A 144179-nucleotide genomic window follows, 5' to 3' on the forward strand; every position below is an offset into this window, starting at 1 on the left:
CTCATACCTTATGTTACTCAATCTTCCTTAACTTTTCCCAATTTAGTGGCCCCTTTAAACCCTCTTATAAGGACCACAGCTCTCATATGACTGTGGCAAAACAGTTACACAAGTTGCAGGTTTGGAGAACTTACCCTCTGAGCAAGTGTCTGGCCTGTGCACATGGTCAGGGCTCCAGCAAGTCCTCTTCTTGCCATTTGTCAAGCTGACAGAACAGCCATCCTAGGGATTCACTTGTTTCTTTAGGTGTTGGAGACTTATTCCAGAATTCCAAAGTTACTTAATTGAAATAAAAGATTCATGTCCAGAGAATCAGAAGACCTGGTATATTCATTTGCTAGAGCTGCCGTAATAAAATACCACAGACTGGGGGGCTTAAACAACAGAAATTTATTTCTCACAGTTCTAGAAGCTAGAAGTCCAAGTTCAAGGTGTTGGCAGGTTTGGTTTCTCTTGCGGTCTCTCTCAGTGGCTTGCAGATAGCCGCCTTCTCTCTGAGTCCCCACATGGCCTTTTCTTTGGGTGTCTGGGCGTCTCTTCCAGAGACATTCTGGGAGTCTCTTCCTCTTGTTATAAGGATGACAGTCCTATTGTACAATACTAGGGCCCCACCCTTCTGACCTCATTGACCTTAATTACCTCTTTAAGGCCCTGTCTTCAAATTCAGCCACATTGGGAGTTAAGGCTTCAACATATGAATTTGGAGGGAGGACATAATTCCGTCCATAACACCTGATTCTAATCAAGGCCTAACCACACACTAGAGGGGCCAGCTTGGGCAAGTGACTTTTCCTGTATTCCTGCCCTCCTCATCTGAAAAGGAGGGTAAAAGGACTAGAACAGTGGATCTCAAACATTGGCATGCATTAGGATCACCTGTATGGCTTGGTGAAACACAGATTGCTGGGTCCCATCCCCAAAGTTTCTGATTCAGTGGGCTGAAGTGAGTGAGACTTTGCATTTGAACAAGTTTTCAGGTACTGCTCTTGGTTCAGGGACCACACTTTGAGAACCATTGGGTTAGAACGATACATATGGTCCTTTTAGCTTTGCAGTCTATGATGATGCTACGGGAAGGTAATATCTTGCAGCCTTTCTCAACTGGAGTTCCTCATCTGAATCACATAACCTGGAATTTAATCTGAGTGGCTGTTTTCTCAGTTCTCCCAAGGATGGTACATAACTAGTACCAATCTAGATGCACAGGGGGGAAGTTCTTTCATCACAGAGAGGGGACGTCTTTGGACGTGAAAGCTTCATCCCCTTGTGGAAACTTTGTTGAAAAGGACTGATATTAGAGGTCCAAGCATACTCAGGGGACTCCTGTGATGAACTTTACTTTTCCCAAGGTGGTGTCCACAGCCTGCAGGAGAGCAGAAACCCTATCTTACCTGTCACTACCTTCTGGCCAAAAAGGATTCTTAAAAAATCAAAAGATGTTAGAACTCAAAGAGATTGTAAATTATTTCTAGACCAGAATTCTAATTTTTTTAGAAGAGGAAACTGAGGTTCGAGGATGACCTACCCAAAGCCACACGGCAAATTAGTGGCCGGGCTGGAACTAGATTTGAGGTCTAATGATTCATCTGGCCAGTCCAGGTGCTCCATACCTACTTAGCATGATAAAAAAATGATTCAGCAGGACAAGTGAAAGAAACAGTATGGGAGTGGGCGGGCAGGATTTCTGCTTTCCAGTGGAGCAGCAGGTCCTGCCCCAACAGATGTGGTGGGGTGGGTTACTTCAGCATTTAGGAAGGGCGGCATATGTTACATAAACGCTCCTGCGGGGAGGCTTCGCTGACTTATGGCCCCTGCCATCTGCAAATTTCCATAGTGTGGAGATTAGAAAGCTGATAATTTGTTGCATTGCCTCAAGCTCAATTTTCACAAATTAAGAATAAAATACAGGATAATGAAAGTTGCATGCCTAAAAGAAATTTGTACCTGATGAAAGTTGAGAGATGTTCATTCTTCTCAGCTGAGTTGGGATGTAGTGTTCATTTCTTGTACTAAGATCACAGCCCTGATGCCAGTTTTCTGCTTGATGCATTGATATCCATCGACTAAGGATTGAAAATGTATTAATAGGGGAAATTTCCATAACGTGCAATAGTTTAAAAAGTCATTTCAAGGAAAGCAGGTCTTTCATTAATGTACCTGATATTATCCAATGACCTTGTTTAGTGTAGTTATAGAGCCAGTTTGTTTCCTCTTTCAGATTCCTTTTTCCATCCCCCAAACTCAAACTCAGAAGCAAGATGCTTCCCTTCAGAATTGTAGGATTTTGTTAAAATTGTTTTTCTCCAGTTACCGGAATCTATGCCTCAGATTGTGGCTCTTATTACAATTATAATCAAACTATGAATTTCCCAGCCATACTCTGAGACTCAACCTCAAAACCATTTCCAAAGGAAAAAGACATTTCTTATTGATATTAACTCACAGCTCAGAAGTTCTGTTCAAATTCTGGCCCCTAGGTCCCTCCCCATAGGTAATGTCAGAGGACAAGTTGTGATCTGTGATGAGGTATCTAGATATAATATCTCATCTCAGGGGATTCTAAAGGGGCAGAGTATCAGGTTTTGAGCAAAACAGAGTTGGTTGTTCTAAATGTTCTGTCTTGCTCCAGTTAATTAAGACAGAAAAAACATCCACAGCAAAGCTCTTTTTGATCATGGAAATGAGAAATTGGAGTCAGGGAGCATGATTTTCTTACTTTCCCATCTCCCCACTATATATATATAAAAGAGCAGCCATTGAGGTAATGCATGGACTGTCTTTACTAGGAGTGCAGTATTTCATAGCATCATCATGGTGTAAGTAAAATCTGCTTCCACAGGTCCTCTGAAAGTTCTGAGTTCTTTAAAAGCAAGGGGATGGCTCTCTGCTTCCCCACAAGCTCCTAGTTTCCCTAACCTGCCCTTTGTTGTCAAATGAAAAATAAAAAGTAGCCTTCATCTTTTATTCCCTTTCTCTTTTGAAGTCTAACAAACACCTCCTTTTGTGTTTTGTCTTTGTACTGCCTTCTTTGTGGTACCTCCCGCTGAATCACGCAAGAGAATTTATTTTGGGTTATCTTGTCACTGTTTTTTTGCTTTCCCCCAGCCCCTACCTTGACTTCCCAGAAGCTCTCACTTCACTATCTTTTGAATTTTTCTGCCCTTTCCATCTTCACAGTGATTTGTGATCATCCGTGCCAATTTTTCACTGTCCCAGGAAAAGAGATCGCTCCTATAAGTGGAAAAACATTTTTTCCCTTTAGTATTATTTCCTGTCCACCCATTTTGAAATTTTCAAAATAGTTGGACATTTATTATTATCTTCTGTCCCCATTGTTTTGATCTCATTTTTCAGATGAAGTAACCAGGAGATGTCCCATCCCAGGAATAGAAGCAAGTTTTTGCCTTGGTTTCTAATTATCTGGCCCAGTTGCAGACACCTTGACTACTTAGTTATTCAGAAAGATGTCTTGGTCATTTTCATTTTTCCCGTGCAGTAGTAATTCATAGTATCTTCTGCCCATGGAGCGGAGCATGATTAGTGAAATGGAGAGAGGTTAAGGGGATTTCCAAAGATGGCCGCTTCTAGCAATCTTATTTTAAGATTCAGAAAATTCTCTGCCAGAGGAAAAGTCCTGAAATGCTTTTGCAGGTTTGTATTTAAAAATGTTCATTCATGGGCTTCCCTGGTGGCGCAGTGGTTGAGAGTCCGCCTGCCGATACAGGGAACACGGGTTCGTGCCCCGGTCCGGGAAGATCCCACATGCCGCGGAGCGGCTGGGCCCGTGAGCCATGGCCGCTGAGCCTGCGCGTCCGGAGCCTGTGCTCCGCAACGGGAGAGGCCGCAGCGGTGAGAGGCCCGCGTACCGCCAAGAAAAAAAAAGTTCACTCACTTGCTAGAATTTTTGTTGTTGCTTTTTACAAAGCAGTATTACTGCTGAGTAGTGTGAAGTTACCATGAGCCAGAGACAGAAAACTCTTTGCCTTTATTGAAGGTGAGGTTTCAATCCATCCTCATAAACGTCCACTGGAAAAGGAAACTCCATTGACTTCATTGAACAATGGACCTAGTACCAAAATCTGCCAAATGTCTGAACAGATGTGTCTTGGTAACATTGAGTTGAGTAATGAAAAGTCATTTCTTCCTGGAAAGTATTTCCCAGTACTGACCACTTGCCAATCGAAGGTTAACATTAGGAAAATTAGACCTCACTGTGGCCGTCTCCCCACTGGCAAGTGTTTCCTGACAAAACTCTCAGTTCTCCCTTTGCTTGTTTTTAACATATTCATTCTTAGAGGACAATTTTTTTTTTTTCCCCGAAAGAAGTTTTAGAATCAGCCAGTTCATATAGAAAAAAAAAAAGTTTATTTTCCCAGGCAAAGTGTTTTTTCTGGGTGTTTTTTAAGACCACTGCCTTCAAAACATTTCTCAAATGTTTCAACTCAACTCTAACTTTAAAGACTGGCTCTGGGTGAAAGACTCTTGATGAGTATGATAGTACAAGTATTTTGAAAATGGTTTCTTTAGACACCAAGATCTATTTTCAATTAATTCTACTTTCAGCTGAGTTATTAAATCTCCAACCACTAGAAAGCTGAAGTGGGTGGGGAAGAGGGGTAGGAGATGTGACTTAATATACAAAATAAGACACCAAGACATAAAGGTCATTTTTAATAAGTATAATTGAAAAGTCCTGGGCTTAGGCATGACTACTTATATAGGATGGCAAAAGTCTTGATGCTGTAGCTGATTTTCAGAGTTTTATTGTTGAAATCCACCTTCCCAACTCTCCTCATACTTTACAGATATTAAAAAAGAGTTCAAAGGTGTGAAATGACTTCCCTAAATTTGCACAGTTGATAAATAGCACAACCAGAAACAGAACTCATCTTTCTTGGTTTCTAAGTCATTGCTTTTTTTGCAATTATTGCTTTTTTCAATACTAAGTAACTGTGTGATGTAGTGGCTAAAATATATGATGCAAACTCAGGTAAAAGAAGACTAGAGCAGAGTGGAAGCCTACCTCTTCTCAACAATCAACTTATGCATTCAATAACTATTGAGTAGCTGCTATATGTCATGAATTATGCTAGACACAGCATTAAAAATGGCTATGCAGGGTGTGATTGAACAGCTATTCTGTAATTTTGAGTCACATGTAGAATTTTTTGAAAATATCCCCAAACTCCTAAGAATAAAATGGCTGTCTCATGAGGTAGCATGGTCTCAGTGTCCAGCCAGGAGCTGGGTAACCACCTGGTGGAGATTCAGTAGAGCATTTCTGCAATGAATGACTTTACAGCTTAAAAGTCCTAAGGTTCCTGAAAAAGCTTCTATAAATGTTTTCATGACAGGGTTTTAGATATGGGTTGAGCAGAGGAGAAGGTAGTGTGTAACCTACATCAGTTATAGGACTAAAGAAGGTCTCAGACTTCATTCTCTGTCAAGCGTGGGCCCAACCTGGGTCCTGGAAGAACTCGAAGGGTTCATAGATCTCTCCAGAATTTCCAGCACCTTGTTGCATCAGGCCACATAATATTCAAGAGGAAATACATAGACATTTTTTAATATTGCAAACATTTCAAATTAAAAAATTAATATGCTCTGTTTATAAAAGTTCAAACATGACAGAAATCCCTACATAAAATCCTTTATCACATCGTCCTCCTATAGAGCAGTTTGGAGTGCATTTCTCCAGATAGTTTCCTCTGAATATACTAACATATATTATTTATACATATTATAACTTATTAACATATTCCCTTTCTTAATAAACATCAAATTACGTTATACTTAGTTTGCAACTTTTTAAACTTAATTATCTTAGATATTTTTCCATGTTAGTATATTTATTTTAAGAGGCTATGTAGCATTCCATTGAATGGGAGTATCAGAATATAAAACTTTTATATTTTTTTCTATTTCTAAAATAACAATACTATACCAGCTTCTAAAGGATGTTGACCTTTATGTTTTTAAGATAAAGGTGACAGGTGATTTTTGGAATATGAGAGAGAGAACAAAGCTTTCTTATTTTGGGGTGTGTGTGTGTGTGTGTGTGTGTGTGTTGGGGTGAGAGAGACATAGCTGATGGGGAATCAGTCATAAAAATATATTGAAAAAAAGAAATTGTAATTTCTGGACAAACAATGACATTCTGTTGTTCCTACTTACTGACCTAAAGTGGTTTCAGTGCAGTGCTACCGAAATGAATGAAGTAAATCCTCTTCTAATTATCTGCCCGCATCCTTACATGAAATGTGCACCAAAGCGTGGCAGTGCCCTAGGGAGCCACAAGACCAGGAACCCCAGAACCATTTGGGAGGGCACAGTGATTTACTCATGGCTTTACCTTCTAATTTGAAAAACTGTATCCAGGGGAATGTTTCAACTATCGATACCTAAATGTAAGAATTGACATGGGTTTAACTGCATGAGTTCAGAATTCTTCAAAATCCCCTATTTTGGTGTGTGTGGGATTAGAAATCCTATTGACATCAGAAAAACTGGTAGGCAAGGGTCTCCTGTGATTCCTGTAAGAGACCCGAAAGAGTGACTGGTCACCAGCATAATCATGTTGCTTTATTGGTAAACGTCCTAAAAAATAGCACGCCAGAAGACAAACTAGTGTTTGTGGATTTTTTTATTGATAAACTTTATTTTTTAGAACAGTTTTAGATTTACAGAAAATAATGAGCAGAGAGTGCAGAGTTCCCCTATTATCATAGTTTCTCCTATTATTAGCATTTTACACTAGGATGGTCCATTTGTTACAATTAATGAACTGAGGTTGATACATTATTATTAACTAACATCCATAGTTATTCAGGTATCCTTAGTTTTTACCTAATGTCCTTTTTCTGTTCCAGGATCCCATCCAGGATACCACATTACATTTAGGTGTCATGTCTCCTTAGGTTTCTCATGACAGAGTTTCTCAGACTTTGTTGTTGATGACCTTGACAATTTTGAGACATACTCGCCAGGTATGCTAATGTCCCTCTACTGGAATTTGTCTGATATTTTTCTCATGATTAGGCTGGGGTTCTGGAGAGGAGGATCTCAGAGGTGAAGGGTGGAGTTCATCACATCACATCAAGGGTACATGTTATCAAGATGATTTATGAGTCCATGTGCTGACCTTGATCACCTGGCTGATGTAGTGTTTGTCAGGTTTCTCCACAGTCAAGGTGCTTTTTACTCCTCTTGCCACACTGTTGTCCTTGGAGGGAAGTCACTTTGCACAGCCTGCATTCAGAGTGGGGAGTTAGGCTCCACCTCCTTGAGGGCAGAGCATCTACATAAATTATTTGGAAGTCTTCTGCATAGGAGATTTGTCTCTTCTCCCCCTTTGTTAATTTATTCAACCATTTATTTATGTCAGTACGAAGTAATGGATATTTGTTTTATACTTTGAGTTATAATCCAACATCACTTTATTTATTCATTTATTTTTTGCGTTGCGCGGGCCTCTCACTGTTGTGGCCTCTCCCGTTGCGGAGCACAGGCTCCGGACGCGCAGGCTCAGCAGCCATGGCTCACGGGCCCAGCCGCTCCGCGGCATGTGGGATCCTCCCAGACCGGGGCACGAACCCGTGTCCGCTGCATCGGCAGGCGGACTCTCAACCCACTGCGCCACCAGGGAAGCCCAATATCACTTTATTTTGACGCTCATATTATTCCAGCTCTTGGGAGCTCTTTCAGTTGGCTCCTGTGCCCCTTTGATGTACTCCCATCATCTTTTTTTTTTAGCACTTCCTTACTTTCTCACCCTGAAAGATGCTCCAGGTTCATCTTGCATAGCCCCTGCCCTAGTCCTAGAATCAGCTGTTTCTCCTTTTATTGGAGAATGGTATTAGAAACCAAGTTCTAGGTGCTAAGTGTGCCGGTTGCTACTAGCGTTTTGCTTATTTTAGGTCCCTTTTACTAACAAAGGGATGTACACATAATAATAACCTTTGTATATACATATATCTATAAATATTCTGAGTGTAATCATCTAGAAATAATCGACATCTATATGAAGTAAAACATCAGTGCTTATCGATGTCTCCAAACCTAATACCTTACCACGTGGATTGCACTAGGCTTCTCCACTTGCTTGTCTGTAAATTTCACTCCCAGAGTGAGAAACCTGTCTCCTCCCATCCACCATCCATTTACTTACTGGTTCACTTCCAGTCTACCTGTATCGGAATTGTTGACTCATACCCCTGTGGGAAACAACTGAATCAACTAGAGTACAGGCTATGTACAGTTCATTTTGCCTTTAGTCTTACCGACTTCATTTATTTTCAAAGTTACATAGGTTAGCATCTTCTCCCTACTCCCCTCAGTGAGGTTGTTTCATACATTGGCAATACAATGAGATTTTCTTTGTCATCATCTTCATTCTTTCCTGTTGTTTTCTGATCTCCTAAATGATTTTTCCAAATGTGCGTGCATTAAGATTCACTTTTTATGCCATAAGGTTCAATGGGTGTTGACAGATGCTTAGTATCCTATATCCACTATTATAGTATCATACAGGATAGTTTCATCACTCTAAAAATCCCCTATGCTTCATCCCGCCCTTCCTCCCCCTGAATGCCTGGGAATTACCGATCTTTTCACTGTGTCCATAGTTTTGGCTTTTCCAGGTCACATGTGTAATTAGAATCATATAGTGGGTAGCCTTTTCACACTGGTTTCTCTCAGCTAGCAATATGCACTTAAGATTCCTCCATGTCCTTCTGTGGCTTGATAGCTCTTTTACTTTTTTCAGTGAATAATATTCCATTGGATGGATGCATCCTGATTTGTTTATCCACTCACCTATTGAAGGACATCTTGAGTGCTTCCAGCTTTGGTAATTGTGACTAAAGCTGCTATGAATAATATTCATGTGCAGGCTTGTGTGTGGACATAACGTTTCAAATCAATTCAGTAAACACCTAACAGCGTGAATGCTGGATTGGATGGTAAGACTGTTTACTTTGTAAGAAGCTGGCAAACAGTCTTCCATAGTGGCCGTACCATTTTGTATTCCCAGCAGCAATGAATGAGACTTCCTGTTGCTTGATGACCTTGCCAGCGTTTGGTATGTCAGTTTTCTGGATTTAGCCATTCTAATAGGCGTATAGTAGCATCTCATTGTTTTATTTATTTAGTTATCTAGTTATTTAGAAAAATGTATTTATTTATCTTTGGCTGCGTTGAGTCTTCATTGCTGCGCACGGACTTTCTCTAGTTGCAGCGAGCAGGGGCTACCCTTCATTGCGGTGCGCGGGCTTCTCATTATGGTGGCTTCCCTTGTTGCGGAGCACGGGCTGTAGGCGCGCGGGCTCAGTAGTTGTGGCACACGGGCTTAGTTGCTCTGTGGCATGTTGGATCTTCCTGGACCAGGGCTCGAACCCATGTCCCCTGCATTGGCAGGCGGATTCTTAACCACTGCGCCACCAGGGAAGTCCCTCGTTGTTTTAATTTCAGTTCCTAATGACAAATGATGTTAAGCATCTATTCCTTTTCTTCTTTCTGTTCTTTTTTTTGGGGGTGGGGGCTGCATCAGGTCTTAGTTGCAGTGCAGGCTCTTTCTTACAGTGCTCGAGCTTCTCTCTAGCTGTGGTGTGAGGATTTTCTCTCTGTATTTGTAGCACGCAGGCTCCAGGGTGCGTGGGCTCTGTAGTTTGTGGAACGCAGGCGCTCTCGCTGAGGCGCATGAGCTCAGCAGTTCTGGTGCACGGGCTTAATTGCTCTGCGGCATGTGGGATCTTAGTTCCCCAACCAGGGATTGAACCTGCGTCCCCTGCATTGGAAGGCGGATTCTCTACCACTGGACCACCCGGGAAGTCCCAAACATCTTGCTTTTGGCCATCTGCATATCTTCTTAGGTGACTATTCAGATTTTTTTATCCATTTTCAATTGGATTGTCTGTTTTCTTATTGTTGAGTTTTAAAGTTCTTTGTATACATCTTTAGATAGAGGTCCTTTACCAGCTATGTGCTTTGCAACTGTTTTCTCCCATTCTATGGCTTGTCTTTTCATCCTTTTAACAGTGTCTTTCATGTGGTGTTAATTTCATCACCATTCTCTTTAGTCTCAAAGAGTAGCTCTAGGATTGACGCCTTCTGGTACTACACAGGTCAGTTGTTCTGGTACAGCCAATGCTTCCTTCCTATCTTGATAACCACTGTTCCAGATTTTCACTGCCAGGCCAAGCCCACCATACTTTGGAGCCTCTCTCATTGACTTAACTAGATTGAAGCAGTGGGGAAGTAGGTACATAAAAACCTGGGAGACGTGGTGCTTAGTTCTGGCTCTGCTCATTACTAGCTGTGTGACTTTAAAAAGACAGTGGTTATTTCTCCGCATCTCAGTTACTTTGGATCTGATACTCTTTTAGCTAGTAGTTTATGAGATATCATTCACAAGCAAAAGCTTTAGTGTCAGAGTACTTGATTACTCTCATTGAGTTTCAAAGTTGGATACTACAATTAGCCTTTTTAAAAAATTGAAGTATAGTTGATTTACAATGTTTCAGGTGTACACCAAAGTGATTCAGTTATATATACATACATATATTCTTTTCCAGATTCTTCTCCGTTATAGGTTATTACAAGGTACTGAATATAGTTCCCTGTGCTATACAGTAGGTCCTTGTTGTTTATCTATTTTATATATAGTGGTGTGTATCCGTTAATCCCCAATTCCTAATTTATCCCTCCCCCCTTTCCCCTTCGGTAATCCTAAATTTGTTTTCTAAGTCTGTGAGTCTGTTTCTGTTTTATAAATAAGTTCATTTGTATCATTTTTTTTAGATTCCACATATAAGTGATATCATATGATGTCTTTCTCTGTCTGACTTACTTCACTTAGTATGATCATCTCTAGGTCCATCCATGTTGCTGCAAATGGCATTATTTCATTCTTCTTAATGGCTGAGTAGTATTCCACTCTCTATATATACCACATCTCCTTTATCCATTCCTTTGTCCATGGACACTTAGGTTGCTCCATGTCTTGGCTACTACAATTAGCTTTGAAAGCAAGAGTCTGTTCCCACTTCTGTTCACGCATGGTGGTGAGTTAGAGAGTCAATGTTAAAGCTGTAACTGGATCATTTCTAGAAATATGTATAAGCAATTCCAAATGTCTCACTTACATATCAGGACTTTGTGGGCCCATTTGCTTTTCTCTTAGTATATTATATTTAGTATGGGCTGTGACATCTCCCCTAGGCCTAACATGAGCTCTCCTTTGGAAAGTGCTTCCCAGAATGTAGAACCTACCTACAGGGTCTTCTTCAGACGTTGTTAGACCAAGTAGAAAAGTTTAGAACAGTAAACCCGGTATTTTTTCATCTTCTTCACTTCTCTAAGGTATATGACTGTGTTTTTTATTTAACTTGAATTTCAATAAGAACAGCCTAAGTTGGCTCTTGAGAAGGTAGTAATGTACAGCCAAGTCTGATTTTTGCCTTGATAAGATATTTCTATATTATTCCGTTTGCCAAAGGAAGCAACCGAAAGATTTTAAGGAGGCTATTGACGTGATTTGATCTCTTTTTAAAAGAGATCACTCTTGATGGTGTGTGCAAAAGATATTTTATGGGGACAAGAGTGGAAACAGGGAGACACATTAGGGAGTGATTATGATAGGCAAAGCTAGAAAATGGCTGGGACCAGCGGAGTTGGAGAGACGGCATCAGAGCTGAAGCCTGTTTGGGAGGTCGGGCTAAGTAGACTTGCTGAGAGATTGAACCTGATTGGGGGATAAGACCACCAACCACACTGGTTTGCTCAAGACTGTCCCAGTTTTAGCATGGGTCATGCTAGCAGGGGATTATCCACTCTTTAAAATCAGAGATTGGATTCACATATCACGAAGGTTCTTCTTGGCTCTAAAGTTCTATGTTGCTATGATCCTGTGAAATACTCCTGTAGAGCAGTTTTCCCCCAATTAACAGAAGGTCTAACAGCAATCTTGGTATTTTTTCTGCCAGGGCCAGGCAGGCACTTCAGAAGAAGGCATCCTCTATAAGAATAACATACCCCCACCCAAAAAAAAAAAACAGAAACAAAACAAAAACAAACAAACAGAAAAGAATACCATATCCCATCCTTATAACATCTATGTGAAAGAGAGTTCCCTCCCAGTAAGGGAGCGTTAGTGTCTATAAAAGAGATAATTTTCCAACTGGATAGCCCTGGGAAATGGAAAGCTGTGACTCCTCCCTTCTGAGAGATCTTTGAAGAGCAGTTTGGACATCCATTCATCTGAAGGCTGCTCAGAATCAAAAGAAAGGTTGCATGACCTTCTGAAGTCACTTTGGGATTCTGGCAAATGGTTTGAGTTCTATAGCAAAAGAAGTTGGCAAATGCAAAAGTTAATGAGTATTTATTGTCATTACCCAAGATAGATGTTTAACATCCCACTTTCTCAGATACAGGTGACATCCATGAGAGTCCTTAGAGATGCATTTGATCTTGCAGCTGTTCAATTCAGCCTCTCTGCAGCACCTGCCCAGAAATCACTTGTGAAGGAACCATGTAGTAAGATGCCCATTTGTTAGTGTTTCATCCACTCAGTTCTAATTCTCTCTTTGGAATCTGGTCTGCCCCCACCTCTTCTGATACAGCATTGCTTTCGATTTGCTTTTCTTTCTTCAGACTGCACACATCAAGTGCAAACATTGTGACTAATGCCACGTGTGAAGCCCTGAACCTACCCATGGGGAAATATCAAGAGTCTTTTCAAATCCTGTAAATGAGAGCATCTTTACAAAAAAGAAAAACTGCTAACTGTCAAGTATCACTTCCTAAGGCCGCTCTTGACTTCTTATTATTCAAGAATGCTAGGGCTTTCATCTACTTCACAAACCTGCTCGGGAATTGGTTTAATCAGCTTTGCGAGCATGGCGGGAAAGACATGGTCTAGGAATGTGGGTAGGGAGTAGTTTCTCACTAACTCTCACATACACTCTTTATAAAATAAGGAGATCTTTCTTTCAGGGAGGAGTTTCTCAAGGCTGATCTGAAGGTGTACCCCTTTCCTGTGATCCTCGATTTCCTTAGCAATTCACAAGTAAAATAGTTGGACTTCATTGGCTAGTCTGTGACAGAACCGCCTTTCAGCACATTCACCACGTACCCTGACAGCCAAGAGCATGTCATTAGCTGCTTTGGGCGGGCTTGCCATCCTTATTTATGGGATTACAGAAAACTGTGTTTTCAATATTTAATCATGAAGGTTTCTAACTTGCAGTCATTTAATGGCAAGGAGAATAAGACCCATGCTTATAATAACAGCCAATATTTATTTTGCATCGGACAGTACCTCATTTAGCAGCCTCCTACCAGCACTATGAGGGGTATTATTAACCCCATTGAACAGATGAGGAAACTGAGGTTTGGAAACTTCAAGATGCTTGTGCAGGCTCCCATTGCTGGTAAGCATTAGAGATGGGTTTGCTGCTACTGTGGCTACCGTAAGACCATCGAAGCCATGATTATCTTTCTTCTGCCATATTTCCTCCTGGGATCTTATAGAACCAACCTTTAATCCAGTCATGAGACATCTGGAGTGTCTGGGCCTCCCAGGCTGGTGTTGCTCCCACTGCAGCTGGCTCCGTGGAGGCCCTTTGTCACCTGAGCTGCCGGAAGGAAATGGCTGCCTCTCGCCCCTGGTCTTCTGGGCTGGGCAGCACTGATGCCAGTGCTACTGAGTGCAGAGGAAGAGAGCTTGGTATCTCCTGGTTCCTACGCTGACCAGGTCCTCACCACCTCACTCAGCTCAGTTGTGGGGCTTTCTTTTTTCCTTTGAAGTCCTTCATTTATTATTCAGTAATTGTTATTAAGTGCCCACTTCATGAAGGTCCCTGCTGTAGATACTGTGAGGGAAACAAGAATAAGACCTACAGCTAGGACACTCAGATGGAGATGCCCAGCAGATGGATAGTAGAGTTGTATTTGAATTTGGGAGATAGATAAGGACCATAGCATAGATCTGTGAATCGTATGTGTAATGAGGTCTGATGAATCTAAGTGAAGCCGCACAGCTTATTGGAAAGAGCCCAGAATTTGATGCAAGAACGTCTATGTTACAGTGTCATTTTTGTCTCTTCCTAGATGGTTGACCTCTGGTAATCTATATAATCTCAACTAAACTCAAGACTCCTTATCTCTTAAAACAGAATACTTATCATTCCTACTTCACAGCATTGTCACAAGGATAGCAATGAAGTATTCTGGCATGCTTCTAATGTACTATCAAATTTAAGTTGTTTTTTTATTATTATTGTTACTGTTATTAACAAGTAAGAAAGACAAAAGTAGGTGGGGGTGAATCTCCATGGAACCAACCTCCTGGTTCCTGGCTGATTTGGGAGGTAGGCTTAGAAGTCTGAATTTGAATTTGTAGACCTTTCTCTATGGACAGATGCCATAGCACAGATAGAAGAAACAACGGTAGTTAAGAACATATCAAAAAAAAAATAAAATTATGTATAGAAAAAGATCATCACATATTTTCTCTAAATCTTGGTTTCTTCCTCAGTAAAATGGAAATGATTATATACATATCATATGTTTACTTTGAAGATTAAATGAGATTAAAAATATACTTTCAAAACCCCTTAGCATAGGCCCTGCCCATAATAACAATGCAAGAAGTTGGCCCAATGACTATGTAGAACAGTCTGGTGTTAGGATGGTTGCTTAGCCCTGCCAGTTGCTTTGACCAGTTAGTCAAGTGTTCGTCCCTCTGCTCCCTCATCTGTATATAGATGGTTTATTGTGACAGTGGCTGCCACATAGTAAGCATCCAATAATTGGGAGGTACTATTAACAGTAAGTTTATATAATGAGCTAGTAGGAGAGTTGAAACCCATGGAAGCTAAACGTTTAGACAGATGGGACCAAATGGGAATTTCCCATCTGTTTTTTTCATTAGTCAGGATCAGTTGTCTACATTGGTAGGATGTTAAGGCCTACTTCCGACCATTCTAATATTCAACAGAGCCAGAGACAAAGGACCTAGAAAAGACAGGTGGACCTGGAATTGTCACAGGTGAGCTATATAGGAAAGAGTGGGAAGCAGAAGTAAAAGCAGAATTTATTGCCCAAAATTGTGTACGAAAAAGGAAAGATCAGCTCATTTCACTCACTTGCAAGACTATGAGCAAACACAATCTTAAATTTATGGGCTTATGGATTCATTAACTTCAGTAAGCATCATAGTTAGGCTGTCAAACAAAAGATGTTAACTCCAAAACAATAATTAGAGTGATGGACTGTTATGGTAAGTCACAGTTTGTCAAAACTAATTTATAAAAGCTACCGTTCTAAGTTTATGTAAGAGTCTTTAGTTGTATTCATTGTATCAGAAGCACTAGGATCTTTCTGGGGGGCTTGCTATTAGTGAATCTGAGAATGTTTTCGTTAAAATCTGGTGATTTGGTGACTGCTGAAATTGAAGTGTATACAATACACCACTAGCATGAACAGCATGAATGATAAAAATCTCAGCACCTACATCTAGTCAGTTTTCTTTTTGAGATCTACCTTGTATAGTCCATTTTATTTCTATGCAACATCCTTGATACTCCGTGTCATAAAGCACTTAACATACAACAAACAATAAGAGAATCAGTTACAGACTGGAAAAGACATAAAAATAATTTAACACTTTTTTCACATTGCATTTTCATACCAATTAATTTCAAAATGAGTTGCTGAGTTTTTTTTAATGTTTTTTTAATGTGGTAAAGGTCACATAATATAAAACATACTATTTTAACCATATTTAACTGTACAGTTCAGTGGCACTAAGTACATTCACATCGTTGTGCAGCTCCCACCATCATCCATCTCCCGAATTTTTCACCTTCCTAAACTGAAACTCTGCCCCCTTTAAACACTACCTCCCCATTCACCCAACCCCCACCCCCAGCCGCTGGCATCTACCAATGTACTTTTCTTTTTTTTAAACATCTTTAATGGAGTATAATTGCTTTACAATGGTGTGTTAGTTTCTGCTTTATAATAAAGTGAATCAGTTATACATATACATATGTCCCCATATCTCTTCCCTCTTGCGTCGCCCTCCCTCCGACCCTCCCTATCCCACCCCTCTAGGTGGCCACAAAGCACGGAGCTGATCTCCCTGTGCTATGCAGCTGCTTCCCACTAGCTATCTATTTTAAGTTTGGTAGTGTATATATGTCCATGCCACTCTCTCACTTTGTCCCAGCTTTCCCTTCCCCCTCCCCGTTTCCTCAAGTCAATTCTCTAGTAGTTCTGCGTCTTTATTCCCGTCCTGCCCCTAGGTTCTTCATGACCATTTTTTTTTTTCGTTTTTTAGATTCCATATATATGTGTTAGTGTACAGTATTTGTTTTTCTCTTTCTGACATACTGCACTCTGTATGACAGACTCTAGGTCCATCCACCTCACCACAAATAACTCAATTTCTTTTCTTTTTATGGCTGAGTTATATTCCATTGTATATATGTGCCACATCTTCTTTATCCATTCATCTGTTGATGGACACTTAGGTTGCTTCCATGTCCTGGCTATTGTAAATAGAGCTGCAGTGACTCTTTTTGAATTATGGTTTTCTCAAGGTATATGTCCAGTCGTGGGGTTACTGGGTCATATGGTAGTTCTATTTTTAGTTTTTTAAGGAACCTCCATAGTGGCTGTACCAATTCACATTCCCACCAGCAGTGCAAGAGGGTTCCCTTTTCTCCACACCCTCTTCAGCATTTATTGTTTGTAGATTTTTTTATGACGTTCATTCTGACCGGTGTGAGATGATATCGCATTGTAGTTTTGATTTGCATTTCTCTAATGATTAGTGATGTTGAGCATCTTTTCATGTGTGTGTTGGCAATCTGTATATCTTCTTTGGAGAAATGTCTATTTAGATCTTCTGCCCATTTTTGGATTGGGTTGTTTGTTTTTTTGATACTGAGCTGCATCAGCTGCTCATAAATTTTGGAGATTAATCCTTTGTCATTTGCTTCATTTGCAAATATTTTCTCCCATTCTGAGCGTTGTCTTTTGGTCTTATTTATAGTTTCCTTTGCTGTGCAAAAGCTTTTAAGTTTCATTTGGTCCCATTTGTTTATTTTTGTTTTTATTTCCATTTCTCTAGGACCTGGGTCAAAAAGGATCTTGATGTAATTTATGTCATAGAGTGTTCTGCCTATGTCTTACTCAAAGAATTTTATAGTGTGTGGCCTTACATTTAGGTCTTTAATCCATTTTGAATTTATTTTTATGTATGGTGTTAGGGAGTGTTCTAATTACATTCTTTTACATGTAGCTGTCCAGTATTCCCAGCACCACTTATTGAAGAGGCTGTCTTTTCTCCACTGTATATTCTTGCCTCCTTTATCAAAGATAAGGTGACCATATGTGCGTGGGTTTATCTCTGGGTGCTCTACCTGTTCCATTGATCTATATTTCTGTTTTTGTGCCAGTACCATACTGTCTTGATTACTGTAGTTTTGTAGTATACTCTGAAGTCAGGGCACCTGATTCCTCCAGCTCCATTTTTCTTTCTCAAGATTGCTTTGGCTATTCGGGGTCTTTTGTGTTTCCATTCAAATTGTGCAATTTTTTGTTCTAGTTCTGTGAAAAATGCCAGTGGTAGTTTGATAGGGATTGCACTGAATCTTTAGATTGCATTGGGTAGTATAGTCATTTTCACAGTGTTGATTCTTCCAATCCAATAACAGGGTATATCTCCCCATCTATTTGTATCATCTTTAATTTCTTTCATCGGTGTCTTACAATTTTCTGCATACAGGTCTTTTGTCTCTCCTTAGATAGGTTTATTCCTAGGTATTTTATTCTTTTTGTTGCAATGATAAATGGAATTGTTTTCTTAAGTTCACTTTCAGATTTATCATCATTAGTGTTTAGGAATGCAAGAGATTTCTGTACATTAATTTTGTATCCTTCTACTCCGCCAAATTCATTGATTAGCTCTAGTAGCTTTCTGGTAGCATCTTTAGGATTCTCTATGTATAGTATCATGTCATCTGCAAACAGTGACAGCTTTACTTCTTTTCCAATTTGGATTCCTTTTATTTCTTTTTCTTCTCTGATGGCTGTGGCTAAAACTTCCAAAACAATGTTGAATTACAGTGGTGAGAGTGGGAAAACTTATCTTGTTCCTGATCTTAGTGGAAATGGTTTCATTTTTTCACCATTGAGGACGATGTTGGCTATGGGTTTGTCATATATGGCCTTTATTATGTTGAGGTAAGTTCCCTCTATGCCTAGGTTCTGGCAGGTTTTTAATCATAAATCTGTGTTGAATTTTGTCAAAAGCTTTCTCTGCATCTATTGAGATGATCATATGGTTTTTATCCTTCAACTGGCTAATATGGTGTATCACATTGATTGATTTGTATATATTGAAGAATCCTTGCATTCCTGGGATAAACCCCACATGAGCATGGTGTATGGTCCTTTTAATGTGCTGTTGGATTCTGTTTGCTAGTATTTTGTTGAGGATTTTTGCATCTATGTTCATCAGTGATATTGGCTGTAGTTTTCTTTTTTGTGACATCTTTGTCTGGTTTTGCTATCACAGTGATGGTGGCCTCGTAGAATGAGTTTGGGAGTGTTCCTCCCTCTGCTACATTTTGGGAGAGTTTGAGAAGGATGGGTGTTAGCTCTTCTCTAAATGTTTGATGGAATTCGTCTGTTAAACCATCTGGTCCTGGGCTTTTGTTTGTTGGAAGGTTTTAAAACACATTTTCAATTTCAGTGCTTGTGATTGGTCTGTTCGTATTTTCTATTTCTTACTGGTTCAGTCTTGGAAGGTTGTGCATTTCTAAGAATTTGTCCTTTTCTTCCAGGTTGTCCATTTTATTGGCATATAGTTGCTTGTAGTAATCTCTCATGACCCTTTGTATGTCTGCAGTGTCAGTTGTTACTTCTCCTTTTTCATTTCTAATTCTATTGATTTGAGTCTTCTCCGTTTTTTTCTTGATGAGTCTGGCTAATGGTTTATCAATTTTGTTTATCTTCTCAAAGAACCAGCTTTTAGTTTTATTGATCTTTGCTATCGTTTCCTTCATTTCTTTTTCATTTATTTCTGATCTGATCTTTATGATTTGTCTCTGTCTGCTAACTTTGGGGTTTTTTGTTCTTCTTTCTCTAATTGCTTTAGGTATAAGGTTAGGTTGTTTATTTGAGATGTTTCTTGTTTGTTGATGTAGGATTGTATTGCTATAAACTTTCCTCTTAGAACTGGTTTTGCTGCATCCCATAGGTTTTGGGTCATCATGTTTTCATTATCATTTGTTTCTAGATATTTTTTGATTTCCTCTTTGATTTCTTCAGTGATCTCTTGGTTATTAAGTAGTATATTATTTAGCCTCCATGTATTTGTATTTTATACAGATATTTTTTCTGTAATTGATATCTAGTCTCATAGTGTTGTGGTCGGAAAAGATACTTGATATGATTTCAATTTTCTTAAATTTACCAAGGCTTGATTTGTGACCCAAGGTATGATCTATCCTGGAGAATGTTCCATGAGCACTTGAGAAGAAAGTGTATTCTTTTGGCTTTGGATGGAATGTCCTATAAATATCAGTTAAGTCCATCTTGTTTAATGTATCATTTAAAGCTTGTGTTTCCTTATTTATTTTCATTTTGGATGATCTGTCCATTGGTGAAAGTGGGGTGTTAAAGTCCCCTACTATGATTGTGTTACTGGCGATTTCCCCTTTTATGGCTGTTAGAATTTGCCTTATGTATTGAGGTGCCCCTATGTTGGGTGCATAAATATTTACAATTTTTATATCTTCTCCTTGGATTGATCTCTTGATCATTATGTAGTGTCCTTTGTCTCCTATAATAGTCTTTGTTTTACAGTCTATTTTGTCTGATATGAGAATTGTTACTCCAGCTTTCTTTCGATTTCCATTTGCATGGAATATCTTTTTCCATCCCCTCACTTTCAGTCTGTATGTGTCCCTAGATCTGAAGTGGGTCTCTTGTAGGCAGCGTATATACACAGGTCTTGTTTTTGTATCCATTCAGCCAGTCTATGTCTTTTGGTTGGAACATTTAATCCATTTACATTTAAGGTAATTATCAATATCTGTGTTCCTATTCCCATTTTCTTAATTGTTTTGGGTTTGTTTTTGTAGGTCTTTTCCTTCTCTCATGTTTCCTGCCTAGAGAAGTTCCTATAGCATTTGTCGTAAAGCTGTTTTGGTGATGCTGAATTCTCTTAGCTTTTGCCTGTCTGTAAAGGTTTTAATTTCTCCATCAAATCTGAATGAGATCCTTGCTGGGTAAAGTAATCTTGGTTGTAGTTTTTTCCCTTTCATCACTTTAAATATGTCCTGCCACTCCCTTCTGGCTTGCAGAGTTTCTGCTGAAAAATCAGCTGTTAACCTTATGGGGATTCCCTTGTGTGTTATTTGTTGTTTTTCCCTTGCTGCATTTAATATTTTTTCTTTGTATTTAATTTTTGATAGTTTGATTAACATGTGTCTTGGAGTGTTTCTCCTTGGATTTATCCTGTGTGGGACTCTCTGCACTTCCTGGACTTGGTCAACTATTTCCTTTCCCATATTAAGGAAGTTTTCAACTCTAATCTTCAAATATTTTCTCATTCCCTTTCTTTTTCTTTTCTTCTTCTGGGACCCATATAATTCGAATGTTGGTGCATTTGTTGTTGTCCCAGAGGTCTCTGAGACTGTCCTAAATTCTTTTCATTCTTTTTTCTGCTCTGCTGTAGTTATTTCTATCATTTTATCTTCCAGGTCACTTATCCACTCTTCTGCCTCAATTATTCTGCTATTGATTCATTCTAGAGAAGTTTTAATTTCATTTATTGTGTTGTTCGTCATTGTTTGTTTGCTCTTTAGTTCCTCTATGTCTTTGTTAAACGTTTTTAGTATTTTCTCCATTCTATTTCCAAGATTTTGGATCATCTTTACTATCATTATTCTGAATTCTTTTTCAGGTAGACTGCCTATTTCCTCTTCATTTGTTAGGTGTGGTGGGTTTTAACCTTGCTCCTTCGTCTGCTGTGTGTTTCTCTGTCATCTCATTTTGCTTAACTTACTGTGTGTGGGGTCTCCTTTACGCATGCTGCAGGTTCGTAGTTCCTGTTGTTTTTGATGTCTGTCCCCAGTGGCTAAGGTTGGTTCAGTGGGTTATGTAGGCTTCCTGGTGGAGGGGACTAGTGCCTGTGTTCTCATGGATGAGGCTTGATCTTGTCTTTCTGGTGGGCAGGTCCACGTCTGGTGGTGTGTTTTGGAGTTTCTGTGGCCTTATGATTTTAGGCAGCCTGTCTGCTAATAGGTGGGGTTGTGTTCCTGTCTTACTAGTTGTTTGGCATAGGGTATCCTGCACTGTAGCTTGCTGGTTGTTGAGTGGAGCTGGGTGTTGGCGTTGAGATGGAGATCTCTGGGAGATTTTCGCTGTTTGATATAATGTGGAGCTGGGAGGTCTCTTGTGGACCAGTGTCCTGAAGTTGGCTCTCCCACCTCAGAGGCACAGCACTGACTCCTGGCTGGAGCACCAAGAGCCTTTCATCCACATGGCTCAGAATAAAAGGGAGAAAAAGTAGAAAGAAAGAATTAGTAGAAGTAGAAAGAAAGAAAGAAAGAAGAAGATAAAAGAAAAGAAAAGAAAGTTATTTAAAAAATTTTAAAAAAATAAAGAAGAGAGCAACCAAACCAAAAAACAAATCCATCAATGATAACAAGTGCTAAAAACTTTACTAAAATAACAAAAAACAAAAAAAACTGGACAGACAGAACCGTAGGACAAATGGTAGAAGCAAAGCTATACAGACAAAATCACACACAGAAGCATACACATACACACTCACAAAAAGAGAAAAAGGGGAAAAACTATTTATATCTTTGTTGTCAATGTCCACCTCCTCAGTTTGGGATGATTCGTTGTCTATTCAGGTATTCCACAGATGCAGGGTACATCAAGTTGACTGTGGAGACTTAATTTGCTGCTCCTGAGGCTGCTGGGAGAGATTTCCCTTTCTCTTCTTTGTTCGTACAACTCCTGAGGTTCAGCTTTGTATTTGGCCCCGCCTCTGCGTGTATGTCACCTGAGGGTGTCTGTTCTTTGCTCAGACATGACGGGGTTAAAGGAGCAGCTGATTCAGGGGCTCTGGCTCAGTGAGGCCTGGGGGAGGGAGGGGTACAGATGCAGGGCGAGCCTGCTGCGGCAGAGGCCGGTGTGACGTTGCACCGGCCTGTGGCACACCGTGTGTTCTCCCGGGGAAGTTTTCCCTGGATCACAGGACCCTGGCTGTGGCGGGCTGGACAGGCTCCCTGGAAGGGGGGTGTGGACAGTAACCTGTGCTTGCACACAGGCTTCTTGGTGGTGGCAGCAGGAGCCTTAGCGTGTCATGCCCGTCTCTGGGGTCCGTGCTGTTAGCCGCGGCTCGCGCCCATCTCTGGAGCTCCTTTAAGCAGCGCTCTTAATCCCCTCTCCTCGCGCACCAGGAAACAAAGAGGCAAGAAAAAGTCTCTTGCCTCTTCGGCAGGTCCAGACTTTTCCCCGGACTCCCTCCCAGCTAGCCGTGGTGCACTAACCCCCTGCAGGCTGTGTTCACGCCGCCAACCCCAGTCCTCTCCCTGCGCTCCGACTGAAGCCCGAGCCTCAGCTCCCAGCCCCGATCCGCCCCGGCGGGTGAGCAGACAAGCCTGTTCAGCTGGTGAGTGCTGGTCGGCAGCAATCCTCTGTGCGGGAATCTCTCCACTTTGCACTCCGCACCCCTGTGGCTGCTCTCTCCTCCATGGCTCCAAGGCTCCCCCCTCTGCCACCCGCAGTCTCCGCCTGCGAAGGGGCTTCCTAGTGTGTGGAAACCTTTCCTCCTTCAGAGCTCCCTCCCACTGGTGCAGGTTCCGTCCCTCTTCTTTTGTCTGTTTTTTCTTTTTTCTCTTGCCCTACTCAGGTACATCTGGAGTTTCTTGCCTTTTGGGACGTCTCAGGTGTTCTGCCAGCATTCAGTAGGTATTCTGTAGGAGTTGTTGCACATGTAGTTGTATTTCTGATGTATTTGTGGAGAGGAAGGTGATCTCCATATCTTACTCTTCCGCCATCTTGAAGCTCCTCCTACCAATGTAATTTTGACTCTATGAATTTGACTGTTCTAGGTACCTCGTATAAGTGGAATCAAACAGTATTTGTCTGCACCTACTGTGTACTGGAATGCATTTTTAAGGTTAACTTGATACATGTCCAGCAGACAGATTGTACCTTCTTTTTTTTTCCTGTGCTATACAGTAGGTCCTCACCAGCCATGTACTTCATACATAGTAGTGTACATATGTCAATCACAATCTCTCAATCCATCCCACCCCACTCCCCCGTTGGTGTCCATATGTTTGTTTTCTGCATTTGTGTCTCTACTTCTGCTTTGCAGATAGGCTCATCTGTACCATTTTTCTAAATTCCACATAAGCGTTAATATACAATATTTGTTTTTCTCTTTCTGACTTACTTCACTCAGTATGACAGTCTCTAGGTCCATCCACGTCTCTGCAAATGGCACAGTTTTGTTTATGGCTGAGTAATATTCCGTTGTATATATGTACCAAATCTTCTTTATTCATTCCTCTGTTGATGGACATTTAGGTTGCTTCCATGTCTTGGCTATTGTAAACCGTATACTACAATGAACATTGGGGTGCGTGTATCTTTTGGAATTATGGTTTTCCCTGGGTATGTGCCCAGTTGTGGGATTGCTGGGTCATATGGTAGTTCTATTTTTAGTTTTTTAAGGAACCTCCATACTGTTCTCCAAAGTGGTTGTATCAATTTACTTTCCCACCAACAGTACAAGAGGGTTCCCTTTCTCCACACCCTCTCCAGCATTTATTGTTCATAGATTTTTTGATGATGGCCATTCTGACTAGTGTGAGGTCATACCTCACTGTAGTTTTGATTTACATTTCTCTAGTAATTAGTGATGTTGATCATATTTTTATGTGCCTTTTGGCCACCTGTATGTCTTCTTTGGAGAAAAGTCAATTTAGGTCTTCTGTGCATTTTTTGATTCGGTTGTGTTTTTTTTTTTTTTTTTGATATTGAGCTGTTTGTATATTTTGCAGATTAATCCCTTGTCAGTTGCTTCATTTTCAAATATTTTCTCTCATTCTGAGGGTTGTCTTTTTATATTGTTTATGATTTCCTTTGCTGTGCAAAAGCTTTGAAGTTTAATTAGGTCCCATTTGTTTATTTTTATTTTCTTACTCTAGGAGGTGGGTCAAAAAAGGTCTTGCTGTGATTTATGTCAAAGGGTGTTCTTCCTATGTTTTCTTCTAAGAGTTTTGTAGTGTCCAGCATTGCATTTAGGTCTTTAATCCTTTTTGAGTTTATTTTTGTGTATGGTGTTAGGGAGTGTTCTAATTTCATTCTTTTACATGTACCTGTCCAGTTTTCCCAGCACCACTTATTGAAGAGACTGTCTTTTCTCCATTGTATATTCTTGTCTCCTTTGTCATAGATTACGTGACCATAATTGCATGAGTTTATCTCTGGGCTTTCTATCCTGTTCCAATGATCTATATTTCTGTTTTTGTGCCTGTACCATACTGTCTTGATTTGTAGTATAGTCTTGATTTGTACCATACTGTCTTGATTTGTAGTATAGTCTGAAGTCAGGGCGCCTGAGTCCTTTAGCTCCATTTTCCTTTCTCAAGATTGCTTTGGCTATTTGGGGTCTTTTGTGTTTCCATACAAATTGTAAAATTTTTTGTTCTAATTCTGTGGAAAATACCATTGGTAATTTGATAGGATTGCATTGAATCTGTAGATTGCTTTGGGTAGTGTAGTGATTTTCACACTATTGATTCTTCCAATCCAAAAACATGGTATATCTCTCCATCTGTTTGTGTCAGCTTTGATTTCTTTCATCAGTATCTTATAGTTTTCTGAGTACAGGTGCTTTGCCTCCTTAGGTGGGTTTATTCCTAGGTATTTTATTCTTTTAGTTGCAATGGTAAATAGGAGTGTTTCCTTAATTTCTCTTTCTGTTCTTTCATTGCTAGTGTTTAGGAATGCAAGAGATTTCTGTGCATTAATTTTGTATCCTGCTACTTTAACAAATTCATTGATTAGCACCAGAAGTTTTTTCGTGTCATCCTTAGGATTTTCTATGTATAGTGTCATGTCATCTGCAAACAGTGATAGTTTCACTTCTTCTTTTCCAATTTTGATTCCTTTTATTTCTTCTTCTTCTCTGATTGCCATGGCTGGAACTTCCAAAACTATGTTGAATAATAGTGGCAAGAGTGGACATCCTTGTCTTGTTCCTGATCTTAGAGGAAATGCTTTCAGTTTTTCAACATTGAGAATGATTGCTATGGGTTTGTCATATATGGCCTTTATTATGTTGAGGTAGTTTCCCTCTATGCCTACTTTCTGGAGAGTTTTTGTCATAAATGGGTGTTCAAGTTTGTTGAAAGCTTTTTCTGCACCTGTTGAGATGATCATATAGTTTTTATTCTTCAGTTTGTTAATGTTGTGTATAACATTGATTGATTTGCATATACTGAAGAAACCTAGTTTATTTTTAAAAGGTGTCATCTTGGACTAGATTATCAGCTCTTAGCCTCGACTGAAGGAATATTTTCTTTAGAAATGAATTTAATAATAGAAGCTTATGCTTCCTTTGTAATGACACCGACATCTGTGATTGTGTTTCTTGACACTGGCAGAGCTCCCCTCTTGGACAAGCAGTCTCGTGGGACTCTGGGCTCAGCCTTAGCTCCTGAGGTTCTGGGCTGAGGGTGGGGGTCAGGCAGGGCTGATCACCATAAATCAATCAAGGCGATCTGAGAAGACCCTGGGAGTGAGTTGGCAATCAAAAGCCAGGCAGCCCTTCTGAAGGGACTCCTGAGAGGGGACAAAGACACAGGATGGAGACAGGGACACAAGCTCAGATCAAGAGAGTGTGTGAACCTGGATAAGGAATGAAGCGGGGAGAGTCCCCTGAGTCACTGGGGTGGAGACAACGGCATATCTTACGACACTTGCAAGCCTCCACAAGCTCTGATGTCTGGAACGAAAAAGTTTCGAGTCCTAAGGAAATTGGTTAATAGATAAGACTGAGGTTTACTCTCTAGGCACCAATGCAACATTTAACTTCCCTCTAACTTGGCGTAAGATAAGCATCTAATAAATGGTAGATAGGAAGAGTTATAACATGGGAAGATGGGACTTTGGGGGCCATAGTTCAGCAAAGTCATTGATTATAAGGTAATCTAGTCCAGATGCTTCTTTGGAAAGGAGTGAGTCCTATGTCTCATGACATTGTCTGACTCTCTTGGACATGTCTTTAGGAAGTAGAAGGTGTGTGTCCCATCCTTCCCTTCTGTCCTGCCTGCCTTCACCTGTCTGTTTGCTGCCTCTGTCTTTGATTTCTCATCATGTCTCCTGGTGCTAGACATGTACGGTATTTGCAGCAAACAGAAGTCTAACAATGTTGAAAGCGGGTCTAGCCCTCCTTTTCTGACACTTCTCAGGCCTAGATTATTTAGGGACTACTGGACTTCTTGAAGATGACATCATCTCTTTTCTTGAATGATTTGAGAACGAACAAACAACAACCACCAAACAAACAAAATCCTCTGCCCTTGTAGGGACTTCCTTGTTTGGGAAAACTTACTTGTCACATTACTCTTACTTACTTGACAAGAGAAAAGGTAAGGCTGTGTAGATCAGAGAGTGATCTGGGTATCACTCTCATCCTCAAGTGACCTACATGTCACTCCGTATCACCCTAATCTGTCATGCAGTCTCCTAGATTTCAGAACTTCTCTGCTGTTCAAACACCTTCAGGTTTTAAAATTTGAATCTAGTTCTCCAGACTAACCCATCCAGATTTCCCAACTTACTGCATTTTTGTGTTTTAGGTTATTTTATAATGCATATTTAAAATGAGCAATGATCTTCATAAGTATGCTGGAAACTTCAGAATTAATTTATGAATATTTTAATGCATAGCTTTAAAAGCATAGCTTTTCTCCTGTCACTAATTTTTTTTTTTTTTTCCCCTGTGGTACGCGGGCCTCTCACTGTTGTGGCCTCTCCCATTGCAGAGCACAGGCTCCGGACGTGCAGGCTCAGTGGCCATGGCTCACGGGCCCAGCCGCTCCGCGGCATGTGGGATCTTCCTGGACCGGGGCATGAGCCCACGTCCCCTGCATCGGCAGGCGGACTCTCAACCACTGCGCCACCAGGGAAGCCCCTCTCACTAATTTCTTTTTTTTTTTTTACTAATTTTTAATTACCATTTGAAAACAAACATACAGGGTATTTTCCCCCTCCTGCCATTGCCATTGAACCTGATCGTGTTTGGGATCTTTTAGATGAGAAGTGTTTTACATGAATGGCAAACTTGTATTGGACTAGATGGGAAACTTCACTAGAAGAAGGGCTGTGTCCAAGCTCTTTGTAGACCAATATAGCATCACTGCCTTTCACCTTGGCAACAGCATGGTGGGGACTGTCTTCACCTCTCATTACTTCCTTCTATGCTGGCAGATTAATCAGAAGAGTATGGAGTCAGGTTGGCTCAAATTCTGGCTGAGTGACCATTGGCAGTTCACATATTTGCTCCGCACCTCGCTTTTTTTCCTTGGTGAAATGAGGATAATTATGCTAAGTTCATGGACTTGTGCAGAGCAACCACAGTGGATCAAGCAGGCTGGGGAGCAGGGGTAGCTCTGTGCCGGGCACTGCTGCTCGTCAGTGAGCTCAGACACAAGCAACAATCAGGGAAACGTACCCAGGGTTTCTCCACTGGAAAATTCTCTTGGCCTCTATTTGGCTTACTCGGAATTTGTTTGACAGTGTCTCGAGCTGACCCATCAAGAGAGGGATTCAGACCTGTCTCCACAAATAAAACGCTCTGTTGTGTTAATGTGAAAAGGGGCTGCAGAAACATGGTGACCTGACATAGTTCAGCCCAGGACCTAGGTGGAGCTCAAGTCCTTAATTTCTGTCCCAGAGTCTAATATTCACAAGATTTTGTTTGTTTGTTATTTTTTTTGCGGTACGTGAGGCTCTCACTGTTGTGGCCTCTCCCTTTGCGGAGCACAGGCTCCGGACGTGCAGGCTCAGCCGCCATGGCTCACGGGCCCAGCCGCTCCGCGGCATGTGGGATCTTCCCAGACCGGGGCACGACCCCGTGTCCCCTGCGTGGGCAGGCGGACTCTCATCCACTGCGCCGCCAGGGAAGCCCCCACAAGAGTTTTGACTTAGTCTTCTTGTAGTGACTACTGAAACAGGGTAACAGTCGTGTGGAAAAAGCAGGAATAATTTTACCTTCATTTTAACACTTTATTAAATTTTGCCTCTCTCACAGTCCCTTGCACCTTAGCAGTAGTTAAACCAGTGAAGATGCGGCCCTGTCACAGCCCTTCGGCCAAAACGCAAAGCGCTGCCTTCCCTACGGGGATGATGACCGTTCTTTTACCACAAAGGAGTGATAATCCTAGCTCACAGGGCTGAGGCCTAACTACATGCCAGGTGCTATTGTCAGCACTTTTCAGGGGCTTAGCGTATTCTAAGCACATTTCTATTCTGTTTTCCTTAGAATAGTCTAAGTACTATTCTAAGCAGCATTTCAAGTGCTCAGGGTATTCTGAGTACTTTTTAGGTACTTAGGTACATAGAGTATATGAAGTTCTTTTCAGGTTTTCCTCAGAGCCACCCCCAAAAGGTAGGTACTGTTTACTCTTCAGATTTACCCTGACCGCCTTCTGCCACCTCCACCTACCCTTACACCCTAGTCCAGTCACTGTCACCTCATGCCTAGGTACTACACTAGTCTCCTCGTAACTACTGCTTCCATCTTTCCTCCCTTCCACCTCTTCTACACAAAGCAACCAGCATGATGCTTTAAAAATATAGATCACATCAGATCAAATCATTTCTTATTTAAAGATACCATAATAACAACAACAATAATAACAAACAGACAAAGGCTTCCACTCACTTTCCAACATACCATATTCCAAATTCCCTACACAGCTTTCCTGCAGGACCATGTCTTTAGTCTCTCACCCTCAACTTTGATCAATTGGCTTCAGTCGTAGTGGTTTCCCAGCCACCCCAGACATAGTTCTGCCTCAGGGCCTTTGCACTTCCTATTCCCAGTACTTGGAATGCTCTTTCCCCAAATGATCTCCTTCTCCTCTTGCTCTCTCTCCCTCTCTCTCTCTCTCACTTCATTGAAGCCTCTGCTCGAAATGTAGTCTCTGCAGAGAGGCCTATCTCTGACCCTCTATCTAAAATAGTACCTCTGTCCCTCTGTATCCCCTTACCTGTCTTTATTTTGATGATGGAACTCATCACAACAAGTTGACTCCATTTTTATGCATTGATTATCTTGTCTTCCCTCTTTAGAAAGTAAGCTTCATGAGGGCAGACTCTGTGTTTTGTTCATGACTGTAGTCTAGCACCTAGAACAGTACCCGGCATATAGTAGTGCAATATATAAATAAATTTTATTACTGAGATGCTATTGAGATACAATAAAATGTACCCACTTAAATGAACAGTGTGATGAATTTTTTTTAGTTTCTTTATTTATCTATTTTTTGGCTACATTGGGTCTTTGTTTCTGTGCGCAGGCTTTCTCTCGTTGCCCCGAGCAGGGGCTACTCTTCGTTGTGGTGCGCGGGCTTTTCATTGCGGTGGCTTCTCTTGTTGTGGAGCACGGGCTCTAGGTGCGCGGGCTTCAGTAGTTGTGGCTCGCGGGCTCTAGAGTGCAGAGCTCAGTAGTGGTGCACGGGCTTATTTGCTCCTCGGCATGTGGGATCTTCCCAGACCAGAGCTCGAACCTGTGTCCCCTGCATTGGCAGGTGGATTCTTAACCACTGCGCCACCTGGGAAGCCCCAGTGCGATGAGTTTTGACAAATGTATAAACCACTACTACAGTCATTGATGGAGCAGTCTCCCAAAAGTCTCCCAAAAGAGCAGTCAGTCCCTGCCCACTGCCCACCCTCTAGTCCCAGGCAAACACTCATCTGCTTTCTATCCCTATAGATTAGATCTGTCTTTTCTAGAATTTCATGTAAATGGAATCCTGTAGTGTGTACTCTTTTGTGTCTGACTTCTTTTGCTTACATAATGTTATGGATAGGATATATATCTATCTCTAGGTCTGTCTATCTATCCACCTGTATTATTTCATGTACCAGCAGTTCGTTTCTTTTTTTTGCTGAGTAGTGTTGCATTATACACATGTATCGCAGTTTATCAGTTCACCTGCTGATGGTTGTTTATAGTCTTTGGCTCTGATGAATAAAGTTGTTATGAACATTTATGTAGAAGTCATCTTGAGGATACATGTTTTCATTTCTTCCTACTAAACACCTAGGATTGGCTTAATATATATTTGAATGAATTTTACAAATGGGGAATTGGAGCCGTAGAGAGGGTAGATGACTTCCCAAGAACCAACAGTCGGTGGGGGAGCTGGGGTTTGCCCGAGTGGTTTAACTCCAAAGTGCCTTAGTTTTGAATCTTTCCTTGAAGATTTCTACAGCCCCAGGCAGCTAAGGAATCTGGCACGTGCCTCAGAGTGGCCAGCTCTCTACTCTTGGAGACGGAACGGTAGACTGGGGTCTGACTGGACCCTGATTCCCTTCCCTGTCTTCTCCCCTTCCTGCCTCTCTTTCCCAGCCTAGAGCGGTAGTGGCTTTATTAAGGGAAAGATGCTGTGCACAGCAGCTCCTAGTCTAATTGGAGCACATGGCATGTTCCCTGCTAGCTGGAGGCTTCTCGGCCTGCACGCAGCTGGGGCCCACATGGTTCGTGGCCCTGGATGCAGGTCATCAGCTGGGCTGGTGTAGCTTCGCTACTGCACCTTCATGTGTACGGTGAGAAATAGACACTAGATCTCACCTTTCCAATTGGTAAAGAAGCTCTTTTCTTCCCACCTGGGACTCTTCACTGAGTGCCTGCTAAACACGTGACAATTATTAGAAAGGATAGGACCCCTTGGCAATCTATAGCCTCATTAGAAGGATGGTGAGCAACTATGTAGCATTACGGGAATAAAACTACCTGCCCATGCATGGCTATCTCCATTCTAGCAGCAGGGGAATCCCATGGTGGTATCAACAGGATAGACTTCACAGGAGAGGATGAGGAAGAATGAAGTTCAGGGCTGTTTAGCATCACACCTTTTGAAGAGTCGCCAGGGCAGAGAAAAGTAAAAGAAACTGCAAGAATTGCAGGTGCCCAGGCCTCAGGCAGCATCATGAATGCAAAATACAGGCTAAATGAGCAGCAGAAAGGGCTTGCTTCACCGTGAGGTTAACAGCTCCCAGCCTCGAGGAGCCCCTTTATTCTGTGTTTTTCCCTTCTTGATTGGCAGTGGCTTGACTGATACAGAAGCCAGTGGTCCCCGGTTCCCAGTATGTGAAAATCCTGGTGCCGTGTTAGAAACACAGATTCCCAGAGCCTACTCTCAGTGACTGGGAGATAATCTATCTGGGATGGGGCCCAGGAATCTGTATTTTAGCACTTCCCAGATGATTTGGATGCTTGTTGTCCGGGAACCATACTTAGAGAAAGAGTGTTCTAAGCCCAGCATCTTCCTCTGTGAACAGAGTTCAGTGGTTGCCCCGCAAAGGTAACTGCAAGCCAGCTGATGAGGCATCTGGGTCCCAGGAGCTGAGCCACTTGGCCGCAGGCCACGTATCCACAGCCAGGCAGGACCCTCTTCCGACTGTCTTCACGGGGTCCCATGGGAGGTGAATCCAACAGGTAAGAGTTGAGTTATTTATAGCACATTGCTTTTGCCTCCTGCAGTGTGTTACTTCTTATTTTTTGTACCAAAGGCTCTGCGGCTCTTGTAAATAAGAACTCCCTGTTGGCTTATGTTACTGCATTTATTGTTTGATATTTTTGTCTTCTGTTCTGTTTTGCCTCGCTGTGTTCCAAAATGAACAACCTGATGTTTCCCCCTCTCCTCTACATCATAGGGTTGTTGGGGGAATTAAGTGAGATACTGCATGTAAAGCATTGAGAGGAGGGCCTGACTCTCATAAGCACTCAATAAATGTTAGTTGTCATCATCATATCATCATTATGACCATCATTTCACGGGTATAAACCTGCACATTTGTATAAATATATACATATGTTTAAACCCTCTGTTCAGATGCTAGAACAGAGACCCCAGGAGTCAACTCCTAGCCTGGCAGCCATGGCTGACCATGGCGTTTCTTGTCAATCGTAGCTCTCTCTTTCACCCAGTGTTTTAATAGAGTTGAATTGCTCAGCATACCCCCCCGCCCCCATGCTCTTCCATGTGTCTTCTCACACTTGACTCCAGGCTTGGAAAGTCCTTCCCTGAAACGTCGTATTCCATGACCATGCTTTAGGCCCAAGACAAGACACTAAAGTCATCCCCTCCCCCACAGTTTCCCCAGCCTTCCTGGACAGTACTAATGTTTCCTCCTGTGAAATCTGTATGATTTATTTCCCTTCCCTTGTGCCACCTACACGTTCTACATTATGATAGTATCAGCTGAGCTTGGGTCTTCTCTCCTCTATTAGAGAATAGGGGCCGTGGCTTCAGGACAAGGCTGTGAATTATGTCCTTCTTTGTATCCTCACCCTGTCCTAACTTCTTCTTCCCCAACACAGTGATCCACACATGATGGCAGTTCCATGCACATTGATTGAATAAAGAAATAAACACAGAATGAACATCACAAGGGTGCCATGTGTATCCATCAGCAACAGAGAGAAAGCAGGCAGCTTTTTTGCAGTGCCTGCCCTCCTTGTTCACCTCTCTCCATCCTTTGCAGAGAGGCTTACTTAGCCAGTGTGGCCACTGTTCCGAATTTTCCCTCTTACCTTCCTCCCTCATTCCAGTTAAAATGTCTTGGTTCTGTGTTGATTGTTGGCTTGCTAACATTTGATAATTAATTTTTGTGAGTATGCTAAAGGAGATTGAAAATAGCTCCAGAGCTTTCTCTTCCATTTTAACCAGTCCAGATCTCTAATGTTCAGTTTTGGGGTACAGGGGAATCCTTTGGCTGGTGGATTCCAGCTGGCAGCATGAGGATTCATAGGTTAAAATAGCAGTTACTAAAGTGGGTTTTCAAATCCATATGTGTACTAAAGAAGTGTGTGCTGGCTAAAAAAATCCACTCTTTTGAGATATTTATATTAGTATTTTTTTAAATTTAATTTTTATTTTGTATTGGAGTATAGTTTTTCAAGCCTATGTAGGTATAACTGTGATTATGAAAATGAAATTATTTAAAGGAATTACTAGATACATCTTTTTTGCCAGTGTGCACTTTCTCAATCATAGGCTGTTAGCTTAAAAATCACTATTATGTGTTGAGCTCAAGAAATTTTTGTTAAAGGAGAGGTTATCACATTCAAAACTTACAGTGTCTCTACACTGTACTGTACAGTGTTGTAGCCACTAGCCCCCTGTGGCTATTAAGCCCTTGAAATGTGGTGATGCAATTGAGGACTGGAATTTTAAATTTTATTTAAAATTTGAAGTTTAAATTTAAAAAACTGATACTGGATCCGGCTATTGGAAATGTTTTAAGTGTGGTTAGAACAAGGTGGATATAAGAATCTACTTTTTCAACTAAAACTTTTATAAAATATAAATACAGATCAGGCATTTCTGATGAAAATTTAGCATCTAAATTGAGGTGTGTAGTAAGTTGGAATTATACACCAGATTTCAAAGACTTAGTATAAAAATATATAATATGTCATAGTGACTTTTTATATTGAGTCTATGCTGAGGTGACAATATTTTGGATCTATTGGGTTAAATAAAATGTTATTAGTAGTTATTTCACCTTTTTCCACATGCTTAAAATGTGGCTCCTAGAAAGTTTACATTACACGTGTGGCTCACTTTATACATTTGTTGGACAGTGCAGCACTAAACCGTATCTCTCAGTGGTTAACTGTTCACAGCACAAACCTGTTCTTTCTCTTATTCTCTGTGTTTCATATGGAGCAAAGGGGTTCTGCGATTACCTTAAAACAAGTGATTAAGCAAAATTGCTGCCTTCCATGCATACCTCATGAGCACCCCTTTGTAGGTTCCCTCTGTTCCCCATCTGTACCTTTCCTCTAAATTCTCCTTTTAATGAGATCATGATTTTTGTTAGCAGCTTGTAAATCCATGGGCACAATACTGGGAGAAATGCAAGATAGAGTAACAGTGGGAGACTTCAAATATTTGAACCTGTGTAGGCAGACACATTCAGCTGAAAAGCAGAGGGCCAGACAATGCACAATGCATCAACATGCTCTGCAATAAAAGTCCTTTCCTAAGATATTGTAGAAGTGACAAGGTGGACAGAATTCTGTCCAACAGGGAAGCCCCAGATTGATGAGCTGCAGAAGAATGCACTCTAGAAGAAAAGTGATTCCTTAGAGTTCATCAGGAAAAAAAAAATTAAGGAAGACTAGACAGAGGAACCCTAGTCTCGAGCAAGGCAGGCTTCAGAAATGTCAGAAAAAGCAGGAGATGTGATTCCATGGTATCTAATTCTAACAGGAAAGAGGGATCAGTACTGTTGAGGCATTCTCAAAAAGTAACTCAACTACTTTCAAATGATCTCAGCAAGGAAGAAAAGCAGATATTTAAGAACATATATATAAGAACTGACCTTCTTTCCTTCATTCCTGAGATCATTTGCAGTTGCATTATGAATGCTTAGGGAGCTTCTTCAAGAGCTCAGAGGCAGAGAGGACACATACCAAAGATGGACAGAAGAACATGTAACCAAGAGGAGTATGACAAAGTAGCAATGATGTGTAAGAGCAATACCCAGGAGGCTAAGGGTTCAGATTAGCAGATGCTGGTGAATAATAATGGCAATTCTAAGAGACATTTTAGTTCAGTTGGTGCAGAAAGAATAACAAGAAGGGACAGCCCGGATAGACTTCCTCCTTGGGGCCACAGTGCTTATCCTTGTCTTAAGATTGGGAGAATGAACATTAATTAATAACGGGGAATTGAGAGCTCATGGCTTCTAGCCTGGATGAATTACATCCAAGGGAACAGAGAAGCAGTCAGTAAGACCACTGAATTTTCTACAGAACCTTTAAGAGATTGAAAGGGGGAAAGAGGGATATAGAGTTTCTAGATTTAACAAAAAAGGAAGTAGATTGTAAAGACCAGTAGATTGTAAAGAGTGAGTTCTACATCAATTCCATCCGATACTCTGGAATAAGTTATGAAAAAGGTAGTTTGTGAAAATTAGAAAAAGCTATCAGTGATCAGTAGAAGCCAATTTAGGTTCACCAAGTGTACGTCATCTCAGAGAAGCTGATTTTCCTTACTTTGTTAAGATTGAGATAGTATTTTACATATATATCTACAGTTTACACAGCACTTGATAAGGTCTCCTATGAAAGTGTTGTAAACAAAAAAGAGAAATGTAAACTGAATGATGCCAGAATTGTGCTTTGTAACTAATGCTCATGCTTAAAGGAGACTTAACTAGAATGCAAACAATTTTTTCAATGAATGTGGTAAAGTCTAGTGTATGTGCTGCTGAAGCGAGCACAAGGTAAAGTCTAAAAAGACATGTTTTTCAATTTGTAGATATCATGAAGATTTCAGGAGTAGTTAATATATTGGATGGCAGAATTTTAAAAAAAATCTTAATAGCTAGGAATGATGGGCCCCATCCAAGAAGAATTTTTTAGGAATTAATGTTGGTCTCTGCACTTAGTTTCAAAAAACGAAGAGAACCAGAAGTAGTGGTACATGTGAACAAGACTTAGGGGGTTTAAATTGATTGTAAATTCAGTATGACTTTTCAGAGAGGTGTGCTTGATGAAGAACTAATGTGAACTTGGACTACACTGAGATAGACAAAGATAAATTGGAGGAGAAGTTTGCTAGGAGAATGACTGGATGTTGAATAGCTTAAGCACTGTGAGCTAGAAGGAGCTTTCAGACCCATGGAATCATGGAGCCTGGAGACACACAGTCAATAGCTTTACTCAAAATATGAGAGAGTTTTGCTCTATGTGAGAGACTTGCTATACATAGCCCAAATGCAGAACAATAGGACCAATTGGTAGAAAATGAGGGAGATGGATTTGAGCCCAACAAAAGGAAGCATTTTCTAATAGTGAAGATGGAATGGAATATCATAGGAGGAAACAAGCCACCCCATCTCTAGAGGGATGCAAGGATGCCTGGATGACACTGGGTATGTCTCATATCAGAAAGATTATTCTAGCACTGAGAGTAAATATTTTATTCATTCATTTAAATGCTTCTAAGGACATTGCAGATGATTTAAGAGCTGTGAAAAATAAATAACAAAACGTTTTTTTTTTTTTGTAAGTACATTATTTTCAGCAGCCAGGGGCTGTGATACCACCAGTGGTTATGTCATAAATCAGAAAGCATGCAGTTTACTACCAGATGTTTAGTTCTGTCACACTGCATTTCTGAAAAGAAGTTCAGAAAGTATAAAGAAACTAAATAACCAAGGAATAACTACAGAGACCTTATATTTATCTCCTCTGAATTCTTACTCTCTTTTTTCATCTCTATCTCCTATTTCTGCCCTTTTTCCTGACTCTGTTGTAGTCTTCAGAGCTTTTAGATAGAGTTGATTTAATTTATTTTAAAATTTATTTATTTTGACCTCAAAGATTTAAAAACATTTTTTTCCACTCCTGGTTATATATCCAAAAACAATCGAAACCACTAATCCAAAAAGATATATGCACTCAATGTTCATAGCAGCATTATTTACAATAGCTAAGCTATGGAGGCAACCTATGTGTCCATCAACAGCTGAATGGATAAAGAAGATATGGTAAGCAAATACGATGCAATACTACTCAGCCACAAAAAATAATGAAACTTTACCAGTTGCAACAACTTGGATGTTCTTTAAGGGTATTATGCTAAGTGAAATAAGTCAGACAGAGAAAGACAAATACTGTATGATATCACTTATATGTGGAATCGAAAAAATACACCAAATTAGTAAATATAACAAAACAAAAACAGACTCACAGATTTAGAGAACAAACTAGTGGTTACCAGTGAAGAGAGGGAAGGAGGGAGGGACAAGATAGGGGTAGGGGATTAAGAGGTACAAACTATTATGTATAAAATAAGGTATAAGGATATATTTCAAGCACAGGGAGTATAGCCAATATTTTACAATAGCTGTAAATGGAATATAACCTTTAAAAATTGTGAATCACTATGATAAAAATGTGTAACTTACATAATATTCTACATCAACTACACTTCAATAAAAATAAAAAGATAAATGAATCACACAACAAAAAAATTTTAAAAACATTTTTTTCGTTTAAAGTGTACAGCATGATGATTTGATGCACGTGTGTATTGCAAATTGATGACCACAATTAGGTTAGTTAATACCTCCATTTCCTCACATAATTATCACTTGTGTGTGTCTGGTGTTAACATTTAAGATGTACTCTCTTCACAACTTTCAAGTATATAATACAATATTGTTAACTATAATCATCATGCTATAGGTACATTATATCTCCAGAACTTATTCGTCTTATAGCTGGAAGCATGTACCCTTTGACCAGCATCTCCCCATTATTCCCACTCCCTAGTTCTACCCTGGTAACCATGATTCTACTTTCTATTTCTGTGAGTTTGGCTTTTTTGGAGTCTATAAGTGAGAACATACAGTATTTGTCTTTTCTCTGTCTGACTTATTTCACTTAGCATAATGTCCTCAAGGTCCATCAAAAGGCAGAATTTTCTTCTTTCATGTGGCTGAATAATAATATTATTATTTTTTAATCCATTCATCCATTGATGGAAACTTAGGTTGTTTCCATATCTTGGCTATAGTGAATAGTGCTACAATGAACTTGGGGGTGCAGTTATCTCTTTGAAATAGTGATTTCACTTCTGCTGGATATATACTCAGACATGGGATTGCTGGATCATACAGTAGTTCTAGTTTTAATTTTTTGAGGAATTTCCATACTGTTTTCCATAGTGGCTGCACCAATTTACACTCCCACCAACAGTGCACAAGGGTTCCCTTTTCTCTACATCCTCACCAACACTTGTTATTTCTAGTCTTTTGGATACTAGTCATTCTAACAGGGGTGAGATGATATTTCATTGTGGTTTTGATCTGCATTTCCCTAATGATTAGTGATATTGAGCACCTTTTTATGTACCTGTTGGACATTTCTATGTCTTCTTTGGAAAGATGTCTATTCAGATCCTCTGCCCATTTTAAAAGCAGATTAATTTTGTTGTTGTTGTTTTGTTATTGAATTTTATGAGTTCCTTATATATTTTTGCTATTAACCCCTTATCAGACGGATGGTGTGCAAGTATTTTCTACTATCCCATAGGCTGCCTTTTCACTTTGTTGATTGCTTCTTTTGCTCTGCAGAAGCTTTTCAGTTTGATGTAGTCCCACTTCTTGATTTTTGCTCTTGTTGCTTGTACTTTTGGTGTCATATGCAAAAATTTGTCTCCAAGATCAACGTCGAGGAGCTTTTTCCTTACCTTTTCTTCTAGTAGTTGTATAGTTTCAGGCCTTACATTTAAGTCTTCAGTCCATTTCAAGTTAATTTTTGTGAGTGGTGTAATACAAGGGTCAAATTTCATCCTTTTGCATGTGAATATCCAGTTTTCTCAACACCATTTATTGAAGAGACTGTCCTTTCCCCATTGAGTGATCTTAGCTACCTTGTCAAATACTAGTTGATCATATATGCATGGGATTTTTCCTTGGCTCCCATTTCTGTTTCATTGGCCTATGTATTTGTTTTTATGCCAGTACCACACTGTTTTGATTACTATACCTTTATAGTAAAGTTTGAAATCAGGAATTGTGATGCCTCTAGTTTTGTTCTTCTTTCTCAGCATTGCTTTGGGTATTTGGGTCTTTTGTGGTTCCATATGAATTTTAAGATTGTTTTTCTATTTCTGTGAAAAATGCCATTGGAATTTTTATAAGGATTGCATTGACTCTATAGATGGGTTTTGGCTATGGACATTTTAACAGTATTAATTCTTCTGATCTATGATCACAGATATCTTTTCATTTATTTGTGTCTTCTTCAATTTCTTTCATCAGTGTCTTATAATTTACAGTGTACAGATTGTTTACCTCCTTGGTTAAATTTATTCCTAAGTATTTTATTATTTTTGATGCTATTGTAAATGGGGTTGTTTTCTTTATTTCTTTTTCAGATCGTTTGTTGTTAGCATATAGCAATGCAGTTTAGTTTTGTGTATTGATTTTGAATGCTGCAGATTTACTGAATTTGTTGATTAATTCTAACAGTTTTTTGGTGGAGTTTTTAGGATTTTCTATGTATAAGATAATATCATCTGCAAACAGAAACAGTTTTACTTCTTCCTTTCCCATATGGATGGCTTATGTTTCTTTTTGTTGCCTAGTTACTCTGGGTAGGACCTCCAGTACTATGTTGAATAGGAATGTGAGAGTAGGCACCCTTGTCTTGCTCCTAATCTTAGTAGGAAAGCTTTCAAACTTTCACTGTTGAGGATTATGTTAGCTGTGGGTTTGTGATATATGGCCTTTATTATGTTGAGGTACGTTCCTTTTATACCCAATTTTTTGAGTTTTTTATTATGAAAAGATGTTGAATTTTGTCAAATGCTTTTTCTGCATCTATTCAGATGATCATATCATTTTATATTTCATTCTGTGAATGTGAAAATATATCACATTTATTGATTTGTGGGTTGAACCATCCTTGCGTCTCAGGGGTAAATTCATCATGATGGCATGTGATCTTTCTAATGTGCTATTCAATTTGGTTTGATAGTATTTTGTTGAGAATTTTTGCATCTATGTTCATCGGGGATATTGGCCTGTGTTTTCCTTTTCTCGTGTCTTTATCTGGCTTTGGTACCAGGGTAATGCTAGCCTTGTAAAATGAGTTTGGGAGTGTTGTGCTGGAGTCCTTGGGTGGGCAGGTATTGTGTCTGGGCTATAGAGTGGGAAGGCTTGATGCTTGGGTACATGGGGGCAAGCCTGGAGCCTGCTGTCCCTGAGGTGGGCCTGGGAACTGGATCTGCAATGGGCAGGCTTGCATCCTGGGTCAAACCGGTGCCAGGGACCACAGGTTTGGGCCTAGCACCTGGGGCCCTGTGAAGTAGTCTGGTACTGGGACAGGCCAGGAGCCTGGTTTCCCAGGAGCTGGCCTGGAGGTTGGGTCTGCCGGGCTGGTTTGGTGGTGGGGCAGATCAGGAGCCTGGGTCCATGGGGGCTGGCCTGGCTGGGGCCTAGGGCTTCAGTGGTCAGCCTGGCTCAGGGCCTATCTGGAAGCTTAGGTTTGTGGGTGCCCACCTGGAGCCTGGGTTTGCAGGAACTGATTGGGAGCCTGGGGCCGCAGGAGCTGCCAGGGCCACGAGCTCTGGCAAGTGCTGGGATGTGCTGGGGGCCTGGGTTCGAGGGAGCACACTGGGAGCCTCTTTGGGTCACAGGCGTCGGCTTGGTGCTGGGGTGGGCTGTGCTGGAGTCTTCAGTGAAATGGGCACCTACTTCACTCTCCATTCCTAGAGGAGGGGTATCTACCTTTGAGCTGGACTGCCTGGCTTGGGGAAGGGTGATGGGAGTAATTTGAATCTATCTTTTCTACCCTCATCAATGCATCTTTTCTTATTTCTGCGCTTCATCCAAGTGCTATAATTCCTCACCTGGAATCCTTAGATCTTGTGAAGGTATTTTCACCTGTGGATAGTGGTTCAAATGAATGTTTCTGGGAAGGCACAGGTGTTAGAAACTCTTATACTGCCATTTTATTGATGTTCCCTCGGTTGATTTAATTTAAATGGTGATGAAGTCCAATTGCATTAATGAAAAAAATCTGAATAAGAAAAGGAACCTACAGGCCAGTATTCCTGATGAATATAATATAGCTTTTCCACTTATAAGAACATGTACACAGAATAACCCTGTGGCAAGAAGAAAAAGAAAATGAGACCCCAGAATCCTGCCCAGGCTTAGGCTGGATGAAGACCATTTCTAATGAGCACAATTATTGGTTTGGTACTAAGGTTGCCAGTAAAGAGATTTGTTCTTAACAAGTTAAACAATGCCTGTGTACACGATGATTTAAAAACAATGCAAAATTCAGCCTCCTTTTCATGCAGAAGTACACATTATCAATTTCTGAGCTGCTTCCATATCCTGAAGCTATACCCAGGAGCAGTGCTGGCTGATCTGTTGACAACACATTCCTCTAAGTGCCCAGACTCCGTATGTTGCAAAGAGCTCAGGAGATCTCCCAGTTCAGCCTCACCATTTTGCAGATGTGAAAATTGAAGTCCACAGAGGTAACTGACTCATGTAAAGTTGTGTGGCTACTCTGCAGCCATCGATCTCTTACCAGAAGTTTCCCTTCGCTTTGTTTATATGACACATACTCTCCCTTATGAATGTATATAGGTACTGTTACCAGTGTAGGCGGGAAGGAGGAATAGAGGCTTAAATTGAACTTTAGTTTTATTGAAATTTCGTTATTCTGCCAGTAAATTGCAGAAACCCTTTAACTTTGCCCAGGCTGCCTAGTGAATTCCCTTTGGAAAATCCAGCCTAGCTACCAATTCACCAAGGTAAATCACAAAAAGACATAAGGACTCAGCATAAGGAACAGACCCCTACAGAGATTGAATTGCATCAGCTCATCTGAATATATCCTTTGGACTAGATTCTGGGTCATAGCCTGGTTTTGCAGCTTGAGAAGGGGAATCTCTCTCTCTGTTATAACATTCTTTCTCTCTCTCTCGTTCCCATGCTGGTTCCTTATCGTGAGGCCTGGCGAACCGCTTTGCATCTCCCCTTTCAGCATCAGCAGGGCTTCTGAGCTTGGTGGGCAATGGGGTGGAGGGTGTGTGTGGGTGCAGGGTTCAGCTTCAGCAGCCCCCATGCTGGTCTGTGCGGCTCACATCTGTTGTTGGCTCTGCCTTTGGGACCTTTCTGAGACCGTTTAAGCTGTGACTGCAGGACGTGGTGAGATGGATGGATGTGCCTCTCCTGGTCCCACGTTAATGGTGGTCAATTCAGTGACCTGTTCAGTATAAAATGATCACACCATTGCTCCTAAGAAAATTGCGGTGAGTTGCCTCCTTCTTCTGGTCCACCCAATCGGAACGCAGTCTCTTCACCTGCGGTGTCCGCAGCACACCACCCTCAGCAGTGGATCGGCTCCCTCAGCAGGGAGAGCAGTGAGAGAAAGCCTCCATCTGACGGTGGGTCCTAGTGCCTTAAGACCCGAGAAACAAGCCTGAAGGGCCAAACTCACAGCCAGGTCCAGAAGAGAACATTTCAATCGGAGAGAAGGCAGCGTCCCGAAAGATTTACCTTCCTCAATGCACCTCAAAATAATGGGTCATTACCAGGGACATTTAGTCATCATCATGGATGTTTCCCAAGTTTGGGGAGCCCTTGCTTTGCACCAGCACTGTTAGACAAGGCCTTTACCTCTCTCTCCTCGGTTGTAACACACACCGTTAAATGCCAGATGCTACTTACACGTTTGAATGATATAAAATTATTTAATCCCTGAAACAACAGTGTAGAGACTGCTGTTCCCCAGTCTGCAAAGACTGAATCACCGAAAAGTATAGGTCACACACCTAGGAAGTGGCCAAAACAGGCAAGCTGGTTCCAGGACAGATTCCTAGCTGCTGTGCTCTGCTGTCCTGGCATGGACCTTGTTAGCTTCCTGCTTCTCGCTTCAAGCATTCTCCTTACATTCTAGCCATTCCACTGTCACAAGGACCGCTGGCACTCTTCCACCTCTGTGTCTTTGTTCAGTTTCTTGTCCTTCAATGCTCTTGGTCCTCTCCCTGTTTGGTAAACCTCCTCATCCTCCATGGCTAGGCTCACATGCTGTCTCCTCCCTGAAGCCTCCCTTCTCCTTCCAGCTGTAATAATTTCACCATCCCTGTGCTCAGGAGCACTTTTAGTATAGGATCCTGTCTGTTACCTTCATGGCAACCACCAATTTGTAATCTCTCATCTGTCTGCCTATCTATCTATCTATCATCCATCTGTACATCCTTCCGTCTTCCAACTATTCATCGATCATCTGTCGATTATCTATCTTTATCATCATTCATCTCTAATTTATCATCTATTGCTCAGATCTCTCCCTGCCCTAGTTGATAAAGGAAGACATCCTGCTTCTTTTGCTTTTTTAAAAAATTCTTTTCAATTATAGTTTATTACAGGATATTAAATATAGTTCCCTGTGCTATACAATAGGACCTTGTTGCTTATCCAGTCTATATATACTGCTTAATTTTCTTATCACTGGATACCCAACATCTATAGGAGAGCTTGGACTCAAATATTTGTTTAATGAGTAAATAAGTGAATAGATATTTGTACATTTCCTTTAGTAGCTGTCACACTCTGCCTTATGTTTTAGTTCTCTTTGTGAAGTATTTCTCTGCCAAACTTGATCATAAACCCCTTGGGTAGAGCATGGAGAGCATCTTGTTCATCCCAGCCTCCATCCTACCCCTAATACAATGTGCCTAGCACATAGTAAGTACTCCCCAGTGGATGTTTGTTCACTCGAATTGCAGGGGCCTCCTGACACTTTCAGCCATCACACCGCCATTTATTTGAATATTTCAAACAAGTATTTGAAAATGCATCTTTTCCCCCCCTGTAGGAGCCTTTGGTACCAACCATGGCAGCCAAATTGGTTTGACTTGGAAGTATGTCTTAGGAGCTGAAGGCTTTTCCTTCTACCTGCTGCTATAAAAACCATGCAGTGAGACACTTTCCCCCAAAGACTTTTTTTTCCCACCTAAGCAGATTTGAGTAGGTAGAGCCCTTCACTCCATGCCCTCTGACATGGTTTCCACCTGGCCTGCCCCACCTCCACCTCTCATCCCATTACTGATGAGTTATCTTGGGACCTGTCATCATGATGTCAGAAAATCAACAGTGATCATTCCCTTGGTGCTCTTATTGGCTCAGAACACCGAAGTCCAGAACTCCCAGGCCAGATGTGCTGAGAAAGGCAGCTGGCAAGCCATGCTCCTTGCAGACTGGACACAGCTGTCTGGAAAGAGTGCTGACTCATTGCTTGGCTAGGCTTCTCATCTTTCCTGTAGGTAATCACTATTGTGGCCCTGATGCAAAATAAACTTTTTGGAGTGGTGATATGCACCCAGTTTTCCATTTCCCAGCTGGGCATTTTATGGGAATTGTCATGCCAGGATGTTGGCAGCTTTGGTGCAAGACAAGCAAGGCCGGGAGCCAGGGTGGAGAAAGTCAAGTAAAGCAAGTCAAGTAAAGCATCCAGAGGCAAAACTCACCCTTGGGTATCTCTCCTTAAAAGGCCACTAACCCCATCGTGAGAGCCCCACCCCCTTGTGACCTCATCTAACCCTACTTACCTCCCCAAAGCCCCATCTCCTAATACCACCACGTTGGGAGTCAGGGCTTCAACGTGAATTTGACATCATTGCCAATAGCAGACACTATCTCATACTTCTCAGGTGTGTCTCTGCCGTTGTTCCCATCAGTGAGTTTACTGACCCATTCGTTTTCACCTAGTTTGCCAGGAATGGTGGATTTATGTTGATTGAGTCCTTGCCTTCCTAGTCTCTCTTGGATTCATCAATAAGCATCGGCAAATGGCTGACCAGGAGAGTCCTAGTTCATCACCTTCTGTCTTAAGAATACATCTCTAGGGGCTTCCCTGGTGGCGCAGTGGTTGAGAATCTGCCTGCCAATGCAGGGGACACGGGTTTGAGCCCTGGTCTGGGAACGATCCCACATGCCACGGAGCAACTAGGCCCGTGAGCCACAACTACTGAGCCTGTGTGTCTGGAGCCTGTGCTCCGCAACAAGAGAGGCCGTGACAGTGAGAGGCCCGCGCACCGCGATGAAGAGTGGCCTCCACTCGCCGCAACTAGAGAAAGCCCTCGCACAGAAACGAAGACCCAACACAGCCAAAATAAATAAATAAATAGCATTCCCTTTAAAAAAAAAAAAAAGAATACATCTCTATTTTAGAGTCCTTACTTGTTTTTGCCTTCTTTTTCTATCATCTCTATGTAAATACCAGAGAAGATCCAGATCATGTGAGGTATTTATTCCTAGTTCACCTACCAGATGAGAGACTTTCAACAAGTTAAATTTAACTTCTTTGAACTTTATTTCTGTGTCTGTAAAATGGACTGAGTAATACCTATTTCCTAAGCTTGCCACAAGGTCTAACCAAAATAATGAGGCAAAGGGTCTGGTATAGTAAATTATCGACCTATTTTGAGGAAAAATAATAGTGTTGGGGATACACCCCTGAGTGGAATCTCAACATATATTTCTGGGCAACTGTCAGATATTGATTCAACAGCTGCTCTGTGTTTTTGTTTTGTTGTTCTGTCCAGGATAAGTTTCCAAGAGGTGACTTGCTTTTTATATTCTGATGTGTTTTAAATTGCATGTAATCTTAGGAAAAGGCATCGTAATGCTTAGTTCTGCTGCAGACCCACAACAATGAAATTGGATTCCCCTGAATAGGTTCAAGATGCTTAAACTGAGGGCTGTCTGAAGTGGCCAACGTGGATAAGAAAAGGCAGTACACGATCTAATTTGTCTCTCAGTCGTCGTGGCTACGTGAAGATGCAGTTGGTCCCCGGGGTTTGCGTGGAGAGGGGGAGAGGGAACTGTGCTCTGCAGGGTGGTGCAACCAGCCCCATCCCCACTACCTCCCGTGTGCTGTGGACGCTACGTCATCTCAGAGCACAACACTTCCTGAAGGGCCCTAATGGCTTAATTTATAAGTGGCTTACATGGTATGTGGGGCTGAAAACATAGCGTTTCCTTTAAAAATAGCTAAGAGAAGAGATCTGACCTTGCAACCTTTAAAATACAATACACATCTCAAGGGGATTGGGCAAACAGATATTCCATGGCAAGGGATTTGGTCCCTAAATGGTATCTATTTCTTTTTTTCTTTCTTTTTTTTTTTTTTTTGCGGTACGCGGGCCTCTCACTGCTATGGCCTCTTCCGTTGCGGAGCACAGGCTCCGGATGCGCAGGCTCAGCGGCCATGGCTCACGGGCCCAGCCGCTCCGCGGCATGTGGGATCCTCCCGGACCGGGGCATGAACCCGTCTCCCCTAGCATCGGCAGGCAGACTCTCAACCACTGCGCCACCAGGGAAGCCCTAAATGGTATCTGTTTCTGACTCCCAACAGAAAGTGTCTTAAGGCTTTCCCCCAACAAATGCCAATATTTATGATATTTTGTAAAAGTGCAAGACAGATGAAATGGAAGTTAAAACCATTTTTAAATATGTTGCAGTAGAAATAGAGAATAAGAAAATGGATAATTGAAATTTATAGATGATTAAAGAAAATAAATGTAATTTTCTGTGATGGTTTAAACCACCTTCCTCATAATGCCTTGAATCAGGGATTCTGTCAGAAAACAAAATTGGCTGGTTTCATTTGGTATCTTTTTATTGTCTCTGTCAAATCTCCAGTGGAGCAGCTAATCAGTAGTGAAAGGTTGAAAAGATAGGTAACTAGAGGGAGGAAGATGAGTAACAAAAAAAAAAATTTTTTTTAAAAGAACGAAGGTTAATTTCGGACCCTGGATCCTCAGCATCTGAATAACTGAGTGTTAACTGTGGCTGCCTCCCCAGCTGACTGATATGTGACTAGTTCTAAGCTCATCCCTCGTTTAGTTAGTGGCTAAATATCTCACACACACACACACACACACACACACGGCCAAATCCCGTCCTTTGTCAGTCATCCTCAGGGCCATCTCTACCTTCTTTGCTTTGAGCAGCCCTGACAGAGGGCAGTGAAAGATATCCACAGTCAGTGGCATCTAGAAAGATTTCTTAACACGCCGGATCCCACATGCTTCTTTGGGACGGTTTGAAGTTGTATCTGGTGGCCTGGAAGGAATCTCACTGGGGTTTAAAAAGAACCAAAAGCAAATCTGTGCTCTGAATGTTAGTGAAATGGTAATGTTATAATTGAGAGCAGGTGAAGTATATTGCACTAAACATCCAATGAGCAGAAATGTAATTGCGGTAGCGTGTGTTTGGGGCATTCGGGGTGTCTCCCAGAGCCTGCCAGGCCTTGGCTCTCTGTGGGCTTTCTCCAGCCTAAATCAGAGCTTCAACTTGATGCCCCTTGTTTCTGAACCAAAGAAAGTGGTGTTATTTATTTTTAAAAGCTATCTTGAATTCTTGTTACAACCATTACGTTATTAAAAGCATAGCTATCTTTTTATATTTGAGTAAGATATTTTATTAAATATGTGAAAAGCAAATAGTGTCTAGTGGAAAGGATCCAGCCTTTGGAGTCAGAGTTGGATTTGAATACTGGGTTTTTTATTTATTGGCTCTATGAATACATATAAGTTGCAAAATTTCTCTAAGTCTCTGTTTTCTTATCTGTAAAACAGGGATAATAATACCTGCTTTAAGGGGCTGACCTGTTTTTAAGTGAGATAATGTATAGACTGAATGTTTTTCTTCCCCCAAAATTCATAGGTTGAAACCTAACCCCTGAGGTGATAGCATTAGGAGATGGGGCCTTTGGGAAGTGATTAGGTCATGAAGGTGGGGCCATCATGAATGGGGTTCGTGCTCTTATAAAGGAGATCCCAGATCACTTCCTTGCCCCTTCCACCATGTGAGGTTCTGTCTCAGAATCAGGAACTGAGCTCTCACCAGATGCTGAATCTGCTAGCGTCTTGATCTTGGACTTCCAGCCTCCAGAACTGTGAGAAGTAAATTTCTGTTGTCTATGAGCCACCCAGTTGGTGGTATTCTGTTACAGTAGCCCAAATGGACTAAGACAGTAAACGAACCATTTAGAACACTGCTTGACCCGTGATAAGTACTCAAGAAAGGGCAATTACTGTTATTGCTGTTGTTGTTATTATTAAGTCCTCCCTGGTCTGGGGATGGAAGAGAGGTTGATTCTTTTTTTTTTTTTTTTTGAGAGGTTGATTCTTTAGCTGGCAAAACAGTGAGTCTGACCATCTGGACTCAGAGATGGAGAGTACATGAGGAAGGAAGTTGTCATAGTCTTCAAAGAACCTTAAAACTCCTAAAAGGAGGGAAATCCAGCTCCATTAAATTCAGGAGGGAATGAAAGGAGAAGGGCAGAGTTCTGAATGAAGCCAGATAGGGAAGTTTCAAGGCTTTGGACTTGAACATGGGAGTCACCTTATGAACCACTCTTTAAATCCACTGCAGTGGGATCGGCAGTGACGGAGAACTGTGCCCACAGCTGAGGGTGAGAGAGGAAGCCCAGATGCGAGGCAAGCATTTTTTATTGAAATAAAATCTTCATCCAGTAAAATGCACAGAGCTTTTGGGTACCCTTTGATGAGTTTTGACAATTGCATCCACCTGTGTAACCACCATTCTGATTAGGATATAGAACGTTTCTATCAACACAGAAGGTTCATTTTTGCCATTTTTCAGGGAACTTCCCTCTCCTCACTCCAGAAAAGCACTTTCTAATCTCTAGTACTGTAGTTTTACCTGATCTGATGTTTCATATGAATGGAATCATACCATGTGTACTTTTTTGTGTCTGGCTCCTTTGGCTCAACCTAATGTTTTTAAGATCCCCTGTGATGTTGGATATATCAGTAGTTTGTTGTTTTTCATTGCCTAGTAATATGCATTTGTATGACTATCCCACGATTTGCTCATTCTCTTTTGATGGACATTTGGGTTTCCCATTTGGGGGCCATCGTGAATAAGGCTACGGCAGACATTCATGAATAAGTCTTCTGTGAGTACGTGTTTCATTTCTCACGGGATAACCCTTCAAAGTTGTCCCAAATTGAAACAAAGGGGCAGATCTTTTTTGTCCCCAGTCATTGGACAAAAGCTGTCTCTGGGGATAGAATGTTACTCTGGGTGAGGTAGATCCCTTTTGCAGAAGGAAACATCTGGGGAGAGACTCAGCTGCTAACCACAAAAGCCAAAACACTTGCAGCTGGGGGAATGAGGGTCTTGGTCTGATGGGGAGAACCTGGGTAGCTCACCACAGCATCTGCTACACCAATCTGAGAAATTTTCTCCAACTGCAATGTCATGCTTTCTCTTACGTTTTCCTCTAGAACTTCTATGGTTCTTTTACATTTATGTCTGTGATTCATCTCAAATTTATTTTTATGCATGGAGCGAGTTAGGAATTGAAGTTCGTTTTTTTACATACAGATATCCAGTTCTTCCAGCACCATTTGTTGAAAAGACTTCCCTTTCCCTATTGAATTTCTTGGTGTCTTTGTTGAAAATCAATTGACCACATATGTGTGGGTCTATTTTTGGGCTCTCTATTCTGTTTCATTGATCTATTTATCCTTCCATGAGGCAGTGTTTTGAAAGTACTCTGGCAGAAACGGCGTAACCCTTTTTGATCAGGAAGGTAATTTAGTAGCTTAGGGAAGCAAGGAAAACAGTATGGTTCGTGCAGACTCACTTAGACAGATGTAGACAATAATGGCCCCAATAATTAAAGCGTGAAGTAAATTGCATGGAATGTGCTCAGAATTGGCAAGGCTATGCCATAGTTACAAACCAATTTTAAAATCTTAATGGCTTACTCTTACAGAAGTTTCTCTCTTCCTCACATCACTACTTGGTGTGAGCTGAGTGGCTCTCCTGGGTAGCTCTTCTCCAAGTAATGACTGGGACACCCTGGCTGCCTCCATCTTATAACTACGCTATCTGGAACTTATGCCTTCCAAGGCTTCATGGACAGGGAAGAGTGAGCTGAAGGTCCTCACGGGACATTTTTAAGTGTCTGCCCTAGGTGTGCTCACATCATGTCTACTCACCTCTGACTGTCCAGTACCCAGTCCCATCATGCAACCTAACTGTAGGGAAAGCTGGGAAATGTAGTCTTTAGTAAACATGAGCATTGTCTCGGCCACAGGTGAGCCTGTGCAGTGAGGATGCAGGACTTCCCTTGTGGAAGGCTTTGTAGCAGAGTTCTTAAATGCCTGAGCTCTAGAGCTATTATAGATTCCTCCAGGTTCAGTCCTGTCTCTTTCCCTTACTATGTGGGTGATTTTGAGCATGTCACATGCATTTCCTGATACCCCAGATCCTTTATCTGTAAAAAGTGATGGATAATAATACTTAAGGGGTTGTGGTGACAATTTAAAGAATTAATATACATATAGCACTTAGCATAGGCTTGGCATAGAATAAGTATTTAATAAATTGTAGTTATTATTATGTACCTTCGTAGAGGCCTGTAGGCATTACTTGAAAGGGTTCAGATCCAGAGGAGCCAGTCAGCCTAGCTTCCTCCCTCTTTATTCACTGCTTTGTTCCACAAATCCTGGGAGCTCTTATTCTTTTTTTTTGATTCTTTTCCATTACATGTTATTACAAAATATTGAATATAGTTCCCTATGCTATACAATAAATCCTTGTCATTTGTCTGTTTTGTATATGGTAAGCCTCACACTGCTTCAAACTTACAGGTGGTGTTTCCTGGGAGAAATGTTGTCAAGGGGTCAGAGGCCATACATAGCAGAATTTTAAAAGAACTTTTAGTCCCAAGCATCTTGGACTGTAAGTATTTTGAGGCTGTCTCTTCATCTTTGACAGAGGCTGATGTGGTTGGTGATACAGCTGGTTTGCAGTGACAGCCAATGAAACCCAAGTTGTTTAAACGAGAAGCAGGTGAGGAGAGGGGGCTTAGTGTTTCCTAATGGAGTAAACTTAGCTGTACTCAGGGTATTTGGCTTGTCAGAAGTTAGTTTTAGGACAGAAAGTAGATTGAAAATATGTTTTAATACTACGCTTAATGCGAGTGAAAATCGTGTCTGTGTTACTACAGAGGTTCCCTTTTCTTCCTTCTAAATGACTGTGGATAAACTACTTCACCCTTCTGGATGTCAATCTCTCCACATCAAGCTTTCCACATATGGAAAAAAATGGAGATGGTAAAAGACAACAGATTCTGATAATCTTTTGGTCAGGAAAGAAAAGAGTGCAAGCAGTCTGGCTACTGCTGGGCAACAACATGAAACTGGAGAAATGTTTGTCCGAGATGTTGCGAAACACTATGGTTTTCAAGAGTCTGAAAGGTTGCTGATGTAATATTCTGAAATAAAGATGGAAATGACACTTGGTTATCGATGACTAGCCATGTGGCTCTTCCTTATTATAGTCTAAAAAGAATGGAATTGAAGGGTTGTGCTGGTGGGGGCAGTGCTGGGGCAGATTGGACACTGAGGTCTGGTTTGACTTTTTTTTTTTTAAAGAAGCTTTTTGTCATTATTCTGTTAGCAAAGTCCACTTGACTTTGACTTGGACTGTCCTGCCACCTAGATTTCATCATTCTTCAGTTTGCTTGTTTGTTTTTCACCTAATTGGAAGCAAACAATGGAACTGATAAGTCAAGGAGAACAGAGCTGAGATTAAGCCATTGACTTCTGCTCCAGGTTCTAAACTGGTCACTTCTCTCCCTGCCAACCTTATATAAAGGGGCTCCCGGCGCCCCAGGGTCAGCAGAGGGACTGACCAGAGTCTGCTCTTGGAGGAAGGAGGTAGGACTCAGCATGGGAGAACTTAAGCAAGTGCCTATTACTTGCCCCAGGGAAATCCTTCCAACATTCTATTTTAAGGCATTTTCTGGCAGGGAACATTTATCTTTTTTTTTTTACATCTTTATTGGAGTATAATTGCTTTACAATGGTGTGTTAGTTTCTGCTTTATAACAAAGTGAATCAGTTATACATATACATATGTCCCCATATCTCTTCCCTCTTGCGTCTCCCTCCCTCCCACCCTCCCTATCCCACCCCTCTAGGTGGTCACAAAGCACCGAGCTGATCTCCCTGTGCTGTGCAGCTGCTTCCCACTAGCTATCTATTTTACATTTGGTAGTGTATATATGTCCATGCCACTCTCTCACTTCGTGCCAGCTTACCCTTCCCCCTCCCTGTGTTCTCAAGTCCATTCTCTAGTAGGTCTGCCTCTTTATTCCCATCTTGCCCCTAGGTTCTTCTTGACCTTTTTTTTTTTTTTAGATTCCATATCTATGTGTTAGCATACGGTATTTGTTTTTCTCCTTCTGACTTACTTCACTCTGTATGACAGACTCTAGGTCCATCCACCTCACTACAAAAACTCAAATTTGTTTCTTTTTGTGGCTGAGTAATATTCCATTGTATATATGTGCCGAATCATCTTTATCGATTCATCTGTCAATGGACACTTAGGTTGCTTCCATGTCCTGGCTATTGTAAATAGAGCTGCAATGAACATTGTGGTACATCACTTTTTTTTTTTTTTTTCGGTACGCGGGCCTCTCACTGTTGTGGCCTCTCCTGTTGTGGAGCACAGGCTCCGGACACGCAGGCTCAGCGGCCATGGCTCACAGGCCTAGCCACTCCGCAGCATATGGGATCTTCCCGGACCGGGGCACGAACCCGTGTCCCCTGAATCGGCAGGGGGACGCACAACCACTGTGCCACCAGGGAAGCCCTACATGATTCTTTTTGAATTATGGTTTTCTCAGGGTATATGACCAGTAGTGGGATTACAGGGTGGTATGGTAAGTCTATTTTTAGTTTTTTAAGGAACCTCCATACTGTTCTCCATACTGGCTGTATCAATTTACATTCCCACCAACAGTGCAAGATGCTTTCCTTTTCAACACACCCTCTCCAGCATCTATTGTTTGTAGATTTTTTGATGATGCCCATTCTGACCGGTGTGACATGATATCGCATTGTAGTGTTTTTTTTTTTTTTTTGCGGTACGCGGGCCTCTCACTGTTGTGGCCTTTCCTGTTGCGGAGCAAAGGCTCCGGACGCGCAGGCTCAGCGGCCATGGCTCATGGGCCTAACTGCTCCGCGGCATGTGGGATCTTCCTGGACCAGGGCACAAACCCATGTCCCCTGCATCGGCAGGCGGACTCTGAACCAGTGTGCCACCAGGGAAGCCCATCACATTGTAGTTTTGATTTGCATTTCTCTAATGATTAATGATGTTGAGCATCCTTTCATGTGTTTGTTGGCAGTCTGTATATCTTCTTTGGAGAAATGTCTATTTAGGTCTTCTGCCCATTTTGGGATTGGGTTGTTTGTTTTTTTGATATTGAGCTGCATCAGCTGCTTATAAATTTTGGAGATTAATGCTTTGTCAGTTGCTTCATTTGCAAATATTTTCTCCCATTCTGAGGTTTGTCTTTTGGTCTTGTTTATGGTTTCCTTTGCTGTGCAAAAGCTTTTAAGTTTCATTAGGTCCCATTTGTTTATTTTTGTTTTTATTTCCATTACTCTAGGAGGTGGATCAAAAAAGATCTTGCTGTGATTTACGTCAAAGAGTGTTCTTCCTATGTTTTCCTCTAAGAGTTTTATAGTGTCTGATCTTATATTTAGGTCTCTAATCCATTTTGAGTTTATTTTTGTGTATGGTGTTAGGGAGTGTTCTAATTTCATTCTTTTACATGTAGCTGTCCAGTTTTCCCAGCACCACTTATTGAAGAGGCTGTCTTCTCTCCTTTGTATATTCTTGCCTCCTTGATCAAAGATAAGGTGACCATATGTGTGTGGGATTACCTCTGGCCTTTCTATCCTGTTCCTTTGATCTATATTTCTGTTTTTGTGCCAGTACCATACTGTCTTGATTACTGTAACTTTACAGTATAGTCTGAAGCAGGGAGCCTGATTCCTCCAGCTCCGTTTTTATTATTTTATTTTATTTTTTTATTTATTTTTGCTGTGTTGGGTCTTCGTTTCTGTGTGAGGGCTTTCTCTAGTTGTGGCAAGCAGGGGCCACTCTTCATCACGGTGCACGGGCCTCTCACTATTGCAGCCTCTCTTGTTATGGAGCACAGGCTCCAGGCGCACAGGCTCAGTAGTTGTGGCTCAGGAGCCTAGTTGCTCGGTGGCCTGTGGGATCCTGCCAAACCAGGCCTCGAACCTGTGTCCCCTGCATTAGCAGGCAGATTCTCAACCACTGCGCCACCAGGGAAACCCTGTTGGAAGATTTTTAATCACAGTTTCAATGTCAGTTTTTGTGATTGGTCTGTTCATATTTTCTGTTTCTTCCTGGTTCAGTCGTACAAGGTTGTGCTTTTCTAAGAATTTTTCCATTTCTTCCAGGTTGTCCAATTTATTGGCATAGAGTTGCTTGTAGTAATCTCTCATGATCCTTTGTATTTCTGCAGTGTCAGTTATTATTTCTCCTTTTCATTTCTAATGCTATTGATTTGAGTCTTCTCCGTTTTTCTCTTGATGAGTCTGGCTAATGGTTTATCAGTTTTGTTTATCTTCTCAAAGAACCAGCTTTTACTTTTACTGATGTTTGCTATCATTTCTTTTTCATTTATTTCTGATCTGAGCTTTATGATTTCTTTGCTTCTGCGACCTTTGGGGTTTTTTTATTCTTCTTTCTCTAATTGCCTTAGATGTAAGTTAGGGTTGTTTATTTCAGATGTTTCTTGTTTCTTAAGGTAGGATTGTATTGCTATAAACTTCCCTCTTAGAACTGTTTTTGCTGCATCCCATAGGTTTTGGGTTGTCATGTTTTCATTGTCATTTGTTTCTAGGTATTTTTTGATTTCCTCTTTGATTTCTTCAATGATCTCTTGGTTATTAAGTAGCACATTGTTTTGCCTCCATGTGTTTGTATTTTTTACAGATTTTTTCCTCTAATTGATATTTAGTCTCACAGCGTTGTGGTCAGAAAATATACTTCATACGATTTCAATTTTCTGAAATTTACCAAGGCTTGATTTGTGACCCAAGATATGATCTATCCTGGAGAATGTTCCATGAGCACTTGAGAAGAAAGTTTATTCTGTTGGTTTTGTATGGAATGTCCTATAAATATCAATTATGTCCATCTTGTTTAATGTATCATTTAAAGCTTGTGTTTCCTTATTTATTTTTATTTTGGATGATCTGTCCATTGGTGAATGTGGGGTGTTATCATCCCCTACTATGATTGTGTTACTGTTGATTTCCCCTTTTATGGCTGTTAGAAGTTCCCTTATGTATTGAGGTGCTCCTATGTTGGGTGCATAAATGTTTACAGTTATATCTTCTTGGATTGATCCCTTGAACATTATGTAGTGTCCTTCTTTGTCTCTTGGAATACTCTTTGTTTTACAGTCTATTTTGTCTGATATGAGAATTGCTACTCCAGCTTTCTTCTGGTTTCCATTTGCATGGAATACCTTTTTCCATCCTCTCACTTTTAGTCTGTGTGTGTCCCTAGGTCTGAAATGGGTCTCTTGTAGACAGCGTATACACAGGTCTTGTTTTTGTATCCATTCAGCCAGTCTGTGTCTTTTGGTTGGAACATTTAATCCATTTACGTTTAAGGTAATTATTGATATGTATGTTCCTATTACCATTTTCTGACTTGTTTTGGGTTTGTTCCTGTAGGTCTTTTCCTTCTCTTGTGTTTCCTGCCTGGAGAAGTTCCTTTAGCATTTGTTTTAGAGCTGGTTTGAATGAGACCCTTTCTGGGTAGAGTAATCTTGCTTGTAGGTTTTTCCCTTTCATCACTTTAAATATGTCCTGCCACACCCTTCTGGTCTGCAGAGTTTCTGTTGAAGATCAGCTGTTAACTTAGTGGGGATTCCCTTGTATGTTATTTGTTGCTTTTCCCTTGCTCTTTTAGTATTTTTTATTTGTATTTAATTTTTGATAGTTTGATTAGTATGTGTCTTGGTGTGTTTCTCCTTGGATTTATCCTGTATGGGACTCTGTGTGCTTCCTAGACTTGATTGACTATTTCCTTTCCCATATTAGGGAAGTTTTCAACTATGGTCTTTTCAAATATCTTCTCACTCCCTGTCTTTTTCTCTTTGTATTCTGGGACTCCTGTAATTCAAATGTTGGTGTGCTTAATGTTGTCCCAGAAGTCTGTGAGACTTCCTCAATTCTCTTCATTCTTTTTTCTTTTTTTCTGCTCTGAGGTAGTTATTTCCACTATTTTATCTTCCAGGTCACTTATCCGTTCCTCTTCCTCAGTTATTCTGCTATTGATTAATTTTAAATCTCGTTTATTGTGTTGCTCATCATTGTTTGTTTGCTGTTTAGTTCTTCTGAGTCCTTGTTAAACCTTTCTTGTATTTTCTCCATTGTATCCCCAAGATTTTGGATCCTCTTTACTGTCATTACTCAGAATTCTTTTTCAGTTTGACTGCCTATTTCCTCTTCATTTGTTTGGTCTGGTGGGTTTTTACCTTGCTCCTTCGTCTGCTATGTATTTCTCTATGTTCTCATTTTGCTTAACTTACTGTGTTTGGGGTCTCCTTTTCGCAGGCTGCAGGTTCGTAGTTCCTGTTGTTTTTGGTGTTTGCCCCCAGTGTGTAAGGTTAGTTCAGTGGGTTGTGTAGGCTTCCTAGTGGAGGGGACTGGTGCCTGTGTTTTGGTGGATGGGCTGGATCTTGTCTTTCTGATGGGCAGGACCACATCCGGTGGTGTGTTTTGGGGTGTCCGTTCGCTTATTATGGTTTTAGACAGCCTCTCTGCTAATTGGTGGGGCTGTGTTCCTGTCTTGCTAGTTGTTTAGCATGGGGTGTCCCACACTGGAGCTTGCTGGTCATTGAGTGGAACTGGGTCTTAGCGTTGAGATGGAGATCTCTGAGAGAGCTGTTGCCGACTGATATTCCATGGGGCCAGGAGGTCTCTGGTCGTCCAGTGTCTTGAGCTCAGCTCTCCCACCTCAAAAGCTCAGGCCTGACAGCTGTCCAGAGCAGCAAGATCCGTCAGTCACATGGTCAGAAGAAAAGGGAGAAAATAAAGAAGGAAAAAAAATTATTAAATTAAAAATATTATTAAAATATAAAAGTAATATAAAAAGAGAGCAACCAAACCAATAAACAAATCCAGCAATAATAACAAGTGCTAAAAACTATAGTAAGATGAACATAAAAATCAGAAACTAGTCAGTTGCATACAGCAAACCACAATCTACAGTTTCTCCCGAAGTCTACCACCTCATTTTTGGCATGGTTCGTTATCTATTCAGGTATTCCACAGATGCAGGGTACGTCAAGTTAGCTGTGGAGCTTTAATCCCCTGCACCTGAGGCTGCTGGGAGAAATTTCCCTTCCTCTTCTTTGTTCGCACAGCTCCTGCGGTTCAGCTTTGGGTTTGGCCCCGCCTCTGCATGTAGGTCGCCCTCTGGTTTCTGTTTTTCTCCCTGACAGGAGGGGGTTAAAGGAGAGGCTGATTAGGGGGATCTGGTTCACTCAGGCTGGAGGGAGGGATGGGTACTTAACGCGGGGCGAGCCTGTGGCGACAGTGGCCAGCATGACGCTGCACCTGCCTGAGGCACACTGTGTGTTCTCCCGGGGAAGTTGTCCCTGGATCATGGGACCCTGGCAGTGGTGGGCTGCACAGGTTCCCAGGAGGGGAGGTGTGGATAGTGACCTGTGCTTGCACACAGGCTTCTCCGTGGCTGCAGCAACAGTCTTAGCAGTTCACACCCGTCCCTGGTGTCCCGCTGATAGCTCCAGCTTGCGCCCATCTCTGGAGCTCGTTTAGGCGGTGCTCTGAATCCCCTCTCCTCACGCACCCCGAAACAATGGTCTCTTGCCTCTTAGGCAGGTCCAGACATTTTCCTGGACTCTCTCCCGGCTTGCTGTGGTGCACTAGCCCCTTCAGGCTGTGTTCACGCAGCCAACCCCAGTCCGCTCCTTGGGGTCTGACCTCCGAAGCCCGACCTCAGCTCCCAGCCCCCACCCACCCTGGCGGCTGAGCAGACAAGCTTCTCAGTCTGGTGAGTGCTGGTCGGCACCAATCCTCTGTGCGGAAATCTCTCTGCTTTGCCCTCTGCAGCCCTGTTGCTGCGCTCTCCTCTGTGGCTCCAAAGCTTCCCTCCCTGCCCACCCACCATCTCTGCCAGTGAAGGGGCTTCTAGTGTATGGAAACCTTTCCTCCTTCACAGCTCCCTCCCACTGGTGCAGGTCCCATCCCTATTCTTTTGTCTCTGTTTTTCCTTTTTTCTTTTGCCCTACCCAGGTACGTGGGGGAGTTTCTTGCCTTTTGGGAAGTCTGAGGTCTTCTGCCAGTGTTCAGTAAGTGTTCTGTAGGAGTTGTTCCACACGTAGATGTATTTTTGATGCATTTGTGGGGAGGAAGATGATCTCCACGTCTCAACTCCTCTGCCATCTTGAAGGCCCCCTGGCTAATGATTTTCTACAGGTTTATTGGGGGTGGTGTGGGATATCCAAGGCTATCTCATAACCATTTAAAGCTAAACAAATGGAAGGAATAGGAATTTAAGACTGTGACAGAGTAGTCTTGATGTTTTCCCCTCCACACCTAGGTGGTCCCCACAAGTTATAGAAAGAAGAAGGCTAAACTGCTTCCTAGGAAATTTGATGTAAACCAGTTCCTCAGCTTTTTCCTTATTCTCCTACTTTTTCATCTATATTAAGCATTGTTTAATTTCAGCATGTGTACAGCATTTGCCATTTTACTCATGGAAGCAAGATGCTGTATTAGTAAGTGTTTATTGATTACTTCTGGGCCTCTCGGCAGAATTGAATTAGAGCCAGGTGCTACCCCTTTGTGCTCAATGGTAATTTTTTGGGGGGGGATTTCCTTATAGAAGATGAAGAAATATATTCTCTTTGCTGACAACAGTGACAGTGGAAATTTTGTTTTTTACCCCTGTAAATGCCAGGGTACTTAAGTGTGGCTTCTTATTTTTAGCCAAATGATGAGTAATATGATTCAAGTCATTTTTTTCTGTAGCTGTCTCCAGTACTGTTTTTATATATAAACTGAAGAGACCTGAAGTTAAAAAGTGACTTCTTCTTTCTGCATTAAAAAACAAAAACAAAACCTCAGAGTTTAAAATCTGAATGACAAAGCCAAATATTCATCCTCTATGTTATCCCTGATTTGGGGCAGGAATGATTTGCCTCTACATCAGGAATTTTCATGAAATGTGCTGATAGCAGTACCCTCGTTTCTTTTCTCTAAAAGTGTCTTTACTTTTGTAAAACAGAAACAGTACTTTTTCAAGAAAAGAATATTCATGGATTCAAAAGCCTGAAATCTTTATAAAATTTTTACCTTCTGTGTCAATTTTTCATAAGTTGGTAGCCTTTCATTTTATTCATAGAGCCTGAAATTCTTTGCCTTCAAACACCACCCCCTTGTTTGCTTTATATCTTCTTAGAAGAAGGTATGAATTAAGAATAAGAACTGCTAAGTTCTTCAACTCACTGGCCTTTCATTCCTTAAGGCCTATTTTATCATAATTAGGTCTTATTTCCAAATACAGAGCAACTTTTTAGGTGTCAGATAGCCCATCCTCTTGGAGAAAAATGTTTATATGAATGTGCAATACTAATACTGATCATTACCATGTCCCAGATTGATAAAATTGTCATGAACTGGTACACTCAAATCTGTCTGGAATCATGCCAGCATGGGCTGAAATGGTAATTACTGAGAAATAATGGGCAGGATCCCAATGTGTCTGCTACAGCTTCCTGTAAATTGTTGTTGTTTTTAACCATCTTAACCACTTTTAAATGCACGGTTCAGTATTAAGTATATTCACATGATTGTGCAACCATCTCCAGAACTTTTTCATCATGCAGAACTGAAGTTTTACGCCCTTTAAACAACAGTTTCCATTTCCCCCTCCCCTAGCCTCTAGCAACCATGATTCTTTATAGTTTGATTGCTCTAGATACCTTTTATAAGCGGAATCATGCAGTATTTGTCTGTGACTGGCTTATTTCACTCAAGATTCATTCATGTTGTAGCATATGTCAGACTTCGCTTCCTTTTTTAAGTTTACATAATAGTCCACTGTATGTATGTACCACATTTTGTTTATCCATTCATCCATTGATGGACACTTGAGTTGCTTTTCCCTTTGGCTATTGTGAATAATGCTGCTGTGAACACGAATGTACAGATAACTCTTCAAGACTCTGCTTTTGTTTCTTTTGGGTATAATCACAGATATGGGATTGCTGGATCATGTGGCAGTTTGTTGAAATATTTTTTGAGGAACCACATACTGTTTTCCATTGCAAATGCATCATTCTATATTCCCACCAACAGTGCACAAGAATTCCAGTTTCACCACCTCCTCACCAACACTTATTTTCTGGCGTTTTTTTCGTAGTAGCCATCCTGATAGGTATGAAGTACCTGTCAGTTTTTTATTGGTTGATTCTTAATTATGAATAACTAAGGATCACCAGATGTTTGCAAAGTGAAAAAAAAAAAGAAAACTGAATAGAAAATAAATGACCTCACAGAAAACAGAAATAAGTTAAACAGTAAGAGAGCTCGTTTTATTATTTTCAGGAAAATGTGAGTAGATGCTGTATCCATAAAATAAGATGCTCTAAAAAATGAACAAATGAGAAAACATTTAAAATGTGACTACTGATAAACAACAAGGTCCTACTGTATAGCACAGGGAACTACATTCAATATCCTGTAATAACTTATAATAGAAAAAAATCTGAAAAAGAAATATATACACACACATATACATACACACACACACACACACACACTATATATATATATATATATATATATATATATATATATAAAGTGAATCACTGCTGTATACCAGAAACTAACACAACATTGTAAGCCAACTATACTTCAATTAAAAAATGTGACTATTGAAATTTAAAAAATACTGAAAGCATGGAAGATAATGTTGAGGCAATCTCTTACAAAGGAGAACAAAGAGATACAGTAATGGAAAATATGAGAGAAAAAATAAGTCATAGAGATTAAGTCTATGAGAGAGAACAAGTAAAAGAGAAAGAAGAAACTTACCAAAGAAATATTTTAAGATAATTTTCTAAAACTGAAGGACCAGAATGAAAGGAGTCACTGAATGTCCAGTACAAATGAATAAAGTATGATCTACAAAGAAAACATGCAGTTTCAGAAAGTTCTGAATAAATGGAAGCTTCTATAAGTTTCTTGAGGAAGAAAATAACAAGATAAACATAAAAACAGGCAACCCACAAAGGAACAAGAATCATAGCAACAAGGGATGCAGTCCGTTCAAGGGGTAAAACTAGGTTTTTGAGTGAAATTTTCCAGTTTAGATTTCTCTGTCTAGCAAAATTCTCAGGCAAGTGTGAGGGTAGAGAACAGATATTTTCGGATATGTCCTAAGAGGAAGAAAAAACAAAACGGGAAGTTGAAGTTCTGAAAATAATTCCAGCCCAGTAGTATAATTCAGTCCGAGGATGACAACTAGGTTGTACTAACTAATTGGTAGCAATTAACCATGATTAGAGCAGAAGAAAAGTGATTTAGGAAGAAGTTATCAGAATAGGTATAGGTGAGGGAAAGGGATTCCACAAATATATTACTCCCTTTGATTCTTTAGAAAATATAAAGAGGTGAGACAGATAAACATTGCAAGAGGAAAAACAAAGGCAACTAGAAACTCAAGGAAAAGTAAAGAGCTGTACAGAAAGGAAATAGAACCATATTATACTATTTATCTCTAAGAGTGAACAATATTTATGGAGTCATTATATAGATACTGTTTATTGATTTCAACTTTTAGAATTAAACTATAAACAAAGCATGGAAGACAGTCATGGCTACAAAACAGATGTAAAAGATACCAATCTTACACTATAAAAGTGTTAGTGTGAGCAACAGAAGTTCAGAATTGGAAGTTAGAGAAGAGAAACGAAGGGTACTCATAACTCTTCATTCTCACAGAGTGGGAAATTAAGAAAAATTCTTCCACCTGTAGCAGTTGGAAGGAGAAATGAAGAGATAAGTATAGTATCTAAATACAAAGAAAACCAACAAGGAAACTAAAAGTAACAACTAATACCTAAAATCAATAACTTGAGAAATAATAAGTATGCTATTTAGTAAAATAAAGATAATCAGAAAAAAAGTTGAACATTTAAATAAAAATGGTTGCTACAGGGGAATGGCAGCAGCTGGGATGGGGGTAAAGCAGGGGACTGTGATATTATAACTCATTTCTTGACCATTTGATTTTAAATAATATGTATAGATTACATTGATTAAATGAGAATTTTTAATAAAAACGTATTAAAATTAAATCTGTAGCAATAGTGGAATGGAACAATAACACATGATGTCTATAGAGAAACATGGAAAATATTTGCTGTATGTTGAACAATCTGTGAAAGCACAAGTGTAATATGATCATAACTTCATCAAATATCTGTGCATTTAGACAGAAATTAAAAGGTAATATGCCAGGTATTGTGTAAAATTGTGAATGATTCTCTTTGCAAACTTTAATATTTTTACATTGGTTTTTCAAGGATACAGTTTAGTATTTATGGTTATTATATGCAGCTGTTTAACCTTTCAGGAATATTTATGAAAATGTAATGTGACAGTGAATTACATGAGAAAATAGCATCCTATAAACATGCTGCCTTGGCACTAAGAAAGGTCACTTTGGCTATAAAAGAGTTACAATGAAGAGGACCATTTATTTAGGCTATGCTGATCAGTTTCCAATTTCTCCCATTTCAGATATGTAAATTATTGCTGAAAACAAGGTTTATGTTTATCATAAATGGATTTTATGTCACTGGATGAGTTGGCTTCATTGCTGGAAATCTGCACTTTTATTCCAAGCAGAGTCTTGCTGTTGGGAGACAGGAGGAGATGGTCTTAGTTTTTAACATGTTTTGCAAATGATTGCTTTCATTAAGTGATTTGTGTTTTCTATTGGAGACTTACAAAAGAAGTGTTTTGGTTGGTCTGTTCTTTTGGTTGGGCTGGGCCAAGACTGGCATCAATACTTGTATACCTGGAGGCACCTAAACCACACCTGAGCTAGTTAATACTTACGCTTCCAAACCACTCAGGACCAAGTTGCTGCAGAATAGAATTCCTATAAAACTTCCTATTAAGTTACTTTTCTTTCTCTGTTGATCTTATGATGCTGAAATTAGAGGAAAATGTGTTCTATTTGTTTTCACAATGTCTTATTTACAGGGGTGGTAGACGTGCAGAAAGGAGTTAACATAACAGGCCTGAGGGCTTCTTTAGTAGGATCTGCTTGCAAGGCTGGCCTTTGGCTGGCACTTGAGAATTTCACACTTGACTCATTCCCTTAAGAGATAAGGGTGATCCACTGGTCCTAGACTGTCTGCATAATGTGATTATGCCAAACACCTGCTTGCTTCTGGGAATCTAAGATAGTGGTATATGCTAGGCAGAGGGTGCCTGTGTGACCATACCCCGGTAAAAGTCTTGTGTGCTAAATCTCTAATGGGATTCCCCAAGAAAAACATTATATACTATTGCATTTTTAGTTGCTAGAGAAAGGAATATTCTCAAGTGTACACTTTCTCAGGAGGGACACGTCAGAAGGAAGCCTGGCATTGATTTTTCTGCCTGTGTCTTTTCCTATTAGGATCCAGCTGTATATCCTTACTACATGGCTGTGATAAATCCTAGCCAGGGGTACAACTATATGCTGAGTTCCACAAATCCAAGTGAATCTCCGAAAATGGAGGTGATATTTGGGATCCATGAAACAGTAGGAAATAGATTAATCATGCCCCTTTTCTCTCATTTCTCCAAACCACCCCCTACCACCACCAGGTCAAAGATTTAAGAGTAATTCTCAAACACGTTTACTTTTTTCTAAGAAAGGACTAGTAGTCCAACCAGTCTGAACCAGTGTGCCTCCACTGAGGTTATACTTTCAGCTTAACTTTAGAACTACTTCAAGATTTCATGTTTTTAAATGGGGTTTAAAAGTAATCAAGTTTTTTTCTTCTTTTTTTTTTTTAACACATCCTCTACGATACAGTGAGCTACCAAGAATTTTTTCTGCTTCCCTGTTTGGAAAAGTACATAGAACTTTTTAGACTAGTACTTCCAGCAAGTAATACCATCTTCTCTGACCAATGGTACTACAGGTACATTCAAAATACAGAACTGTTCATGTCCTCTAAGAATAAAACGCAGAAGTCACATGGATATTGAAATGAAGAGAACAAAACTATCCTCAAGCAGGCTGCTCAGTTGTGGCCAAGGGGATAGAAACCTAAAAACACCCAAAGGACTAAACGTGTCACTCATGGTTAAAGATATCTGCCAGGTGGAATTATCAAAGATTTATAGGCTCTGATAAGCTGCTGACTAGAGCAGTGAGCAGCCTTGCTGAGTGTCAGATGAGTGACCTACTAGAGCCAATCTGCAAGGACTGGAAAGGAAGGGCCAGATACAGTAACTTATTCATGGCTATAAAAGGGAGACCTTGACATGCCCACACCACTGGACCTCTAGAAACTTTCCTGAGTGAATTACAACAGGAGAAAAATCAGACTTCTATGCAGTGGATGCTTGATGGATTTTTAGAAGCCTAAGCCATAGAGGCAAGGACCTTCAAGATGGTGGAGGAGGAAGACATGGAGATCACCTCCCTCCCCACAAATACATCTACATGTGGAACAACTCCTACAGAACACGTACGGATTGCTGGCAGAAGACCTCAGACTTCCCAAAAGGCAAGAAACACCCCCACGTAACTGGGTAGGGCAAAAGAAAAAGAAAAAACAGAGACAAAAGAATAGGGATGGGACCTGCACCTCTGGGAGGGAGCTGTGAAGGAGAAAAGGTTTCCACACACTAGGAAGACCCTTCACTGGCACAGACATGAGGTGGGCAGGGGGGAAGCTTTGGAGCCATGGAGAAGAGCACAGCAACAGAGGTCCAGAGGGCAAAGCAGAGAGATTCCTGTGCAGAGGATCAGGGCCGACCGGCACTCACCAGGCCGAGAGGCTTGTCTGCTCACCCGCCACGGTGGGTGGGGGCTGGGAGCTGAGGCTCAGGCTTCAGAGGTCGGATCCCAGGGAGAGGACTGGGGTTGACTGCATGAACACAGCCTGAAGGGGCTATTGCCCCACAGCTAGCCGGGAGGGAGTCCGGGAAAATGTCTGGACGTGCCCAAGAGGCAAGAGACCATAGTTTCAGAGTGCGCAAGGAGAGGGGATTCAGAGCACTGCCTAAATGAGCTTCAGAGGCAAGTGCGAGCTGCAGCTATCAGTGCGGACACCAGAGACGGGTATGAACTGCTAAGACTGTTGCTGCAGCCACCTACAAGCCTGTGTGCAAGCACAGGTCACTATCCACACTTCCCCTCACAGGAGTCTGTGCTGCCGCCAGTCTGTGCTGCCAGTGTCCTATGATCCAGGGACAACTTCCCCGGGAGAACACATGGCGTGCCTCAGCCAGTTGCAACGTCATGCTGGCTTCTGTTGCCACAGGCTCACCCTGCACATACCCCTCCCTCCCTCCAGCCTGAGTGAACCAGATCCCCGTAATCAGCCTCTCCTTTAACCTTCTCCTCTCTGGGTGAAAAACAGACACCAGAGGATGACCTACATGCAGAGGCAGGGCCAAATCCAAAGTTGAACCCCAGGAGCTGTGTGAACAAAGAAGAAAAAGGGAAATATCTCCATGCAGTCTCAAGAGCAGTGGATTAAATCTCCACGGTCAACTTGACGTACCCTGCATCTATGGAATACCTGAATAGACAATGAATAATCCTAAAATTGAGGCGGTGGACTTTGAGAGTAACTGTAGACTTGGGGTTTGCTGTATGTGACTGACTAGTTTCTGATTTTTATGTTTATCTTAATATAGTTTTTAGAGCTTGTTATCACGGGTGGATTTGTTTATTGGTTTGGTTAATCTCTTCTTTTTTTATTACATTTAAAATTTTAACAATATTTTTAAATTTTTAATTTTAATAACTTTATTTTACTATTTTTTTTTTACTTTCTTTTTTTTCTCCCTTTTCTTCTGAGCCGTGTGGCAGACAGGGTCTTGGTTCTCCAGCTGGGTGTCAGACCTGAGCCTCTGAGGTGGGAGAGCTGAGTTCAGGATATGGGACCACCAGAGACCTCCCGGCCCCACATAATATCAGTCAGTGAGAGCTCTCCCAGAGATCTCTGTCTCAACACTAAGACCCAGCTCCACCCAACCACCAGCAAGCTCCAGTGCTGGACACCCGATGCCAAACAAGTAGCAAGACAGGAAAACAACCCTATGCATTAGAAGAGAAGCTGCCTAAAATCATAATAAGCTCACGGACACCCCAAAACACACAACTGGACATGGTCCTGCCCACCAGAAAGACAAGATCCAGCCTCACCCACCAGAACACAGGCACCAGTCCCCTCCACTAGGAAGCCTATACAACCCACTGAACCAACCTTACCCACTGGGAGAGACACCAAAAACAACAGGAACTACAAACCTGCAGCCTGCTAAAAGGAGACCCCAAACACAGTAAGTTAAGCAAAATGAGAAGACACAGAAATACACAGCAAATAAAGGAGCAAAGTAAAAACCCACAAGACCAAACAAATGAAGAGGAAATAGGCAGTCTACCTGAAAAAGAATTCAAAGTAATGATAGTAAAGATGATCCAAAATCTTGGCGATACAATGGAGAAAATGCAAGAAACATTTAACAAGGACCTAGAGGAACTAAAGAGCAAATAAACAATGATGAACAACAGAATAAATGAAATTAAAAATTCTCTAGAAGGAGTCAATAACAGAATAACTTAGGCAGAAGAACGGATAAGTGACCTGGAAGATAAAATAGTGGAAATAACTACCACAGAGCAGAATAAAGAAAAAAGAATGAAAAGAATTGAGGACAGTCTCAGAGACTTCTGGGAAAACGTTAAGCACACCAACATTTGAATTACAGGGGTCCCAGAATAAGAAGAGAAAAAGACAGGGAGTGAGAAGATATTTGAGAAGACCATAGTTGAAAACTTCCCTAATATGGGAAAGGAAATAGTCAATCAAGTCCAGGACGCACAGAGGGTCCCATACAGGATAAATCCAAGAAGAAACACACCAAGACACATACTAATCAAATTATCAAAAATTAAATACAAATAAAAAATATTAAAAGCAGCAAGGGAAAAGGAACAAATAACATACAGGGGCATCCCCATGAGGTTGATCTTCAGCAGCTGATCTTCAGCAGAAACTCTGCCAACCAGAAGGGTGTGACAGGACATATTTAAAGTGATGAAAGGGAAAAACCTACAAGCAAGATTACTCTACCCAGAAAGGGTCTCATTCAGATTCGATGGAGAAATTACAAACTTTACAGACAAGCAAAAGCTAAGAGAATTCAGCACCACCAATCCAGCTTTACAACAAATGCTAAAGGAACTTCTCTAGGCAGGAAACACAAGAGAAGGAAAAGACCTTCAAAAACAAACCCAAAACAATTGAGAAACAGGTAATAGGAACATACATATCGATAATTACCTTAAATGTAAATGGATTAAATGTTCCAACCAAAAGATATAGACTGGCTGAATATATACAAATACAAGACCCATGTATATGCTGTCTACAAGAGACCCACTTCAGACCTAGGGACACATACAGACTGAAAGTGAGGGGATGGAAAAAGATATTCTATACAAATGGAAATCAAAAGAAAGCTGGAGTACTAATTCTCCTATCAGCGAAAATAAACTTTAATACAAAGCCTATTACAAGAGACAAAGAAGGACACTACATAATGATCAAGGGATCAATCCAAGAAGATATAACAATTGTAAATATTTTTGCACCCAACATAGGAGCACCTCAATACATAAGGCAAATGCTAACAGCCATAAAGGGGAAATCGACAGTAACAAAATCATAGTAGGGAACTTTAACACCCCACTTTCACCAATGGACTGATCATCCAAAATGAAAATAAATAAGGAAACACAAGCTTTAAATGACACTTTAGACAAGATGGACTTAATTGATACTTATAGGACATTCCATCCCAAAAGAACAGCATACACTTTCTTCTCAAGTGCTCATGGAACATTCTCCAAGATAAATCATATTTTGGGTCACAAATTAAGCCTTGGAAAATATAAGAAAATTGAAATCGTATCAAGTTTCTTTTCTGACCGCAAGGCTATGAGACTAGATATCAATTACAGGGAAGAAATCTGTAAAAAATACGAACACATGGAAGCTAAACAATACGCTACTAAATAACCAAGAGATCGCTGAAGAAGTCAAAGAGGAATTCAAAAATACTTAGAAACAAATGGCAATGAAAACACGATGACCCAAAACCTATGGGATGCAGCAAAAGCAGTTCTAAGAGGGAAGTTCTTAGAAATACAATCTTACCTCAAGAAAGAAGAAACATCTGAAATAAACAACCTAACCTAACACCTAAAACAATTAGAGAAAGAAGAAGAAAAAAACCAAAGTTAGCAGAAGGAAAGAATTCATAAAGATTAGATCAGAAATAAATGAAAAAGAAATGAAGGAAATGATAGCAAAGATCAATAAAACTCAAAGCTGGTTCTTTGAGAAGATAAACAAAATTGGTAAACCATTATCCAGACTCAAAGAACAAAAGGGAGAAGACTCAGAGCAACACAATTAGAAATGAAAAAGGAGAAGTAACAGAAGACACCGCAGAAATGCAAAGGATCATGAGAGATTACTACAAGCAACTATATGCCAATAAAATGCTCAACCTGGAAGAAATGGACACATTCTTAGAAAAGCACAACCTTCTGAGACTGAACCAGGAAGAAATAGAAAATATGAACAGACCAATCACAAGCACTGAAATTGAAACTGTGATTAAAAATCTTCCAACAGGGCTTCCCTGGTGGTGCAGTGGTTGAGAGTCCGTCTGCCGATGCAGGGGACACAGGTTCGTGCCCCAGTCCAGGATGATCCCACATGCCGCGGAGTGGCTGGGCCCATGAGCCATGGCTGCTGGCCCTGTGCGTCCGGAGCCTGTACTCCGTAATGGGAGAGGCCACAATGGTGAGAGGCCCGCGTACCGCAAAAAAAAAAAACCAAAATCTTTCAACAAACAAAAGCCCAGGACCAGATGGCTTTACAGGCGAATTCTATCAAACATTTAGAGAAGAGCTAACATCTATCCTTCTCAAACTCTTCCAAAGTAGAGCAGAGGGAGGAACACTCCCAAACTCATTCTACGAGGCCACCATCACCCCGATACCAAAACCAGACAAAGATGTCACAAAAAAAGAAAACCAGAGGCCAATATCACAGATGAACATAGATGCCAAAATCCTCAACCAAATACTAGCGAACAGAATCCAACAGCACATTAAAAGGATCATACACCATGATCAAGTGGGGTTTATCCCAGGATTGCAAGTATTCTTCAATATACGCAAATCAGTCAATGTGATACACCATATTAACAAATTGAAAGATAAAAACCATATGATTATCTCCATAGATGCAGGAAAAGCTCTTGACAAAATTCAACACCTATTTATGGTTAAAAAATCTTCCAGAAAGTAGTCATAGAGGGAACTTACCAACATAATAAAGGCCATATATGACAAACCCACTGCCAACATCGTTCTCTTGGTGAAAAACTGAAACAATTTCCACTAAGATCAGGAAGAAGCCAAGGTTGCCCACTCTCACCACTATTATTACACATAGTTTTGGAAGTTTTAGGCACAGCAATCAGAGAAGAAAAATAAAAGGAATCCAAATCAGAAAAGAAGAGTAAACTCTCACTGTTTGCAGATGATATGACACTATAAATAGAGAATTCTTAAGTCACTACCAGAAAACTCCTAGAGCTAATCAATGAATTTGGTAAAGTAGCAGGATACAAAATTAATGCACAGAAATCTCTTGCATTTGTATACACTAATGATGTAAAATTTGAAAGAGATGAAAACACTCCCATTTACCATTGCCACAAAAAGAATAAAATACCTAGGAATAAACCTACCTAGGGAGACAAAAGACCTGTATGCAGAAAACTATAAGACACTGATGAAAGAAATGAAAGATGATACAAATAGATGGAGAGATATACCATGTTCTTGAATTGGAAGAATCAACATTGTGAAAATGACTATACTACCCAAACCAATCTACAGATTCAATGCAGTCCTTATCAAACTACCACTGGCATTTTTCACAGAACTAGAATAAAATATTTCACAGTTTGTATGGAAACACAAAAGACCCCAAATAGCCAAAGCAACCTTGAGAAAGAAAAACGGAGCTGGAGGAATCAGGCTCCCTGACTTCAATCTATACTACAAAGCTGCAGTAATCAAGACAGTATGGTACTGGCACAAAAACAGAAATATAGATCAATGGAACAGGATAGAAAGCCCAGAGATAAACCCACGCACATGTGGTCACATTATTTTTGATAACGGAGGCAACAGTATACAATGAAGAAAAGACAACCTCTTCAGTAGATGATGCTGCGAGAACTGTACAACTACATATAAAAGAATGAAATTAGACCACTCCCTAACACCATACACAAAAATAAGCTCAAATGGATTAAAGACCTAAATGTAAGGACAGACACTATCAAAGTCTTAGAGGAAAACGTAGGAAGAACACTCTGATGTAAACCGTAGCAAGATCCTTTTTGATCCACCTACGAGAGAAATGGAAATAAAAACAAAAAAGAAGCCAAGTGGGACCTAATGAAACTTAAAAGCTTTTGCACAGCAAATGAAACCATAAACAAGACAAAAAGAGAACCCTCAGAATGGGAGAAAATATTTGCAAACGAAGCAACTGACAAAGTATTAATCTCCAAAATTTATAAGCAGCTGATGCAGCTCAATATGAAAAAAACAAAAAACCCAATCCAGGGCTTCCCTGGTGGCGCAGTGGTTGAGAGTCCGCCTGCCGATGCAGGGGACACGGGTTCGTGTCCCGGTCTGGGAAGATCCCACATGCCGCAGAGCGGCTGGGCCCGTGAGCCATGGCTGCTGAGCCTGCGTGTCCGGAGCCTGTGCTCCGCAATGGGAGAGACCACTACAGTGAGAGGCCCATGTACTGGTAAAAAAACAACAACAACAACAAAAAAAACCAATCCAAAAATGGGCATAAGACCTCAATAAACATTTCTTAAAAGAAGACATAAAGATGGCCAACGAACACATGAAAAGATGCTCAACATCACTAATCATTAGAGAAATTCAAATTAAAACTGTAAAAAGGTATCACCTCACACCAGTCAGAATGGCTGTTATCAGAAAATCTACAAACAATAAATGCTGGAGAGGGTGTGGAGAAAAGGGAACCCTCTTACACTGTTGGTGGGAATGTAAATTGATACAGCCACTCTGGAGAACAGTATGGAGGTTCCTTAAAAAACTAAAAAGAGATTACCATATGACCCAGCAATCCCACTACTGGGCATATACCTTGAGAAAACCATAATTCTAAAATAGTCATGTAGCACCGTGTTCATTGTAGCACTATTTACAATAGCCAAGACATGGAAGCAACCTAAGTGTCCATCAACAGATGAATGGATAAAGAAAGTGTGGCACATATATAGAGTGGAATATTCCTAAGCCAGAAGAGGAAGCGAAATTGAGTTATTTTTAGTGAGGTGGATAGACCTAGAGTCTGTCATACATAGTGAAGTAAGTCAGAAAGAGAAAAACAAATACTGTATGGTAATGCATATATATGGAATCTAAAAACAAAGGTTCTGAAGAACCTAGGGGCGGGACAGGAATAACAACACAGACGTAGGGAATGGACTTGAGGACATGGGGAGGGGGAAGGGTAAGCTGGGACGAAGTGAGAGAGTGGCATGGACATATATATACTACCAAATGTAAAGTAGATAGCTAGTGGGAAGCAGCTGCATAGCACAGGGAGATCAGCTCGGTGCTTTGTGACCACCTAGAGGGGTGGGATAGGGAGGATGGGAGGGAGGTGCAAGAGGGAAGGGATATGGGGATATACGTATACGTTTAGCTGATTCACTTTTTTATAAAGCAGAAACTAAAACAATATTGTAAAGCAGTTATACTCCAATAAAAATGTTTAAAAAAAAAGTAATAAAATTCTTGAGGGCTGGACCGAACAGGCAGAACTGATAAATCATTAGATGAATGAATTAATAGTGTGTTGACTTTTCAACTGTCAAGTGAAATTCAATGGTCCTTTGTTTCTTTAGGGTCCTTTGCCCAATGTGATAATTCACAAGGGATTAGAAGAGGGTGTAGGCTGTTCTAGGTGCTCCAGCCACATTTGCCTTCACTCTGCAACACTGTCTCTTTAAGCATCAAGGCTTATATACGTGCTGTTTCCTCTGCCTGGGACGCTATTCCACCTAGTCTTCACGCTGCTCACTTCCACCCATGCTTTAGCCTGTGTGTTCCCTTCCTAAGGGAACTCTTTTCCCCAGACATAGGGAGATCTCCTTAAATATACTGCTTGTGTTCTGCACTTCATCTTTATGCATCTGTCAATTAAATCCTTGTGTGATATCTGTCTCCCCTGCTAGTCTATAAATTTAATGAGAAACGGATGGTGTCTGTCTTGGTAACTATTGCAGCCCTAGAACCCAGGATAGGACCAGCTACATAGGAAACCCTCAAAATAACTTATGTTGAATAAAGGCATGAAGAAACTGTTTGGTTGTAATGGTAAACCATTTTGGTCTCACTGCATGTGTCTGTGTCTCAGGTTGGACTGAGCCACAAACATACTTTTTTTTTTCTTCCCCCCAGGACTTATTAATCTCTTCTTTTTTAAAATTTTATTTTATTGTGTTTATTTTTCTATACAGCAGGTTCTTATTAGTCATCAGTTTTATACACATCAGTGTATACGTGTCAATCCCAATCGCCCAATTCATCACACCCCCACCACCACCACCCCCGCCGCTTTGCCCCCTTGGTGTCTATACGTTTGCTCTCTACATCTGTGTCTCAATTTCTACCCTGCAAACCGGTTCATCTGTACCATTTCTCTAGGTTCCACATATATGTATTAATATACAATATTTGTTTTTCTCTTTCTGAGTTACTTCACTCTGTATGACAGTCTCTAGATCCATCCACGTCTCAACAAATAACCCAATTTCGTTCCTTTTTAAGGCTGAGTAATATTCCATTGTATATATGTACAACAACTTCTTTATCCATTCGTCTGTTGATGGGCATTTAGGTTGCTTCCATGACCTGGCTATTGCAAATAGTGCAGCAATGAATATTGGGGTGCATGTGTCTTTTTGAATTATGGTTTTCTCTGGATATATGCCCAGTAGTGGGATTGCTGGATCATATGGTAATTATATTTTTAGTTTTTTAAGGAACCTCCATACTGTTCTCCAGAGTGGCTGTATCAATCTACATTCCCAACAACAGTGCAAGAGGGTTCCCTTTTCTCCACACCCTTTCCAGCATTTATTGTTTGTAGATTTTCTGATGATGCCCATTCTAACTGGTATGAGGTGATATCTCATTGTAGTTTTGATTTGCATTTCTCTAATAATTAGTGATGTTGAGCAGCTTTTCAGATGGCTTCTTGGCCATCTGTATGTCTTCTTTGGACAAATGTCTATTTAGGTCTTCTGCCCATTTTTGGATTGGGTTTTTTGTTGTTGTAATACTGAGCTGCATGAGCTGTTTATATATTTTGGAGATTAATCCTTTGTCTTTGATCTGTTTTCAAATATTTTCTCCCATTCTGAGGGTTGTCTTTTCGTCTTGTTTATGGTTTCCATTGCTGTGCAAAAACTTTTCAGTTTCATTAGGTCCTGTTTGTTTATTTTTGTTTTTATTTCCATTACTCTAGGAGGTAGATCAAAAAAGATATTGCTGTGATTTATGTCAAAGAGTGTTCTTCCTATGTTTTCCTCTGAGAGTTTTATAGTGGCCGGTCTCTAATCCATTTTGAGTTTATTTTTGTGTATGGTGTTAGGGAGTGTTCTAATTTCATTCTTTTACATGTAGCTGTCCAGGTTTCCCAGCACCACTTATTGAAGAGACTATCTTTTCTCCATTGTACATCCTTTGTCATAGATTAGTTGACCATGGGTGCGTTGGTGTATCTCTGGGCTTTCTATCTTGTTCCATTGATCTATGTTTCTGTTTTTGTGCCAATACCATATTGTCTTGATTACTGGAGCTTTATAGTATAGTCTGTAGTCAGGGAGTCTGATTCCTCCAGCTCTGTCTTTTTCCCTCAAGACTGCTTTGGCTATTCGGGGTCTTTTGTGTCTCCATACAAATTTTAAGATTTTTTTGTTCTAGTTCCGTAAAAAGTGCCCTTGGTAATTTGATAGGGATTGCATTGCATCTGTAGATTGCTTTGGTTAGTATTGTCATTTTCACAATATTGATTCTTCCAATCCAAGAACATGGTATATCTCTCCATCTGTTGGTATCATCTTTAATTTCTTTCATCAGTGTCTTATAGTTTTCTGCATACAGGTCTTTTGTCTCCCTAGGTAGGTTTATTCCTAGGTATTTTATTCTTTTTGTTGCAATGGTAAATGGGAGTGTTTCCTTAATTTCTCTTTCAGATTTTTCATCATTAGTGTATAGAAATGCAAGAGATTTCTGTGCATTAATTTTTTATCCTGCAACTTTGCCAAATTCATTGATTAGCTCTAGTAATTTTCTGGTGGCATTTTTAGGATTCTCTATGTATAGTATCATGTCATCGGCAAACACTGACAGTTTTACTTCTTCTTTTCCAATTTTTATTTCTTTTTCTTCTCTGATTGCCATGGCTAGGACTTGCAAAACTATTTTGAATAATAGTGGTGAGAGTGGACATCCTTGTCTCATTCCTGATCTTAGAGGAAATGCTTTCAGTTTCTCACCATTGAGAATGATGTTTGCTATGGGTTTGTCGTATATGGCCTGTATTATGTTGAAATAGGTTCCCTCTATGCCCACTTTCTGCAGAGTTTTTATGATAAATCAGTGTGGAATTTTGTCAAAAGCTTTTTCTGCATCTATGAGTTGATCATATGGTTTTTCTTCTTCAATTTGTTAATATGGTGTATCACATTGATGGATTTGCGTATATTGAAGAATCCTTGCATCCCTGGGATAAATCTCACTTGATCATGGTGTATGATCCTTTTAATGTGCTGTTGGATTCTGTTTGCTAGTATTTTGTTGAGGATTTTTGCATCTATATTCATCAGTGATATTGGTCTGTAATTTTCTTTTTTTGTAGTATCTTTGTCTGGTTTTGGTATCAGGGTGATGGTGGCCTCATAGAATGAGTTTAGGAGTGTTCCTCTGCAATTTTCTGGAAGAGTTTGAGAAGGATAGATGTTAGCTCTTCTCTAAATGTTTGATAGAATTCACCTGTGAAGCCATATTGTCCTGGACTTTTGTTTGTTGGAAGAATTTTAATCACAGTTTCCATTTCATTACTTGTGATTGGTACGTTCATATTTTCTGTTTCTTCCTGGTTCAGTCTTGGAAGGTTAGATCTTTCTAAGAATTTGTCCATTTCTTCCAGGTTGTCCATTTTATTGGCATAGAGTTGCTTGTAGTAGTCTCTTAGAATGCTTTGTATTTCTGCGGTGTCCGTTGTAACTTCTCCTTTTTCATTTCTAATTTTATTGATTTGAGTCCTCTCCCTCTTTTTCTTGATGAGTCTGGCTAATGGTTTATCAATTTTGTTTATCTTCTCAAAGAACAAGCTTTTAGTTTTATTGATCTTTGCTGTTGTTTTCTTTCTTTCTATTTCATTTATTTCTGCTCTGATCTTTATGATTTCTTTCCTTCTGATAACTTTGGGTTTTGTTTGTTCTTCTTTCTCTAGTTCCTTTAGGTGTATGGTTAGATTGTTTACTTGAGATTTTTCTTGTTTCTTGAGGTAGGCTTGTATAGCTATAAACTTCCCTCTTAGAACTGCTTTTGCTGCATCCCATAGGTTTTGGGTTGTCGTGTTTTCATTGTCATTTGTCTCTAGGTATTTTTTGATTTCCTCTTTGATTTCTTCAGTGATCTCTTGGTTATTTAGTAACGTATTGTTTAGCCTCCACTTGTTTGTGTTTTTTACGTCTTTTTTTCCTGTAATTCATTTCTAGTCTCATAGTGTTGTGGTCAGAAAAGATGCTTGAAATGATTTCAATTTTCTTAAATTTACTGAGGCTTGATTTGTGACCCAAGATATGATCCATCCTGGAGAATGTTCCGTGTGCACTTGAGAAGAAAGTGTAATCTGCCATTTTTGGATGGAATGTTCTATAAATATCAATTAAATCTTTCTGGTCTATTGTGTCATTTAAAGCTTCTGTTTCCTTATTTATTTTCATTTTGCATGGTCTGTCCATTGGTGTAAGTGAGGTGTTAAAGTCCCCAATATTACTGTCTTACTGTCTATTTCCTCTTTTATGGCTGTTAGCAGTTGCCTTATATATTGAGGTGCTCCTATGTTGGGTGCATATATATTTATAATTGTTATATCTTCTTCTTGGAATGATCCTCTGATCATTATGTAGTGTCCTTCCTTGTCGGTTGTAACATTCTTTATTTTAAAGTCAATTTTATCTGGTATGAGTATAGCTACTCCAGCTTTCTTTTGATTTCCATTTGCATGGAATATCTTTTTCCATCCCCTCACTTTCAGTCTGAATGTGTCCCTAGGTCTGAAGTGGGTCTCTTGTAGACAGCATATATATGGGTCTTGTTTTTGTATCCATTCAGCAAGCCTGTGTCTTTTGGTTGGAGCATTTAATCCATTCATGTTTAGGATAATTATTGATATATGTGTTCCTATTACAATTTTCTTAAATGTTGTGGGTTTGTTTTTGTAGGTCCTTTTCTTCTCTTGTGGTTCCCACTTAGAGAACTTCCTTTCGCATTTGTTGTAGAGCTCGTTTGGTGGTGCTGAATTCTCTTGGCTTTTGCTTGTCTGTAAACCTTTTGATTTCTCCATCAAATCTGAATGAGATCCTTGTCGGCTAGAATAATCTCAGTTATAGTTTCTTCCCTTTCATCACTTTAAGTATATCATGCCACTCCCTTCTAGTTTGTAGAGTTTCTGCTGAGAAATCAGCTGTTAACCTTATGGGAGTTCCCTTGTATGTTAGTTGTCATTTTCCCCTTGCTGCTTTCAATAATTTTTCTTTGTCTTTAATTTTTGCCAATTTGATCACTATGTGTCTCTGCATGTTTCTCCTTGGGTTTATCCTGTATGGGACTCTCTGTGCTTCTTGGACTTGGGTGGCTATTTTCTTTCCCATGTTAGGGAAGTTTTCGACTATAATCTCTTCAAATATTTGTAGGGTCCTTTCTCTCTCTCTTCTCCCTCTGAGACCTCTATAATGCGAATGTCGTTGTGTTTAATGTTGTCCTAGATATCTCTTAGGCTGTCTTCATTTCTTTTCATTCTTTTTTCTTTATTCTGTTCTGCAGCAGTGAATTCCAGCATTCTGTCTCCAGTTCACTTATCCGTTCTTCTGCCTCAGTTATTCTGCTATTGATTCCTTCTAGTGTAGTTTTCATTTCAGTTATTGTATTGTTCATCTCTGTTTGTTCTTTAATTCTTCTAGGTCTTTGTTCAACATTTCTTGCATCTTCTCGATCTTTGCCTCCATTCTTTTTCCGAGGTCCTGGATCATCTTCACTCTCATTATTCTGAATTCTTTTTCTGGAAGGTTGCCTATCTCCACTTCATTTAGTTGTTTTTCTGGGGTTTTATTTTGTTCCTTCATCTGGTACATAACCCTCTGCCTTTTCATCTTGTCTGTCTTTCTGTGGATCACAAGCATATCTTGAGATAAGGTTGGAGTACAAGTAGTCTATTTAGAAGGCTATTTCAAGAAGTGTTGGTAGGTGCAGGGAAGTGAGGCAGGGAAGGGGAGCCAACCCATGGTGAATAGCAGGTCACCCCAATGGGCAACTGAGGCTCAGTCCTGCTGGGGCCTCAGAGATGGTGTAGAACTTGCCTCAGAGCTGTTCTGAGCAGTGAGGAATTGGATATTTAGTCACTAATTTCCTCCTATCTTGTTTGAAGGCTACCCCCTGGATCATTAACTCCCTAATACTTCTTGGCTGTTCCACTTGAGGACCTTGCAGGCTCCTCTGGCTAGGTATGCCCCTTAAGCAAAGAGGAGAAAATGCTTGTAATTGCAAGACCTCAGCCTTAGTGGAATGCTGTTGAGGTCATACGATGATGGGTCACCAACAGCTTATGGGACAGTCAGAAATTCAGCTGGTTGAAACTGAAGCAAGGAGCATCTATAATTGTGTCCTATGGTGAAAATGAAAGGAGAAATATAAAACTTTATATATGCAATTGTTATCATTGCTCACATATATTTGAGCAGTATGTGGGGGCAGTGAATTGCACGAGAAGCTAGTACACGATGTAGGTATAGCTGTGGCCATAGGAACGTCATATTGGCTATAGAGTTGGAGATGCTGAAGAAAGTTCTTTCAAAGTCCCTGAATGAGTGCCTGGGACCATCTCACCTCTGTCCCATGGAACCATATCTATCAAGAGGGACATTGTCTGCAGTGTTTAAGTGTGTTTTGTAACTGCTTAAAGATTTTTAGGAAACAATCCTCCTAGGTTGACGTTAACAGGTAGAATCTAATAACTGACCTGACTTTAACAAGGAACTGAAACATCCCAGGACTGAGTATTGGGCCATAATCATTACTTGTTTTCAGAACATCAGCATAAATATCAAGTGGACTGTCTCCATACCTACTGACTTACTTTCCCCTCAGTGGAGCGGTTTTATTTCCACAGCAAGGTTGTTATAAAGACCACAAGAACCATGCTGAGAAATTATGTACCATGTGTGAAAATGCAACACTTTTTTATGCCATTTCTGGGAATTGGAGGAGAAGGAACCACATATTAAAAAATAAGGGGTGGAAATAGGAAAATGTTTATTATTTATAGGAAAGGAAGCAATTATATGTTCTAGATTGAAATTGATCATGAGCCCACTCAAACCTATTATAGTTGAGGAGCAAGATGAGAACAATTCAACAACATGGGGGTATTGTTGGGCAGGACTCTGGAGTAGGAATTCTCCGTCCCATATTTTAGGCCTGGCACGTTGCCAGTTTGGTAGCTCTCAGAACCTCTGTTGGATGCTGGTGTGGGATGATCAGCTTCAATTCCAAACCAGGGAAAATCACAATCTTGGATCCTCAGACCACCACAAGGCATCTCCTGTTGGCTTTCCTGATCTATCCCAGGGAAAGAGAACAAGCGTTACTGAGCAAGGACCACGTGCCTGACCCAACGTTAGATATATCAATATTATCTCATTTAACACTTCTAGCTGCCCCATGACCTAGACATTGCAGTCCCAGTTGCAGATGAAGAACCTGAAACACAAAGCATTAAGCACTGTTTCCCAAGGTCACCCAACTAGTAAGTGGAGGGACCAGACTCATATTTATCTGGTTCCAAAGTTTGTGCCTTTGTACCACCCTGTGTGGCACAGGTGACCTCTCCATTTTCCCATGACCTTGGGAAATCAGTTGAAGTGTTATTATCCTTGTTTCCTGTGTTGGGGAATGTAAGGCCGTGCATTTAACCCTGCCTGGCAGTGTCGCCTTCCCAGAGCAAAGTAGCCATTTGTATTAGCGTGGTGGCAACCCTATGATGGACTGAGATGGTGGGCAAGGAAGCAAGACATTACAGAATACAGAAAGCTCTCACTAGAACTCAACATTGTTTAAACTATTTTCTGCAGAACCCAAAAGAGAGATGGGAGAATCAGAATATCAGAGCGTCTGGTACTCTGAATCCAGTGGTCAGACAGAAGGAAAGAATTTACGTTTCACAGTCAACTTTCCATGTGGTTTTGGTTGGCCCAGATTTCAGATCTTTTGTTTTTTAGGCTTGGGGGCAGGGAGGGAGGTGGCTATGAGACATCTTGTTTTTTTCCATCATATTGAGTCACAAGTTGTCACTTTGGCTGCTGAGCTGATTTTTTTTCCTCAGTATCTCTTTGGGGTGTTACCCTGTGAAGAGAACTGTAATTTCAGTGGAAGAATTCTTTCCTTCATTGCATGAGATTCTTGGCTGAGGCCACAAACTAATTGGATTCTGAAATGATGCTGTATAGAAAACTCATCTCTGAATCTCTGGGGCTTCCACCAACCAAAATGGGCCGACTGTGTTTTTCACAAGTCAAGCTAATTTCCAAATAATGTAGCAACAGTTCGGGCAATAAGAAGAGGGAGGGAAATTGATTTTGAAAGCCAATTTTGAGAGAGGAATGGAAAAAAAAATTGGAATTTGGAAGGTAGGGAGAACCAGACTGGTATATGGTACAACATGAGTCATGAGGGATTTAAAAAAAATATTGGGTCCCAGACGTTCTGGTTTCACTGGTATGGTATGGACTGCAGCCTTGACATTGGGATTTTACGAAGCCAAAATTTGAGAACCACCAGATTAGAAAGTCATGTGTGTTCTTCTCAGGATTTTGATGGAACCCATCCAGGGCCCTTTTACCTCTAACGTTGGCTGCATAACGCAAGGCGCAGAAGCAGTTTGACACTGGGCATTTCTAAATGTCAGGCTAGGCTGTTGGATGACTGACAGGCAAACCAGAGAGACAGGCAGAGCATAAAATTTGAGCTAGTGATAGAATCTGTGCCGGACCCAGTAACTGACAGGCTGCTAGTGACCCAGGCAGGAGATCTGCTAAGTCCTTCCTCTGGAGCTGGAGCCCCACGTTTGTCAGACATCCTAGAAATCATATCTGGCTGCTCCAGGCCGTGACGAACGTGGATGTGCTTCACTCTGGTGGGCTCCCTTGTTAAGTCTTCTCTGGTTAGCAGAGTGATTTATCTTGGGGGCTGTTCACCTTGGAATTGAGTTCTTATCTGTCCCACTGTGCCTGTCCCATGGAGATGTCTGGCCTGAGTGAGTGAGTGAGAAACTCCATCCACCTGTGTTGTCATTCAGGGACACAGATGTTTTGGATTCGTGACTTTTCCTCGGTGCCTGGAGAGATGTGGGTGTTGTCTGAAGTGGTCCCGTATTCAGTTGTTGGCCCACTCAGGGAATTCTGAAAGCTGAGTGTATTCTAACCCAGAATGGCACACCTCACTAAAAGAGCCATGCACAGGCTTTGTTGAGACTGTCCTCATTCAGATTAAAAGTTGGAAAATATATGCAGTCTTTGTGGGTGGGAGTGGAGTGCCCCATCCCCCGACCCTTGTCACTGACACATTGGGTGGCACATCTGACTCGTGCCCAATGGGGATAGTCATGGCTTTCACCTCAGTGGTCTTCTTCTGGCCTGTGCCCACCTGAGAGCCACATCACCTGCTCTTTGGTGAAGTAATGGGATTTTATCCCAAGTTCCAATTCCTCACCTCCTCTCTCTCTAGATCAGAGATCTCAAGCCCGTGTAATCACATGGCCAGACAGATGAGACGGGGGGAGAGAGGCCAGGGTAAGAGACACTAGGGGTGCTAGGCACTGCGGCAAACTGGAGAAGAGGTGACCCATCTGCGGGGCACACCTGCTACTTAGCTTCAGCCAGTTGTTGCCAAGAAAGAACTTGAGACCTAAGAGTTTCAAGAGAAACTGTAACTACAGAATAATACAAAATCTTTGGATTTTGTATGTTGACAGCAAATTCATATTTTAAAGAGAATGAGACAGACAAAAACTGCTATGTGTTAGATAGGATCTGGGGCTCCACTTCCGGTCACTCTTAAGAAGCAGCTTCTTTCCATGCCTTTGGATCTCCCTAGACCTCCCACCCCACCCCTGCCTCTCCCTGCCTCTCAGTACTATACATGGGCATGTAGGAGGGGTCCAGCCCTGATATCAGGGCTCTCTGTTATCAGTGAGATAACAGATGAGCTGGGTATGGGGTCCTGGGAAGACGTTTGCCTTTCACCCATAGAAACCTCATCCCACAGGAGAGAAGACTTAGAGAGGCGCCTTCCTCCTTCAACCCCCTTCATAGCCTTTGAAACCCAACCAGCCTCTTTATTTCCTTGGTCAAGAAACTAAGCCAGTTGTATGTTGTTAATACGGCTAAAATAAGGTAAGGGATAATGTCTGCAGAAGAATTGGAGCTTATATATTCCCTGAGAAGGAAACAACATACATTTGATTTTTGTGATCTATCAAAAGCCTAGTCTATCTAATATAATATCTATATAATAATATAATCTATTTAAACTCTTTCTCTGGTGTCCCATTATGATAAAATATTCAACTCAGGACTCCTTAAAGAATGATCCTTTATAAATTTACAGTACCTTTAAATAAAATGTGACAAACACATAATGTTTACAGAAACTACTGAGGAATTACCTTTTTTTAAAGTTTTTTTTTTTTTTTTACAGTGTATAGATCATTAAATGTCAGTGGTCAAAGTTGACAGGTTTTCTTATTAGAAACTATCAGCAATAAAGACGTAGACATAGTGAATGGACTTGAGGACACGGGCGGGGAGGGGAAGCTGGGGCGAAGTGAGAGTAGCATCGACACATATACACTACCGAATGTAAAATAGTTAGCTAGTGGGAAGCAGCCGCATAGCACAGGGAGATCAGCTCGGTGCTTTGTGACCTAGAGAGGTGGGATAGGGAGGGTGGGAGGGAGGCTCAAGAGGGAGGGAATATGGCGATACATGTATGCATATAGCTGATTCACTTTGTTATAAAGCAGAAACTAACAGCACTGTGAAGCAATTATACTCCAATAAAGATGTATTTAAAAAAAGATATGGGGATATATGTATATGTATAGCTGGTTCACTGTGTTATAAAGCAGAAACTAATACACCATTGTAAAGCAATTATACTCCAATAAAGACGTGAAAAAGAAAAACAAATTGTCAAGGCGGCCATTCATCCACAGCGTTTGTTATCAGGTGTACTAGATGTTAGTGTAGCAGCAGTGAGAAGAATTTGTGACTTTGTAATATCTTAACTGTCAAGAACATAAGTAGTGGACTCAGGGAAGGGTGTCTGGCAACTTCACAGTCAGAAAGTTGGGGATCTGAGTCAGAATTAGGTCACAAAAATTTGGTTGTGCTGGGGCTTCCCTGGAGGCGCGGTGGTTAGGAGTCTGCCTGCCAATGCAAGGGACAGGAGTTTGAGCCCTGGTCCAGGAAGATCCCACATGCCGCGGAGCAACTAAGCCCACGCACCATAACTACTGAGCCTGCGCTCTAGAGCCCTCAAGACACAACTACTGAGCCCACGTGCCACAACTACTGAAACCCACATGCCTAGAGCCCATGCTCCACAACAAGAGAAGCCACCGCAATGAGAAGCTCACGCACCACAAGGAAGAGTAGCCTGCGCTCGCCGCAACTAGAGAAAGCCCGTGTGCAGCAACGAAGACCCAATGCAGCCAAAAATAAATAAATAAAATAAATTAAAAAAAATTTTTTGGTTGTGCTAAAATATACTATCTTGACAGAATGTCTTTGAATGGCAAATCGATCTGTACTAGGTTCACTCTGTGTAAAGCAAGAGAGTTCTCTCTACCTGGGATTTCAGGGAGATGGATTGTCCCGTGCTCTTCTTACCTAGGCAGTGGAGGCTTTGGTTGCCTCCTATGGGAGTGAGGGGGTGTTGGGAGCACCGTGAAGCACAGAGGTGAGCAGGGACCTTGAGCTGAGGGGTGATGGGTTGTTCAGACCCCCCGGGGCAGAGTTGAGCCACGTGCCTGGCCCTAAGGAGAGTGAGGCCCCAACCTGGAGGGGTTCCCTCACCCCGGAGAAAGTGGGCATCTCCAGTAGTCAGGGTACCTGGGTGCTGAAGGGCATTGTAAGCTGTCACCTGCCCACAGCATGCTAAGAATGGACCTTCCAGATTGTGCCGACATTTCTTGGGTCTCTAGGTTGACTGTTTAGTTTCTCCAAACTGTAGCATTAGATGTAAATCCAGAATCCTACACAAGGGTTGGGATTTAGATGAGTTGGGACCGAGAGTCCTAAGAACACAGAGACCTCGTAGTAAACAGCACAGGCGTTAGAACCCATTATACCTGGGGCCGGATCCTGGCATCACCTTTGATAGGTGACCACCTCTTTCTAAGTCTCTATTTCTTCACCTGTGAAATAGACCTATTTTGTGGTGAGACTTTGATGACATAATTTTTATTTGCTCATTATCAATTTAAGCACAGCATTTATAGTACTCTTCAGGTCCGAATTGTCACAATTTAATAAATTAGTTGATCGAGAATGAAGTTCTCTCTTGTGACTCCTTTTCCTTTAAAATCCAATCTCCGTGATGAAGATTATTGATTGAACCTGTTGCTCTTCTTAAACTATTTATTTATTTATTTTTGGTTGCGTTGGGTCTTCACGTTCGCACTCGGGCTTTCTCTAGGTGCAACGAGCGGGGGGCTATTCTTTGCTGCGGTGCACGGGCTTCTCATTGCGGTGATTCTCTTGCTGCAGAGCAGCTGCTTTAGGCGCACAGGCTTCAGTAATTGTGGCACGGAGGCTCTAGAGCGCAGGCTCAGTAGCTGCGGCGCACGGACGTAGTTGCTCGGCAGTATGTGAGATCTTCCCGGACCGGGGCTACGAAACCGTGTCCCTTGCGTTGGCAGGCGGATTCCTAGCCACTGCACCACCAGGGAAGTCCCGAACCAGTTGTGTTCATGTGCTGGGAGAGAGCAGATGAGGCCCTGAGCCATTTCCCTGCTTAGAGGTTGGTGAAAGCTGTAGAGGGCTGAGTTCTATCGTAATTTGAACTTCCTTCGCAGAGACCTTCTTCCTTCATGAGAGCTGCAAGAACAAGGTAAGAGAAAGGGGCAATTTCCTGCAGTAAGTGAGGAAGTAAAGAGTACGGGTGCTTGAATTTTTTCGTCTGAAAGGAAAAAAATAGCTTCCTTGGCAAGGTGCCTGAGTTGGCTTCCACTGGGGAGTGGTGTTGCTAAAGTTATCACGGATTCTTTCTTCCCCCAGCTCACACTTCAACATACTAAAGCTTTGACCTGAACGAGAAACAATATTCTGTGAACCTTCTTTTGTAAATTTCTTGTTCCCTTTTCTTGCCTCTGATCTGTGAGCGACTGTCTGGGTCAGTCATACTCACCTAGAGTTAAGGCAGCCTGGGCAGCTCCATCTTAGAGAAATAATCACTTGCTGGGCCAGCAGGATGCCTTACCACCCACCGTGACCTGGTCACCCAGAAACAACTTTTGGTTGTGTAAGACATACTTTCCGGTTACCAGGACATGTTAAAGGCATTAGCAACCCTGGGCCAGATATGAACTAGGGCTCTTCTTATCTGCACTGTGTGAGGTGTGTCCCTCAAGAGTCTCATTTAGTGCTATCTTCTGCTCAGCTGTTATGAGGTCTTAAAAATAGCACTGCTTTGTTGGGTGAAACATCCTGAAGGAGAATGGAGTCAAGAAGCCCCTGGATGCCTTCCTTCAGATGACGGAAGTAGTGCATTACATTTAGAGAGCACTTTTAACTTCTCAAAGCTCATTCAAAAACTTAATAATTTTATCCTGGCAGTAATAGCCTTGGTCAGGATGGGTGTAACTTTCTTGTTGATTTCACAAGCGCTCTATATATTGCATGAATTGAAACCACCTGGTAAAATCCTGTAACAGGCCATCCAGAGATTATATTCAGCTGTCCCCCTCCCCAGCTGAATCCTGTATAGCCATTAAAATGATGCTGTAGAAACTCTGGAATTTCTGACGTGTAGAATACTTTTTACGGACAAATGTTCACATTATTTTACTGGAAAAATTGGGCTATAAACAATATGTTCAGTGTGATGCTGTGTGGAAAAAATGTCATATTTCTTTCAGACTAATGTTGTTTTCTGTTAACATTTTTAAGATAAGGATACATCTTACAAGGTATTTGCCCCACTCTTACATGATTCTTATTACAAGAATGGTAAATCTTATATTTGATAGCATTTGGGGATCAATTAGGATCTCTCTCCCTCTCTCTCAAATCCCTATCTATGTAAATAACTGAACAAGGATATCTACCAAAATCTTAACAGTGATTATCTCTGGTGGAGGACTGTGGGTGATTTCATTTTCTTTTTCTTTCCTTTGTGTTTTCCAAATTTTCTGAGCAAATATATTAATTTCAACAGTGACTTTTAAATACTTGATTTATAATGTGTGTTAGTTTCAGGCGTACAGCACAGTGATGCAGTTATACATATGTAATATATACTCTTTTTCAGATGCTTTTCCCTTACAGTTTATTATGAAACATTGAGTATGGTTCCCTGCGCTATATACAGTAGGTTCTTTTTGGTTACGTATTTTATATATAGTAGAGTGTGTATGTTAATCCCGAACTCCTAATTTATCTCTCCCTGGCCCCTTTCCCCTTTGGTAAGCATAAGTTTGTTTTTAAAAAGATAGTATACAGATACTTAAGACCCCAAGACCCCTTAATCAGGGCAGTGCACTCTAACAGAGAAAGATGAGGTTCTTTTCCCATGATTATTATAAAGTAGCAGATAGAGAATCAAAACAGCTACAAATACCTCCTGCAGAAATGGTTAAATGTATTTAGAGAGAGGTTGCTTTGGGGAAAAGGGAATATAAATAAGTGTAAATATTGTGTTTTAAGAGCTTTTTCTTGGTCATAGATATTTCTGTACAATGTAAGAATATCAGATAGGAAAGACATTATAAGACACTAATAAATTCCTACTTGTTTTTGTGGTTGATTCGTTCACAAGTGTTTTCCTCATAGAACAGGGAGACTACAGCTGTTTCCATTTTATAGATGAGGAAGGGCAATGAATAGCACTGCTGAAGTGGTATGATTAGTAAATGACAGTGGAATTCAGATTTCCTAATTTGGTTTTCGCTCCCCAAATACTGAAGGTGCAGAGGAGGCTTGGATACATCTTTTGCATCATATATGCGAAAAAGCGTTCACCAGGTACTCGGTGTTACTGCCATACTTGTGTAGATTCACAGCCTGCCCGGGATGAATGTCCTTTATTCATCACCTTAACCCAGACCTCTACTTGAGAGCCTGATTTATGGCAGAAACATAGGCTAGTGTTGTTTCTGTTAATACTGGGCTGAACTTAACATATGAAACAGCTTTGCTAGACTCGGGCCACTAGCTTTGGGGATGATCCGTCCATTTGGCATAAATCCTGCACAGACTAAGAGCGTGTCTGTCAGAACTGGCCCTAGGTAGGGGGGTGCCCAAGGACTACTACTGAAGGACTCAGAAGACTGCTGCTGTGGGATATCAAGTTTGTGTTTTTAGACTTGCTGCTGTTTGTTGTTATGAAATCCTGAGACCAGTAGGGCCGAGACTAATGAGGTTGACCATGGTGCCAGCTGCAGAGATGCTAGTGGTCAGAGAACTTCCCACAGAGGGATAGCGGTAGGCAGTGCCAGCCCCTTGGTCTCAGCATGACCCTGCTGTGAGCGACCACGTCTACCATCACATGACTAGAGACAGAGTTATTTAAATGAGCATTTATTGGCATTTCACTGTGGTACTTTTAGTTTGCATCTTTATTATGAGGGAGCATAGAAATGAATGAGAGGCTGGGACCGCTGATTTGGACATGAGGAACCATAAAGACTTTGCTTCTGAACGACTCTGTAAAGAGGTTTGAAACCCAGTAACTGATGAAAGATCCCTTTAGCTACCTATGTTGGTATTTACTTTCTAACCAGGTGTAAGTAGCAAATTAAACCTGTTTGTGACAGTGCTTTTTCTTTTTTTCAAACTCTGAGCCAATGTCTTTATCTTTATAAAATATCTGGGTTTGTGAAGATAAGCAAATTTAAACGCTAAATAAGATATGTGCTTAAAGCCATGAAGCTAATTCTGAAGACTATACTGAGAAATGCCGAGATTTGTTTTGTTTTGTTTTTTCTGTTAGTGGGTATTAGATGCATTTAGTAATCAGAGCTGAATTGAAATACTTTATATGTCAAAGGTATACTTTACCCAGTAATGTATATGCCTGATACATAGTAAATGTAAACATCCTTAATATATAAATATATATACACAAGAAATGAAGATGTGAGTCTTTTGGTGTTAATAAGTTCGATGAAATCTCTGAAGATTCTTCTAGGTCAAATTGTAAATTTCACCGTAGAATGATAATTCTGTAACAACTTTCAGTAAACATGTATGATGCGTTGATATAAACGTAATTTTAGAAAACTTAAAATGAATCATTTTTCTTTTTTCATTGAAGTCAATAAATAACCACAATTTCGTCTCCCATCAGCTTCATGGCCGATAATTACATTCAGGTATTTCTGTGTATCCTTGACATTCAACGCCGAACTTAAATGGTTAAGAGGAATCGGTTCATAATCAAGTCCATTGTTTTCTCCAATTTCTTCACAATATCGTTACTCCTAGTTAGATTTGGCTGAGTTGTTCTTTAAATAACCCTTGGATGGTTTCCAAATTAGAGCCAGGAGAGAGATTCTTAGCCAGCCATAATTTTAGAGGAGCTGTAAAAAAAAAAATGCCATTGCCAGAAAGCATATGGAATATCTTGTCAACCCAGAGATAAGCACTTGTTTGGTATGGGTATTTCTCACTTATAATAGCAGGCCACATGTTCCTGTGCTGTCAGAAGTGTTTTGCCTCTCCCTTTCAGGGGTGATGTGGCAGTAAAGTAATGGGTAGCTTTCATCTGGAGTGGTGCCTTTTATTAGTAGGAATGATGACAGGATATAAAATCAAAATATTGCTTGCACCGTCGTCTTTTAGCTTATACTGTTGACTATAAATGAGGGAACGTATTGGTGCTATTTAAAGGGAAGGAACTCACTTTTATTGAACTTTTACATGTTCGTGTGCTCATTTAATCCTCACAGCAATTCTAAATGGTAAATGTTCATCCCTTCTTAACCACTTTAGAAAACAAGCTTCAGAGCTGCTAAGTAACTTGGCCAAGGTCACATAGATGAGGGTGGCTGTGATCTGAATTGAAGTTGATCTGATCTCAAAGCTCAAGTGCCTTGGGCTAGACCATTCTCTTAAGCCTTCTGGTTTGTGCATGCACAATGACTGTCATTGAAATGCCGAATTCAATTAGCGCAATAAACATATCACAAAATAGGGATCTATTTATGATTTTAAATGAAGAATGTCTGCTGACTACTGTTGTTACTCCCCCCCCCCTCCCCGCTCTGCGGCATGTGGGATCCTCCCGGACTGGGGCACAAACCCATGTCCCCTGCATCGGCAGGCGGACTCTCAACCACTGCGCCACCAGGAAGCCCTGCTGTTACTTTTAACTGTCAAAATTGGAAAGTATTAAGCTTGAGTTACTGTTAAAAGCATATAAACCAAGCAAATTATTAAAAAACTGAAAGGCATTATCACTATAACAAAGTCTTAATGTAAATGGAAAATAGTTGCGTTCATAATACGTTCATAATAAAAGTAGAAACAGGACTGACGTGAATTAGATTTTTGAAAGCTGTAGACTAATTGTTTTTTCTTTCTAGATAGAATGTGTACTTTTAATCTATACATATAATCTTTGTTTAAAGTCTTTTTTTTTTTTTTTTTTTTGGTATTGGATGTCAAGTGTCCGATGGGCTATCTCTCGGGGAAACTTGGAAGCAGAATGAAAAGAGCATGAATCCTTAAGTCAGATGGCCCGAGTCTAAGTCCTGGTTCTGCCACTGACTGGCTTGGTGACCTTGTGCACATGGTAAACTTGGAAAGCCTTGGTTGTCTCATTTGGAAAGTAGGAACCATAACATTTCCTAGGTTGCTGCAAAAGCCCCAGTGAGATAATATTTATGGAAATACTGTAAATACACAGAGTTCTGTGAGTCAAGAGTGATGATACTTTCTATCAGACATACAAAAGAAAACTTTGGTTTTCTTGGGTGAGTATTTTTAGTGTGAGACGTGGCTTAGTGATCTGAGTGAGCGGCCATGGCTAGTTTTCATGCTCGAAGGCCACAGTCCTGGTACTGGAGACCGAGGCTGTAAACCACACCCCTGGCATACTGCATTAAGGATGTGGCTTAGAGTTTAACTGGGTGATATGCGACCATATAAACTTTCTTGTGTCGACTCGCTAGGGATGTTCCCAGGGGCTTTTTACTGAGTTATTTGGCTAAGCTTCTAGGCCAGAGATAAGATTCTGGGACCATAGGAAGTTTATCTTGCCTTTCATAGTGAAAAGAAATACCGTTAAGCAAATCTGGAGAACCATGAAATCTCTCTGGTGTGCTGATATATTCTTTTAGCCTGGATGTATTATGTGTTCAATAAATAGTTTCTCCAGTAGAAAACAGTGATCAACTCATTGGGTAGATGCTTCTCTGATACTTACAAGCAGGTGAGGTCTGTATGTAGTAATGATATGTATTCATGATGTTTCAAGTGTGAAAAACCCAACTCAAATGAGCTTGCAAAACGGGAAGATTATTTGCTAGTGTAATTAGATAGTCCAGGTGATGATGTTGGCTTCAGACACAGTTGAACTGAGGATTTAGACGATGTCATCGGAATTCTCCTCTGTGTCTTTTGGTTGGCTCTGCTTTATTTTCAGGCAGGTTCTCTCTGTGGGGACAAAGAGACCCACAGTGGCTCCAGGCCCTTAGCATCCTCACTGCTGTAGATCTTGGAGAAAAGAACGTGTTTCTAAACTCTTCTCTACCATCCCTATTAATTCTGAAAAGTACTTTTAATGGCCTTGCTTAGGTCATGTGCCTACCCTTGAACTAAACAGCATACCTAGAAGGGTGTGTTATTCTGACCATCCAGCCTGAGCTGTCTGCTCATCCCTGTGGTTAGAAATTATGGTATTCAATTATAGTAGGGGGTTAGGATGGAAAGAGCACCCCAGTAGTTCATTAGCACTTTGTGTGCTTTGTCGAGCATACATGAACATAGCATTGTGATTGGATGTCAAAGAAATGCCTTCTTCCATTAACATCTTCTCTGATTAGAGAGGTGATTAGGGAGGAGGGAGTCTCGAGGAGTAGATAACTGATGACAGATAAGTTGCTCCCTTTGGCCAGATGGCTGGACCTCCGAGGGTTTCAGTGCCCCTCTCAGGAATCCTCCAACCGTTTTCCCCCGACCTCTGGCCTCACCCCACCTCCATAAAACCTCTATCTGTGATCTCTTCATATCAGCCTGACATGAAAGTGTAGACCAAATGAGATTTAATTGCCTCTGAAGAACATTTACACTGGAGTGTTTTTCAAAGATAAGCTTTTAAGAGCCAAAGAATAAAGAATTACCATGAAACAATGGACAGAAGGTCTCTAAATGGGGGTCAGGCAGCCCTGCCCTGCAAATCCTCAAGGAATACAGTGCAGGCAGGCCCCTAGTCTGCTGCGGGCTACAGTCTCCAGCCCCTGTGTTCTGAAGAATCAGTTTGGACGTAGCTGAAAGCCGGCAGATGAGAGCCCTCCCGTTGGAGAGCGAAGAACCGCCTCGGGACGGTCCATTGATTCCTTCCACAAATGTTGATGGAATTCCTGATACATGCCAGCTCTGAGTCTGGGTTCTGAGGCTACATCAAGGAGCACAGCAAAGTTCCTGACCTAACTGGGTGTTCATTCTAGGATAGGAGAGAGAGCAACAATAAATAGAAAGGCAAATGAACGAATGTGTTGGCAGAGAAGTAAAGCGGAACAGTATGGTGGAGGGGAGAAGCCTCACTGGACAAAGGCCTGATGGAGGAGTGAGATCGAGCTTTGTGGAGAGAGTTCCAGGCAGAAGGAACAGCAAGTACCTGGGCCTGAGATGGGCCGCGCTTGGCGTGACAGAGGAACAGCAGGTGAGGTCGCTGGAGCCAGAGTGCTGGGGGCCTCGGAGGCCACTGTAAGGACATGGACTCGTGCTCTGAGAGAGGTGGGAAGGCCCTGGAGAGGTGACATGCCCCTTCGCCCCGGTAAAGACCCGAGAGCTGGGTAGCTCGTTTTGTGTTGCTGGATGGAGTGGGACGGGCTTCCTGTAGCTCCCTACCGGCTAAGTGGAACCCTCGCTCCTTGGCAGTGGAAGAGAGTGAGTAGAGAGAAAATGGTGGCATCTACAGAGAACAGGAGTGTGAAACAGAAAGGCACTTACTCCTCCTATGGCGGCTGGGTTCCAGATTAAGCATGAGCTATACAGTTGCCATCTGAGCGGCTCCTGCAGCATGTGTATTCTTCCTTTCCCCTTTTCTCTCAAGAGTCAAATCTAGTAGTGTTCTCCCGTACAGTGTTGCTTGGGAGTAGGGTTCCCAGATTTAAAAAAGAAAAAGAAAAAAAAACGGGGACACCCCAGCAAAACTTGAATTTCAGATAAACAGCAAATAACTTTTCAGTATGTCCCAAATGCCGCATGCCATCTGGTATTTTATCTGGTACTCTGTCCCGTGCACACTAGCTGTCTTGGTCTCTCCAGATTCTCAGCTCTGTCTCCTTTACTCAGGCTCCCCCTGAGGGTCCCCTCCACATGCCACAGCCTGGAACCCCTTAGGCAGAAAGCAAGGCCAGCTGTTGGGCTCACCACCCTTCTTTGCCTGATGGCCAGTGTCTTGAAATCCACTGTTTCATACACACTATCTTGTCCTAGTTTTATTTATTTATTTTTCTCTATTGTCATTTCAGGAGGGAGGGTAAATCTGGTCCTTCTGTCTCATCTTGGCCAGAGGCGGGTGCACAAGAGGCAGTATCATAGGAGTTTATCTCTCCTGGAGTTGTAGCTATGCTTGCCAAACAGCTGAATTAAAACCCACCTCTTGGAGGGAATCAATCTATTTTGTAGACTAAAAAGATGTGAGGGAATCAGGCAATGCCAGTTCCCATTCCCTTTTTCCTTCAGACCTGGATTGGAGGAGGATTGCAACCCAAGAGATACCTGAAAGTACTGGGGTCTAGTGGTCCTGGGATTCAAATCATGTCCATAGCTTAGAGCAGTCCAAAGAGGTATAAACCCCAAAGACTATAGAAGTCAAGTTCAAATAGATTCTGTTCTGTTTCCTTTCTTTCACTGTTTGGTTTTGAACCTGGAAAAATTGTACATCTCACTGCATAAACACGACCTGGGGCTCTGTGTACAGTGATAAATGGGAGCGAGAGGAACCGTGTAACTGGCACATATAATGCAGCTGCCTGGGGAAATCGCGTCACAGCACTGATGAAGCAGAGATTTGGGCCCAATCTGCTAGGTCATCAGACTCGGGCGCATTATTGCTCCTCATTTATTTTTAAATAGCTGAACACGATGCTTAGCCTCCTCGGAGACAGGCCCAAGGCTCCCTAATTTGGAATCATCTGAGAAGAATTGAACAGGCAGGTCGCCTCTACAGTGCAAATTAATTATTCACTACGCGTCAAGATGTTGAGAATGATTTGTTACAAGTTTAGACAAACTTTTTGTCGCTCAAGTTCATCCTCATTATTCAAGTGCAGGACCAGCCATCCGTAATGGATTCAAGAAGAAAAGCTTGTCAGGCGAAATAAACTGACTGGTTAGAAAGCAATGAGTAGTCTGTGTGTGCTTCGCTGCATTATTTTCATCTAATTGTCAGAGTTGGAATGGAGTTGTAAACATCTCTCAGAGAAGTTTGCTCTTCGCCGTAGAGTCTTTCGACTCCCGAGTGATAGGAGGGTACAAGCCCTCAGACCACACAGCAGTGGGTGGAGGGCCCGGCTGGGTACCATTACCACATCCATCCTCGGCTTAGAAGCTGGCTTCCTGCTGGTACTCAGCTTCTCAGCCCCCTCCACCTGGATTTTTCTTGCTCTGGGCTGTTTGAAAGTTGTTTCCCTAGGGCTGAAATTGTCTTGCTGAGCCCCTGAGAAAAGTTATGAGATATCCAGACTAAATGTAAACAATAGGTTGTTGTTGTGTTTACACAACACTCAGCTATGACATTGACATCTTTGAGGGATTAAGTGAGGCAGGCAAATGTGCTTCCTTAAGGAGTAGGGGGCAGACGTTTGTAATCAAAGCAAACAAATCTATCTGCTACATTCTATTCAAATGTACGTGGTGAGGGGAGTTTATGTGGCCACGTATAGACATGAGAGGGAATAAGGTGTAAGGCTTGTTTAGATAGGATACTTGTGGGGTCATTAGGTAACCTCACCTGTTCCCTGGGCATGCTCTGTCTTCCAAATTACTACTTTTTTTTTAATTAGTTGAGCAAAGCTGCCAAAATCTAAATCATAGAACTTCCCACAACCTCAAATTTACCTTGAGTTAATTTCCCTGACTGCTCACATGCAAAAGATCATGAGGGCTGCAGAGGTTTCACACTTTCTGAGAGGCTATGTCTTTGTCAGAAAATCCTGTTTCTGTGCAGGTCTCTGCCCTTTGGCTGTACAGCCATGGTTTCTCATGGACCTTGCTGGTGGCCGTCACCTCACCAATAAGCCCCAAGGTGTAGGGAGAAAACTGTCTGACCCTTTGCAAACGTCTGGTCTGTCTTTCCTATCTTTTGGAGGTTTTCTGTAGTCATCAGCTCCATGAAGACATTTTAGGACCAAATTAACCCCCAAGAAAGAATTTGCCACAGTTGTCCGCCAAGAAATCTCATGTTACTGTGAATGTAATAGCAACTGTATGTTTCTTGGGTGTCGGTTACACCTGTTGGTGCTACTCATTCTTCTTCTTAGTGAAGAGTTTCTAAGTTACTTAGGATAGTTACTTAGGCAAACAGATTATAAATATGACCACTGAAATGAAATAGACTCATTTCCCTTTCAGAAATAGTTATGGGCTCACAGAGGCAGTAGTCTCTGGCAAAAGAATGCAGCTTTTCCATCTAATGACCCCTTTGGCCTGCGGCCGGGAAGGGCGGGCTGTACTGGGCACTGACTTGCCGGTGACCTCTTCCAAGTGCCAGAGGTATGTTCCTGAGCTTGATCTGGGCTTTGATGCCGCTGCTCCCCAGGGGGCAAGCTGATGGTGGAAACTCCGGCTCTCTTTAAGCCCTTGGGAGAGGCAGCAGGTGGTGGTGTGTGGGTTTCCATCAAATAACTCAGTTGTCAGCAGAAGGATCACTTTGCAGCCACCCCAACCAACAGAACGAGTTTGTTGGCAGAGGTCTCCCTGCCCACTGGGGAAAGGAGAGGAAAACCCCATGGTTTCCCTTCAGGGCCTAACCTTTGTCACCAGGGCTCAGGAGGATGGGACTCAGGCCTTTTCCTGTATCTCTGGGGATGGACAGGTTTGCTTGTAACTCTGAAGCTGAGCAGCGTGGCTAAATCGAGCTTCTGCTCCACTGGTGCATTTGCAGAACGGTCCTCCGGTTTGCCTGTTTCACACCCTCCCACTTCGGCAGCTTCCTGTTTGCAAACAGATTTGCTTGTTAAATGGAGAAAACCAAGTCTGTGTGCATTTGTGTCAGGGAAAGGAGGAGGAAAGCCAGTCTTCCTGGAGGAAGGCAGCTGGGGTTGAGTCTGGATCAAGAGAAAAAGATTCTGTTTGAGAAAATAAGATTCCATAGGATGGTTTTTCCGTCTTTTTATTGTGTTCTTTTTGAGCATAGGAATGGTCTGTCCATCTCTAAACCTAAAAGGCAAGTGTACCGTCTTGATAATCATGATTTTTTTAATACCAAGATTTCTTCATGTATAAAGTAACTCTCCTCTTTTGAAGAAAAAAAAATGAGGCATTCTTGCAACCTCTTGAATTCTGGCATTTGTGCTTCTAGGAGAGGTTTCACTATGCTTTAGAAAAAGAAGGTAAGTTGCATTTCCCAGGAAACATGGTAAAAGCACATTTGTATTATCCAAATGCTTTTCTTGCTGATTTAGAGGATTCTCAAAAGATTTATGTCTTGGGCAAGAGTTCATACTATTTTAGCAAACTTTTCAAAAGATGAACATTAGGAAGAGATGCTTATCAAGCATGATTTCCAAAAGGCCTGAAAAAACTCTGAAACCAAAGTAAAGAACTGTTCATTCCTAGTGGAAGAGTCATGCTATTTGATAGAAAAGATAGTCTTCTTTTAAAAGTAGTCATTGCAGTGCAGTATGTTAAGCGCTACGATAGAAAGTGAACCAGTGCTCTAGGAGCCCCGCAGACAGCAAGAGGGGGAGTGATCACTGCAAGCCAGGGAGTGGGGAAGGCTTCAGAGAGGAGCTGACACTTGAACTAGACTTTAAAGGAAAAGTAGAAATAGAACAGATGGAGAAAATGGAAAGAACATATTCCAGGGAGCAAGAAAGGCATAAAGGAAGAGAGAAAGACAGGGAAGAGCTGGACAAAGTGGGTTGTATGAAGAGGTCAGTGCGGCCAGAGGTGGAAACACATAGAGGAAAATGATCCTGGAATGATAGTTGGGAAACCTGGACTTTATCCTATAGAACATAGCCTATAGAATAAGTTAGCCTGTCAGTGATGTGCACTTGAAGATTTTTGAACAGGAGATGACTTTAGGTTTGTATTTTAAGACAACTAACTCTGAAGCAGTATAACTGAGTACCTGGGAAAGGCAAAGTTAGAAGCCCCACTAAGACCAGGCATAAAGTTATTGTCCAGAGACATGAGGGCCTTGACTTCAGACACTGGGAATAGGGATGAAGACAAGGTGACATAGTCACAAAATATTTCGATGATGTAGAAAACAGGATTTGGAAGTTGACTTGTTTTGCGGGGAATCGGGGCAGTCTGCTAGAGTGTTGAGGGCAGGAGCTAAAATACAGCTCTGAGTTCTAAGGGAATGAATGGAGGTAAAGAAGAGGCAGCCATGAGGATAGAGGAGTCTTTATTTCCAGAAGCTTGAATGTTCAGGAAAAGCAGAAAGCTGAGTAGTCTTTGGTGGGAGGACATGGGAGTGGTGCATGGCCATCCTGCTGTGTGTGTCATAATGAGGGAAACTTAAGTTTTTGGTGGCAGTAGTTGGTGGAGGGGGGCGGGTAGGACAAAGTAGGAAGAGAACAAATAGAGATATAAGAGCAAGGGGATAGTTAGTGGGCAGAGGTTCCTGAAGAGACATGAGCAGGGTCTGGGAATCAAGAATTAGGTAAAGGAGAGAAGTCAAATTCAAAAAAAGCCACCGTGGCAAGTTGAGGTTGCTGAAACCCTCAGTTCTACCTTTTCGGGAACAGTGACTCCACAGACTTGGAATTCTTCAACTTGGAGCGAGCACCTTAGAGTTCTTTCCTGTTTCTACTTGCTGCTGACCTCCCTAGAAGGGACAGTGAATCCATTGCAAGTTGGTTCTGGCTCTTGGAGATGGACTGTGCAGGAAGCAATCAGTATGATGTTGGACTCTCCTGACTCCAATCATAACATCGAGCTCCTGCCCTCCCCACATTTTTTTTTTTTAATCTATGTGCTTTCCTTTGGGCTTTAGTTTGAAAACATGTGCGGAAATAAAGTATCTTGTAAAGGGTTGTCTGACACTTAATGGAAATAGTACCTTTACCTGACAATGTGACCACATAAAATACACTTTCTTTCTTTTTTGGCCTTTATTATGTTGAGGTAGGTTCCCTCTATGCCCACTTTCTGAAGAATTTTTATCATAATGGGTGTTGAATTTTGTCAAAAGCTTTTTCTGCATCTATTGAGATGATCATATGGTTTTTCTTCTTCATTTTGTTAATATGGTGTATCACATTGATGGATTTGTGTATATTGAAGAATTCTTGCATCCCTGGGATAAATCCCACTTGATCATGGTGTATGATCCTTTTAATGTGCTGTTGGATTCTGTTTGCTAGTATTTTGTTGAGGATTTTTGCATCTATATTCATCAGTGATATTGGTCTGTAATTTTCTTTTTTTGTAGTATCTTTGTCTGGTTTTGGTATCAGGGTGATGGTGGCCTCATAGAATGAGTCTGGGAGTGTTCCTTCCTCTGCAATTTTTTGGAAGAGTTTGAGAAGGATGGGTGTTAGCTATTCTCTAAATGTTTGATAGAATTCCCCTATGAAGCCTTCTGATCCTAGACTTTTGTTTGTTGGAAGATTTTGAATCACAGTTTCAATTTCATTACTTGTGATTGGTCTGCTCATATTTTCTATTTCTTCCTGGTTCAGTCTTGGAAGGTTATACCTTTCTAAGAATTTGTCCATTTCTTCCAGGTTGTCCATTTTATTGGCATAGATTGCTTGTAGTAGTCTCTTATGATGCTTTGTATTTCTGTGGTGTCCATTGTAACTTCTCCTTTATCATTTCTAATTTTATTGACTTGATGCCTCTCCCTCTTTTACCTGATAAGTCTGGCTAATGGTTTATCAATTTTGTTTATCTTCTCAAAGAACAAGCTTCTAGTTTTATTGATCTTTGCTGTTGTTTTCTTTGTTTCTATTTCATTTATTTCTGATCTGATCTTTATGGTTTCTTTCCTTCTACTAACTTTGGGTTTTGTTTGTTCTTCTTTCTCTAGTTCCTTTAGGTGTAAGGTTAGATTGTTTACTTGAGATTTTTCTTGTTTCTTGAGGTAGGCTTGTATTGCTATGAACTTCCCTCTTAGAACTGCTTTTGCTGTATCCCATAGGTTTTGGATCGTGTTTTCATTGTCATTTTTCTCTAGGTATTTTTTGATTTCCTCTTTGATTTCTTCAGTGATCTCTTGGTTATTTAGTAATGTATTCTTTAGCCTCCACTTGTTTGTGTGTTTTACGTTTTTTCCCCTGTAAGTGATTTCTAATCTCTTAGTGTTGAGGTCAGAAAAGATGCTTGAAATGATTTCAATTTTCTTAAATTTACTGAGGCTTGATTTGTGATGCAAGATGTGATTTATCCTGGAGAATGTTTCATGTACACTTGAGAAGAAAGTGTCATCTGCCGTTTTTGGGTGGAATGTCCTATAAATATCAATTAAATCTATCTGGTCTATTGTGTCATTTAAAGCTTGTGTTTCCTTATTAACTTTCTATTTGGACGATCTGTCCATTGGTGTAAGTGAGGTGTTAAAGTCCCCCACTATTATTGTTACTGTCGATTTCCTCTTTTATAGCTGTTAGCAGGTGCCTTATGTATTGAGGTTCTCCTATGTTGGGTAATATATATTTATAATTGTTACATCTTCTTCTTGGATTGATGCCTTGATCATTTTGTAGTGTCCCTCCTTGTCTCTTGTAACATTCTTTATTTTAAAGTCTATTTTATCTGATATGAGGATAGCTACTCCAGCTTTCTTTTGATTTCCATTTGCATGGAATATCTTTTCCATCCCCTCACTTTCAGTCTGAATGTGTCCCTAGGTCTGAAGTGGGTCTCTTGTAGACAGCATATATATGGGTCTTGTTTTTGTTTCCATTCAGCAAGCCTGTGTCTTTTGGTTGGAGCATTTAATCCATTCACGTTTAGGGTAATTATCAATATGTGTGTTCCTATTACAATTTTCTTAAGTGTTTTGGGTTTGTTTTTGTAGGTCCTTTCCTTCTCTTGTGTTTCCCACTTAGAGAAGTTCCTTTAGCATCTGTTGTGGAGCTGGTTTGGTGGTGCTGAATTCTCTTAGCTTTTGCTTGTCTGTAAAGCTTTTGATTTCTCCATGGAATCTGGATGAGGTCCTTGCCAGGTAGAGTAATCTTAGTTGTAGGTTCTTCCCTTTCATCACTTTAAATATGTCATGCCACTCCCTTCTGGCTTGTAGAGTTTCTGCTGAGAAATCAGCTGTTAACCTTATGGGAGTTCCCTTGTATGCTATTTGTCATTTTTCCATTGCTGTTTTCAATAATTTTTCTTTGTCTTTAATTTTGGCCAATTTGATTACTACGTGTCTCGGCGTGTTTCTCCTTGGGTGTATCCTGTATGGGATTCTCTGCGCTTCCTGGACTTGGGTGGCAATTTCCTTTCCCATGTTAGGGAAGTTTTTGACTATAATCTCTTCAAAGATTTTCCTCGGGTCCTTTCTCTCTCTCTTCTCCTTCTGGGACCCCTATAATGCAAATGTTGTTGCGTTTAATGTTGTCCCAGAGGTCTCTTAGTCTGTCTTCTTTTCTTTTCATTCTTTTTTCTTTATTCTGTTCTGCAGCAGTGAATTCCACCATCTGTCTTCCAGGTCACTTATCTGTTCTTCTGCCTCAGTTATTCTGCTATTGATTCCTTCTAATGTATATTTCATTTCAGTTATTGTATTGTTCATCTCTGTTTGTTCTTTAATTATTCAAGGTCTCTGTTAAACATTTCTTGCATCTTCTCGATCTTTGCCTCCATTCTTTTTCTGAGGTCCTGGATCATCTTCACTACCATTATTCTGAATTCTTTTTCTGGAAGGTTGCCTATCTCCACTTCATGTAGTTTTTCTGGGGTTTTATCTTGTTCCTTCATCTGGTACATAGCCCTCTGCCTTTTCATCTTGTCTGTCTTTCTGTGAATGTGGTTTTTGTTTCACAGGCTGTAGGACTGTAGTTCTTCTTGTTTCTGCTCTAAAATACACTTTCTGTGCTTCATTTTTTTTTTTTTTTTGTGGTATGTGGGCCTCTTATTGCTGTGGCCTCTCCTGTTGTGGAGCACAGGCTCCGGACGCACAGCCTCAGCGGCCATGGCTCACGGGCCCAGCCGCTCCGTGGCATGTGGGATCTTCCCGGACTGGGGCACGAACCTGTGTCCCCTGCATCAGCAGGCGGACTCTCAACCACCGCGCCACCAGGGAAGCCCTGTGCTTCGTTTTCTTTTATCTGTATAACTTAGGCATTGGGTTTGATTACCACTAAGAATCATCCTTTTAGTTCCAAAATTCTGTGGTGGTGTGGCTCCAACTTGAATTGGTGCCCATTTAAAAGACATGAATCTGAACGAAAAAGTGATACAGAATGTGCTCATCAGTGAGGCAGCCAGTGTTGATGGGCCACATATGTTTAAAGTCCCCATGTCACCTTACCAGGTATCTGCAGTACAAGGGCATTTTGCCTGTGTAAGCAGCGTATGCTTCAGCTCAGAATATATGCCAAGCACACTTGAGAACGTTTGTATTTTGCAGCTGAAATACAACACAGCTGGCCTCCTAAATGATGTAAAGTCTTCCTCTCCACCAGCAGAATTAAAACTAAGAGACTGTTATGGTGCCTCTAAGAGAGTGGAGATGCAACCTATAATTATGAATTTATCAGACAGTAGGTGACTTTCCACAAGCAATCCTTAACATGTTACCCTAATCATACTTTCTCCTCTGGAGAATCCACCCTTGTTTTCACAAATTTGAGTTGCATGGAGGATGGAATAGGGGAAAGAGATGTGTTGCTCATCCTTCATGGCTGAAAAAAGAAAATTTGATGGGTTTTCTCCTTACCTGAAGCTGAGCAACCAAAAGATAGAGGAATCAGAGTGTCAGGGAGATGGGTGTTCAGTAGGTGACCTGGGCGTCTCAAGCCCAGGGTCCTGTGTATATGTCTCCACAGAGCTTAATTCATGCCTTTGTGTCATGTTACTTGTGTTGGTATTTAAGTGTAGCTAATATTTTTCTAATGGCATAGAAGAGCAAGGTGAAATCCATTGCATTTCTTGTAGGCTCTTCCTTTCAGAGTTGAGGTCCCTTCACATCTCTTATTTGTTCTTGCAACACCCTGGTTAAGTAGTGTTTACCATCCTCATTTTGCACAGGAGGAAGTTAAGGCACAAAAGAGTCAGATTCAGCCTGGCAGGTGAGGGACAGGTGAAGCACTAGAGTCAGGTCCAGCACGTCATTGTCCTTCTCTTTAGACGGAAATAAAAAGAAATTAAATTTTTAAAAAGCAACTGATGTTTGAGTTGTTTGCCTCGTTCTTTGCCTACCTTATAAGAAAGGAATCTATTTGCTTCTGATCAGGGCCTACCATGAAATATGCCCAAATAGGAGAAATAAAAGAGCAAAAATATTGTGGGTCAGTACCCACCATTGGTAAAGTGGAATCCCACTATGCCCGTTGCCTGTATGTTGCAAATGATAAGCTGTCATTCTAGGAGTGTTTTTGAGCACTTGTGTTGTGTCAGGCAGTGTGCTAGGCACTGAGGATACATGGTGAGCCCTCACAGAGCTCACAGTCTAGTGGGAAGAAGAGGCAAGTAAACAGATGATTCAGATTATATGAAAAATGCTGTGATTGCAGTAGTACAAGGTATCACAAAGAGGAGGACACGAGAGAGGAGCCAAGAAAAGGAGCCTCTTTTCTTGGGGATGCTACATAGTTGGGGAGGATTGCCTTGAAAAGATGACTAAAATACATCTGAATAGGTTAGCCAGGTCAAAGAGAGATTCACTTGCTATTTATTCTATCCAGAACACAGGCCTGGAGGTAAAAAGATCCCTGTGAATTAGAGGAGAAACTTAATGAAAGCTGAGTTGGTGCCTGATGAGACAGGAGAGAGAGGCAGAGGCCAGATATGGCAAGGCTTTCAAAGCTGTCAGGTATTAGAAGGGCCTTCAGCAGGGAGTGCATCTAATCAGAGCTGTTTCCAATCAGTCATTCTGGGTCTAATGATAGGCTGGAGACAAGACTAAAGGCAGAGAGCCCAGTTGGAGTTTGTTCGCCATCCAGATTGAAAATCCAGGCCCTGGACTAGGAGAATAGTATTGAGGATGGAAGTAATCTACATGGGGTGGGAAAGATTTAGTGGAACTTGGTGATCATTGTACGAGGAAAAAGACAAAGGAGTGAGGCTTCAGGGATGAGGCCTGGGTTTCTGGTTCTGAAACTCAGGGAAATGGTGAGGTAAGGCAGTGGCTCTGAGGGATGGTAGGAGACAGTGAGCTTGCTTTTAGACACCTTTAACTTTATCTGTGAGAAATTCAAGGAGAGACACCCAGGAGGCAGTGGAGGAGGTGTGGACCAAAAGCCCAGTTGAGAGATGTAGGCTGGAGATCAAGATCTGTGTCTGAATCCTTAGCAAAGGAATCAAAGCTTTTGGGGCTTCGAGGTCAGGGGTGAGATGACCCAGACACACAGCGGAGAGCGGAATGAGGGGAGGACCTATGCGAGAACCAGAAGGCAGGTGCCATATAAGGGAAGGAGAGAGGGAGAAGGGTCATCAGAGGAAATTGAAAAGGAGCATCAAATGCAGCCAAAAAACACAAATATTGCGTAATGCCTGCCACTTACGTTAAATGGCCGGGACAGGCAAATCCATAGAGACAGGAAGCAGACAAGTAGTTGCCAGGGGCTGGGGAGAAGGGAAAATGGGGAGAGACTGCCAATGGGTATGGCGTTTCTTTCTGAGGTCATGGAAATGTTTTAAAATTAGGTGCTAGTAAAAGCTGCACAATTCTGTGAATGTACTGAGAACCACTTAATTGTACACTTTGAAAGTATGATGTGTGAGTTATATCTTAAAGTGTCCTGTATAAAAGGAGCTTCAGTAAACCAAACACCTTGATTATGGGAGAAGTAGAGTTAATGCAAGGTTGCGGGGCACAGGGATTTTGTAAATTGGTATCAACTTTCACCTGCTTTTCTCTAGATCCTTCAGTAATCAGGCTGAGCCCATCCACCTCTGAGAATCGCATGTGCCTACAAGTTTATGCTTACAATTCAGTAAATTAAAAACAAGAGACCAACATGAGAAGGACATCTCATTTCAGAACCACAAGACTGTGAAACGTGTTTTTCTTGTTACAATAAGCACAAAGCAGCCACAATGTAAAAGGACTCGGAAGGCATCCAAGGCTTTGAACTACCATCATTTTTCACATCACTCCTGAGTGAACGGTTATTTTTTAAATTTTTAAAAAATTTAACCCAAGAATAAACAGAACCTATTCTTACAGAAATGGCAATTTAAAATCTTTTGACCTAAGTCAAAGGTGTGTTTTGCATTCCTGCTTCTGTGAACTTAGCCTCAGCCTTCAATCTTCCTGGGACCCCGCTGAGCTGCTGTCTCCCTGTTGCTTTAATTTTCCAGGGCTACCCAGGGAGTTAAAATGGATAAGTTAAAATGGAAGCGATGCAAGGAAAATCCAGCCCAGCCACTAGTGAGAGCCGGTACATGGGCAGCAGATTTGGGAGAGCCAGGTTCATGAATCAGTCTTAGGAATTAGTCCAGTTCAAGTTTCTGGCCCTTATGTTTGTAATGATCAGCTCTTAGTAGAACTGTTTTGGGGGGAAAACTTTTCAAATGTAAAGGATGTCTATGCGTGTATTAAAACTGGGAATGCGGAGGCTCAGAGGAATGACTGACAATCCCAGCTTCACATGTGGGATTAAGTCAGGGAGCCAGAGTTGAAACCTAGGGCTTCCCCCCTCCTGTGGAGCTCATCATCTTTTCTTGCGACATCAGCTGCCCCGTGGGTCCAGCCTTGGGGGTGGGAGATGGGGCACACCTGAGTGAGGACTTATGGAATGGACTTGCTAAAGGGCGTAGGTGAACCTCCTCTGGGCCTGGACACTCAAGACTGGGCCAAGCCACATCCTTCTGAAATGAGCATGTTAAAAGCCTCTTTGAGGTTCTGATGAAATGCGGCATGACCTTTAGGTAAACTTCTCAGCTAGGCCCTTGGGGACTTGATCACAGAAGATTCCAGCTTGTTTCTTTTTGGAATGCCTCCGAAGACCAGCACGGTCCCTGACGTGGTGTCAGATAGTGGCTCCAGGAGAGAAGACTCAGAACACAGGTCATTTCCAAGTGCTGGGCGGGGGCCTGGCTGCCATAATGGAGCAATGGCTCAGGCTTACTGATACGAAGCAGTTCCAAAGAAGCAGAAGAGCAAGACTTGCATATTTGGGTCTACTTCTTTGTTCTCTAGTGGATCCAGCATGCTGGTAAAAGTAGGAACTCGTTAGCGTGACCAGAGTAGCACAGGGGAGGGAGAAATTCAGTGGTGATTCCTGTCCATTCAGGCCAGGGGTACTAAGTAAACTCCAACTGAAAAGTAGTCAAAAGTTTACTTTAAAGCTGGTTGTGAAGGATGTGGAATAAGTTTTCCAAATGCAATAATAGTAGAAATGGGGGTTGTAGGTAGTAAAAAATTGAGCAGAGCTGGAATTAGCTAACTGATGAAAGGGGAAATCCAGGGAGCGTCGCAACAGGCAGCCTCTTGGAGGGGAAGAAGAAAGGAGGTGACTGGGGAAAGATCTTCCTTAATATAGCCTCCATTTCAGCCATAAAGAAGTGCTGTAAGCCCAGGATGACGTCATTCCTAATGTTGGAATTCTCAATCCTAAAGAACTAAATGCTCATTTTTAATTATGGTCATGTAGGGCCGATTAGGCCCTAATCATGCTGACCAAACTCATGGGAGTTTATCAGAGTCTCAGTTTGTTAATTTTTATTTAGAAACATTTCTTTCTGATGACTGGAAAACCCCCGATGTGTATCAACTCCATCTGCTAGATAGTGCCTCAGAGTAACCCAATTATCAGATGTATTTAGAAGCAGAACGACAAAAAAATGGTTGGATTTTAAAGAAGGTTTATTGAGTCACATAAAACGTGGAAGCTCTTCTGCTTTGAAACAGACATATTTAGTGACAAAAATAATCAAATTACCCATCTGAGGTTGGTAGGATTGGATGATTACTAGCATTTTTATTTTTCACCTTCAGATTTGGTTTCCCTTCGTTGCAATGCAACTCGGTGCGTCTCTATAATTGAACAATCCGATTTCACAGGGAGCCCATTTTCAAAAAACCGCTTCTCATTTGCCTTCTCAGGAAACTTCCTCAAGTTCCAAAGTGTATGGATTTCTCACAGTCCCACAGGTGTGGGCGGCCCTTTGCAGCTTTTCTGACTTTGATTGTTCGATGTTTTATTTCATACCTTGTATTCAAACCGAAATTTGATGTCCATTGAAGTACATTGAGGAAGTATTGATACCAATGCAGGACCACTTCTTAGAATTTGAGGGATCTGAGTTTTCGTTCCCCAGCTGAGTGCTGGGCTTACTGTCTTGCCCATTTGTTAGAAAAACACTTACGGAATACTAGTCCCTGTGGAGAGAAGTGAAATGGCATATTACTACTTTCAACAGAATAACGGTCTAGGAGAATACAGACATGCAAGTAAGCAGTGAGAATATTATAATTGCTATTATAGAGGGATCAATAAATAAAGGCAACGGACCATGGGTAAGGAGGCTCGGAAGTCCAGGGAAGTCTTCATGGAACTGAAACTTGATGATAGATTGTTTAGGCATTTGCTAGATGATAGAATTTGGGGAGGGGAGCAGTTAGTGAGCCCTTCCTAAGCACATGGAACAGCACAGGCAAACAGAGGTATGAGACAGCCCAGATGTCCTGGGGCCTGTCAGTATCCCTGAAGCATAGTTACAGAGAAAGCAGAGGTCCGAGCCTGGGCTTGGACGGGTAAGTAGGAACCAAATTAGAAAAGGTGTTGCATCTCCTGTAAAATAGTTTAAATATTAGCCTGTTGGTTGTAGGAAGCCAGTGAATTCTTTCGAATAACGTATTTTGAAGGTTCTCAGTTCATTTGCATATATTGTCATTCTTATCCAGCAGGGAGGCCAAGTTCCACACAGTTCTGTACACAAGAAGGGTTGCGTTTATTCCCTCTGGCAACAGTTGAGGCAATTCTGCACGTTCGTTTTTTGTTTTTCTTTGAGGGAAAATTTTTCTTATCATGGTAACATATGTATAACATAGAATTTGCCATTTTAACCATTTTTTAAAAAATTAATTAATTTTTGTCTGCGTTGAGTCTTCATTGCTGCGTGCAGGCTTTCTTTAGTTGCATCCTGCAGCGGCTACTCTTAATTGCGGGGCATGGGCTTCTCATTGCGACGGCTTCTCTTGTTGCAGAGCATAGGCTGTAGGCATGCGGGCTTCAGCAGTTGTGGCACACAGCCTCAGTAGTTGTGGTGCATGGGCTTAGTTGCTCCACGGCATGTGGGATCTTCCTGGACCAGGGCTCGAACCCGTGTGCCCTGCATTGGCAGACGGATTCTTAACCACTGCGCCGCCAGGAAAGCCCCATTGTAATCCTTTTTAAGTACAGTTTTAAAAGTACATTTTAAGTAAAATCCAGTATCATTAAATACTTTCAAAATGTTTGTAACTATCGCTGCTATTTCTAAAACTTTTCCATCACCCCAAATAGAGGCTCTAACCAATAAGCAAAGACTCCCCGTCCCCGCCCCACAATCCCCTGGTAACCTCTAATCTTTCTGTGTCTGTGAATTTGCCTATTCGAGGTATTTCACGTAAGTGGAATAATCATGCAATATTTTTCCTTTTGTGTCTAGCTTATTTCACTTAGCAGAATTTTTCCAAGGTTCGTCCGTGTTGTAGCAGGTATCAGAACATCGTTCCTTTTTATAACTGAATAATATTCCATGGTATGTATATACCACATTACGTTGATCCATTCATCTGTTGCTAGGCACTTGAATTGTTTCTACCTTTTGGCTATTGTGAATAATGCTGCAATGAATATTGGCCTACATGGATCTGTTTGAATCTCTGCTTTCAGTTCTTTCGGGTATAAACCTAGAATTGGAATTGCTGAGTCATATGATAATCCTATGTTTAACTTTTTAAGAACCGCTAAAATGTTTTCCACAACAGCTGCACCATTTCCCATTCCCACTGCCACTGTAGGAGGGTTCTAATTCCTTACATCCTTGCCAACACTTATTTTCCATTTTTGGTATTGTTTTATTTTATTATTATGGCCATCCTAGTGGGTGTGAAGTACAACCTCATTGTGGGTTTGGGCCCACTAGTTTTGAGATATGCAAAGACCTTTTCTAGTAAGGAATACCAAGCTTTGAAGACATTTTTGTTCCTGAGGCTTCTTAAGATGTGTTCCTATTTTTGCCGTGAAAAATGATGTTTGATTGTAAATTTGTATTTCCAAGTGAATGGTTGTCATTGGAGCATTCTTTCAAATTTTTAAAGTAAGACAATTCTTTTTTTTTTTTTTTTTGCGGTATGCGGGCCTCTCACTGTTGTGGCCTCCCCCGTTGTGGAGCACAGGCTCTGGATGTGCAGGCTCAGTGGCCATGGCTCACGGGCCCAGCCGCTCCGCGGCATGTGGGATTTTCCCGGACCGGGGCACGAACCCATGTCCCCTGCATCGACAGGTGGACTCTCAACCACTGCGCCACCAGGGAAGCCCTAAAGTAAGACAGTTCTTTGCTCTGTAATACCCTCTATTGCATTCGGGATCAATTTGCTAAAACAGCAGCTCCTGGCTAGCACTCTGTGCTAGTGATACAAGTCGTACTTTCTTTGCCCTGGTTCAGATCCTCCTTGTCTCTGTGCTGGACTAGGGCACTGGCCTGCCTGCTGCCCTTCCTGCCTGTGATCTTTCCTTCTAGTTCTAAGAGCATGAACGTTGGAATCAGACCCTGATCGGAGACACTGGTCTATCTCAGAAGTGTCGCTCCCTGTGACACCTTGGGAAAGTCATTTAATCTCACTAAACCCTGTGTCCTTACCTCTAGAAAGGGGAAGCAATAGCATCGGCTTGATTGGCCTGCTGTGAGGACAGTACATGCTGAGCCCTTGGTACTTGCCTTAGTACATATAGCAGGCTCAGTAATTGTTACGTGGGGGCTCGTTGTGCAGCCTGCAGACTTACTTTTCTAAAAATCTGATAGAACTCTGCTTGAACTAACTTGGATTTCTGTTTTCTCAAAACAAACTTCAGACTAGTTGGCAGTGCATACAAGGCCCTTCACAGCTTAGGTTGCTAGCCTTGTCTGCTGCTTCATCCCTTTTCCTCAGCCTGTGAGCCACTGACCAGTGTAGACCAGACACATTCATGTGACCAGAGATTAGAGCATGCTCTTCTCTCTGCCTGACTGAACCTCCTATAAGGAATTTGTCCTTGACTCTCAAGCCCACAGAAAGACGTCTTCTCTTTGAAGCCCCACCTGACATGCTGGGCTGGGTCATGGCTCACTTATCTATGTTACAGTGATTATCTGTTGTCACATGGGTGTTGTGCCTTAGACTCCTCTGTCTTATTCATCTCATTTATTGGATCTCATTTATATTATGCATACTGTGGGGTTTGATCAAGATGTGAATATGGGAAATACTTTACCTGCACAAGTCATTTATGGAAACCAGCCCTACTCCCTTGTTCTCTAGTGACATGGTTGGTCAGAATTAGAGGTAGAGTTTCTGTATCTTAAAACTTACCTGTCTTTCCTGGTGGCCATGTAGTCCTCAGAACAGACCCCTTAAAAGTGAATCCTATTTGCTGCTGTGGACCTTGACTGTGTTTTATTTATTCAACAACTTTATTGAACACCCAGTTTGTATAAGTCAAGGGACACAAGAATTGCATTAAGACACAAGAGAAATCCTGCTGTTTGCAAAGAGGTTGAGAGGGAGATCACAGTAGGTAGCAATTCAGAAGTAAACACTCAATAAAATAATCCTGCGACATCTACAGTCGACAGTGAGTTTTCTGATGCCGGCTGTTGAGTCTGAAGTTCTACTAGATTAAGACTCACAGTTTTGTCAGTTTTCATCTTTTAAAAACAATGTGTTGATATGTTCCTTCATTGTTGATAACCCGCCTTCCTGACTCTCTAACCTTAAAAGCTACAAATTCAGTAGCATTCTTTTGAAAAGACGTTAATGAAAGGGGGAGGAGGTGTGAATCAGGAGAAAAGTTCTTGCAAAAAGCACAGCCTAAGCATTCTTTTTAAAACTAGACATAAAACTTAATTTTGAGCTTCTTGACAGTTAACGCAAAAAAGAATAATAAATATTAGGAACTGAATTAACACTTTGAAATATTATGATTGTAAAACTTTGAAATCGCTTAGTTACAAGCTTTTCTTTGTTTTCAAGAACATGTAGTGATTGTAGGCATCCACTGTGGTCCTTCATGTGCTTCAGCCTTGCTTCCAGATTTGAGATGATGTTGGATCCAGACTTGGAAATGAGGATGGGCCTTTGTTCCTAAGTTTGAAAGATAGTGGACTATAGGCTCTCGCTATTATTCCATGTTTTTTAGTTAGTCATTAAAAATGTCGCCTCTGGAAGCGGTACCTGCCATCCTTTTAGTGGTAAAAGTAATATTTTTGTACTAACAGCCACTTAGTAGGTACAAAAAAGACACGAGTTACATGGTTTATTAAATGCCTTTACATGCATCTAATTGGATTCAGCCTTCCCAGTAACTCTCTAATGTTTTGAATCCATCCACATTTAACATGGATCAACCTGAGACTCATAGAGGTTAAGTAAATCAACAGCTGATTTGTGGCAGAACCAGGATTGGAAATCAGGTCCGGGGATTCTCTGGCCTCGTTTTCTCCATGCCACCATGCTCAACAAATAGTTGTTAGGTTCCATAGCTAGCTGGCTAAATAGTGCCTCTGATGGATGCAAGGGTCCAGAGGAGAATACGCAGCAAAGCGTTGAACTTGAGTGTGTGTGGATATGTGAGTCAGTGGGTGTTCGTTAAAAAAAGTGCAGTAGTATCAAAATTTAATGTTCTACTCTTTCTTGAATTTAGCTCCGATCTCATTTTAGAGAGCTGGTGTCAGAAGATATTTCTGCCTAAGGATCAAAAAAGATTCAAACTGTGATGATTGGTAACCAGTGATAGAGAACTCTGCTCATAGCTACAATTTTGTGTGTTTATGAGTGTGCTTTTCAGTAAATATTTATAAGTAGCATTCTTTCTTCCTTGAAAAATACATTTTGGGAGGATGACTTTAAAAAAACAAATTTGATTTTCATTTTCTGAAACTGGCTATTGTATGGCAGCCCATCACTGGAAGTTTATTCGTGACTGTCTCTGAAATGAACTTTTATGCATCTGTGCAAAGCTTGCCTCATGTCTCCAAGTGGGACCAGTCACCAATCAATGGCATCACAGTGAAAGCCAGAGGTGGAAAGGGAGCAGGTCCAGACCCACTAACATAACACATGAAACTAGAGACTGACATTAAAGAGGTGTCATGACTACATATCCCTTCCCCTATTCCTGCTGAGAAGTCTTATTCTAGATCAGAGCTCTGATTCAAAGAAAATAGCGAAGGGCAGGTCTTGAGTAGACTAGAAATGTTGATGCAGGAAATGCCATCTTGGTGAATCCTTTCTCTTTTCTCTCCTTCCAGCCAAAGACATCTCTTTGACCTCACCTCTTCCTTCTTGTCTATCCCAACCATGAGGTATAATAATCTACCATGTATGTCCATTACGTTTGCATAGTAAGCTCATTGAGGGAAAGGTTCATGTCTTTGTCTTTGGCTTGTAGTAGAAGGCCACCTGAAATTCTTGAACAATCTGGAATTCCTAGATAAGCCTCATGTTCATCATACATCTAGAACTATGGTGCATTTCCTTACGTCCCTACATCTTTCTCCATCTCTTGTGTTGCATGAGAGTGAATAAGCTACTCCTGTATCAAATGACTCTGTGACACTTGACATATGAGCACTTGGTAATTAGTAATGATATGGGCACTATCTCAGGTTTAACAAGCTCTACTGCAAGAAGGATTTCCCTTTCTCTCCCTTAATTTCCTTTATGAAAATTATCGGGCTTCCCTGGTGGCGCAGTGGTTGAGAGTCCGCCTGCCGATGCAGGGGACACGGGTTCGTGCCCCGGTCCAGGAAGATCCCACATGCCGCGGAGTGGCTGGGCCCGTGAGCCATGGCCGCTGAGGCTGTGCATCCGGAGCCTGTGCTCCGCAACAGGAGAGGCCACAACAGTGAGAGGCCCGTGTACCACAAAAAAAAAGAAAGAAAATTATCTTGGTGTGTGCAGATATTAAGATCTGTACTTTGAAGATTTTAATAATCCTTACCCAAATATCTTGGATAAACAAAATCCTCTATATTGTTGGACAAACAACAAAAACTATCTCAGACCCTTGTTTCTGGGTCTTCTCACATCCATTTAAGGCAAGATAAAATGCCCATGTGGAAGTACAACCTTATTCTAATTTTATTCAGGGTTTTTTTCTCTCCTTTCTTTGAAGAGGAAGATGCATGGGAAAAATTCTCAGATTCATTCCAATTCTAAGATTACTTGATTCCTGATTCTTTTCTAGCATTCACATAGACCCAATTTGGTCAGACGTTGTTTCTGACTTGATGTTTTAAAGTGAATAATATAATGAGTTGTAGCTTAGAGGAAATATTTCAATGAAAAAAAATAGAGTTGTTAACATGATTCTCTAGGGTACTACATTAAGCTTTTCACTAAAGTGGGTTTTTTGGGGAGATAATTGACGTATTATATTAGTTTCAGGCATACAACATAATGATTATATATGCATATGTTGTGAAATGATCCCACGATAAGTCTAGTTAACGTATCACCACACAGTTAGAAATTTTTTCTCTTTTTTGATAAGAACTTTTAAGATCTACTTCCTTAGCAACTTTCAAATATAGAATACAATATTATTAACTGTAGTCACCATGCTTTCATTACATCCCCATGACTTTTTCACTTTATAACTAGAAATTTATACTCTTTGACCATCTTTACCCATTTCACCCCCTACTTCCCGCCTCTGACAACCACGAGTCTGTTCTCTATATCTGAGTTCAGCTTATTTTTAGACTCCATATATAAGTAAGATCATACAGTTTTTGTCTTTCTCTGACTCATTTCATTTAGCATAATACCCTCAAGGTCCATCCATGTTGTCACAAATGGCAAGATTTTATTCTTTTCTACGGCTGAATAATGTTCCATTGTGCATATATATATCATAGTTTCTTTATCCATTCATCCATTGATCAACACTTAGATTGTTTCTATGTCTTGCCTATTGTAAATAATGCTGCAATGAATATAGGGGTGCAGATATCTTTTCAAGTTAGTGTTTTCATTTCCTCTGGATAAATACCCAGAAGTGGAATTGCTGGATCATATTTTTATTTATAGTTCTGATTTTAATTTTTTGAGGAACCTCCATACTGTTTTCCATGGTGGTGGAACCAATTTACACTCCCACCAATAGTGTATAAGAGTTCCCTTTTCTCCACATCCTTGCCAGCACTTCTAATCCCCTTTTATTCTTTTTAATAATAACCATTCCAACAGGTGTGAGGTGATATCTCATTGTGATTTTGATTTGCATTTCCCTGTGATTAGTGAGGTTGGGCATCTTTTCATGTACCTGTTGGCCATCTGTATATGTTCATTGTTAAAACGTCTATTCAGATCCTCTGCCCATTTTTAAATCAAACTGTTTGGGGATTTTTTGCTATTGAATTGAATGAATTCTTTACATATTTTACATATTAATCCCTTATCAGATATATGATTTACAAATATTTTCTCACATTATGTATGTTGCCATTTTATTTTGTTGATGGTTTCCTTTGCTGTGTACAAACTTTTTAGTTTGATGTAGTTCCCACCTGATTATCTTTGCTTTTGTTGCCTTTGCTTTTGGTGTCAAGTCCAAAAAATTGCCAAGAGCCATGTCAAAGAGTTTATTGCCTATGTTTTCTTCTAGGAATTTTATAGTTTCTATTTGAGTTATTTTAATCCAGTTAGAGTTGCTTTTTATGTATGGTATAACATGGTGATCCAGTTTTTTCCTTTATTATGTGGCTGTCCACTTTTCTCAGCACCATTTATTGAAGAGACTGCCCTTTTATCATTGTATATTCTTGATTTCTTTGTCATAAATTAATTGACCATATATGCACAGGCTTTTGCTGGGCTCTCTATTCTGTTCCATTGATCAGTGTGTCTGTTTTTATGACAATATCATACTGTTTTGATTATTATAGCTTTGTAATAGACTTTGATATCAGGGAGTGTGATTCCTCCAGCTTTATTCTTCTTTCTCAAGATTGCTTTGATTATTCAGGGTTTTGTGGTTCCATACAAATTTTAGGATTTTTCTTTTATCTCTGCAAAAAATACCATTGGAATTTTGGGGTTGCATTGACTCTGTAAATGGGTTTGGGTAGTACAGACATTTTAACAATATTAATTCTTCTAATCCATGAGCACAGAATCTCTTTATATTTATTTGTGTCATCTTCAATTTCTTTCATCAATATCTAGTTATCAATGTACAGGTTTTTCACCTCCTTGGTGAAGTTTATGTCTGTGTATTTTATTATTCTTGATGTAATTGAAAATGGTATTATTTTATAATTTCTCTTTCTGGTAGTTCATTATCAGTGTATAGAAATACAAAACATTTTGGTGTATTGATTTTGTATCCTGCAACTTTCTAAATTCATTTATTAGTTCTAATAGTTTTTTGGTCGTGTCTTTGGATTTTCTATATGTAAGATGACATCATCTGCAAACAAAGCAGTTTTACTTCTTCCTTTCTGATTTGTATGCCTTTTATTTCTTTTTCTTGCCTCATTCCTCTCTCTAGGACTCCTAACACTATGTTGAAAAGAAGTGGTGAGAGTGGGAATTCTTGTCTTGATCCTGATCTTAGAGGAAAATTTTTCAGATTTTCACCATTGAGCATGACGTTAGCAGTGGGTTTGTCATATATAGCCTTCATTATGTGAGGTACATTCCCTTTATACCCATTTTATTGAGAGTTTTTTTTCATAAATGAATGCTGAATTTTGTCAAATGCCCTTTCTGCCTCTATTGAGATAACCATATGATTTTTATCCTTCATTTTGGTTAATATGGTATATCACAATGATTGAAATGCAGATATTGAACCATCCTTGCATCCTTGGAATAAATCCCACTTGATCATGGTGTATGATCCTTTGAATGTATTGTAGAATTCAGTTTTCTAACATTTTGTTGAAGATTTTTGCATTGATGTTCATCAGGGCTATTGGCCCATAAGTTTCTTTTCTTGTAGTGTCCTTGTCTGGTTTTGATACCAGGGTAATGCTGGCCTCACAAAATGAGTTTGAACGTATTCCCTTCTGTTCTAGTTTTTGGAAGAGTTTGAGAAGGATTGGTATTAATTCTCTTTAAATGTTTGGTAGAATCTGCTAGTGAAGCCATCTGGTGCTGGGCTAAAGTTTTACAAATACCCAAGGTAATGAGACCTCATACCAGAGTGTGGTTTGAATGTCTGGTGACTTCTGTTCCTTTAAGCTGTTGAAATTCTTTACTATTGAAACCTGAGAATTTTAAGAGGAGCACCTACACAAGAATCTTGTCCTCGGCCATCAAAATGGCCAGTGGCTCCAACATCTTGGGAAAGAAACAATACTTTATGTTTAGGAATGGGACACTGCAGGAGTTTATTCCTCCTTTTCTCCCACTCTGATCCTTTGTGTTTTGTATTACTCCCTTAAACTAATTGTTGAAAGAGATGTTGCAGGAGGCCTATGAGGCTAATTTTTCAATGTGTCTAAGTGTTTGTAAGAGTTACACCACCAGGGACCTCAGAGAAGTTATAATTTTATTTCTCAGTTTTTATGGGTTGATGTGGAAATCTGTGAGAAAGCAAGGAAACATTTTTTAGCTCAATGAGTACCCTACATTAGTGAAGAGTAGGAGTCACTAAGGATTGTCATGTTGCTCAAAGAGATTTAATTTTTTTCTTATAAACTACCTTCCTTGCAACAGTAAAGGCAGCCTCTTCTGAGAAAGGTTTAAAAGATCTGAAATAATAAATTATAAGTATGTCGTGATGCAGGATTCCTCTCTTTCTTCCTCTTAGCTTCTGGGAGGCTAAGCTTTTAATGGTGATTACGTATCAGATTTGAGCTTACGGTGGTCTTCTAATTTACTGGTTAAAAAGTGCCATTGATGGCACTAATGTTTTCATTGTGCTTTTAATAAAGTTCTTTGGATAGAAGAAACACTCCCCAGAATTCTGAATGCTTCCCCAACAATCCTCTACATCCCCTCTCAAAACACTGTTTTGAGGGACTCCTTCCTTTGTACATTTTGCTTAAATAGATTTATTGAGAACTTTTTGAACATGTATAGGAAAATCACAAAAATCCAATGAATAATTTAGGAAGCTTCTTAAAATGACCAGATACCTCTGACAGTTGGCTTTTGGAAAGGCAGAGCTCTGTTAAATATTATATGACACAAATAATATTTCTTTGCAGAAGATGGGTTATTATTAGTGTTTCTTTAGGAAATGGAAATAGCAGCAATGGGATAAAGACATTTGTTTGGTTTTCTACAATTCCTTCAGCCAGAAGCTCTTCAGAGCACATAGGGCCTTCTGGCTGGGTATGCCTGGGGTTGGTCTAATAGGAGAGGGGCATTCATTTTACCAAATGAACGAGTGAGATTTCTAGCCAACATCAGAAAAAACTAGGGAAGAGGAGGTGTAGATTGTTTGAGAGACATGACATGACTGCTAGTAAGCTCATCAAATCCTGGCAGCCTTAGAAGAGAGTCTAAAATGCTTTCTTACCACTCCACTTTTTTTGGACCCACCTTCTGTATCCCTGCTCAGAAAAATGACTGAACTCAGGGGTCCAAAAGAGAATGGGTCAAAGTGAACTTCCCTAAATAAAGATGTTGACAATATCAAAACTAGCTGAGAATGTGGGGTAACTTGGACCCTCACTCATTGCTGATGGCACTATAAGTTGGTACCACTACTTTAGAAGGTGAGTTGGAAGTTCTAACTCAGCATTTCTGCTTCAGTATATCTAGCAGGAGGTAAGCATGAGAGGGTCCACTGCCAAATAATAGAGTATTTCTATACCATGGGAAAGTAACTATGAACCATTTAAAGGGAATAAGCTAGGTCTGTTCCAGCTCAACACAGAGGAATCTCCAAGATGCATTGAGTGGGTGGAATAAAAGTTGAGATATATACATATATATGTATATATATACACACACATACATACATATATATTTACATATACACATAATATATTTGTATTAATGCCTTTTATGAGATAGTGTATAGTTTCTGTTGCTACATTTACATACAACCACACATAGATATGAGTATGTATACGAGTGTGTAGGTGTGTCTGGAACGAGATTAACCTAGTTTTATCACTGGGAAGAAAGAGGAAACAGGGATGGAGGATGATCACAGAGGCTGTAGACTTTTCTGAAATACCAAAAAGTCTTAAATAAATACATGCTCATGTATTACCGGTGTAATTTAAAGCTTAAAACAGAAAGGAGAGCATTGCCCTTTTCGTAGAAGGTGGGACTGGGAAGTTTGTGGGGCTAGGGGAGGTTTTTGCATGAAAGTGATCTGCGACATATTTTAGAGAACAAACAACTTGACTGATTGGAGATAGGAGTTGCTTCTTCTAAGTCAATGGGTTACGCTCACGTACAGTGCTTTCCCTTGCCTTACTTCCGATTCGGCTACTTGTAAAATGTGAATGTAACAGCTAGCTCTCGTTTATCTCAAAGGTGCCTCACAAATATTATTCAGTTTCAGATGAGAATATGTTCTTTTCACGGCTGCATAAGTTTTTTAGAGAAAGCCAAGATGAGTGTCACAGAAGGAGCTTGTGAAGATCATAAAAAAATCATAGGTGCCAATGTACAAAGATGACTAGGACAGCAGGAAAAGAGCCGCGTTTGCGCACAAAGGATATTATTGAACAGCACAGATGTAGTTTTCAAAACAATACACCTACATTTTACCTGCCAGCCCTCATCCTGTGGCTGCAACATCTATTTGATAAAAGGCACTGTTCCAAGATTTTTCCTTCCCTCCGGGTTGTGCAACTTCCTGTCACTTTAAGAATCCCGCTCCTGGGCTTCTCTGGTGGCGCAGTGGTTGAGAGTCCGCCTGCCGATGCAGGGGACACGGCTTCGTGTCCCCGTCTGGGAAGATCCCACATGCCGCGGAGCGGCTGGGCCCGTGAGCCATGGCCGCTGAGCCTGCGCGTCCGGAGCCTGTGCCCCGCAACGGGAGAGGCCACAACAGTGACAGACCCGCGTACCGCAAAAAAAAAAAAAAAAAAAAAATCCCACTCCTGAGCTTTGCAACAAGGCTGCACTTAAGTCGGGTTTTCAGACTACCATGGAACTAGGCTTGAAGTAGAGTCAACTATCTTATCCATCAGTTTTTTTTAATTATTATTATTAAATTACGGTGAAATTCTTTCATTTATTTACAGAGAAACAAAATATTCTGTAGGAAGTATTAAGCAGGATACAACAAAAAGGACACATTACATTCCTATTTGTCTCTTATGAGAAAAGAAGGGGAGAATTTTTTCTAAAATTTTATCTACATTGTTTAAAATATTTTCTGGCAATTTGAAACAGGAAGTTGAAAACAGTCATCTTTGTGTTAAATCTAGAATGTCTATTTTTTTACGATTATGCCAGTAGTCATTAAAATTCTTTTACTTGTTTTTATTCTCTACCTCAAATAACCCTTGTTTATTGCACTTAATACCTCTATAAACTAGTTGGCTGAAAAGTGGCCTTGTTGGGAAGCAGGTATGGAAGGTCTGTTGTAAATAGTAAGTAAAATTATGCATCAGTTTTTGACCATGGGAAGCACTTATATTCCACTAGATGCAAAGCTATTTCTAGTTCCACTAATTCCACACTGAATTAGTTTTTCAGTGTGTGGCTTATACGAAGTGAGGATAGAAAAGTCAATAGAATCCAACTCTTTGGGTTAATTTAATCTAATCTTACAACCTTGGAAATAATGCCCATCATATTGGCTGCATTAAATTAGTTTATTGATTAACCCTTTCACTTGGTTTGTCTATTGCTTGAAATCTATATTAACCTTTACCTTTGTCAGGCTTTGACTCAGGCTAACATTCTGGAGGAAAATGAAATGGGATCTTCCAGTTCATTGCTCTCTGCTGTATAGAGATGCATTTTAAGTTGTATATAGTCAGGTATGTGTTTTCTGTTAGTGTTTACAGAGCATAAAACCGCTGCCCAGAGTTGGACCCAGGGGTCACCACACTGCTCAGTTTGCTGTCTCCCACAGGAAATCCACTGTTACAGAAGAGCATCCTGGTGTGATTTCTGTTTTACAACGTTAGTATCAAAGGTTAGGCCCCCAAACCCTTTATTCCATTATTAGACCCTGAGTATACCTTCCGATTTATCTAAAGCTATTTTGGTCATTCATCATTTCATTTATATATATATATATAAGTACATATTAAGTGCTCAAAACTTGTCAGGTTCTGTGTGTTGGACATAAAAGATGAAAAAAAAGTACATACTCTCAAAGAGTTTAAAGGGCATTTGGGAAGATTAATGTGTAAGTAAATAAATGCAGTATTAGGAGTATGAATAAAGGTAAGAAAAGTTAAAAATTAGAAGTAGCCCATATATATCTTGATTCTGTAGCAGCTTTTGCAGTAATGAGTTTCACATGATTATATAAGAAGTACTTTTAGTGTTTTAAAAATAAAATGTATATGTGTGAGAAAGCACCTAACTTAGTAGCTAGTACATTTCAGATTTTCAGTATATGTTAGTTTCCCCTTCTCTGGAGCTTTGAGTTGCCTGGTCTATACCTTTGGATGATAAATTGATAGATTCCAGTTACATTCCTTTTCTAGTCTCATCTTTTAGATTGGCTAACTCTTGTATTTTAGTGTGACTTCATTTGGTACAACTTCCTCCCCTTGATCATTATACTTAATCTTTTTGAATCTTTTCCAGATCCATTACATTTTTCTTTAAGAACAACAATTTGAACTGCACACAATGTACCAAATACATAAGCACCCTTGTTCTCCAAAATTATAGGATAATATTTTGTACCTTTTCTAATGATCATTGACATTCTGTTGGCCATTTTTCCAGGCAATAACACACTGGGTCAATGTCATTAAAAATAGTTTGTGATGTCATCAAGTCTTCTTTTCTAAGTTGTGCCAGAGAGAAAGCTTATTAGGCAGCTGTGAAAATATGGGTTAATTTTTTTTTTTTAGTAAAAAAATACTGTCTTGTGCTCACCCATGGTGACATTCACTAGTTGTTTGTTTGTTTTGTTGATTGTTTGCCACTCATAGCTTCAGAAGTTTGCTCTGCAAATCACCTCTAATGCCATGGTGGTTGTGGTACTTACAGTTCATATTGCTGCAGAAGCTCTGTGTCATCTGCACACTTAAAGATCTCAAAGTATATTTGCTCCAAAAGGTGTTAGAACTCAGTTGAATCCATTCATTCCCTCCCATATTTCCAGTGTGCCTAAAACTACCTCCTTTCTATAATACAGAACAGCACTGACCAATTTCATGGCAACATTTTTGAAAATAGAGTTTGCTGTGGAACCTTGGCAATTTTATGAAATATTTCATACATGTAAAAATACATAGTGCCTATATGTGAGCTACAAAGAATAAAGGTAAAATGAGCCCATGTACTTACTATTCAGCTAAAGCAACCTTATTGATAACCGTACTCCTTACCTAACTGTATTTCTTTACCTCCTCCCCAGAGGAAACCTCGGACCAAAATTTTGCATTTGTCATTCTCTTGCTTCTCTTTAGGGTTTGCTACATTTCTCTAAACACTAATAAACAATACTTTTTTCTTTTTGAAAATTTTAATGTAAATGGTATATTCTTCTGGAACTTGTATTGCTACTTAATATTGAGAGTTTCATTTATGTTGATATATATAGTTCTCATCAGTTAATTTTCAATTGTTCTCTGGTATTCCAGTGCATGCATTTGTCACAATGTATTTATCCTGTCAGTGGAGAGTTTGGGATTTATTTTACATGTGTGTTTTGTCTGTGTGCTGCCCTATTATGAACATTCTTGTACTTGTGTGAGAACTTCTGTAGGATTTATACTTAGAAGTGAAATTGATGAGCTGTGTACATCTTCATTCATATTGTCTAAAGCCAAATTGAATTCCAGAGTTGTGCTTTATACTAGTTTACGTTCCCACCATCATTTTCTGAATCCACCTTGCTGTACTGGTTTTTGTTGGACTTGTATATTTTTTGCAAATCTGATAGAGTGAAATGATGTCATATTGTGTTTAATTTTTATTACTATTGAGGTTGGGCATCTTTTTCACGTTCTTACCAGACATGATCTGTGTTTCTTTTCTTTTCTTTTTGTTTTTTATGGAAACGCCTGCTCATAGCTTTTTTTTTTTAACATCTTTATTGGGGTATAATTGCTTTACAATGGTGTGTTAGTTTCTGCTTTATAACAAAGTGAATCAGTTATACATATACATATGTTCCCATATCTCTTCCCTCTTGCGTCTCCCTCCTTCCCACCCTCCCTATCCCACCCCTCCAGGCGGTCACAAAGCACCGGGCTGATCTCCCTATGCTATGCAGCTGCTTCCCACTAGCTATCTACCCTACGTTTGGTAGTGTATATATGTCCATGCCTCTCTCTCGCTTTGTCACAGCTTACCCTTCCACCTTCCTCAAGTCCATTCTCTAGTAGGTCTGTGTCTTTATTCCTGTCTTACCCCTAGGTTCTTCATGACATTTTTTTTTCTTAAATTCCGTATATATGTGTTAGCATACGGTATTTGTCTTTCTCTTTCTGACTTACTTCACTCTGTATGACAGACTCTAGGTCTATCCACCTCATTACAAATAGCTCAATTTCGTTTCTTTTTATGACTGAGCAATATTTCATTGTATATATGTGCCACATCTTCTTTATCCATTCATCCGATGATGGACACTTAGGTTGCTTCCATCTCCTGGCTATTGTAAATAGAGCTGCAATGAACATTTTGGTACATGACTCTTTTGGAATTATGGTTTTCTCAGGGTATATGCCCAGTAGTGGGACTGCTGGGTCATATGGTAATTCTATTTGTAGTTTAAGCACCCTCCATACTGTTCTCCACAGTGGCTGTATCAATTTACATTCCCACCAACAGTGCAAGAGGGTTCCCTTTTCTCCACACCCTCTCCAGCATTTATTGTTTCTAGATTTTTTGATGATGGCCATTCCGACTGGTGTGAGATGATATCTCATTGTAGTTTTGATTTGCATTTCTCTAATGATTAATGATGTTGAGCATTCTTTCATGTGTTTGTTGGCAGTCTGTATATCTTCTTTGGAGAAATGTCTATTTAGGTCTTTTACCCATTTTTGGATTGGGTGGTTTGTTTTTTTGTTATTGAGCTGCATGAGCTGCTTATAAATTTTGGAGATTAATCCTTTTCAGTTGCTTCATTTACAAATATTTTCGCCCATTCTGAGGGCTGTCTTTTGGTCTTGTTTATGGTTTCCTTTGCTGTGCAAAAGATTTGAAGTGTCATTAGGTCCCATTTGTTTATTTTTGTTCTTATTTCCATTTCTCTAGGAGGTGGGTCAAAAAGGATCTTGCTGTGATTTATGTCATAGTGTTCTGCCTATGTTTTCCTCTAAGAGTTTGATAGTTTCTGGCCTTACATTTAGGTCTTTAGTCCATTTTGAGCTTATTTTTGTGTATGGTGTTAGGGAGTGATCTAATCTCATACTTTTACATGTAGCTGTCCAGTTTTCCCAGCACCACTTATTGAAGAGGCTGTCCTTTCTCCACTGTACATTCCTGCCTCCTTTATCAAAGATAAGGTGACCATATGTGCATGGGTTTATCTCTGGGCTTTCTATCCTGTTCCATTGATCTATCTTTCTGTTTTTGTGCCAGTACCATACTGTCTTGAAGACTGTAGCTTTGTAGTATAGTCTGAAGTCAGGGAGCCTGATTGCTCCAGCTCCGTTTTTTGTTCTCAAGATTGCTTTGGCTATTCGAGGTCTTTAGTGTTTCCATACAAATTGTGAAATTTTTTGTTCTAGTTCTGTGAAAAATACCAGTGGTAGTTTGATAGGAATTGCATTGAACCTGTAGATTGCTTTGGGTAGTAGAGTCACTTTCACAATGTTGATTCTTCCAATCCAAGAACATGGTATATCTCTCCATCTATTTGTATCACCTTTAATTTCTTTCATCAGTGTCTTATAATTTTCTGCATACAGGTCTTTTGTCTCCTTAGGTAGGTTTATTCCTAGATATTTTATTCTTTTTGTTGCAGTGGTAAATGGGAGTGTTTTCTCGATTTCACTTTCAGATTTTTCATCACTAGTGTATAGGAATGCCAGAGATTTCTGTGCATTAATTTTGTATCCTTCTACTCCACGAAATTCATTGATTAGCTCTAGTAGTTTTCTGGTAGCATCTTTAGGATTCTCTATGTATAGTATCATGTCATCTGCAAACAGTGACAGCTTTACTTTTTCTTTTCCGATTTGGATTCCTTTTATTTTCTTTTCTTCTCTGATGGCTGTGGCTAAAACTTCCAAAACTATGTTGAATAAGAGTGGTGAGAGTGGGCAACCTTGTCTTGTTCCTGATCGTAGTGGAAATGCTTTCAGTTTTTCACCATTGAGGACAATGTTGGCGGTGGGTTTGTCATATATGGCCTTTATTATGTTGAGGAAAGTTCCCTCTATGCCTACTTTCTGCAGGGTTTTTAATCATAAATGGGTGTTGAATTTTGTCAAAAGCTTTCTCTGCATCTATGGAGATGATCATATGGTTTTTCTCCTTCAATTTGTTAATATGGTTTATCACATTGATTGTTTTGTGTATATTGAAGAATACTTGCATTCCTGGAATAAACCCCCCTTGATCATGGTGTAGATACTTTTAATGTGCTGTTGGATTCTGTTTGCTAGTATTTTGTTGAGGATTTTTGCATCTATGTTCATGAGTGATATTGGCCTGTAGTTTTCTTTCTTTGGGACATCCTTGTCTGGTTTTGGTATCACGGTGATGGTGGACTCGTAGAATGAGTTTGGAAGTGTTCCTCCCTCTGCTGTATTTTGGAAGAGTTTGAGAAGGATAGGTGTTAACTCTTCTCTAAATGTTTGATAGAATTCGCCTGTGAAGCCATCTGGTCCTGGGCTTTTGTTAGTTGGAAGATTTTTAATCACAGTTTCAATTTCAGTGCTTGTGATTGGTCTGTTCATATTTTCTATTTCTTCCTGATTCAGTCTTGGCAGGTTGTGCATTTCTAAGAATTTGTCCGTTTCTTCCAGGTTGTCTATTTTATTGGCATAGAGTTGCTTGTAGTAATCTCTCATGATCTTTTGTATTTCTGCAGTGTCAGTTGTTACTTCTCCTTTTTCATTTCTAATTCTATTGATATGAGTCTTCTCCCTTTTTTTCTTGATGAGTCTGGCTAATGGTTTATCAATTTTGTTTATCTACTCAAAGAACCAGCTTTTAGTTTTATTGATCTTTGCTATCATTTCCTTCATTTCTTTTTCATTTATTTCTGACCTGAGTTTTATGATTTCTTTCTTTCTGCTAACTTTGGGAGTTTTTTATTCTTCTTTCTCTAATTGCTTTAGGTGCAAGGTTTAGGTTGTTTATTTGAGGTGTTTCCTGTTTGTTAAGGTAGGATTGTATTGCTATAAACTTCCCTCTTAGAACTGCTTTTGCTGCATCCCATAGATTTTGGGTCATCGTGTCTCCATTGTCATTTGTTTCTAGGTATTTTTTTATTTCCTCTGATTTCTTCAGTGATCACTTCGTTATTAAGTAGTGTATTGTTTAGCTTCCATGTGTTTGTATTTTTTACAGATCTTTTCCTGTAATTGATATCTAGTCTCATAGCATTGTGGTTGCAAAAGATACTTGAAACAATTTCAGTTTTCTAAAATTTACCAAGGCTTGACTTGTGACCCAAGGTATGATCTATCCTGGAGAATGTTCCATGAGCACTTGAGAAAAATGTGTATTCTGTTGTTTTTGGATGGAATGTCCTATAAATATCAATTAAGTCCATCTTGTTTTATGTATCATTTAAAGCTTGTGTTTCCTTATTTATTTTCACTTTGGATGAACTGTCCATTGGTGAAAGTGGGGTGTCAAAGTCCCCTACTATGAATGTGTTACTGTCCATTTCCCCTTTTATGGCTGTTCGTATTTGCCTTATGTATTGAGGTGCTCCTATTTTGGGTGCATAAATATTTACAATTGTTGTATCTTCTTCTTGGATCGATCCCTTGATCATTATGTAGTGTCCTTCTTTGTCTCTTGTAATAGTCTTTATTTTAAAGTCTATTTTGTCTGATATGAGAATTGCTACTCCAGCTTTCTTTTGGTTTCCATTTGCATGAAGTATCTTTTTCCATCCCTTTACTTTCAGTCTGTATGTGTCTCTAGGTCTGAAGTGGTTCTCTTGTAGACAGCAAATATATGGGTCTTGTTTTTGTATCCATTCAGCCAATCTGTGTCTTTTGGTGTCTGTCCCCAGTGGCTAAGGTTGGTTCAGTGGGTTGTGTAGGCTTCCTGGTGGAGGGGACTAGTGCCTGTGTTCTGGTGGATGAGGCTGGATCTTGTCTTTCTGGTGGGCAGGTCCACATCTGGTGGTGTGTTTTGGGGTGTCTGTGGACTGATTATGATTTTAGGCAGCCTCTCTGCTAATAGGTGGGGTTGTGTTCCTGTCTTGCTAGTTGTTTGGCATAGGATGTCCAGCACTGTAGCTTGCTGGTCGTTGAGTGAAGCTGGGTGCTGGTGTTGAGATGGACATCTCTGGGAGATTTTCGCCGTTTGATATTATGTGGAGCTGGGCGGTCTCTTGTGGACCAGTGTCCTGAAGTTGGCTCTCCCACCTCAGAGGCACAGCACTGACTCCTGGCTGCAGCACCAAGAGCCTTTCATCCACACGGCTCAGAATAAAAGGGAGAAAAAGTAGAAAGAAAGAATTAGTAGAAGTAGAAAGAAAGAAGGAAAGAAGAAAGAAAGAAAGGAGGGAGGGAGGAAGGAAGGAAGGAAGGAAAAAAAGAAAGAAGATAAAGTAAAATAAAGTAAGATAAAATATAATAAAGTTATTAAAATAAAAAATTATTAAGAAAAAACATTTAAAAAAAAACGGACGGATAGAACCGTAGGACAAATGGTGGAAGCAAAGCTATACAGCATAAATCTTGCTCTCAATGTCCACCTCCTTAATGTGGGATGATTCGTTGTCTATTCATGTACTCCACAGATGCAAGGTATGTCAAGTTGATTGTGGAGCTTTAATCCGCTGCTTCTGAGGCTGCTGGGAGAGAGTTCCCTTTCTTTTCTTTGTTCTCACAGCTCCCAGGGGCTCAGCTTTGGATTTGGCCCCGCCTCTGCATGTAGGTCGCCGGAGGGCGTCTGTTCTTTGCTCAGACAGGACGGGGTTAAAGGAGCCGCTGATTCGGGGGCTCTGGCTCACTCAGGCCGGCGGGAGGGAGGGGCACGGAGGGCAGGGCGAGCGTGCGGCGGCAGAGGCCGGCGGGACGTTGCACCAGCCTGAGGCGCGCCGTGTGTTTTCCTGGGGAGTTGTCCCTGGGTCCCGGGACCCTGGCAGTGGCAGGCTGGACAGGCTCCCCGGAAGGGGGGTGTGGAGAGTGACCTGTGCTCGCACACAGGCTTCTTGGTGGCGGCAGCAGCAGCCTTAGCATCTACTGCCCGTCTCTGGGGTCCGCGCTGTTAGCCGCGGCTCGCGCCCATCTCTGGAGCTCCTTTAAGCAGCATTCTTAATATCCTCTCCTCGCGCACCAGGAAACAAAGAGGGAAGAAAAAGTCTCTTGCCTCTTCGGCAGGTCCAGACTTTTCCCCGGACTCCCTCCCGGCTAGCCGTGGCGCACTAACCCCCTGCAGGCTGTGTTCACGCCGCCAACCCCAGTCCTCTCCCGGCGCTCCGACCGAAGCCCGAGCCTCAACTCCCAGCCCCGCCCGCCCCAACGGGTAAGCAGACAAGCCTCTAGGGCTGGTGAGTGCCGGTCGGCACCTATCATCTGTGTGGGAATCTCCCCGCTTTGCCCTCCGCACCCCTGTTGCTCTGCTCTCCTCTGCAGCTCGAAGCTTCCCCCTCCGCCACCCGCAGTCTCCGCCTGCGAAGGGGCTTCCTAGTGTGTGGAAACCTTTCCTCCTTCACAGCTCCCTCTCACTGGTGCAGGTCCCATCCCTATCCGTTTGTCTCTGTTTATTCTTTTTTCTTTTGCCCTACCCAGGTACGTGGGGGCGTTTCTTGCCTTTTGGGAGGTCTGAGGTCTTCTGCCTGCGTTCAGTAGGTGTTCTGTAGGAGTTGTTCCACGTGTAGATGTATTTCTGGTGTATCTGTGGGGAGGAAGGTGATCTCCGCGTCTTACTCTTCCGCCTGCTTATAGCTTTCCCCCATTTTTATACTGAGTTACTTTCTTTTCTAAATAGTTTGTAAGAGTTCTTACATCTTATAATGTACATCATAGCTGTTAAGCTGTGGGTTATATGTTATAAGATCTTCCAGGTTTTGGCCTGTACTTTTACTTTGTCTTTTAATGAAACTGTATTTTTAGTTTTAATGCAGTCAGATATATTAGATTTGTAAGATATGTGATATTGTTTGTTTCTTAAGTGATCCTTATTTATCACAACGCGCAAAGTATACTTCTAAAATTTTGAAAGTGTTTCTTTTTACACTGAAATATTTAATCCACTGGAATTGATGTTATATGTGTTGTGAAGTGAGGATTTAGTTTTATTATTCAGGTAGCTAGCTAACCAGTTGCTAGGTGTCATTTACTGTAATGATTTATACTTGCACCTCTGTCAATATCAAGATTGTATGTGTGTCTGTACGTGAGTTAAAGTTCTATTTGATTATAAGCAATAGAAAATATTAGTAAAGTAGCCTGTTAAATTAACATGGGACTTATTTATCTCATGCAGTAAGCTGTCTGATGAAAGGCAGCTCAGGCTGGCATAGCAGTTCAAAAGCATCAGCAAGAGCCTGAACTTATTTTATATTACGACTCTGCCATCCTTCACATCCTTAACATTTTCCTCATGGTTACAAGATGGCTGCTGCACCTCCAGGCATCATATCTGTGTTCAAGTCAGGAAAAAGAGGGGGAATTGTAAAGGACAAAGACCCAATCTTTGTGATGCTTTACCTTGTATTTTTCAGGAAGAGAAATTTTCCCTTAGGAAATCTTATTGTATTCAACTGTTAAAAAATGCTAGCCTTAGCTTAAAGGAGACTAGGAATTTAAATAGAGTGTTTAACTGGGTAGCGTCCACTGCAGAGGAAAGCAAGATGGAATGTGGTTGAAATAAGTATTGAGTGGACCAACTTACTGTATCTGCCACAATGGCCTGTTTCTGAGCTATACTTTTCCATTGGTCTCATATGCTTATGTTGGGCCCATTACCACGTTATCTTACTTACTATAACTTTGAAAGAGTGTTGCTGTGTGGTAGGGCAAGTCCTTCTTCCTTTTTCCCTATTGTTCTTTTTTCAGGCATCTTAGCTATTCTTTTTTCTTCCATGTAATTTTTAGAATTATCAAGTTAAGCACACACACACACTGGTTATTTTTGTTGCATTGTACTGAATCGATAGATTAATTTGAGGATAAATGACATTTTTACAGTATCTTTTTTCTCTTTGATCATGGTCCATTTATTCAGGTCTCCTTTAATGTCTTTCAGTAACGGTTATATGAGTTTCTCCTGAAGTTGATAGATTTGAAAACATAATGATAACTAAAAGAAAGCGTGCGATCAATGACACATTACCTCGTATGTCAGATAAATATACAGGCACATAAAACAGTAATCTGCACTTTATAAGGACTCATACAAAGAAGGATACAAATCAAACACATTAGGATGTTTCCTATGGGTGCTCTGGAATCGAAGTAGAAATGAAAGTGAATGGGCCAATGTTGATTTATGGGCCAAGATGTGAGGAGTATTATTAGCTCAGAGTTCAAAAAGTTAAAAAACTAAAAGTCCCATCATCTTTTGTTAATGTATTTTCCTGGTTTATTGGTTGTTATTTAAATCTTGTTGTTTTTTTAAACTTCACTTTGTAAATTTTTGTTGCTGGGACATAGAAATGCCTTTGTTTTTTTGGATGTTTATCTTAGAACCCACCACCTTGTAAATTTCATAATATTTCTGTTTGTCTTTGAATTCACTTGGGTTTTCTATACACAAAAGTATATAGACCGCAAACAATGACAGCGTTTTTCTTTTGCGATATTGCATGGTACAATGTTGAATAGTACTAGTGATAGTGGATATACTTGTTTTAATTTTTTTTTGTTTGTTTGTTTTAATTTTTAAAGGGACTGCTTCTAGTGTTTTATCACTGAAGATGACTTAAGCAAGTTCCCTTCACTTCCTAGTTTGCTAGGGAGTTTTTTTGGTTTGTTTTTTTGTTTTTTGTAAATGACTATTCCAGTGCTTCTTCTGCATCTGTTAAGATCATCATAGCATTTCTGCCTTATTCCATTAATGTGATTGGTGCAACATCAGAAAGTATATTTATGTGCTCAACCTTAGAATCCCTGGAATGTGCTCAATTAGATTATGATATAATATCTTCTTCTTACTCTATTGGATTCAGTTTGCCATTATTTTGTTATTGTTGTTGTTTTATAAATTTATACTCATGAATGAAGCAGTCTTTGTCTTTTCCCCTGTTCCCCTTAAGTGGTTTTAATCTCATAAAATAAAGTAGGGAAGGGAATATTTCCTATTTCTTATCTCTATTCAAAATGTTTTAAGACTAAATTAACTACAACCATAAAATGGTTGTGTGACTGTGGATGAGTTACTCAGTCTCATTAAGTTTTCAGTTTCCTTATAAATAAAATGGGGACGGTAATAGTACCAATGCCATGAGATTATTGAGAGAATTCATTGACATAACCTTATGAAGCATTTAGCTCGTTGACTGACATACAGGAAGCAAGAGTACAAAAATGATAGATACGGTTGTATTATCCTTCATTAGTCCCTTTTCATCCATAAACATATGGACTTGCTCTTTTCTTATGGAAAACAGTTTGCCTTTCATGTGCTGTAATTACAAAAGCATGGATATTTGAAACCCCCGAATGCACTAGGATTAATTCCCTTCGAGCACAGGTAGAATAACCAAGCATCAGAGGGCAGGTCTGTGGCAACAGGAGCTTGTTCCTTGGCTGATAACTCTTGTTCTGGTTTGATGTCAGCGCAACTAGCAACGTGTAGGTCAAAACAAATTCCCTTTAACTTCTTGAACTATAACTCATCTTTTAACAAATTGAGTTGGAACCTCGTGCAAGGTGTTACGGGAAATATGAATAAAATTGAGACTTGGTTGTGGCGCACCACCTTGAACCCAGGTAAACAAGGAAGCCTGTAGGTGTGCACATATGTGAGCCTCACAGCTTCACTAAGGCAGTCACCTGAGCCTTGATCCTGCGTGAGTTTAAAGATAGACTAACTAGTAGTTTTCAACCGGGGGCGATTTTGTCCCCCAGGGGATATTTGGTGATGTCTAGAGATGTTTTTGGTTGTTACAACTGGGGTGTTGGTGGCGCTCCTGGCATCTGGTGGATAGAAGCGAGGGATGCAGCCGGAACATCATACGATGCACAGGGCCGCCCTGATAACAAAGGTCCAAAATGGCAGTAGTGCTAACTTTAAAACCCGTATGTATTGAAGTGACTCTGCAGCATAGCATGTCTAGGTATCTTTTGGGTTTCTTGTTCAGAATTCTAGAAATTTTAGGCTCCATCCCTAGAGATTCTGTTTCAGCTTACTAGAACCCTAAAACCTGGATCTTTAAACATGCTGATGAATCTGATGTGGGTGATACAGGAATTTCTTAGGAAATACTGAAATAAGTACAGTGTGAACATTTTAATAAATGCATTGACCAAGTACCTGGAAGCCAAAGGGGAAAGAACAGTAGAGCAGCACCAAGAATAGTAGTGCTTAGAGCTCAGGTTTCAGGACCAGCCAGGCTCTCATTGGCTTGTTCTCCTGCTGGTAACGATGATTTCTCAAGTCACTCGCCTTTGTGCAGCAGTGGCTTCTTACCCCAGGTGCATACACAGCACAGCTGAACAATTTGCCTTATTGCACACTCTGTGCTCAGCCAGCCACATCTTCAGGGTCACTTCAGTGGCAAGGATCTGCCATCATTTCTAGGCAGGCTGCAAACAAGGCTGAGTGCTGTGGATTAAAGTTACAGTACTCTTCACAGAAATGTATGTATTGCAATCCTGGTTGCAGTTAGGGACAAGAGTACCCAGAGGAAATTGCACGTCAGATTTTATTCTCTGTTTGCCAAATTGTTCATTCTGGCTTTTGGAACATCCGTTTCAGCAACAGTGTTAACTAATGTCACTTTGACCAAAAGCCCCTTTGTAGGGATCGTCTTTGTATAATAGGTGCTTTTTTAGCTAATACTTACATAGCAGTTACAGTTTTCCAGGAACTTTCCTGAGTACTTGACATTGATGATTTAATTTTTGAAATAACCTTGGTGAGTAGGTGCTATTATTATTCTCATTTTTAAGGTGAGGAAATTGAGGCAGAAGAAGATAAATAATTTCCCCATGATCACACAGATAGTGCAAATGGAGACTGAAATCCAGACACTTGGTTCCAGAACCCATGCTCTCAGCCACTTGACCAAACCAACTCTCTCAAACATTATGATCATAGAATTAAATTTACAAAATGCTCATGCCCTAAAAGTTCATTGTTTAAAGACCTGTGCTTTTAATGCTCTGCTTTATACGTTTGGCTTTTTAATTCCATTTTATTTCTCAAAATGTACGAAATACCTTACTGCTGTTGACTATAAAATACCTGTTGCAGGTCCTTACATGGTCACCACATTGGATTCCATGGTGAACATCTTGCTGGAGACTGAATTATTTCCTTGAGCATAGGAAAGAGAAGAGAAAAGATATTAATTGTACAGAAAGGAAGTGTTTTTCAGACATTTCACTGGAATATCATTCAGCAAATTAATTCTCAGTTACCACTTTGGGGATTATCCGTAGGTATTTTCAAACTTCATTTTCTCTACTGCTCAGCCGGGCCATAGGCTGTTGACTGTAGGATGGAACCAGAGAGAAGGCAAAGCTAAAAACTGATGTGTCAGTGAGTGGCTTTTGAGTGAACCAAAACAATTTTTGTGATTTCTCAACTTGGTATTGTCTGTCCCCTGCATTTGGAAGTTGACTGTAATGATAAAGTAATCAGTGTAATAAATTACCTATTTTTTTCCCATCCAAGAGTGGAAATGTAGCTAAAAGATGGTTGTGAAAACAATATTCAGCTAAGCAGTTGGATTTCCATAACGAATTAATTATGTCATTTCATGCCATTTCATTTTTATATTCTCCCGGAACCAGGTTAGCTGTTTTCATACAACTTACCTTTGAGCATTTGTGTTCAATTTTTCTGTTTGTTTATTTTGCTTAATATGAGGTAGTTTAAAATTTTAAATGTATTTAATGTCCTCATATTTTGCTTCTAAAATTCTTTTCAAAGTTTCAAAGAAGAATTAGATTTGAGGATTTCAGTGTGAAATGGTTTTCTGCGATGCTTCCGGCCAAACTAAATAAGAGAGGATATTGCAGAGAAGTGACGTTCAAAAATGGCAATGCTGATGACAAAGACAATTAGTACTACGGGTTATGACCACCTGACTATATCAGCAGATTGCACATGGCTTGGAAATGTCACCTTTTATTTCCTTTCCTCAAGCCAAATAAATTTTAGACAGAAATTTCCACCAAGGCAGTATTTCCTTTATCTGGAGGTCACTTATCCAGTATCTGTGAGCATTTAAAATATAATTGGCAATCTAATAATAAGCAGAGGCCTCTGAACAGCCAAAATGGATGTCACAAAGCCAAAACACTAATTGCATGTATTCACTCACCAAAAAGGGCCCTAACCAAAAGACATTTGTTCCTAAAATAAGTAGTTCTAATTGTTTTGCTAATTAGGATTTCCAGACCACAGCACAGTAGAAGGTGGGAGAAAGGAGGGAATTACAAACTGCATAAACAAAAGCACAACATTTCTTGTGGATAGCTAAAAAATGAACCAAACCCTGGAACAAGTCAGAAACAAGCAAAGGCTGATGCCCTGGGGCCCTTCAGATACAGTCAGGCCACAGCATCATTATTTAACTTGATTACGATGACCCTAAGTGATTAACCGTAGGCTAAATTATGTTCAGTAGGGGCCATTTAATAAAGCAGAAGTTTATAATCCATTTAAAAAGAGATTAACCCATTTTTCCCCCTGAGAAATTAGTGAACAGCCCCTAATAACATGATAATATCACATCAAAAGTGCTGCGTACTTAAGGTGGCAAACAAGGTTGTGATGTTGTTCAGAGTAGTAATTGTCAGATTGTCAAGCCCTTTTCTGTTTTAGGTGACACGGGGACCCCAGAGTCTGGAAATGATGGAGCAGGCACAGTTAACATGCCCACCTTGCTCGTGCATTTGGGAATTCATGGGCTATGTCGCAGTCACCTGTACACAGCAGCCGGCTGCTCTGTCATATTTCCCCTTGTAATTCCCTCTTGTTTTCTGCCTTCATCTAGCTCCTGCTGTCTTTGGGGACTTCAGCCTACGTGTTGACAGTTCATCTGGGGTTCCTGAAAATCTGTTACCCCGCAGCACAGCACAGTTCCTGGGGGGAGGCAGCCATGGCCTGAAGCCGAGCTCTCTCACAGCCTGTAGGTTATATTGGGGTGATCATTGCAAGGTGCCCCGTGGGCCTGAAATGAATTTGAGGGCTTTGTGGTTATCAGTTTTTTGAAATAAAAATTTCAGTCTGGAAAACCAAGTTGGGACCCACAATAATACACTATGGGGGGCATTTTGCCCTTTGTCACGGCCTGCGAATGGGGTCCGTGCTCAGAGCTGGGAGGCTATCACAGACTTGGTCTAGGCAGGTAGGTGACACTAATTATTCAGCTCCCTGAGCAGGAAGCTTGTTGTTAGAGCCAGGAGTTTTCTTAGCAGCAGCTCCTCCAATTAAGCCGATCTGCATTTTAACTTCCTTTCTGAAAAAGAGAAGGTTTAAAGGTATTTCTTATTTCGCTAATTTCAACTGCAGAGTAGTAAGGAAAATGTGAGAGAGCCACAGTCCCTACTTGGAGGACTCTTGTTTGGTGGCTGTTTACCATCACTGGCCTTGCTCATGGCACAGTGGTGAGGGTAGGACCTCCCTGCCCTCGGGATGCTTACATTCCGGTGGAGAAGAAAGACAACAGAGAAAGCACTTGAATAAATACAGATCGTGGTAGCTCTCTGGTATATTAGCAGTGGTGCGAGACAGGGCAAAGGCGGGGGTGGGGGGTGGATAGCTCAGCCTCACGTTTCTGGCTTAGATCCGAGGTGTGAGTGAACTGCCACATATTAAAACTATCAGAAGAGCGTGGCAGGCAGAGAGAATGGCCAGGGTCAGAAGCCCTGAAAGGGAAGGGCTTGACATGTGCAAGGACTGAAATAAGGCCAGGGTGAGTGGGTCCTGGTGACCTGGAGGGACAGTGCTGGCAGTTAAGGTAGAGGTGAAGGCAGTGGGCAGCTCATGACGGGCCTGGGAGGACACGATAAGGCATTTGGATGAAACCTGAGGAAAACTGGACACTACTGAAGGTTTGTAGCCGAGGAGTGGTTTGATCTCTTAAGTTCTATAAAGATTGCATTTGACTGCTAAGATGACCGAGGAGAAGGAAGCAGGAAGTTTGAGTTAAGAAGCTTAAGTGGTGGCCAGAGCAGAGGTGATGAGAACTTGGGCTGAAGGGTCAGCAGTGAGGTTGCTGTGAAGTGGGAACATGGGTATGGTTTGCGGGTGATGGTGATGGGAGCTGCTGAGGGGCTGGATATTGGAGGGAGGTAAGAGAGAGGGTGGGATTGAAAATGAAGATGTGAGCTTTGGACAGCTGGGTGAATGGTGGTATTTGCAGTATTGAGGAAGACACAAGAGGAAATTAAAAGGTCTGTTTGGGGCATAGTCACATTGAAATGACTATTTCATGAAATGAAATGACTTAGAGCCATCTAAGTGAAGAAATAGATCTTACTTTTCCTGATTGAGGTCCCCTCTGGAGAATGCGGCAGATGCGTGGTAGGCCTTAGGTTGGCTAAATATCATTATAAATTATTATTTTTTTATTTGTGGCGTGCAGGCTCAGTAGTTGTGGCTCGCGGGCTTAGTTGCTTCGCGGCATGTGGGATCTTCTCAGACCGGGGCTTGAAGTTGTGTCCCCCGCATTGGCAGGCGGATTCTTAACCACTGCGCCACAAGTCCGGGCCCATGCTAAATATCATTACATTGCAGAGAAGCTGCCTCTGTTTTTCATTCTCAGATGTGAATGTCAATTCCCATCTCTCCTTATCTCATTTTGCCACAAGAATAAGTACACACACACATATACATACATGAAAACCCTTTTGAGACTCAAAGAAGAAATTCAAGGGAAGAATTCCATTTGGATTTTGATTGAAAAGCTAAAAAATCATTTTGATGAAATGATTTTTTATTTTGATGGAAGTTAAAATATCAACATAATTGATCCTTATTTTGTACTGGGATACTGGATTATACATTTTATAGCCAAAGAGGAAGATTGATGTAATTTTTTGTACCATCAAAAATAACAGTAGAAGTGCTTTAAGTTAGATAATGAAGATGTGCCTTAAGATTCTGAAGGTTCTGGGACCTTGAGCCACCTTAGTAGGAGACTTGCTTCCCTTAAGCCTGTACATGAACTCTCAGGCATGGCTTCAGTGTCCAAAGCCCTGAGGATAGTGGATGCAGTTTCTTAAGAATATTCCCACCCCTCATGTTTATTTTCTGCATGAGAAAGTTTTAGAATGGGAACAAAAACCTATCCTTTTCTGTGATCTGGAGAAAATGCCTTTTATTACTATTGGCCTAGCTTCTGTTTTCCTCTTCTCTTGCTCAAATTAGTGTTCTCATGAGAACCAGGCAAAAGAGATTAGGGTAAAAGATTTTCTTTTTAACTTGAAGACATAGGAAAAACTGAGCTCCTCCCTCCCAGGTATGGAAGTTTTAGAATAAACACCAACATCTCTTTTTATGGGTAGAAATTGTTATAAAAACAGACCCAATGTGTTTGTCTTAGCTTGCTAGGACTGCTGTAACAAAATACCATAGACCAAGTGGCTTAAAGAAAGAAATGTATTTTCTCACAGTTCTGGAGTTGAAGTCTGAGATCAAGGTGTCAGCAGGGTTGGTTTCTCCTGAGGCCTCTCTCTCTGGCTCACTGATGGCTGTCTCTATCCAGTGTCTTCATGGCCTTCCTTCTGTGCCTGTGTCTGAATCTCCTCTTCTGGTGAGGAGACCAGTCCTAGTGGATTGGGGACCAGCCTGCTGACCGTATTTAACCTTAATCAGTCTTTAACCTTAAAGAAGTAATTAAGGTTAAACATAACATGGTCATTAGACTGGTTATCGCTAAACTCAGTCGAATTCTGAGGTACTGAGGTTAGAACTTCAACACATGGATTTTGAGGAACACAATTAAGCCCGTAACAGTATTTCAATCTTATAAGACTCCTTCCTCCATAAAACTCACTCTGGTGTGGAAACTTCCATCCTTTCTATTAAAAAAAAAACAACAGTTGTTAGCCATTGTGGATTCCCTGTCTCTGCCCCTTCCCTCCACACACACCGTCCCCTGTCTCCTGCGCCAGTGCAGGTGTCTTCTAACTGATGCCTGTACCCTCCCTCCAGTCCGTCTCCCACACGATGTTCAGAGTGACCTAACACACAAATCCTGTTATCATCCTGTTTGATATCCTTCAGTGGTTTCCCATTTTCTAAGAGAAAATCTAAACTCCTCAGGCTAGCCTCTTACGTCCTAACCCCACTTACTTTTCTGTATTCCTCCCAGATTTGCCCCCTGAGCGTCAGTCACGAGCCGTGGATGCTTCTCTAAGGTGCCGGGCTCTGCACGTGCTTCTTCTCTGCCAAGAGCACCCTCCCTTCCCTTACACACTTTGATGCGGACAAGTTCTGCAGCGCCTTCACAGCCCTGCTCAATGGCCTCCTGCTCTGAGAAAGCTTTTCTGCTCTGTTTCCAACATCTGCAGTCGATTACGGACTCTTCATGAGGCCATATTGTACTTCTCATCTTACACCACGATTCTAATCCAAGAATTAGATTAGAATTCTATATTGGATTAGAGAGAAATGAGGTAAAGAACTGTGTTCAATTTTGTATTCTCGTGTTTAGCCTGACATATAAGTGCTTAATCAATACGAAGGTGAAATATATATAGGTGTTAGTATTAGCTTGAAGGAGGCTTACATTTCACTTATGGTTCATTGCTTAGGACTTGGTATTAATTACTTTAAATTCGCATGCTCTCATCAGCCTCGCGCAGAACCCCCGACTTCAGCCGGTAGCCATTAAGGTGACTAGATGATGATGATGAGAACTGGGTACAAAGTGGCAAGTATTCTTCAGAACAGGTAGAACTGAATATCCTGTTGATTAGCAGGTCAGACGCACTCTCTTTGACTGAAACGGCTTCCCTCTCCATCCCATACCCATTCACAAAGTGCTCTCCTCTGAGCAGTATTGCACTCTTGGACTCTTTAAGGGGTCAAGGTGATATTTTGCAGTGCTCTCTGGTCATGCAGCCAGTCTGCTTGTGCTCCCTGTGGGAAGGACAGGAGAATGGCAGGCTGCTTCAGAAATACGATATCCCTCTAAAGCTGAATCGTCAGATATGGTAGCCACTGGCCATACGGAGCTATTGACATTTGAATAAAGTAAAATAAAATGAAAAATTGAGTTCCTCAGTTATACTAACCATATTTCAAGTATTAAATAGCCACATGTGGCTGGCGGTTACCATATTGAACAGCACAGACTGTAGAACATTTCCATCATCACAGAAAGTTCTGTTGTTCAGCCTGGCTCTAAAGATTAGATCCAACTTTTTTGCTGGTCATTTACTTCAGTAGATGATAATCACAATACGCACCATGTAGCGTGCGCTCACCGTGTGATGGACTCTAGAAAATCTCCAGTTGAGCCTGTGGAAATGGAAGCTCAGTGAATTAAGTAGATGACTCAAGATCCCCAACTTAGAAAGTAGCAGAGCTAAAATAATCATAAAAATATAGTAGTTTTTTAAAATTACTAATTTAATAGGTACAAAATGGTCCTTCATTGTAGCTTCAACTCGCAGTCTTCAACAGTGAAATTGAAGAGCACGAAGCTAGTCCTAGAGAGATTGTGTCTTGTGCTAAGCTGGTCTCAAGTTCCCGCTGCCCAACTTGTCTTGGTCCCCAGTACCTTGAGGTACCTTGGTACCAGTACCTTGAGGTATTGGTACCAACTGGTACTTGGTCCCCAGTACCTTGAGGTGGCCAAGTCTTCCACTGAGGGGTTCCCAAACTCGAGCAGCCCCTCTCGGGGAAGGAGAAGTTTCTCCAGCTGCCAAACACGAGAAAATGTGAAGGCAGTTGCCCATCCTGACATATCTCATTACAAGGAGAGGTTTGAGCTCCGTATTGCTTTTTGTTCCTCCTCCTTTTCTGGATCCAGATCGTGTTTAATTGGGACTAAAGTAGGTAAGACTCTGAGGCAGCCCAGTCTACCAATGAAAAGATGCTCTGGTTGAACAAGAAAAGGACCTTGAAAGTCTTAAGGATGTGAATCCTTTATTCATGTTTCTATGTGACTTACAGAACACCTTGATCGGGGGAGACTATTGTAGACTTCCTAAAGAAATGGACAAATATTTCTAAAGAAGGGAACAAAGAAAAAGCCTTGACAGTAAGATTTGAAGGTGACTGACACTTGTGAAATAAGGAAATGTGCATAAAATACCAGTCACAGAGAGCAGTTTCCACAGACTGTGACAAAGTAATGACGGGCCTTTAGCTGATAGAGCAAAGGAAAGATTTATCTGGAAATCAATCCTTTTTGTTTCAGTGTAGTTGGACTCCTAAAGAAAATTAAAGACAGAGTGAGGGAACTGAGACCATGGGAAGGGGATTCTGGGCCTCATTAGGTGACAGAGGATGACAGGTGATGGCACTCTTCTCATACAGTCAGTTCCTGAAGACAAATGGCTTTGTCTTGGTGGTCCATTCTGATTGATTGGAAGGGGCTGCCCCCTGGAGTGTGGGGTGATTAATCCTCTGTACCTTCCACAGGTTCCAAAAGGGAAGTGTAGTACAAATGTCAGGTATTTGTGATACAAGTTGTCTGAGAAGAATGTCCTGGGGAGACTATCAGTGCTCAGAACATCTGATATACAGAGTAATTAGTTATCTGCTGCTGCATAACAAGTTACCCCCAAACTTAGTGGCTTCAAACAACTTTTATGATCTCTCCGTTTCTGTGGGTCAGGAATCTGGGTGTGGCTTAGCTGGGTCCTCTGGTTCAAGGTGTCTTACAGACTGCAGTCATCTCAGAGTTCTATCGGGGGAGGAGGTATTTCCAAGCTGACTTTCCTTGCTGGCTGTTAGCCAGAGATAGCAGTTCCTGACCACGCGGGGCAGCGGACGTCCACCAGAAACAGCAAGAGAGGACAAGAAACAGGGCAGCCAGGGTCTCTTTGGAACCTAATCTTGGAATGACATCACACCATTGTGCCGCATTCTTTTCATCAGAAGGAAGTCCCCAGGTCTAGCAACACTCAAGGGGCGGGATTCCACAGGGTGTGAACCCCAGGAGGGCGGGGGTTCAGGGGTTCCCTGAAGGCCATATGAGAGCCTGTCTGCGCCATGTTGTAGTGGGAGGGCAGGATATTGAGCACGTTACAGAAATACATTTGTGTTCCTGGTAATAAATTTTAAAATGTAACAGTGCCATGTGTAGTCCCGTACTGCCTATTAAAAATAACACAAATGCCATAGTGGAACCTGGAAAAACCCTGACAGTTCCCTAAAGTGATAACATCATGAGCCTGGAAGTTTTGACAAAGTGTGTAGGAGGTCAGTAACTTTGAAGCAAGGATCTCTTTGCTCCAAAGACCTGGAGCCTGTGTCAGTGTGAAACGAAGGTATTCAGCCAGAGGGAAGTGCTGAAGACACTGACATTTTGGAAGGAGAGAGACAAAGGGGAGTCAGGGAAGTGGAATGCAGTCTGAATGAGGTGGGAGAATACCCCAAAGGAAATGTAAACCTATTGTGAATTTTTGCTTAGGGGCAGTCCTGTCATTCCCTATTAGAGAGCAAAGTATCCAGGGGTTCTCTCTCCCATCTCAGTCCCCTGTCCCCTGCCTTCCTGTGACTGAAGGATTGAGACCTAAAGAGGATGGAGCAAGAGATAAGGCAGCAGCATGGAGCTAGTTCCATTGACACCTTAGCAGGAACCACCCTCGATGGAAGAATGCTGGGGGCATCACTCACCTGCATGGCCTCACCCGAAAGGTCTGAGCAAGAGTCTGATATTCTCCAATGCCCTTCTACACACACAAAAAAACATCCTGCTAACTAATTAGCTCTTGAGTCTATTGGCTGCACTCGATTTGGGAAAACAAGAGCCTGATCGTGAGTTTCTAACACATAATTGATTCCTCAGGCCAGGAGGAGAGAGGGGAGGGACTGGGTGCCGCCCAGCCCCAAGCCATGCACTGCAGCTCTGCCCGCAGCAAAGGCACGTTTCCTGCCTTTATCTCAGACTGCCCCAAGTCTGAGGTTTCTGTACTGCAGTTTACAGAGCCCGAGTGCTGAGGCGAAACCTACGGATGATATACGTAGCCTTTGTTTAGACTGCAGAGTCTGCAGGATCCTTATCTTTGCAGAAGCATCAGCCCAGGCTCCCTGATCTTCCCAGCAAGTAAACAGATTTTGGTCATGCCCAGTTCGAGTGCACCTGTAGGTGCCAGGAAAGAAAAGACTTCCAGAACACGCGCTCTGGACCACAGGAAACAGAGCAATACTGTGTGTCTCCTATCCGGGGTGCTCGTCACTGCCCTGCTCCAAAGTGGGAGACATGCTTACTGACTTTCCAGCTCACAAGTTCCAGTGCCTATACCCAGCCCTTCTGAGCTTTGCAGTGATCTCTGGAAGAAGCAGAGATGGGGTGTGCTTTGGGTCTTTGGAGGCTCGTTGAGGTGGCTGAAGCAACCCAGCGCTGGCAGAGGCAACATAAAGATGAGGTGACTTTTCCCCTATCTCTTCCAGCAGACCTGGATTCTTTTCTTTTTTTTTTTTTTAACTCCCTACTTTGTACATTTCATACCCATGACTCATTTATTGTGCAACTGGAAGTTCGTACCTCTTAATCTCCCTCCCCTATTTCTCTCCTTCCCCAGACCCCCAGCAGACCTGGATTCTCATTTCATCCCTTCCACTGTGTGGCTTTGGGTAAATGACATGTACCTGGAGCCTTATTAGTTTTCTCCTTTGTGAAATGCATATGAGCTTATAATCAGTATTGATGAAGTACTGTTTACAAACTGCCTAGCATGGAACCGGTGCGTAATAGGCACTCAGTAAACGGTGGCTTTCTCCTTCTTTTCCCCAGCAGATAGCAAGGGCTGTCAGTCATTACACCTATTCAATCCTGTGCCCTAATCTCCTCTCTCTCTCTTTTTCACCCTCATGTACCTTTCAGGATACTAACAGTTCCCATTTGCCTGGTAGAGCCTCCCACATAGGACTGGATGAAAAAGAGTGCCCACGGGCTGCGAAGCTCTGTTAGAAGTTGTCAGGATCGTCAGGAAAGAGGAGCCCAAATTAAAAAAACAAACAACAACAAAAAAAAACCCTGCAAAGAATGTATAATCATATTAGTGAGGCAGACGAGCAGGTTCTGTTAGCGTCAGGATTATTAATGTGTCTGTGGCACCTGCAGCGGCCTGCGAGAATTTGGCTGAATGGAAGAGAACCCAGAAGATCTAGAGGTCAGAGGTCAGGTCCCGAGAGGAGCCTGGGGCTTACAGAGCAAGGATGATAGGGTCCCAGGCAAATCGGCAGACTGAAAAATAAAGTTGAAGGCTAAGAATTTGGGTCAGTGATATTCGTTATGATCTGATTGTTTCCCTGCATGCATGACTACAATCGTCTCTTCTCACAATCGTCTCTGACTTGGGCATTATTAACCTCATTTTGTAAATAAGGCTCACGGAAGCGAGGACTTAACCCAGAGCCACAGAGCCAGTGAGTCATCTAATCACTCAAACCAGGGACTTGGGAATTGCATTTTGGTGCTTCGTCTGTTACGTCTGCTGTCGCAGACTTCATCAAGGGCACTGGAAGTCTGGTTAAAGGACAGGAAAATGCCTCTGTACTCCAGCAACCGGCTAGGACTTGAGAGTGGGGCAGAACTTCGTAGGCCAGGGCCTGTGTATTTGTCTCTTTCTCAGAAATAGAGCTGGTTTCAAAGAATGGGAAAGATCCCAGCGTATTGGGAGTGGACTGGCAAGCTTGGTTATGGGGTCCAGAGCGGGCTGTTATTTGCTGTTTGGTCGGTGCTGGTGATTCCTCAGAGGCTGACAGTTCATTGCAGGACAGAAACAGGACCCTCCTCATTTAACCTACAACTTCCAAGAGCAGGACTGATATTTCAGGTTTGGGTCAGCAATCTGTTGGGGGAGTTTACATTGTTTAGGTTTAAAGTAGCATCTCAGTTGTCAAAAAAAGCAAAAAGCAGCCCAATGTCTCCTTCTAAACCATGGTTGTAACTTTGGAGACATCAATGATATGTCTGTGAAGATCAATCTATTCTATTGTTATACATAGGCCTTTAAATATTGGTTATTCTTAAAGGTTTCTCAAATAAAATATGGTAGTAATATTAACAAAATACCATTATCTATGGGATGCTTGTTATGTGCAAGGATAGTTTCAGGGGGTTTACGTTTACTCATTTCATCGCAAACGATGCTTGAAGCAATTATTTATTATTCCCATTTCACAACCAAAAAAAGTGAGGCAAGAAGGTAGTAAACTTTGCCAAAGCCTACATGGCTAGATTCGGAGATAAGATGCCAACCCAGCCTGTCTGATTTTCAGAGCCTGGTACCTCACTACTCTGCTGTAATGGGTTTTCTATGAAAATGGAAGTAGCCGAATCAATCAACTCACAAGACAGACTTGAAAAACATCTTAATGCCTTAACTGTAATTACATAAAACCCTACAGAATATGATCCTGCCAGTGGAGGTTATCTGTCTTTGCATGCGTAACTTGTCAGATGGAAGCTCCGGAGCAGCAAGGCCCACAGCACTTGGGCCTCCTTTTCCGTCTCTTCGAAGACTCCAGCGCGGTTCGCTGCTATTGAAACTAGGATTTTCGTCTTAGGGGCAGCAACTGGAATTGCAGCTTATAGCTTCAGAAGGGAATCTAGGGAAGCAACGAGTTGTATCTCTAAGCTCTAAATAAACTAAGACCTTTATTCAAACATCTGTCTGGGGCTTCCCTGGTGGCGCGGTGGTTAAGTACCCACCCTGCTCGCCACAATTAAGGAAAAGCCTGTGCGCGGCAATGAAGACCTAATGCAGCCATAAATAAATAAATTAGTTAATTTAAAAAAGACATTAAAAAAACCATCTATTTGTCAACTGAAATGGAAGAAAGTTGAGAAGGCTAGGTGCCACCTTAGAGCAAGATTCGTGGACAAATAAATCTTAACTACTACTATTCAGAAGGCCTTTTGGCATTTTGTGTCCGTTTAGCTCTCATCCTGGCCCAGATGCAGTGGATTCCACAAGCTTATTCCAGCTTTGCTGGTGGTTACCTTTAAACTGTTTGGGAATTTTTATGTATTCTTCCTCTAGAGTCGTCTCCCCATAAAAGTCTGGCATTACACGTGGTAGAAAGAGAGAACATCCATTTGCATGATTGCCTGGGTGAGAAAATCCTACATACCGATTACTTGTCCATAAAAAAGCAGAAATCTGAAGAGGAACATATGACAATTCTGTAGGTTTAATGCAAAAAGATCAACTGGTATAGTATAAAGAGTAACAGTTTAGCCTCCCTAAAAGTGTACATCTGTATGCAAATGTTGACGATGCCGTTATACCACAAACTCGTTACCCTTGGAAAATAAGCAGGTGGTATTGCATTGTCTTTATGTTTCTGCAATAGTCAACACACAGGTTTCAGTTCATGACTTTTTTATTGTTGCAAAAGCAGCCAGGATGTTGCTTCTAAAGGAAGTATTAGCTTCAGAGGGGCAAACATAGGGTTAACTCACACACAAACAAAGGAACCGAGATGCACAACAGTGAGTAACTCTTTGACTCAGTTGGAGAGGCGCAGTGAGTTAGACATAGGCTTTCCATTCCATTCCATCCTCTTTCTGAGGATCCATAGGTAAATGCTGGACTCATGTTGAACTAGGAGTCGCTGGGTTCTCGGCAGGCTGAGGCTCGTGGGATGGAATTGCCCCTGAAAACTGAGTCACGCCAAACCTGAACAACAGGCATAGTGGGAATTCAACTAAGGCTCGAGGACATCCCGTTGGTCTGTTCCTTTCGTTCTTTCTGAGGTGGAGGTTCCCTTGGCAAAGTCCTGTGATGACACTGGAGAACTGGAAACCATGGCTCCTGACATCAGGGAGCTGCCCGTAAAGAGAAGACTTGAAGGCTAAGAAACAAGGAGCCGCACTGTTGCTGAGCACGCTCAAACCAGAGCAACTGGCCAGAGAGGGCAATCGAGGTGCCTGCTCCTGGGACCGTTTAACCCAGCCAGCTACTCCGATGCATGTGACATCGGCCCTTTCTTTCTGCCGGCTTCCCCCTCCAGTGGCCTGGCTTACCCAATAACAACTAGAAGTTAAACAGTGACTATATTGGTGCAACAGGCTGAGGTTAAGACCCTGGGCCAGCGAAGCTCATCATTCATTCCTGAGGCATTTACTGGACACTTCCTCTGTGCAAGGCCTTGTTCGAGGCACACAGACGAATCAGACATGGTCCCCATCTTCAGGGATCTTACAGCCAGCAGACGGAGGCAGACAA

This window comes from Globicephala melas, chromosome 2, assembly GCF_963455315.2.
Source record: "Globicephala melas chromosome 2, mGloMel1.2, whole genome shotgun sequence".
NCBI lineage: Eukaryota > Metazoa > Chordata > Mammalia > Artiodactyla > Delphinidae > Globicephala > Globicephala melas.